General features: G+C 37.0%; 2 protein-coding genes across 2 annotated transcripts; both read left to right on the top strand.

The window, feature by feature from the left end:
• Nucleotides 1-51,916: 51,916 nt before the first annotated feature.
• On the top strand, nucleotides 51,917-91,083 carry LOC136030929 (uncharacterized). The gene is made up of 2 exons (XM_065710037.1): nucleotides 51,917-52,051; nucleotides 89,946-91,083. Exon 2 carries the CDS (start codon nucleotides 89,971-89,973, stop codon nucleotides 91,066-91,068), a length of 1,098 nt encoding a protein of 365 aa, XP_065566109.1. The 5' UTR covers nucleotides 51,917-52,051; nucleotides 89,946-89,970; the 3' UTR covers nucleotides 91,069-91,083.
• Nucleotides 52,094-124,927, top strand: LOC136030930 (uncharacterized). Its single transcript, XM_065710038.1, has 2 exons — nucleotides 52,094-52,117; nucleotides 123,793-124,927. Exon 2 carries the CDS (start codon nucleotides 123,818-123,820, stop codon nucleotides 124,814-124,816), a length of 999 nt encoding a protein of 332 aa, XP_065566110.1. The 5' UTR covers nucleotides 52,094-52,117; nucleotides 123,793-123,817; the 3' UTR covers nucleotides 124,817-124,927.
• The last annotated feature ends 19,252 nt before the right edge of the window (nucleotides 124,928-144,179 follow it).

Below are 144,179 nucleotides of genomic sequence, written 5' to 3'. Positions count from 1 at the left end.
TTACTTTTTTTTAGTTTTTTTTTCTTTTTTCTTTTTATTTTTTTTACTTTTATTTTTTTAGTTTTTTTTTTCTCCTTAATTTTTCAATTTTTTCCTTTTTTTATTTTTTTCTATTTTAGTTTTTTTTAGTTTTTTAGCTTTTTTAGTTTTTTTATAAGTTTTTACTTGTTTTTCTTTTTAGTTTTGTTGTAGTTTTTACCTTTTTTTTAGTTTTTTTGTTTTTTTCTACTTATGTCCTGGTCGTCATTTATACTCCCTGTGTCCCGGTCGTCATTTTTGTCCCGGTGCTTTGTTGATGGTGATTGCTAATCGAACATTCCTTGTGTTCCGGTCGCTTTCTCTTTGAGTGTCCCGGTCGTCATTTATATTCCCTATATGCCGGTGTCCCGGTCGTCATTTGTGTCCCGATGTCCCGGTCTGTAATTTCGTCAGTCGAAAACATGACGTCAGTCGACACAAAAACATGACGTCACTCGACAGACACACACACACACACACACAGACAACTTATTTTTATATCTATCTATATATATAAAAATAAGTTGTCTGTCTGTCAGGTGACGTCATGTTTCTGTGTCGACTGACGTCATGAAGTTAGTTGTCGTCATTTTTGCTATGACGGTGACGTCATTAAAGATATTTAAGACATATATGTTCACGTAGAAATCTATTAATGTTTAAGTTTAAAATGACTGATGAACTTACAATGGCAAAAGCCGATGAACATGCTCAAAGAGTCTATGCCAAAAAACTTGCTGCTGATAGAGAAAGTCAGAAAAGAAAGCGTGCCGAAGAATCAAAAGAACAGCAAGGAAACAGGCTTGAGGCTAAAGAACGCAAAACCGCGCAGTTAGATGAAGATCCACCTGGACAGCGTAGTCAAAACATATCAAAACTGAAAATGATAGCGATGATGATTGGGTTTGGGATTTTGACTTGGATAAGGTCATCAATGCCTACCAGATTTTAGTTAAAAAAACAAAGGTTCGGCGATATGTATTTCATAGTGAAGCTGAAAAATAAAGAAGAAAAAGAAAACTGAAAAAAGAAAAAATGTAAAAAACTAAAAAATACTAAAAAGAAAAAACACTCAAAGAGAAATTACAGACCGGGACACAAATGACGACCGGGACAGAGGGAATATAAATAATGACCGGGACACTCAAAGAGAAATTACAGACTGGGATACTGGGACACAAATGACGACCGGGACACAAGGAATATAAATGACGACCAGGACACAGGTATTTAAGAATATCGTTCAAAGACAAATTTTTAATTGTAAGAAGACCGTTGAAAGAGAAATTTCTAATTGTAAAATGACTGAAGAACCTACAATGGCAACGGTACCACCATCGAAGTAGATAACCAGTGGGTTGTTCCATATTCCCCATTATTATCAAAAACATTTAATGCACACATAAACGTTGAATACTGTAACTCCGTAAAGGCAATCAAATACATATGTAAATACGTCAACAAAGGCAGTGACATGGCAGTTTTTGGCTTGCAGCCCGAAATCAAAGATTTCGACGAATTCGTACAATATCAGGCTGGAAGATACATAAGCAGTAATGAAGCTGTTCGGCGAATTCTTTCATTTCCGATACATGAACGTAGTCCAGCTGTTGTTCACTTAGCAGTACATTTACAGAATGGTCAACGTGTTTATTTCTCGGAAACCAACGTGCAACAAAGAGCCCTGAATCCACCGGATACAAAATTAACAGCTTTTTTTTCGCTTTGCAAAAATGATTCTTTTGCAAAAAAACTGCTGTATACTGAAGTTTCTTCGTATTACACGTGGAATACTAAAAAAAAGTATTTGAACGTCGAAAACAGGGTAAGTCAGTCGACGGCCAACCTACCATCTTCAAAGATACCACGATAGGAAGACTCTACACCGTTCACCCCAATCAACATGAATGCTTCTTTCTACGCCTGCTTTTGGTGAATGTACCCGGTCCCACATCCTTTGAGTATTGGAGAACTGTAAACGGTACTATACATGACGCTTACCGTAGTGCATGCCAAGCTCTGAATTTATTGGAGAATGACCAACACTGGGATAACTGCATCAATGACGCGTGCGAAACGTCAACCCCAAGTCAAATTCGTGCATTGTTTGGCATCATTTTAACAACTTGCTCTCCATCAGCTCCTACAGAGTTATGGGAAAAATATAAGTCAAAAATGTCCGAAGATATACTCCATCGAAAACAGTTAGAGACGTCAGATATGACTTTTGATTTTACATCAGAAATTTATAACTACACTTTAGTTATTATAGAAGATTTGTGCGTACGTATGGCAAACAAACCTCTTCAGGATTTGGGAATGCCTTCACCTAACCGTATCGCTGCTGTTTCGAAATGTGTAGAATTGGATCGTGAACAAAGTTACAGTACGAGTGATCTATTGTCGTATGTACAAAATAACATTTCCAAGTTAACGTCGGAACAAAAAGACATTTATGATACGATAGACTCAATTTCAGGACGTATACAACTACCTGCTGATTTCTGTAATTTAGTGCCGTCCAAAAATGAATTGATTGAAAATGTATTTCCGAATATTCTAAAAAATTATAAAAATAATAAATGGCTAAGTGAAAGAGCGATTCTCGCACCCAAAAATATAGACGTCCAAGAAATCAACAATATTGTTTTGACCAAGATTCGAGACCAGGCAGTCCTTTACAAGTCAATCGACACAGTTTTGGAACCACATGAAGCGGTTAATTATCCATCTGAATTTTTAAATTCCATAGATCTTTCAGGGTTTCCACCACACGTGCTACAACTAAAAATAGGCGTACCAATAATACTTTTAAGAAATATCAACCCACCAAAGCTTTGAAATGGCACGCGACTTGCCGTAAAAAAAAAAAAAAAACAATGGAAAACCTAATAGAGGCCACAATCTTGACAGGGCCTTTCGAGGGTGAGGCTGTTCTTATTCCTTGCATTCCCATGATTCCAACGGATCTGCCTTTTCAATTTAAAAGATTGCAATTCCCAATTCGATTAGCATTTGCAATCACCATTAACAAAGCTCAAGGTCAATCATTAGAAAAATGTGGTATAGATCTTAATACTGATTGTTTTTCCCATGGACAATTGTACGTTGCATGTTCGAGGGTCGGTGTACCTGACAATCTATTTATATGCAGCGACAATTGGACAGAGAAGAATGTTGTATATTCGCAAGTTTTACGCAGTTAATTTGTATTGTATCTATCTATCTATCTATCTATATAAAAACGAGTTGTGTGTATGCATGTTTGTTTGTTTGTAAAAAGAGCGTTTGCATATGACTTCATTATTAGTAAATACGGCTTTGTATATGCACAGACAATGGGAAAGCCAAGAATGTTGTATATTCGCAATTTTTACGTAGTTTAACTCCTGCAGACGAAATGAATGCTTGCCTGAAAAATTCTAATTTATGGGCACACGTAAAAATATTAAAATTAACTACAAATGTGCGTGTCCGATTGCAAAACGATGACTCTGGTCAAACATTTTCAGATCAATTGCTGGCAATTGGAAACGGAAAGCTCCCAGTAGTGGGAAAGCCAAAAATGTTGTATATTCGCAATTTTTACGTAGTTTGAAACACATATATAAATCTATCTATATTCACAGGTGGGACACAGGGACACAACTACAATGGCGCGTAACTAATGTGGCGCGTAACGACTTACGCGCGCGGGGGGGGGCTTGGGGGGGCGCGAAGTTCCCCACCAACTTGTTGTTGGGGTGGCGCGAAGCGCCACCCCAACAGCTAGTATATATATATATATATATATATATATATATATATATGTTTTTAACTGCGTAAAACTTGTTAATATACAACATTCTTCGCTGTCCCATTGTCTGTGCATATACAAAGCCTTATATTAAAATATAGTCTCCGTCAGTCTATCCGTACACTACCTTTACCGTTACGCCGTTGCACGTCATTACCGTTACACGAGCTAAGAAAATTTAGGCTCTTTTTAAATTTTATTAAATTGCTTAAAATGTAAAAAACTGGTGATTGCACAAATATTTCTATATATTTTCACAATGGATTAAAGGAATTCGAAAACCTTAAAACAGAAAACCAAAAGTTTGAAGTTTAGTAGAAATTGTTGAAGCTTAGAATGTTGAAGTTTAGAATGCTTTTCTAGACATCCTAGCTACAACTTCAAAACAATGAGCTTTGCGTCAACTCTTACTGCAATTTTGGATAATTTGAAGTTGGAAAATAGTCCAACTGTTACGATTCAATGTCAAAATGGAGACGTTACGGTCCAGAAGGTCCTTTTAACAGCAACGAGTGAAGTATTTAGTAAAATGTTTGATCACGACATGCTCGAGAAGCGAACGAACATCGTCATGGCCGATGACGTCGATGTCAATGCTATGAAAGCTATTATTGGTTGCTATGAAGAAGGCAGAATCCCTGATATGAGTGTAATTACCCTGGAGACTTTTAGTTATGTTGTTGATAAATACAATTTTCTGGGAATCAAGGAAACGATGGCGGAACACTTGCTTGATAAATTTGCTAAAGAAAACGACTTGAAAGTACTTGAGCTCATTTTTACAGCCTATGATTGCAATGCCCAAAAGAAAATAGCTATGAATGAGATTGCTATACTTATTGTGAAAGGGAGGAAAGGTCCTGATTTTATTGTTGATTTCGATATCAACGATTTTCTTCAGTTTTCCAAAATTGTGTGTGCGTCTTTGATAAAAAGGAAGTTCGAAAGGTGGGATTCATTTTTGAACTGTTTTTACGGGTGGGTCTCTAAAAATTCTGAGGAAAGGTCTGGCACTGCAGTAGAAATTCTGGGGATGATTGACATACGTAAATTTTCTGCATCAGAGGTTTTAAAGATGCTTGAACCATTGTCCTTAAGCAAGAGGTTTCATGGTTTTAAACTAATGTTTGAAAAAACATTAGACTATGTCATTAAAAATTCCAAGCCTGGGATTGTAAACAATTGCGAAGGCGGACAACCAAAGTGTTCTGTTTGTGGTTGCGGCTCTACTCCTCCTTACCACTCTTCCACTGGTTGCAACGGTATTCATCGTTGTCCTTACTACAAGAATTCGAATTACACCCACTGTGGCGACTGTAATAAACGTTTTAGCTATGATGCTTATATCTATACTTCTTTAAACTACGATTGACTCATCAAGGTCATCGTTTGTCTGCATTTTTTTGCTAAGTTGATTTAGTGATAAGTCCATTCTGTTTATGTTGATTAGCAGTTTCATGAATAAAAATCTTTTTTCTACGGTACAGCTTCAGAAATACAAGATTTACCGGAATATTCTTAGTTCTTTAAATCACTGTCTCCCCCCCTTTCTCTGTCATTAAATTTCGGCACGCTAACGTCAAGTGGGCTTCAATCAAATTACTCTTTTGTATCTGTAGTTGGACTCTTAAGGGTACAATTAACCAGTTGTTTATAGTCCACCCTTTAAAATGGCTGACCTGTTTTGCCCATTTTACTGAAGTAAAGATTAAGGAAAATTTTCCATGGGGAAAGAAGTTTCTGGGGGATGAAATTCTGAGGGGAAATTTTTCGCTGAGAAATTTGTTAGAATTCTTTTACGAAATTTTTCCATTTGTCCCATTCTTCTTACCGACTCAATTTCACGTGTAAAGATGTTATGCGTAATTATCTGGGGTAAGTTTCCACCAGGATTAAATTGTCTAGAGGATATTTCCGCAGGAGGGGGAATATCTCGGTGGAGGTGGAACCAGAATTCCTGGCATTATTAAAAAAAAATCTGAAATTGAATTTAAAAAAAAAGATTTTTCCTTCTAACCAAACAAACAAAAATTAATTTTTAGAAAATGTTCTGAAAAAGAAGTTTCTTACAATGAAATAGAAGGATTATAGCATTTTAAACTCAAGACCAGGAGAAATAAAGTCCAATAGCAATTAAACCTCAAAGTGCTTTGAAAGGCAGCCATAGGAAGTTTTGTGAAGACGCACATAGGAAGGCTTTTTAAACAGTCCCTGCCAAAACATAATTTGGTTGTCCAACAGTTCGTGGTACCCAACTATCGTAAAGAGCGACCCGGCTCAAAAGTAACCGCAACCCTAAAAAACGGAATTTAGATACCAATAGTTACATCAAAAGAATCATATTCTTATCCTGGTTTTGAATATATAAGTTTTATCAAGTTTAGTCGTATCCATCAAAAATCTTGTTTCAGAAAATAGAAAGGCACACCCACTAAAATTCATAGAATCTAAACGAAGATCACACCATCAGATTCAGCGTATCAGAGAACTTTGCTGTAGAAGTTTCAAGCTCCTATCTATAAAAATGTGGAATTTAGTATTTTTTGCCAGAATCATGGATGTATATTTTTTTTTTCCTAGGGATAACTTTATTGACCCAGGGGTCCAAGAGTGTCGGGAGAGGGCTCATTCTAACGAAAATTAAAAGTTCTAATGTCCTTTGTAAGTGACCAAAAATATTGGAGGGCACATAGGCCTTCTCTCACGCCCATTTTTTCCAAAAGTGACCGGATCAAAATTTTGAGATAGCCGTTTTGTTCAGCATAGTCGAAAAACATAATAACTATGTCTTTGGGGACGATTTAATCCTCCACAGTCCCTGGGGGAGGGGCTGAAAGTTACAAACCTTGACCATTGTTTACATATAGTAATGGTTTTTTGGAAGTGTACAGACGTTTTCAGGGGGACTTTTTCACGTTGGGAGGGGATGAGTCGGTGGAAGGGGTTACATAGGAAGATCTTTTCACAGAGGAATTTAAATATTATTTAAAAAACGATCAGCAATTACATAAATAAATAAGTTTTTTAACTTAAATAATGGAGCAACATTAAAGCTTAATATGACAGAAAATATTACGTATTTAAGGGGGTTGCTTTTCCTCAATAGCTCACTCTTCCGGTAAAGTCTTTTTACTTTTAAAAAAGGCTATTATTCGAATTAAACAGCCTTTGTGATTTGGTAGACACTCTTAAATAACTGGAACAAAAATGCAACATAGGTTATTATTATGTTATTTTTAGTTAAAAAAAAAGTAAAATTGATATGCAAATTTTGTTTAAATTCTTCATGTATGGTGAGCAAAAACTGAAACCTGCATTAATTCAAAAACGTTCAGAAATTAAATAAAAAAGTTTTTTAACCAAGTAAGGAGCAACAATAAAACTTAAAACGAATAGAAATTATTCTGTATATGAAAGGGGTTATCCCCTCCTCAACGCCCCGCTCTTTACGCTAAAGTTTGACTCTTTCTCATAACTCTACTATTTGAAACGATAAAAACTTTAGCGTAAAAAGCGGCGTATTGAGGAGGGGACAACCCCTTTCACATAGAGAATAATTTCTGTTCTTTTCAAGTTTTAATGTTGCTCCTTACTTGCAGTTTAAAAACTTGTTCTTTTTATTTAATTTTATAATAGGTAGTGTTTACCAAGAGAGACAGTTGCATGTTGCGTAATATGGATTTTCTAAGAGATGCAGGGGATTGCCACGTGATAGGACCTGTTACAGTCCGCTAGTCGAGCAGGGAATCCCCGATTCCCCCACACACATGGGTTTTACCCAATGAAGTGGCACACGTGGGATGTGACGCAATCTTGCGCGACTTGATAGATTCATTGGGACTGACATAATCTTACGTGACTTGCTAGATTTAATGGGAATGGGGTAATGATGGTGCATACAAAGGTATTACGTAATGGTGGTACACAGCATTACATTATCAAAATCTCGAATTATATAATGAAAATTATAACCTAAACTATCAAAACCTTGCATGGTGTTATCAAAATCTTGCATGTTACAAACAAAATCTTGCACGGTATTATCAAAATCATAAATGACATTAACAATATATTTGCAGCTACAATCATAAGGCGTCTGTTAGGTAATCTAATGAGTAACCGAAATCTAATGAGTTGCTATCGAAATCATGTTACCTATTAATAAAGTTTAACATAATGCTATCAAAACCATGTCTGCCATTATCAAGATTATCAAAACCATGTGAAATATTACCAAAACCTTACGCGATACTATCAAAAAATTACATCATATAAATATTACATAATTTTGGCTTGCATTTTCGAAGTCTGTAGTTTCAAAATATTATGACAATCATTTCCGGTATTACCTAAATATCGCAAGTTACTATCAAACAGTGTGGTAACGAAGTGCAGTAAGGAGCGACCCGGCTCAATAGTAACCAAAACTCTAAAAAAAATGGATACCAATATCTACATCAAAAGAATCGCATTTTAATGCTGATTTTAAATATATAAGTTTCATCGAGTTTAGTCTTACCCATCAAAAGTTACGAGCCTAAGAAAATTTGTGTTTTTTTTCGAAAATAGGGGGAAACACCCCCTAAAAGTCATAGAATATTAACGAAAATCACACCATCAGATTCAGCATATCAGAAAACCCTTTGGTAGAAGTTTCAAGCTCCTATCTACAAAAATGTGGAATTTTGTATTTTTTGCCAGAAGGCAGATCACGGATGCGTGTTTATTTGTTTGTTGTTTTTTTTTCCAGGGGTGATCATATCGTCCCAGTTGTCCTAGGATCTTGCGAGAGGGCTCATTCTGACGGAAATGAAAAGTTATAGTGCCCTTTTTAAGTGGCCAAAAAAATTGGAGGGCACCTAGGCCCCCTCCCACGCTAATTATTTTCCCAAAGTCAACAGATCAAAATTCTGAGGTAGCCATTTTATTCAGCATAGTCGAAAAACCTTATAAGTATGTCTTTGGGGACGACTTACTCCCCCACAGTCCCCGTGGGAGGGGCAACAAGTTACTAACTTTGACCAGTGCTTACATACAGTAATGGTTATTGGGAAGTGTAAAGGCGTTTTCAGGAGGATTTTTTGTTTGAGAAGAGGGGGATATGTTGGAGGTTCTATCGAGAATTTGTCATGGGAGAAGAAATTTCCATGAAGGGAGCGCAGGATTTACTAGCAATATTTAAAAAAAAAACAATGAAAAAATAAATATGAAAAAGTTTTTTCAGCTGGAAGTAAGGAGCAGCATTAAAACTTAAAACAAACAGAAACTATTATCCATATGAGGGGCTCACCTCCTCCTAATACCTCGCTCTTTACGCTAAGGTATTTTTAGTAATTTCAACTATTTATTCTACGGCTTTTGTGATTCAGGGGTCATTCTTAGTGAATTGGGACAAAATTTGATCTTTAGTGTGAAGAGCAAGGTACTGACGAGGGGGAGAACCTCCTCATATATGTAATAAAAACACGAGAATACAAAAGTTCTTTACGTAAGCTACTTTATAAGTTACGCAAATCTTTTAATAATAAAAAGATTTGTAAAAAATTAAAAGTTCTAGTTGCCTTTTTAATTAACCAAAAAATCGGAGGGCAACTAGGCTTCCTCCCCCGCTCTTTTTTCTCAAAATCACTCGATCAAAATTATGAGAAAGCCATTTAGCAAAAAAAAAAACCAAATTTTGTTTTAATTATTCCTCTGCGGAGAGCCAAAATCAAAACATGCATTGATTCAAAAACGTTCAGATATTAAATAAAAAAAAGTTATTTATCTGAAAGTAAGGAGCGACATCAAAACTCAAAATGAACAGAAATTACTTTGGATATGAAAGGGGCTGCTTCCTCATCAACGCCCCGCTCTTTATTCTAAAGTTTTTTACTGTTTTAAAAAGAAGAATTGAGAGAAAGAGTCAAACTTTAGCGTAAAGAGCGGGGCGTTGATGAGGAAGCAGCCCCTTTCATATACGAAGTAATTTCTGTTCGTTTTAAGTTTTAATATCGCTCCTTACTTTCAGTTAAAAAAAACTTTTTTTTTATTTAATCTTAATCTAGAACGAGGCTAGCAAGATCGTGTCTGGTATAATCAAAATATTATCAAGCATTACCAAATCTTGTGTGATATTATCAAAATCTTGCCTAAATTTATCAAATATCTTGTGCTATATTATCAAAATGCCTATGGTATAATTAGAATCCTCTATGATATTATCACAACTTTATATAGTATTATCAACATCCTGGTTAAGGGCAAGACCTCCGAATCAATCCAAATAGTTTGACTGTACAAATTTGAAAAGTTGATAATGGACGATATAGGGTAATTTTTTATAACAAAGATATAATATTTTTTGGCTTAATCAATATACCACCAACACTCAAGATTACGCTGTGTAAGAATGTAAAACAATTTAAACCCCACTCCTATTGTGCAAATATGCAACCCAATCATATATTTGCCATTCGCCTTTCTTGTTTCAATCCTTAAACCCAATAAATGAATCAACGCTGACGAAATAAAGGAGGAAAAGAAGCACATTGAAAATATGTAAATAGGGCTATATGTTTTTATATTAGGGGGCTTGGGGATAAAGCATAGCGGAAGTGGCTTAAAAATGTACTATAGTGTTCCTGCTTATTATTAAGTAGGAATTGTTGTCTTTACAAATTTCCTTTTCAATAGCACCAATTATAGGCTAATACTACCTTTTTCCAGCAATGATGAGAGAAGAACTAACTGGAATATTGTATGCATACATGATAGACGATCATTCATTTTTGAAATGTTTGAACTATCTTAAGTAGGCCATGCCGTCCTAGCTGAGTGGTTAGCGCCCCAGACTTGAAATCCTGAGGCTAGGAGTTCGAGTCCTGGTGTTACTGAATGTATAGTTTGGAACTGGGGCTAATGCTGTGACTCTGTAAGCTCAGCCTTGGTTGACCCAGCTCTAAATGGGTACCTGGAGAAATTTGAGGGGAAAACACGGGAATCGTCGGATGATTTGCCACCAACCCCGCACTGTGCAGTCCCAGCCGAAGCCATTAAATCTGAAGATTGGTACCTGCACTACGCAAATGATTGGTCAGTATGCGATTTTTTTTTAAAAGTACGCTATTGAAAAAATAATATTTTATTTTAGTTTTGGTTTTAAACCCAGTTTTCCGTGACTTGGGTTTTTAATACAAACTCGAAGGATTTGAGCGAGAGTTAAACTGTTTCTTTTTTTTAACTTAAGAAACATTTCCCAAATTCTTTAAGATTTTAAAAATCAAAATTTAACATAGCTTGAAGCTCAAAATATTTTCCATGGGCCAAGATTGTGCCGTAAAGTTTTTGAAAATTTCAATTCTGTAACTCAGGGTTTGTCTGAAATTGTAGAAATAATTTCAATTACAATAATTTGTCTTAACATTGAAATTGCTCTGATGTGCTTATGCTAAGTTGTGCTATTTTAGCCGATAAATCGTATTCTTTTCTATGAAAATACGTTCCTATGATTCAAATGGGAGGCCTAAGGAGTCCTTTGGAGCAAATGGGAGCTTCGAAAATTCTAATGCCCTTGGTGATATTTAAACTATGTTTTCAAAATTTTACATTTATTCAAATGTAGGAAGCTCAAAAGGTCATTAACTTGGTATTTGCTTATGGGTCGTCCTCAAAGCATATTTCATACTAGCAAAAAATATTGTCTGAATAACATATTTTTTACAATGTATGACATCATTACAATGCTATCGTACATATTTTTATCTTCAAATGCATATGAATGCGACCTCATTCACCTGGATTTTTTCTTAAATTAAGTTTCCATAGTTTAGTCACCCGAAAAGTGAACCTCCTGTTCGTGACCCACCAAAATATTATCATGTCTCAATGGTGGGAGGTGTGCGCCACACGTTGAAAATCACAAATCTAGAACCCAAGTCTTAGCTCGAAGGGTATATTCTGAACTACCTCCCTGTTTGTGTTAATCTTTTGAACTACATATAACTGATCCTCCACTTTCCAAAGGGCACTTACATTGATGGACTTTCAAAAGCTACTTTTGTGAACTTTTCATAGATATGGCCCATTTCTTTGAACTAAGACTAGGCCTTCCTGATTTTATTGGACGATGCCGTAAGGAAAGATTTAAGGGAAATGCCAACTTCCTGGGCGGGTATAAAGAGGGAGGCTTTGAATAGAGAGGGATAGAGGAGGAACGTGCGTAGCTCTGTTGGCCTCAGGCGGAATGGTGCTATAGTGACTTGTTAGTAGTAGTAGTAGCTTTGGAGTAACAATTGGGGAAGTTCTGAAGTATCCTAGCTGCGTGCCTTGTTGCAGCTTCCTCTTTGTCACCTTAAATCTCCCCATTCCACAAGTAGTGTATTTTTGCCACTAATACAATAGAATATTCAGTGTTTCAAGTTCGTTTTTAAATCCCCCCCCCCAAACAAAAAGGCATTTAGCCTCTTTCATTATCAGTTAAAAAATATCTTTCATCTGGTCCCTCTCCATAGACCAAACAACTGTGCACCGTTTGCATGTCGACGTGCGTGAATCATTACTTTATGTGTAACCTGAACAACAGAATTAAAATCCGTTCACTCAGCAATAAGTGAGAAGCGAAATCACTTCAGTAGTTTCGAAGTGTTTCGTTCGTGTTGGGTCGCCAAGAAATAAGAATTCAATATTCAGTTATGATCAGTTAACAACAAACGTTTGAAAGTGAAAGAACTTTAGAAGGAAAAATACTTTCCTTTTTGTTTCTGGTCAAATTAGGGGCTGTTTATGTTTGTACATAGACAAACCATAGGAAACAGGGTTTTATTAATGCAATTAAAGAACCCCAAGCATCGACTCTTGTTTATAGTTTTCCAAGCATCGAACTGGGAAAAAAACATGTGAAGCTTCACGTCAGGATTAAAAACCAGAGAACCTAGAGTACAATATTTATTTTTTTATTAGACAATTCAGTATTTACAAGGGTAAATATTTCGCAGTTCATATCATTGACTTACCAATAAAGTGAACATACCACTCGATGCCTTTTTCCTTTGTCTTAGGTTAGGCTACCATGTGTAGGTAATTTTGGTCATTGTTCCTATTACCTGAACAATTGTTTAGGGTCATGAAAGTATTGTTAATAGATGCATTTTGACTTTTTGAACATCTTTTCTTTCTTGCAAAATTACCGCAAACTCACCGTAATGGAGTTATTATATATTTGCACATTAGGGGGGGGGGGGGTAAAGCATAGCATATATTAAATACAGCGATGGTTAGTTTACGTATTTAATATAAGCTATGCTTTACCCCCACCCCCCTGATGTGCAAATATATAGCCCAAATTTGTTTCTAAACTGTTACAGGTTCGCGATTTCAAATATCCGATCATCGAAAACGGAAATGATTGCAATTCTATATGTGTAAATACAGGATATTTGGGCCGGAAATAACTATGTGTTGAATACAAACTCTAAGGATTTGAGTGAGATTTTAAGATATCCTGGATTTTTTTTTTTTTTACCTAAGGAATAGTTTTTTCCAAACTTGTTGAAATCTTATAAATCATAATTTAACAAAAGCCAGAGGCTCAAAGCATTTTCTTGGGCCCCATTTGCGCTGTAATTCTTTTGAAAATCTTAATTTTGTAACGCAGGGTGTGTCTTAAATTATAGAAATTGCTAAGAAAATATGTTCTTATGATTCAAGTGTGTACCTTTCAATCAGGGAGGCACAGTCTTGGATCAGAGAACTGGTTCATATCCATGAAAAGTTTACAAAAGTAGCTTTTATAAGTCCATCAATGTCATTGGCCTTTGAAAACTGAAGAATCAGAGTTAGGTAATTCAAAAGCTATCCTTCGAGTCATAACCTAGGCTCTAGATCCGCAATCCTTAATATGGGGCAATTTTCTTATTAAATAAAAAAAACAAGTTTTTTTTTAAACTGCAAGTAAGGAGCCACAATAAAACTTAAAACGAACAGAAATTATTCCGTATATGAAAAGGGGTTGTCCCCTCTGCAACGCCTCGCTCTTTACGCTAAAGTTTGACTGTTTGGCAACTCTACTTTTTAAACAATAAAATAAACTTAAGCGTAAAGAGCGAGGCGTTGCGAAAGGGACAACCCCTTTTCATATACGGATCCATTTCTGTTCGTTTTAAGTTTTAATGCTACTCATTACTTCCAAGAGAAAAAAAATTTATTTAGTTTCTCATTGTTCTTCTTCACGGAAATTCTCTTCCCTCATGATAAACTCCTCCATGAAAAAATCCTCCCCCGACCCATTCCCAACGCTAAAAAGTCCCCCTGGAAACGTCTGTACACTTCATAATAACCATTTGTAAACAATGGTCAAAGTTTACAATTTGCAGCCCCTCCCCTGGGGACTGTGGGGGATTATGTCGTCCCCAAAGACATGGTTATTAGGTTTTTGACTAAGCTGAATAGAATGGCTATCTCAAAACTTTTATCCAGTGACTTTGGGGAAACGGTGACTTATTTTAGAAAATAGGGAGGAAACCCCCTAAAAGTCATAGAATCTTAACAAACATCACACCATCGCATTCAGCGTATCAGAGAACCCGGCTGTAGAAGTTTCAAGCTCCTATCTACAAAAATGTGGATATTCATATTTTTTTGCCAGAATACAGATCACGGGTGCGTGTTTATTTTTTTTTTTTTTCCAGGGGTGATCGTATCGACCCTGTGGTCCTATAATGTTGCAAGAGGGCTCATTCTAACAGGAATAAAAAGTTCTAGTGCCCTTTTTAAGTGACCAATAAAATTGGAGGCTACCTAGGCCCCCTCCCACGCTCATTTTTCCCCAAAGTCACCGGATCAAAATTCTTAGTTAGCTATATTATTCACGATAGTTGAAAAACCTAATAACCATGTCTTTGGGGACGGCATACTCCCCCATAGTCTCCGTTGGTGGGGCTGCAAGTTACAAACTTTGACCAGTTTTTACATATAGTAATGGTTATTGGGAAGTGTACAGAAGTTTTCCGGGGGATTTTCTTGGTTTGGGGAGGGGAGAAGTTGAGGGGGGTTACGTGGGAGGATCTTTCCATGGAGGAATTGGTCAGGGGGGAAGAGAATTTCAATGAAGGGGCGCAAGATTTTCTAGCAAAAATAAACATGAAAAGTTTTTTCAACTGAAAGTTAGGAGCAGCATTAAAACCTAGAGCGAACAAAAAAATTTTACGCATATGAGGGGTTCACCTCCTCGTAATACGTCGCTCTTTAAGCTAAAGTATTTTTAGTAATTTCAACTATTTATTCTGCGGCTTTTGTGATTTAGGGGTCATTCTTAAAAAATTGGGACAAAATTCAAGCTTTAGTGTAAGGATCGAGGTATTGACGAGGGGTTGAACCCCCTCATATAGGAAATAAAACATACGAATGTAGAATTTTGTTACTTAAGTTAATTCGTAAAGTACGTATATTTTTTACTAATGAAAACGTTCGTAAAAAATTAAAAGTTCTAGTTGACTTTTTAAGTAATCAAAAAATTGGATGGCAACTAGGCCTCCTCCCCCGCTCCTTTTCTCTCAAAATGATCCGATTTAAACTATGAGAAAGCCATTTAGTAAAAAAAAAATTAATATGCAAATTTTGTTTTAATTATTTATGTGCGGCGAGCCAAAATCAAAACATGCATTAAATCAATTTTTCTCTCTCCCTTTAGCCCCCCAGATGGTCAAGTCTGGGAAAACGACTTAATCAAGTCAATTTGTGCAGCTCCCTGACACGCCTACCAATTTTCAACGTCCTAGCACGTCCAGAAGCACCAAACTCGCCAAATCACTGAACCCCTCCCCCCGACTCCCGCAAAGAGAGCGAATCCAGCACGGTTCCATCAATCACGTATCAAGGACATTTGCTTATTCTATTCACCAAGCTTCATCCCGATTCCTCCACTCAAAATGTTTTCCAAGATTCCCCCCTCCAACTCCCACCAATGTCAAAAGATCTGGTCGGGATTTGAAATAAGAGCTATTAGACATGAATTTCTTCTAAATATCAAATTTCATTAAGATCCGATCACCTATTCGTAAGATAAAAATACCCTAATTTTCACGTTTTCCAAGAATTCCGGTTTCCCCCTCAAATCCCTCCAATGTCACAAGATCTGTTCGGAATTTAAAATTAGAGCTTTAAAGCACAAGATCCTTCTAAATATCAAATTTCATTAAGATCTGGTCACCCTTTCGTAAGTTACAAATACCTCAATTTTTTAAAATTACCCCACCCCCAACTCCAGCAAAGAGAGCAAATCCGGTCCGGTTATGTCAGTCACGTATCTTAGGCAGGTTTTTATTCTTCCCATCCAGTTTCATCCTGATCTCACCGCTTTAAGTATTTTCAAAGATTTCCGGTACCCCCCAACTGCCCCCCCCCCCCCCAATTAGGCTGGATCCGGTTGAGATTTAAAATAAGAGATCTGAGTTACGAGGTCCTTCTAAATATGAAATTTCATTAAGATCTGATCACTCCTTCGTAAGTTGAAAATACGTCATTTTTACTAATTATTCAGAATAAACCCCCCCCCCCCTCCAATAGAGCGGATCCTTTCCAATTATGTAAATTACGTATCTAAGACTTCTGCTTATTTTTCCCACCAAGTTTCATCCCGATCCCTACAATCTAAGCGTTTTCCATCATTTTAGGTTCCCCCACCCCCAACTCCCCCCCCAATGTCGCCAGATCCGGTCGGAACTTAAAATAAGAGCTTTAAGACACGATATCCTTCTAAATATGAAATTTCATTGAGATCCGATCACCCGTTCGTAAGTTAAAAATACCTCATTTTTTCTAATTTTTCAGAATTTTCCCTCCCCCAACTACCCCAAAGAGAGCGGATCCGTTCCGGTTATTTCAATCATGTATCTAGGACTTTTGTTTATTTTTCCTACCAAGTTTCATCCCGATCCCTCCACTCTAAGTGTTTTCCAAGTTTTAGGTTTTCCCCTCCCAACTCCCCCCCCCCAATGTCACCAGATCCGGTCGGGATTTAAAATAAGAACTCTGAGACACGATATCCTTCTAAATATCAAATTTCATTGAGATCCGATCACCCATTCGTAAGTTAAAAATACCTCATTTTTTCTAATTTTTCAGAATTACCCCCCCCCCCCCAACTACCCCAAAGAGTGCGGATCCCTTCCGGTTATGTCAATCATGTATCTAGGACTTGTGCTTATTTTTCCCACCAAGTTTCATCCGGATCCCTCGACTCTAAGTGTTTTCCAAGTTTTAGGTTTCCCCCTCCCAGCTCCCCCCCAATGTCACCAAATCTGGTCGGAATTTAAAATGAGAGCTCTGAGACATGATATCCTTCTAAATATTAAATTTCATTGAGATCCGATCACCCGTTCGTAAGTTAAAAATACCTCATTTTTTCTAATTTTTCAGAATTAACCCCCCCCCCCTCCAACTACCCCAAAGAGTGCAGATCCGTTCCGGTTATGTCAATCATGTATCTAGGATTTGTGCTTATTTTTCCCACCAAGTTTCATCCCAACCCCTCCACTCTAAGTGTTTTCCAAGTTTAGGTTTCCCCCTCCCGACTCCCCCCCCCCCCAATGTCACAGGATCTGTTCGGAATTTAAAATTAGAGCTTTAAAGCACAAGATCCTTCTAAATATCAAATTTCATTAAGATCTGGTCACCCTTTCGTAAGTTACAAATACCTCAATTTTAAAAATTACCCCCCCCCCTCCAACTCAAGCAAATAGAGCAGATCCGGTCCGGTTATGTCAGTTACGTATCTTAGGCAGGTTTTTATTCTTCCCATCCAGTTTCATCCTGATCTCACCGCTTTAAGTATTTTCAAAGATTTCCGGTACCCCCCAACTGCCCCCCCCCCAATTACGCTGGATCCGGTTGAGATTTAAAATAAGAGATCTGAGTTACGAGGTCCTTCTAAATATGAAATTTAATTAAGATCCGATCACTCCTTCGTAAGTTGAAAATACGTAATTTTTACCAATTTTTCAGAATTAACCCCCCCCCCTCAATAGAGCGGATCCGTTCCAATTATGTAAATCACGTATCTAAGACTTCTGCTTATTTTTCCCACGAAGTTTTATCCCGATCCCTCCAATATAAGCGTTTTCCATCATTTTAGGTTCCCCCACCCCCAACTCCCCCCCCCCAATGTCGCCAGATCCGGTCGGAACTTAAAATAAGAGCTTTAAGACACGATATCCTTCTGAATATCAAATTCCATTGAGATCTGATCACCCGTTCGTAAGTTAAAAATATCTAATTTTTTCTAATTTTTCAGAATTAACCCCCCCCCCCCCCAACTACCCCAAAGAGAGCGGATCCGTTCCGGTTATGTCAATTGTGTATCTAGGACTTTTGTTTATTTTTCTTACCAAGTTTCATCCCGATCCCTCCACTCTAAGTGTTTTCCAAGTTTTAGGTTTTTCCCTCCCAACTCCCCCCCCCCAATGTCACCAGATCCGGTCGGGATTTGAAAGAAGAACTCTGAGACACGATATCCTTTTAAAAATCAAATTTCATTGAGATCCGATCACCCGTTCGTAAGTTAAAAATACCTTATTTTTTCTAATTTTTCAGAATTAATTTGATGTCGCTCCTTACTTTCAGCTAAAAAAAACTAGTTTTTTTTTATTTAATCAAACAGTTCGTGGTAACGAACTGTAGTAAGGAGCGACCCGGCTCAATAGTAACCAAAACTCTAAAAAATTGAATTTTGATATCAATAGCTACATCAAAAGAATCGCATTTTAATGCTGATTTTAAATATATAAGTTTCATCAAGTTTAGTCATACCCATCAAAAGGTACGAGCCTGAGAAAATTTGCCTTATTTAAGAAAATAGGGGGAAACGACCCCTAAAAGTCGTAGGATCTTAACGAAAATGACTCCATCAGATTCAGCGTATCGGAGAACCCTACTGCAGAAGTTTCAAGCTCCTATCTACAAAAATGTGGAATTTTGTATTTTTTGCCAGAAGACAAATCACGGGTGCGTGTTTATTTGTTTTTTTCTCTTTTTTTCCCCCAGGGGACATCGTATCGACCAAGTGGTCCTATAATGTCACAAGAGGGCTCATTCTAACGGAAATGAGAACTTCTAGTGCCCTTTTTAAGTGACCAAAAAATTGGAGGGCATCTAGGCCCCCTCCCACGCTCATTTTTTTACCAAAGTCAACGGATCAAAATTTTGAGATAGCCATTTTGTTCAGCATAGTCAAAAACCATAATAACTGTCTTTGGGGATGACTTACTCCCCCACAATCCCTGGGGGAGGGGCTGCAAGTTACAAACTTTGACCAGTGTTTACATATAGTAATGGTTATTGGGAAGTGTACAGAAGTTTTCAGGGGGATTTTATTTTGTTTGGGGGTGGGGCTGAGGAGAGGGGGCTATGTTGGAGGAACTTTCCTTGGAGGAATCTCTCATGGGGGAAGAAAAATTCAATGAAAAGGGCGCAGGATTTTCTAGCATTACTATAAGAAAACAATGAAAAATAAACATGAAAACTTTTTTCAAATGAAAGGAAGTAGTAGCATTGAAGCTTAAAACGAACAGAGATTATTACGCATATGAAGGGTTCTAATAATACTTTAGCATAAAGAGCGAGGTATTTAGGAGGAGATAAATACCTCGCTCTTTATGCTAAAGTATTTTTAGTAATTTCAACTATTTATTCTACGGCCTTTCTTATTCAGGGGTCATTCTTAAAGAATTGGGACAAAACTTACGATTTAGTGTAAAGAGCGAGGTATTAACGAGGGTACAAACCCCCTCGTATACATAATAAAAATATAAGGTTATGAAAGTTTGTTACGTAAGTTAATTCTTAAGTTACGTATATTTTTTACTAATAAAAACGTTCGTTAAAAATTAAAAGTTCTAGTTGCCTTTTTAAGTAACCAACAAATTGGAGGGCAACTAGGCCTCCTTCTCCACCCTTTATTTCTCAAAATCGTCTGATCAAAACTAAGAGAAAGCCATTTAGCCAAAAAAGAATTAATATACAAATTTCATTTTAATAATTTATGTGCGGAGAGCCAAAACCAAATATGCATTAATTCAAAAACGTTCAGAAATTAAATAAAAAAAACTAATTTTTTTAGCTGAAAGTAAGGAGCGACATTAAAACTTAAAACGAACAGAAATTACTCCGTATATGAAATGGGTTTTCCCCTCCACAATCCGTCGCTCTTTACGCTAAAGTTTGACTCTTTGCCACAATTCTACTTTTTAAAACAATTAAAAGCTTTAGAGTAAAGAGCGAGGGATTGCGGAGGGGAAAACCCATTTCATATACGGAGTAATTTCTGTTCGTTTTAAGTTTTAACGTCGCTCCTTACTTTCAGCTAAAAAAATTAGTTTTTTTTATTTAATCATTAGTAAAGGCGGTTGGAGCAGTGAAGATGTTAAAAGTAGAATAGCTAAGGCTCAGGGTGTTATTTCACAGTTAAAAAAAAGTTTGGAAGAATAGAAAGATAAGTCTGCAAACCAAATTAGAATGTTGAAAGCTACAGTGATGACAGTGGTCAAATATGGCTCATAAGCATGGGCCCTCCGAAAAGCAGACGAAAATTTACTAGATGTTTTCCAGAGAAATTGCCTACGGATTGTTCTGGGTACCCGGCTGACTGACCGTATTTCAAACAGTAGGCTGTACGAAAAACGTGGTTCAATCCCGCTTTCTAGGGCTATAATGAAAGAAAGGTTGAGATGGCTAGGCCACGTTCTGCGGATGATGGATGACAGATTCCCGAAGATTGTCCTTTTTGACCAACTGTCCAGGGCTGCACGGAAAGCAAGTCGTCCTCGTCTTGGGTGGGAGGATGTCATAAATAAAGATTTGAAGGAAATGGGAACTTCCTTGGGAGGGTGTAAAGATGGAGGCCTTGAGTAGATTAGGTTGGAGGATGAGAGTGCGTAGCTGTGTTTGCCTCTGGGGGCTGGGTGATGCAGTAAGTTAATATTAGTAGTAGTAATTTGATGAAAATATAATAGTTCAAAGTAAGTTTGGGCTAAATATTTGTACATTAGGGGTAGAGCATGGCATATATTAAACACGTAACCTAATCTGACCAAACCAAACAAAATACCAGCTAAATGCATAAATAAAATATAACTTCACTTTATTTTCCAACCAAGCCAAAGCTTATTGTGTGGTATGACGAACTTGCTTGACCAGTTTCTTGTGTCATGTTTGCATCATTTGCGGTCAAAATACTCGAGCGTTTATTATATAACCGATAAATACGTATATTTGTTTTTATAGGTTTTCCTTTTAGTTTCTTGTAATTTTTCAAATTAATCGCCTATTCCCATGTCATTTTTTGGGGGAGGGGGTTATTTACCAAAATATATTCCCGTGGAAATGAATGCTTGAATAGATCTGAACTTGGTTTAATCTTGAAATGGCTGGCTTGTCGACCTTTTTTCTCTTCAGTCATCCCCTAGTTGGGTGCATTCAGTTTTTGGGAATGGGAAATTTATTGTGTGAAATTTATCGTGTAAAAAAAGAAACGATTATATGACCTAAATATAGTAGTGCTATATCGCTTAAACTTTCAAGAAAAGGTGAATGGCCACCATTAAGGTCTTTGAACGTATTTTTAAGGTTCCCCCTCTACCCTAGAACCAGTAAACCAAAGGTGGAGCCGAACAACTAATAGTGCAGCCTATGCCTCTATCTCTTCTTGACCATGCACTTGAGATTTACACTAAAGATTGAATTTATCCCAAATCTTTAAGAATGACCCCTGAATCGCAAAGGCCGTAGAATAAATAATTGAAATTACTAAAAATACTTTAGCGTAAAGAGCAAGGTATTGTGGAGGAGACGAACCCCCTTATATACGTAATATTTTATGTTCGTTTTTAGTTTTAATGCTGCTCATTACTTCCAGTTGAAAAGAAAATTTTATTTATTTTCTCATTGTTTTCTTTTCTAAATAATTCTGGAAAATCCTGCATCCCCTTCATGAAAATTCTCTTCCTTCATGATAAATTTTTCCTTGGATAAATTCTTCCATTACTATATGTAAACAATGTTCAGAGTTTGTAACTTGCAGCCCCTCCCCCGGGGACTGTGGGGGATTAAGTCGTCCCCAAAGACATAGTTATTAGGTTTTTGACTAAGCTAAACACAATGGCTATCTAAAAATTTTGATCCGAAGACTCTAGGGAAAAAACTTGCGTGGAAGGGAGCCTAGGTGCCCTGAACATTTTTTGTCATTTAAATAGGGCACTAGAACTTTTAATTTCCGTTAGAATGAGCCCTCCCGGGACATTGTAGGACCACTGGGTCAATACTATCACCCCTGAAAAAAACAACAACGCATCTGTGATCTGTCGTCTGGCAAAAAATACAAAATTCCACATTACATTTTTAGATAGGAACTTGAAACTTCTACAGTAGTTGTCTGATACGCTGAATCAAATGGTGTGATTTTCATTGAGATTCTATAACTTTTAGGGGGTGTTTCCCCCTATTTTCTAAAATAAGGCAAATTTTCTCAGGGTCCTAACTTTTGATTGGTAAGACTAAACTTGATGAAACATATATATTTAAAATCAGCATTAAAATGCAATTCTTTTGATGTAATTATTGGTGTCAGAATTCCGTTTTTTAGAGTTTCGGCTACTATTGAGCCGGGTCGCTCCTTACTACACTTCGTTTCCACGAACTCTTTGAACAGTCCATTACCACGAACTGTTTGATAATGTGCCTCCCTTGCATTATTTTCCCTCCGACTACTTTATGGAAGGCGTAGTCGCAGAAACTTGGGAAGGGGCTCGTTCTCTAGGCAATTAAAAGTTCGTGCCTTTTTTCCTTGGCCAAAAATGACTGAAATGTAACAAGACCCTCGCACACTTTCTTGCCCCTTTGACATCCCTGTAATACCCATTTTATCGAATGAATATTGTGAGAACCATTTGGTTGAAAATAGTAGAAAGATCTAAAAGTATGTCACCGTGGTCACATGACCCCATAGCCCTTAGGGAAATGAGACCAAATTATGTAAAAATATCATTTATTTTACAGTAAGATTTTAGATGAAAAAAAAGCGGGAACACATGTTTTTGGTTGTCCAATCTGTTTGAAATTCCTAGTAACCGTATGCTTGGCCAATTTGGAATTTGCGTGGAATGCTGGGGGGGAGGAAATCGGATCATAAAATTTGAATTAAAGAAGGGATGATAGGTAAATCAATGACATTATGCGTACCCAGGTTATCACGACAGCTTATCTGTAATATCTCAGGAATAGCTTGGGGGATTAAATTAACACTATTAGTGGGTCTTGAAGGGCCTAGCGGACTTTAAATTTTTACCTGGGGTAGGAGTAAAGCTGTATACGAAGATATTATTTGTATCCAAGTCGTCAAAATACGACATCTGCAACGTGTCGGGAACAGCTTGCGGGATCGTGTAAAACCTTCAGGCGTTGTTGGAAAACTCAAGTAGGCATCAACTTGTAAATTGAGAATGGAATAGATGGGAAAGGAGTTAAAATTTACGCGAAGAGGGGACGTAAAGTAAAGGGGGCTAAAAATTGTCTCTGAAACTTATAATTTTTGCTTTTCTTCCAGGAGCCCAGAGTACAACTTCAAGACAATGAGCTTTACGTCAACTCTTACTGCAATTTTGGATAATTTGAAGCAGGAAAATAGTCCAGTTATTACGATTCAATGTAAAATGGAAGCATTACGGCCCAGAAGATCCTTTTAACAGCAACGAGTGACGTATTTAGAACAATGTTTGATCATGACATGCTCAAAAAGCGTACAAACAACGTCGTGGCCGATGATGTCGATGTCAATGCTATGAAAGCCATTATTGGGTGCTATGAAGAAGGCAAAATTGATGAAATGAGCCTAATTAACCCGCGGGCCTTCATTTATGTCGTTGATAAATACAATTTTCTGGGAATCAAGGAAGCGATGGCGGAACACTTGCTTGATAAATTTACTAAAGGAAACGACTTGAAAGTACTTGAGTTCATTTTTACAACCTACGATTGCAAGGCCTAGAAGAAAATAGCTATAAATGAGACTGCTATGATTAGTATGAAAGGTAGAAAAGGTCCTGATTTTCTTGTGGATTTTGATTTCCACGATTTTCATCAGCTTTCCAAAATTGTGGGTGCATGTTTGATAAAAAGGAAGTTCGAAAGATGGGATTCATTTTTGAACTGTTTTTACGGGTGGATCTCTAAAAATTCTGAGGTAAGGTCTGGCACTGCAGTAGATATTCTCGGGATGATTGACGTACGTAAATTTTCTGCGTCAGAGGTTCTAAAGATGCTTAAATCACTGTCCTTAAGCAAGAGGTTTCATGGTTTTAAACTAATGTTTGAAAAAACATTAGACTATGTCATTAAAAACAGAAACTCCAAGACGGACAGTGTAGTCAATTGCCAATACAGTACAATAACGTGTTCAGTTTGTCGTTTCGCCTCTACTCCTCCTTACCACACTGCCAGTGGTTGCAATGGTGTTCATTGTTGTGTATCCAATCCGCGTTACAACCACAGTGGCGATTGTCGTAAAAGTGTGCCATTTAAGAGTGATGATGCTTATATCTATACTTATTTAAACTACGATTGACTCATCAAGGTCATCGTTTATCTGCATTTTGTTGCTAAGTTGATTTAGTGACAAGTTCATTCTGTTTATGTTGATTAGCAGTTTCTTGATTATAAATCTTTTTTCTACGTTACAGCTACGTTCCTGCTAACCAAACGAACAAAAATTAATTTTTCGAAAGTTCTGAAAAAGAAGTTTTTACATAGAAGTAAAAACTTCATAGTATTTTAAACTCAAGACCAGCAGAAATAAAGTCCAATAGGAATTAAGCCTCAAAGTGCCAAGAAATTACTATCAAAAATAAATGAAGCCCAAAAACGAACTTAAATTTAAAAAAAATGTGTTACAATTTAATCCTTCTTAGTTTCAGTTGAATTTGCTTATTCATTTAATGAGTAGAGGAACATGAAAAACACTTTTCGGCTTAATCTTAGATGCCAATGAAGAGACAAGGTAAATGCGTTTTTTTTTGCAAATTTGACATAAGCTTCTTACTGTGCATTTTATTAGTAGTGACAACATAATGACTGGTAACACACTTAGGGGGTGAACTTAAAGTTGATAGTCCCTCAAGACGTTATTACACGCACCTGGGTCTTAGGTAGTACTATATATATAGTGCAACTGTAAGTTATGTACCTTAGGAAGTTTTTAAGAGAAGCAATGGGAAGATTTTAAGGTTAGCGATAGGAAGGCTTTTAAAGGCAACTGTAGGAAGTTTTGTAAAGACACATATAGGAAGGCTTTTTAAAGAATCCCCACTAAATCAGAATTTATTTGGTTGTCAAACAGTTCTTGGTAACGAACTGTAGTAAGGAGAGACCTGGCTTAAAAGTAACCGCAACCCTAAAAAACGGAATTTTGATACCAATAGTTACATCAAAAGAACCATATTTTTATCTTGATTTTGAATATATAAGTTTCATCAAGTTTAGTCGTACCCATCAAAAGCCTTATTTTAGAAAATGGAAAGGCACACCCACTAGAATTCATAGAATCTTAATGAAAATTACGCCATCAGCTTCAGCGTATCAGAGAACACTACTGTAGAAGTTTCAAGCTCCTATCTACAAAAATGTGTAATTTTGTATTTTTTGCCAGAATCACGGACATGTATTTATTCTTTTTGTTGTTGTATTTTTAGGGATAATTGTAATAACCCATGGGTCCTAGAGTATTGCGAGAGGGCTCATTCCAATGAAAATTAACAGTTTGTGTGCCCTTTGTAAGGACCCAAAAATTGGAGCGCACCTAGGCCTCCTCCCATACTCAGTTTTCCCAAAATCACCGGATTGAAATTTTGTCATTTTATTCAGCATAGTTGAAAAACGTAATAACTATTACTTTGAGGACGACCTAATCGTCCAGAGCCCCGGGGGAAGGGCTGAAAGTGACAAACTTTGACCATTGTTTACATATAGTAATGGTTATTGGGAAGTGTACAGACGTTTTCAGGGGGACTTTTTCACGTTTGGATGGGGGTTGGGTCGGTGGGAGGGGGTTACTTGGAAAGATCTTTCCACGGAGGAATTTGTCGTGGGGGAATGAATTTTTCCTTGGAGGGGGAAATGGATTTCACAACATTGTTTAAAAAGCGACCAGTAATTACATAAATAAATAAGGTTTTTTTTTTAACTTAATGTAAGGAGCAACATTAAAACTCAATATGAACAGAAAATATTACGTATTTAATGGGGTTAGCTTTTCCTAAATAGCTCTCTCTTCCGCTAAAATTTTTTTTTAAATCTAAAAAAGGTTATTATTCGAATTAAACAGCTTTTGTGATTCGGGAGACATTCTTAAATAAGTGGAACAAAAATGAAACTTAGGTTATTATAAGGTTATTTTTAGTTTTAAAAAAAGTAAAATTGATATGCAAATTCGGTTTTAATTCTTCATGTATGGTGAGCAAAAACTGAAACCTGCATTAATTCAAAAATGTTCAGAAATTAAGTAAAAAAAAGTTTTTTAACTGCAAGTAAGGAGCAACAATAAAACTTTAAACGAACAGAAATTATTCCATATATGAAAGGGGCTATCCCCTCCTCAATCCCCCCCCCGCTCTTTACGCTAAAGTTTGACTCTTTCTCATAGCTCTAATAATTAAAATGATAAAAACCTTTAGCGTAAAAAGTGGGGCGTTAAGGAGGGGACCACCCCTTATATAGAGAGAATAACATATATAGAGAATAATTTCTGTTTGTTTCAAGTTTTAAAGCTGCTCCTTACTTGCAGTTAAAAACTTGTTTTTTAATTGCATAATAGGGGTGTTTACCAAGAGAGACAGGTGCATGTTATGGAATATGGAAATTTTTCTAAGAGATACAGGTGCTTGCCACGTGATAGGACATTTTAGAGTCCACTAGTCAAGCGGAGAATCCTCGGTTGTAACTGAAGGGGACACACACGTTGGTTTTACCTAATGATGGTGCACACGTGGGATGTAACGAAATCTTGCGTGACTTGATAGATTTATTGGGACAGACACAATTTTAGGTGACTTGCTAGATGTGAATGGCGTAATGATGGTGCACTCATAGGTGCTACGTAATGGTGGTGCACTGCATTACATGATTAAAATCTCCACTTATATAATGAAAATTCTCTATGGTACTATCAAAACCTTGCATGGTGTTATCAAAATCTTGCAAGTTACTAACAAAATCCTGCACGGTATTATCAAAATCATAAATGACATTAAAAAAAAATTTCTGCTACAATCAAGAGGCGTCTTTTATTACCGAAATCTAATAAGGTGCTATGGAAATCATGTTACCTATTAATAAACTTTAAAGTAATGCTATCAAAACCATGTCTGTCATTAACAAGATTATCAATATCATGTAAAATATTACCAAAACCTTTCACAAAATTATCAAACATTAAATGATGTAAATATTATAGAATCTAGTCTTGCATTTTCAAATTCTTGTGAGATATTATGAAAATCCTTCCCGGGATTACCTAAATTTTGCAAGTTACTATCATAATCTAGAACGAGGCTAGCAAAATTGTGTCTGTTATAATCAAAATATTATCAAGCATTACCAAATCTTGTGTGATATAATACAAATCATGCCTGAATTTATCAAATATCTCGTGCGACATTATCAAAACCCCTATGGTATAATGAGAATCCTGTGAGATATTTTCAAAATCCTGTAAATAATTAAAAAAATCATGCAGGGTATTATGAAAATTCTACCTGATATTAACAAAACTATTTTTCTGGTAATATCAAAGGTATCTGATACCGTTAAATCTGACGTGATGTTATCTGAATTGTATCTGCTATTACCAAATTTAACATAGTGCGATCAAATCTTGTCTCTTATTATCAAGATTATCAGAATCTTATCGAATATTATCAAAGTCTTATATGATGTTATCAAAATCTTGCATGATATTACAAAATTAAGTTTAAATCTTAAAAAATTATGTCTTGCATTTACAAATTCTTGTGAGATTATGAAAATCCTTTCTGGTATTACCTAAATCCTGCAAGATTTTATCAAAATCTAGAATGAAGCTGGGAAAATTGTGTCTGGTAGTATCAAAATATCAAGCATTACCGCAATCCTGTGTTATATTATCAAAGTCACGCCTGAAATTATCAAATATCTTGTGCTATATTATCAAAATTCCACATGGTATAATGAGAATCTCTATGATATTATCAAAACTTTACATAGTATCATCAAAATATTGCAAGTTTTTTACAAAACCATGCATGATAATATGAAAATATGATAATATGAAAAATTTGTTAAAAAAAAATATTGTTCTGTTAATATTAATATGTGTCTGATATCGTCAAAACTGACATGATGTTATCTAAATTGTATCTGCTATAACCAAATTTAACATAGTGCAATCAAATCGTATTTGTCATTGTCAAGATTACCAAAATCCTGCCAAGTATAATCAAACTCTTATATGATACTATCAAAATCTTGTCTGATATTATGAAACGTGTTTTACTTCATTATCGAAATCTTGAGTGGTTTAATTCGAATCAATTATGAATATCAAAACTATACATGGTGTTTTAAAAATCATGCAGGTTATTAACAAAATCTTGCAAGGTATTATCATTTAATCTCGCAAGTTATTAACAAAATATTTTCAGCTATAATCAAAACGTGTCTGCCATTACCAAAATCTAACTTAGAGGCTCAAAATCATATTGCCTGTTAACAAAACCAAACATAGTGTTATCAAAATCCTTTTTGCTATCATCAAGATTATCAAATTCTTGTCAAAAACTATCAAAACCCTATATGATATCATTAAAGTCTAGCATGATATTACCGAATCCTGTTAAATATTACAAAATTTTGTCTTGTATTATTAAAGTCATGCGAAATATTATGAGAATCCTTTCTTGCATTACCTAAGTCTTGCAATTTAATATAAAAAATTAGAATGGTTTTAGCAAAATCGTTTCTGCTACTATGAAAATATCATCAAGTATTACCAAATCTTATATGGTATTGTCAGAATTTTGTCTGATTTTATGGGACTTCTTGTACTACATTATCAAAATCTTGTCTGATATAATTAAAATTCTCTATTGCATTATCGAAACCTGAAGTGGCATTATCAAAATTATAAATCCTATTAACAAAATCTTGTAAGTAATCTAAGCCCCTGAAGAATTTAAACTTGTAGATTTCACCACAAATGATTTTTTATTTAGGTCAAATTTTGCTAACTGATTTTGATTTACATTCGATTGGGTTGAGTAAGCGCGCACAGGCACGGTTACTAACCCCAGACTAGCCTAACACAAAATCAGTCAGGATTTTGCCTTTGATATTACCATAGAGGATTTTCATAATATTAGCCTCGATTTTGATAATTAGAACTGTAGAATCCGGGGGGGGGGGTTGGCAGAAATTTTGGAATTGGGACTGGTTGGACCGGAATTGGAATCGAGGGCATAAGTGAGGGATTTGGAACTGAAGCAACCGGAGACAGATTTAGAAGTGGGTTCGGAGCGGGCATAGTGGGAACTAGAATCGCTTGAACCATGGTGAAAACCAGAAGAATCGGAAGTGGAACTTGGGTCAGAAGCGGGGCAAGTGGAATTGGTTATCAATTTGTTAAAAAAAATCCAAAAATATCTGAGGAATGATGAGGGATGTTAGGGGGCCGGTTATAGTGCGACACGGTGACTTGATATGGCGTACCACGGAGAGTTGGCTTGCAACCACATGAAACAATGGATTCAATGCATAATTTTTGACAAGGCATCTGGAAAATATCTTAGGAATGATGAAGGGTGCTAAAGCGTCAGTCTTGGTGTGGTACGGTGGCGTGAATTAGGATGGCGTATCATGTTGAGGTTGGCTTGCAAAAACACGAACCAGCAGATTTAAATCAGATTTTTATCATAAAAACATCTTAAAACTGCGTTTTGAATGATGAAGGGTGTCGTCTGCCATCCGTAGTTTGACACGGTGATGTGACTTGCTTGGATATCATTTTCTACAGCTCAAAGTTAAAGTGGGAGGTGTTGAAAGAATTCTTTGGTGAGGGGGAGGGGAAGACTGAAATTTAAAACCCAGTCGAAGAAATGAGAAATCTAAAACCTAGTAGGCATTTTCATTAAGACCTCTTAAATATAACTCTTAATATGGTTTGAATTATCTCTAATAACAACCCTCTCCCTCTGGAATTACTTTCTAGGATGGGCTAGCAACATATTTTCACGGTGGCGTGAATGTGCATAGCCTTGACTCAAAAAACGTAGCATTTCCATTTAAACCTGTGAGAAATAGATCTTAATTTGGTTTAAATTTATCTCCAATAACACGCCTCCTCTTTGAAATTGGTTGCTAGAGGATGGAAAAGCCACAAATTGTCACATTGGCGTGAAATATGCATAGTCTTTACTCAAAGAAACGTGGCATTCTGATTAAAACATCTGAGAAATAAGTCTTAATAAGGATTAAATTTATCTCTAATAACAAGCCTTCATCTTGAATTGGTTGCTAGGGGGTGAGCCAGCCACTTATTGCCCCAGTGGTGTGAAATATGCATAGTATTGGCTCAAAAAACCTGGCATTTTCATCAAAATCTCTCTGAAAAAATCGATTGCAAAAATGTGTTTCTTTTTCTTGCAGGTGTGTCTAATAGAGAAATAGAGATGCTGCATTTTCATTAAAACCTCCGAGAAATACCTATTAATATGGCTTAAATTTACCTCTAATATCGACCCTCTACCCCTCCCCTTCCTATAATTGGTTGCTAGGACCCCTGCCTTTTTTGAAGTCACGCTTGTTTTTGCTTATATTTTATTCTACATCGGGTGTTTCCACGGTTTTGATTTTCTGTTTGTAGATTTTTAACTGTTTTTTGTGATATCATGATTCAATAGCGTCTTTATTCAGAAGTTGTATGTACAATAAAAAGCTTCATTCTTTAGATTTCTTGTTCCAGGTCGAATCTTCAATGTTTTTCGCTAATGCAATTTAAGGATCTTGTAGCCTATACATATATAGGTATTCTAGTTCAAGATTACCTGTAATATAAGTGCTGAATTAAGTGTAGTGAAGAGGAAAAGAAAGTCTTTTTATCATAAATGAAGGTGCACCTTAGTCTAGCCATAATAATACTCTCGCTTTACTTTCATTTCTCATAGCAAATTCAAGTTCCAATAGAGTAAAAGACTATTGCTAACAATACGGTATGAACAAGCCCCAATATTATCTGATAACACCGTCTAAAGCATTTCTTAATAAGGTGGCACTCATCAAATTTACGCAACTTCTTGTAATCGATTTTCTTCCTGCTTGTCAATTATTGCAGCCGTATGGGAACATGCGAACCATTTAATCGTTATAGAAGGCAGGCAGGGATTTTTTCGTCAGTGAAAAAATTTATCATGTATAAAGTGTTCCTTGAATAATAATATTGGAATGGCTTTCAGAGTCCACCTGCCTAGCCCTCTGTGCCATTGAGGGGGAATCCCTTTCGAATCCTAGGGTAGACAAAAATTATTTTGATTATAAGGGCTCCTGGAAAATGGAATCCTGAAGAAAACAATTTCTTAAGGTATTATGTTTAAGACATAATACACATCACCACATTTCGTATGTGCACCTTCACTACTCAACACCTACATTTGCGCCGTCATTACGTTATTCCAATCAAATCTAGCAAGCCACGTAAGATCACGTCACCCCCAATAAATCTATTAAGTCAGGCAAGATTGCGTCACATCTCGCTTTTGCACTTTCATTTCGTAGCACTCACATGTGTGCCACCCTCAGTTACAACCGGTGATTCTCCGCTTGACTAGTTGAATCTAACAAGTCCTAATACGGAATAAGTACCTGCATCTCTTAGAAAACATTCCCTTTTACTAACATTCACCTGCTTCTTTTGATAGACACCCCCAATCATGTAACAATCAAAGAAATCCTGATTTGGTGGGGGTCTTTTAAAAAATTATCCTTTGTTTGTCTTCCTATGGCTGCCATTAAAAAACTTCCTATGGCACCTAACGTACGGGCGTACTATACTGTTACAGGTGTGCTTTAGTATTGCGTAAGACCCAAGTTCGTGTAATAGCGTCTAGAGGGACTAGCCACTTCAGATGTGTGTTCCCGGAGTCATTATACTGTCACTGCTTTTATTGTATTATTGACAAGATTTTATTAAGGGTGCTGTATGGAAGTGAAGGTGACAAGAGTATAAACCTTAGTCACAACAAGGTGACTAAGCCGCTATATGAGGTATGCACCGCCCCCCTATACTATTGTAATTTGGAGGTCAAGATTATAGTTTAAGTTTACATGAGAAAAGCAAAAGTATTATTCATGTTGGAGCGACATGCAGAGATACCCTAAAGGCTTCTCCAAAGTAATCCCCTTCTGTTGGAAATGTTTTGAAAAATGCTAAAATTTGCTACTCTCAAGGACAACACTTCCAACAATTTATATTGTTGGAATCTGACGACCTAGAGTATTTCACGTTCAAATACAATTACCATAAGACATTTTGGGTGGCAAATTTAGATGTTTTAGTCTGGACTTGCTAGAAGTGTTGAAACTTGTGTCCTAAGGTAAGGAAAAATGAATTTACCCTTTGTTTTTCACAGTTACGGTTTTTGATTTCACCTAACAAAGAACAAAACTAATGCCAATAGTCACGGAAAATTAAAATATGTGTTTATAGATAGACTTTCCGGCAAAAAAAAAATTCCGTGTTAATATCTATTCAGAAATGGTAGCCATTGCCAAACTCTAACCTAACAATATCCTACACTCAGAAGAGATAAATCTTCTAGTTGGTTTTTAAAAAAACAGTGCCTAATGATGCCTCTCAAAAATGGTGCCAGACCCCCCCCCCCCAAAAAAAAAAAATCAGAATTAGAATCATTAGACCTAAAATGAAAAAAAAAGTTTGGCATGGTAGCTTAGCTTTGGTGCGTCACGGTAGCACAAATGTTCCTAAGGGAAAAAAAGGATTCATTTGGTGAATGATTATTCTTTTGAACCGTTTTATGCGAACACAGATTGATAGTGTCCAAAACAAGTGCAGAGTATCAAACACTTCGTGGTAACGAACTGTAGTAAGGAGCGACCCGGCTTAATAGCAGAGGTGCCATTTGGGCCAAGTCTTGGGGTGGGCATGAACTCCATCTCCCCCCCCCCCCGAATCACTTCGTGTCCTGTAAGAAAAATTGCGGGTTTTAGCAGCAGATCGATCGAATATTCTAAGTAAAAACGTATTTTCAGCACCCGTGTGTTGCTTGGAAATGTAGTGTAACCGAATGTGGAACTCACAATCAACGAGGTTAAGTGATTAAACTGAAAGTGGAAAATTCAACCAGACTACTGGCTGGCCTTCCTCAGCGAGAAACTTTCTTATTTAAATAAACAATACGTTGGTGAAAGTAATCCTCATTAACATGCTGAGGGTTGTAACCAAAATCTCGGTTTTACTTCATCAAATATGTTTACAAAAAGGAAAAACATAAAAAGATAAAAAAAATAATCCAACACTCAAGGTAACAAGGGGAACCGCCGAGGTTTCATCTTTGCAAAATCGTCAACAAGCTGGTCGTTGTCCAATTTCTTACTAAATCCTTCTCTGCAAACATCAAAAGGAGGTGACTGGGACGATCGTCTCCTGTTGTAGACCGCAGGTAGTTTTTCACTATTTCTAGACTAGGAAACAAACGCTCATTGCTCGCTGTTGTCACAGGAAGTGTGGCAGCAATACAAAGTACTTTAATTACTTCTGAGTAAGCCACTGGTAATGCTTGAAGATGGTCGACAATGTCTAGGAAGTTTTCCGGCTTTTCTCCTCATCGAGCAAGAAACGCTTGGCAATACCAGCTCGCCGTAAAGAGCAGAGAAACGCTTGAACAACTCTGTGTCCATAAACTTGGTCGAGCTTGGATCCAAGGCTTTGAGTGTGCTCAGCGCTGGCAAGTTATCTGTGAACCTTCTGTCAAATTCGGCTAGTAGACGGTCGAAGGTCTCGGATTACTCTCGCTTCATTTGATCCGCCAAAATAGTAGTCCGATTTCCAGATTGCATGAAGTTCATTCCTAGCTTCGAAGCTGTCACAAATTGTTTCAGATGCTTGGTGATCTTTTGAGTTCTAATACTAATGGCTTTATTAATACCTTTATATTTACCTAACTAAAAAGTTAATAGGCTTAATGATGTAAAGTCTTCTACTTCTCTCTACTCTCGTCTTTAGAGTCTTATGGTAGACAATGATTAATAGCAAATAGCGTAAGAGCAAAACCCCAAGGGTCGTCAGGTAATTACGCTATTTGGTTAATAGGCGTGCAGTAATTTCAAATCAAATGGATAGAATGGATTATGTTTAACATAAGGGATTATTATGGCCGGTAAAGGGCCCTTTGTGGTGGAAGCTTGACCCCCCCCGGAAAGTCTGGGGTGGGCATTTGCCCACCCCTGACCCCCCCCCAAAAAAAAAAATGGAGCCTCTGCTTTATAGTAACCGAGACTCTAAAAAACGGGATCTTGATACCAATAAAAACATCAAAGAATCGCATTTTAATGTTGACTTTAAATATATAAGTTTCATCAAGTTTAGTTTTACCCATCAAAAGCTACGAGCCTAAGAAAATTTGCCTTATTTTAGAAAATAGGCGGAAACGCCCCCTAAAAGTCATAGAATCTTAACAAAAACTACACCATCAAATTCACCGTATCAGAGAATCTACTATAGATGTTTCAAGCTCCTATCTACAAAATGTTGAATTATTTTTTGCCAGAAGAATCCTTCATGGAAATTGAAGAATCATGCGTGTTTATTTGCTTTTTTTGTGTTTTTTCTCCAGGGGTGATCGTATCGACCCAGTTGTCCTAGAATGTCGCAAGAGGGCTTTTTACAACGGAAATTAAAAGTTCCAGTGCCCTTTTTAAGTGACCGAAAAAATTGGATGGTATCTAGGCCCCCTTCCACGCACGTCTTTTCGTCCAAAATCACCGGATCAAAATTTTGAAATAGCCATTCTATTCAACTTAGTCGAAAACCTAATAACAATGTCTTTGTGGAGAAAATTGTTCCCCACAGTCCTGACCCGCAAGTTACAAACTTTGACCATTGTTCAAACAGTTCGTGGTAACGAACTTTAGCAAGGAGCAACCCGGCTCAATATTAAACGAAACTCTAAAAAGGAATTTTGATGCTAAAAGATACGTCAAAAGGATTGGATTTTCATGATTTTAAATATATAAGTTTCATCAAATTTAGTCTTTGTCATCAGAAGTTACGGGCCTGAAAAAATGTGCCTTATTTTGGAAAATAGGGGGAACACCCCTTAAAAGTCATAGAATCTTAACGAAAATCACACCATCGCATTCAGCGTATCAGAGAACCCTATAGCAAAAATTTTACTGTGGAATTTCGTTTTTTTTGGCCAGAAGACAGATCACGGATGCGTGTTTATTATTTTTCTTTTCTTTTCCCCAGAAGTCAACGTATCGACCAAGTGGTCCTAGAATGTCACAAGAGGGCTCATTCTATCGGAATTGAAACGTTCTAGTGCCCATTTTAAGTGACCAAAAAGATTGGAGAGCACCTAGGCCCCCTCCCACGATAATTTTTTTTCACAAATTCCACGGATCAAAATTTTGAGTTAGCCATTTTGTTCTGCATAGTCGAAAACCATAATAACTATGTCTTTGGGGATGACTTACTCCCCCACAGTCCCTTGGGGAGGGGCTGCAAGTTACTAACTTTGAACAGTGTTTACACACAGTAATGGCTATTGGGAAGTGTACAGACGTTTTCAGGGGGATTTTTTGGTTTGGGGGTTGGGGTTAAGGGGAGGGGGCTATGTGGGAGGATCTTTCCTTGAAGGAATATGTCATAGGGGAAGAGAAATTCAATGAAAAGGCCACAGGATTTTCTAGCATTACTATAAAAAAAACAATAAAAAAATAAACATGAAACAGTTTTTTCAATTGAAAGTAAGGAAAAGCATTAGAACTTAAAACGAACGGAGTTTATTACGCATATGAGGGGTATTTAGGAGGAGATAAATACTTCGCTCTTTATGCTAAAGTATTTTCAGTAATTTCAACTATTTGTTCTACGGCCTTTCTGATTCAGGGGTCATTCTTAAAGAATTGGGACGAAAATTAAGATTTAGCGTAAAAAGCGAGGTATTACTCCTTCCCCAACCCTTGTTTCTCAAATCGTCTGATCATAACTAAGAGAAAGCCATTTAGCCAAAAAATGATTTAATAGACAAATTTAATTTTAATAATTTATGTGTGGGGAACCAAAATCAAACATGAATTAATTCAAAAACATTCACGCGAAGTTTCGTGAAGAGAAAAATCAGCATGCAAAAAGTTTCACGAACATTAATCAGCAAACATCGAGTTCCACGAGCAAAAGTCAGCACGCAAAAGTCAGTTGTATGAACAAAATCAGTTTCACGAGGACAAAAATCAATGTCCAAGTTTCAACATGCAACAGGTTTCCTGAACAATAATCGAGTTTTCAGTTTCAAGAGTAGTTTCATGAACAACAGGTTTCACGCAAAAGTTCCACGAGCGAAAAATCAGCACGAAACAAGTTTCATGAACAAAATCAGTTTCACGAGGAGAATAATCAAAGTAGAAGTTACACGAAGAGAAAAAATAACATGCAACAAGTTTTGCAAACAAAAATCAGCATGCAACAAGTTCAATGAACAAAAATCAGCACGTAACAATTTATGTCAACAAAATCAGTTTCACGAGTTTAATAATCAATGTACAAGTTTCAAGAAGAGAAAAATCAGTACGCAACAAGTTTCATGAACAAGAAATCAACACCCAACAAGTTCCATGAACAAAATCAGTTTTGTGAGGAGAAAAATCACTGTAAAAGTTTCATGAAGAGAATAATCAACGTGCAACAAGTTCCGTGAACAAAAATCGTCATGCAACAAGTTCCATGAACACACGCAACAAAGTCCATGAGCAAAATCAGTTTCACAATTAGAAAAATCAACATACAAGTTTCACGAAAAGAAAATTCAACATGCAAAATGTTTCACGAACAAAAAATCAGCACACAACAAGTTCCTCGAATAAATTAGCACGCGACAGGTTCCACGAAAAAAAAGTTTAACGAGGAGAAGAAATCAGCATGCAACAAGTTCAAGTAAAGAATCAACGAACAAGTTTCGCGAAAAATAATTCAACATGCAAAATGTTTCACGAACAAAAAATCAGAACGCAAAAAGTTCCTCGAATAAATTAGCACGCGACAGGTTCCATGAAAAAAAAAAGTTTAACGAGGAGAAGAAATCAGCATGCAACAAGTTCAAGTAAAAACAACATTTGTTTTTTAGTTTATAAATTCATTTTTGTGGGAAAAAGGTTGAAAAACCCATAGGTGTGATAATATGTGCCAAAAAGATATCGTCTGAGGGATGGTATACTCTGCCACGCTGGCTTCAATTGCTAGGAGTTATAAGAAACGCTCGATTTTGGTGTAAACGAATATTTTTGCAGGAAAATACACGAAAAAAGCCACATGTATAATAATGCGTGCTAGAGGGTGCATGTGTCAGACATTAAATTTCAATGGATGGGAATTGCGTGGACTAACATTTTTAAAGCTTAAAGTTAAGGTGGAAATTGTTAAATAAATTTCTCTGCGATGGGGGGACTGAAATCTAACATCCAGTCAAAGAAATGAGGTATTTTCATTAAGACGTATCAGAAATACCTGTTAATATGGTTTAAATGTGTCTCTAGTAGCAACCCTCCCCCTCGGAAAATTGCTTGCTAGGGTTGGGGTAGCCATATATTGTCACTGTGGCGTGAAAATGCAAAGTCTTGGCTCAAAGAAACGTAGCATTTTCATTAAAAAAAACTCAGAAATAGCTCTTAATAGGGCCTAAATTTTACTCTGATGTTAAGGCCCTGGTCGACTTGCTTGCTAGGCATTCCCCTTCCTGATGGAAAAGATTGCTAGGGATCTCTTGGAATTGCTTGCTATGGTTCTCATTTTCCTTTAATTCATGGTTCTTTTGGTTATATTTTACCCCTTATAAGCTCTTTTCATGTTTTGTTTTTACGTATGTTGAGTTTTAACTGTTTTGTATCTTTAACGGGCCAGCCACATGTTGCCATTGTGGTGTGAATTGCTTGAACTAACATGGTCTAAAGTTTAAAGTTAAGGCGGGAGAAGTTACAAGAATTTTTGACTAAGGGGGAGTGAAATATAACGCTCAGTCAACGAAACGAGGTATTTTCATTAAAACCCTTAGAAAATATCTTAATGTGGCTAAAATTTAGCTCTAACAAGATTGTGTGAAACTTAAAGCGAGAATATTATTCAAATGTGTGCTTGTCAATCGGGAATGTATAGTCTTGGCTCAAAGAAACGACACGTTTTCATTAAAAGCTCTTAAAATATCTTAATATAGTTTAAGTTTACCTCTAATAGCAAGCCTCCCCTTTGGAATTTGCTGGTAGGATTCTCGCCTTTCTTTAATTCATGGTTTTGCTTATATTTTATCCTTTATAAGCAGTTTTTCATGTTTTGTTTTCCCCATTTTTTTAGTTTGAATTGTTCTTCTTCTGTGTTTATTAATGCTTGTAAATTTGTTTTCATTAATAAAATTTGTATGCACAAAAGTCTGCGTCCATAATCCAGGATATTTTCTTCGCTACTTGATCATTTACGTAAAGAAATATGTAAAGGCGACGCTATGAAACATCTGCATCATAACTCAAACTATCTAGGTCTTGTTAGAACATTAATAAAAAATATTACAAGCAAGTTCTTCTAACATAGCAAAAATCAATAGCTTTGCTAGAAAGTTACATGGCTCGGAGATAATGGTTAGGAAACAAACGAACTATTTAATCATTCTAGTATGTCGAACAGGGGATTCTCCTTGCTATTGGCTATCATGTAGAAAGTATTTACCGAATAATAATAAAATAATAGCTTTCATGGTCCATATATCAAAGGCACGGTTCCATTGAGGGGAAGCCCCTTTTGAATCCTGATGTGGACAAAAAATCTTTGGAACATAAAAGTTCCATGAGAAAATACATTGAAAGAAATAGACCTCTTAAAGTATTATGTAACATCCATATGTGTGTCCTCCACTGTTACATGTGGGGATGCCCACGGGGTCTAAAGATACAAGTCACGTTAGAAAGAGTCACCCTTAACATAAGTACACATTCCTCTATTACATAACAACCGAAGATATTTTGAAACTTCTTAAAAACGTCTTGTCGGTGAAATGGGCTACTAGGCCCCCTGTGGATGAAATAGAATTCTAGGGCACCTATGGAATTGAATGCTAGGGCCCCCACTGGTTAGGATAGGCTAGGCAGCCGTTGAAATCGGATGATAGGGTCCCATTTAATTGGATACTATGAGGCCCCGGTGGTAAAATCAGGTTAGGGTTCCGTTGAAATTGAATGCTAGGGCCCCCTGTTAGAATTGGATTCTAAGACTCCCAGTGAAATTGGGTGCTATGGGGCCCATTGGAATTTGCTGCTGGGGGGCGCTGCTGGAATTGCTTGCTAGGGCCCCCGATGTAATTGGATACTAGGGCCCCCGGCTGTTAGGCTTGGAGCCCGATAAAACTTGAAGCTAGGACCCCATGGAATTGGATGCTAGGACCCCTCCCCCTCAGTGAAATTGGATGCTAAGCCCGCCATTAGAAGGGATTGCTTGGTTCCCCCCTGGGAATTTCATTCTAGGGTCCCCAGTAAAATTGGACGTTAGCCACCAATATTTGGGTTAGGGGCCCTGTGAAACTGGATTCTAGGGCCCCCGTGGAATTGGATGCTAGGGGTCTCGTTGAAATTGGTTGCTAGGGTCCCCATTTGAATTGACTACTTGGGCCCCCCAATGGAATTGCTAGGGCCACTGTGGTTAGGTTAGAGGCTCGGTGAAATTATATGCAATGGTACCAATGAAATTAGACGCTAGGGCCCCGTCGGAATTGGTTGCTTGGGGCCCCGTTGGAATTTTCACTAGCGGCCCTGTTGGAATTGGTTACTAAGACCATGTTGGAATTAACTGCGAGGGCCCCCCATTGGAATTGGTTACTAGGGTCCCCTTTCGAGCTGATTGATAGGGGCCCGATCTCCCGGTGGAAAGGGTCGCTAGGGGGCTGGTTGAATTGGCTGCTAGTCCCCCGGTGGAATCGCTCACTAGGGCCCGGTGTCTTGAAGGTTTTCTTCACCTGAACCTTAAGGGTTTTTTAAGCAATCAAAGAAAAAAATCTCTATTATGCAACAAGCACCTGCATCTTTAAGGAAACATTCCCTATTACGTAAAATTCAAAGATATTATGATTTTGCAGGGGCCCTGAAGGTTTTTCCCTACACCCTTAGGTTTTTTAAACATGCTTCGTTTAGAAAACATTTCCTTATGACTTAATTAACACATGCATCTTGAAGAAGTTTATTAACAACTGGGTCTTGAGGAAATCGTCGTTCAACTTAAATCATTAAAGGAAGAAAGGAGTAGTGGCTATTGGCCCCCTTAAACGTTTTATACTGTCACCACTTACCTATTCAAAGCCTCCCTCTTACAACCTTCTAGGAAGTTGTCATTCCCCTTAAATCTTTCCTTATGACATTCTCTAATCTCAACGAATAGAGACCCGCTGTGTATTTGGCCCCAAACGTTTTTTAGAAAATATCTAGCAAATCTTCCTTTGTTTCTTGGAACACTCGTGTTTCAGAACTATGCGTGAGCGCTGTCATCACTGTAGCTTTTGATATTCTAATCCTGGTTCTCAGACTTATCTCCCAATTCTTCTAAACTTTCATCAACTTTGAAAAACACCCTGGGTCTTGGCTATTCAACTTTAATCATCTTTACTCCATTGTCTTTAATAATAATACTACCTGGTTAAGTGAAGCAGTCCTTTTGATCGATCTTTTTGCTACCCAAAATCACCTTTCCATCCTCACTTATTCCCACCCTTAGCTACTAGGTCTTCTCGACATTATTTTTAAACCTATTCTTGCACACTGAACTCTTTGAACCTCTAAAAGGTTATTCATTTTGCTAGCAATTTCATCTAGGATGCTTAAATTATCATCATAATCTAAGTCCAGGAGAGCTTTATATTTCCCATTTGATTCCGGGTTGCCCCATTTGATCCCGGGTTCCTTAAGACAAATTTCATCAAAACGATCGATGTAAATGGTCTTAGAACCGACCCTGCTTAACACCTGATTTAATAGGAAATCAGCATCTAACCTCATCTCCTGCCTAAACCGCAGCAATGTTATTCCGTGCATAAGACTAGTCACTTTAATGTATTTGTCTAGTATAGCATACAAAGATAAGGAAATTCTTCAAAGCTTTTTTATTAGCTGAATCAAACGCTTGCTCTTGATCGATAAAACTGGGGACTAAATGCTATTTGATGACTGAGACACTCAATTATTCATCTAAGAAGAAAAATTTGGTCGTCACGTCCTCTGCCCTTGATCTTCTTTTATAACTATATCTACAGTATCAGTAAGACTTAAAAGTATCATCATACTAAATAATTTTCTTCCTAAAGAATCCAAGCTAATGCTTCTATAATTACCACAGTCAATCTTATTACCTTTCTTATAGAGGGGTTTGATTAGAGTTTTCCTATAATCGCCAGGTACTCTCCCTATTCAAGAATCGTACTCATAATCTTCAGTACCTTATTTCTAGCCTCATAGCCACCAGATTTTAGAAACTCATTTACAAGACTATCAGTGCCCGGGGCCTTATTATTTTGTAATCATTTTAGTACCGTTACCATTTCTTCCTCACTAAACAAATCTTCCTTCACATCCAAAGCTTCACACACTTTTTCATTCTTCTCTGTATCTTTTCGCGTAACCGTTTCATGGCTGAGCACATTCTCATTATATTCTACCCATCTCTTTTTAAATTTTACAATATCTTTTTATTATGCCGGTTGGCTGTATTTTTCAGATCAATGGCAATTTTATCTATCGTTTCCACTTCAAACCTTCTTAGCTCATACTGTTTTTTACTTTCTTTACTCAAATATAAAGCATTTTCACTAATATTCCTGGCTGTATTCCTAACTTTCTTCCTTAAGACACCTTCAGCAACTTCACAAATTTTTTTTCCTCAAATTATTCCATTCATCTTTTACATTTTCAAATTTTAAATTCTCCAGTTTAATATTCAACTATTCCTGGAAATTTTCTGTCCAATTCTCATCGAGGGGTCTACCAGCATCATAACTTCCCAGGAGGTAGGTACCTCTAGTTTTCATATAATCTATAACTCAGATAAATCTTGTACAAGCCTCTTTTCTCTATTAAACGTAAAGCTTTCTCAGCAATATTCCTAGCTGTGTTCCTAACTTTCTTCCCGAAGACACCACCAGGAACTTCACAAATTATTTTCCTAAAAGAATTACATCCATCATCAGTGTTATTACGATTCAGTGTAAAAATGGAAACATTACGGCCCAGAAGAGCCTATTAACAGCAGTGAGTTACGTATTTAGTTAAATGTTTGATCCTTTTAACAGCAATGAGTCATGTATTTAGAAAAATGTTTGATCATGACATGCTCGAGAAGCGAACAAACAATGTCGTGGCCGATGACATCAATGTCTATGCTATGGCCACCATTATTGTGATCTATGAGGAAGGCATACTCCCTAAAATAATCGTCCATGAGAAAGCCAAAATCCCCAAAATGAGCGTAATGAACCTAGGGGCCTTTAGTTATATTGTTGTTAAAAACAATTTTTGGGGAATCAAGGAAGTGATGGCGGAAAACTTGCTTGATAAATGTGCTAAAGACAACGACTTAAGAGTATTTGAGTTCATTTTTACAACCTTCGGTTCCAAGGCCCGAAAGAAAATAGCTATGAATAAGATTGCTATGATTATTGTGAAAGATAGAAAAGTTCCTGATTTTATTGTGGATTTTGATATCCACGATTTTTTTCAGCTTTCCAAAATTGTGTATGCGTCTTTGTTAAAAAGGAAGTTCGAAAGATGAGATTCATTTTTGAACTGTTTTTACGGGTGGATCTCTAAAAATTCTGAGGAAAGATTTGTCTCTGCAGTAGAAATTCTGGGGATGATTGACTTACGTAAATTTTCTACGTCAGAGGCTCTAAAAATACTTGAATCACTGTCCTTAAGCAAGAGGTTTCAATGTTTTGAACTAATGTTTGAAAAAACATTAGACCATGTCATTAAAAAAAGAAAATCCGAGACATTGAGTGCAGTCAATATTCAGTACGGACTAATAACGTGTTCGGTTTGTGGTTTTGCCGCTTTTCCTCCTTACCACACTGCCACTGGCTGCTACGGTGTTCATCGTTGTGGTAGCACTTTGGGTCTCCTCCAAAGTGGCAATTGTGGTAAAAGTTTGCCAACTAAGAGTGATGATACATATATCTATACTTCTTTAAACTATGATTGGCTCATCAAGGTTATCCTTAGTCTGCATTTTGTTGCTAGGTTTATTTAGTGACAAGTCCATTCTGTTTATGCTGATTAGTAGTTTTATGAATAAAAATCGTTTTTCTGTGTTGCACCTTGGGATATACAAGATTTACCAGGATGTTTTCAGTTACTTAAATTACTGTCTCCTTTCTTTCTCTGTCATTAAATTTCTGCACGTCAAGCGGGCTTCAATCAGGTTAATTTTTTATATCTGTATTCAGAATCTGAAGGGTACAATGAACCGGTAGTTCATCATACCCAATTTAAAATGGCTGACCTGTCCTGCCCATTTTATCTAAATAAAGATTAAAGAAAATTGTTCATAATCAGAAATTTAATTAAAAAAAGTTTTTTCTGCTAACCAAACGAACAAAAACTAATTTTTAGAAAATTTTCTGACAAAGAAGTTTTTTACAAAGAAGTAAAAGAATCGTTGCATTTTAAACTCAAGACCAGCAGAAATAAAGTCCAATTGCAATTAAACCTCTTAGCACCCAGAAATGTCAGTCAAAAATAAATGATGCCCAAAACGAACTAAAAATAAAATAAAAGTGTTAGGTTTTAATCCTTCTCAGTTTTAATTGAAATTTTTTATTTATTTTTGGGCAGAGGAAGACGGAAAATACTTTTCGGCTTAATGTTAGATGCCGATAAAGACATATGGTAAATTCGTTTGATTTTTTTTTTGGCAAATTTGAACTAAGCTTTTAAGTGTGCACTTTAATTGTAGTGAAAGCATAATGACTGGGCGAACACACATAGGGGGTAAACTTGAAGTTGACAGTCTCTCAAGGTGCTATTACACGCACCTGGGTCTTACGCGATACTATGGTGCACCTGTAACGATATAGTACACCTGTACGTTACGTGCCATTGGAAGTTTTAGATGGCAGCCTTAGGAAGGCTTTTAAAGGCAGCCATAGGAAGTTTTTTAAAGACACACATGGTTTTTTTTTTTAAATTCCCGCCAAATCAGAATTTCGTATAGAGGGTGTTTATCAAGACAGAAAGGTGCATTTTACGTAATAGGGAATTGTTTCTAAGAGTTGTAGGTGCTTGTTACGTGATGGAACTCGCTAGAGTTGGCTAGTGAAGCGGGGAATCCCTGATTGTAACTGAACGGTAAATACACATGGGTGCTACCTAATGATGCTGTACACGTAGGATTTGACGCAATCTTGCGTGACTTGATAGATGTATTGGGAGTGACATAAACTTACGTGACTTGCTAGATTTATTGGGAATGACATAGTGATGGCGCACACGTAGGTTTTACAAAATGGCGATGCGCACAAGGGATGTTAAGTAATGACGGTGTACAAATGGGATGTTACGTAATGACAGCGCACACGTAGGGTGTTATGTAATCAAGGTACACACATGGATGTTACCTAATACTTTAAGAGAATTTAAGAGAGCTTATCCGCGAAATTTCAGCTCGATCCGATAACTCCTTCCCTGTTTTCCAGAAACCACGCATAGCCACTTAAAATTCATGTTCTTTGTTTTTCTAGACGCCTACAGGTCACATCCGACATCGGATCTGGGTGTACGAAGACTCATTCGATGCGGAATTCTCCGAGTAATTTTCCTGGAAAGTTTCGTAGGAAAATCTTAACCTCCGAAAGTTTCGACCCTCCAACCCCCCCCCCCTTTTTAACGTTGTCCGATCGGGCTGAAATTCACAAGTTAAGGTCCCCTACGGCCCAGGAGCTTATCCGCGAAATTTCAGCTCGATCCGATAACTCCTTCCCTGTTTTCCAGAAACCACGCATTAGCTAATTAATTAACGCATTTCTCTCAAGAGCCCATGTTAATTTGAAATTTTTAAAAGTTATTGAGAAGTTATATTTACACACATGCGAGTGATTAGCTCAGTCGGCAGACCATGGGACTTTTAATCCTCGGGTCAAGGTTCATGTCCCTTACGGGCGGTTTTTTTTCACAACATCAAAAAAATTTTGATAACACCTGGACAGCTTATCATTTGAGGGATAACAGAATATTAGCTTCTTATGAGCAAAAGAAACATTTCGGTCATTCTATCTATTTTTTTTTCTATTTTATACAATGATTTAAAAGCGGGGGGGTTCCTCTCCTAATTCCTGTACGAGGAGTACAGGAATTATTAAATTACATCCACCATGGATTGTAGAAAAACGTACAGAAATAATATGAAAAAAACTTCGTTTTCTTAAAGAGTTAAAGAGGCTGCGTCCCAAAGTCGAACCTTAAAAAAAACAGGAATTAGAAGAGGCAGTTGGGGGGCTGCCGCCCCCCAAACCCCCAGCTTTTAAAGACTCTTTTGTACAGGTTTTTTGTTTTTTTGCTAACCCCCCGCTCTTGGCTTCGGAAAGGCCCTCTTTTAATTAACAAAAAATTGAAATGAATGAATAATGGAATAACTTCGAAAAATGTTAAACACAAGAGGACAGGAGAACCATTGCGCCGAAACTAGTAATTAGTAACAATGAAGTCCCCCCACAAAAAAAACCTGTACAAAAGATTCTTTAAAAGCTGGGGGTTTGGGGGGCGGCAGTCCCCCAACTGCCTCTTCTAATTCCTGTACGTTTTAAGGTTCGACTTTGGGACGCAGCCTCTTTAACTCTTTAAGAAAACGAAGTTTTTTTCATATTATTTCTTATTGTTCTAGGATCACTTTCTACATGGTATCCCACTGCACAATTGGAGAAATCCCTGCCCCCCTTTTAGAACGATTAAAGGTTTCACATATTCCCATATGGCTGCAATAATTGACGTGTTGGGGTGAAAACGATTACTAGAAATTGCTTACATTTCATGAGAACCTGCTTGTTAAGTAGTGCTTTAGAGGTTGTAATCAGATAATATTTGGGTTTATTCCTAACGTATTATTTAGTAATAGTCTTTGTCTCTATTGGAACTTGAAACAAAAAGTTCGTGGTAACGAACTGTCATAGGAGTGACCCGGCTCAATAGTAACCAAAACTCTAAAAAACGAAATTTTGATATTAATAGTTACATCAAAAGAATCGTATTTTAATGCTGATGTTAAATATATAATTTTCATCAAGTTTAATCTTACCCATCAAAAGTTACGAGCCTGAGAAAATTTGCCTTATTTTAGAAAATAGGGTGAACACCCCCTAAAAGTCATAGAATCTTAACAAAAATCACACCGTTAGGCTCAGCGTATCAGAGAACTCTACTATACAAGTTTCAAGCTCCTATGTACAAAAATGTTGAATTTTGTATTTTTGCCAGAAGACAGATCGCGGATGCGTGTTTATTTGTTTTTTTTGTGTTTTTTTTCCAGGGGTGATCGTATCGACCCATTGGTCCTAGACTTGTTTTTATTGGTTCCCATTTTTTTTATTTTGAATTAGATTATTTTCCATAAATAATTTTGTGTACATAGGGTTTTGTGTGTATTCACCCAAGTCTCTATTTAGGGATGTATTATTATTTAAGTTTTGTTTGATTTCGATTGCCTCACGGAAAGTTTGTTTGATTCCTAGGTCATTGCTTAGAATTGTTTCATCAAATAGAACATAATGGCTTGGATTTTCAAAACTATGATTGCTTAAAGCTGAATCGAAAGATGTGGAGCTATTGTTAGATTTTAAAGCCTTTTCAATACTTTCTTTGTGTTGCTGTAATCTTGTTCCTAAATTTTGGTCGGTTCGACCAGTGTAATAATTTCCACAACTATATGGTATTTGATACACCCCTCTTAGACGAGTAACTGGGGTTTTATCCTTATCAGAATTGAGAAGATTCATTATACTTAGATTACTTTTGAAAACAACACGTAATTTTTTTTAAACAAACTTTTTTCAGTTTGAAGTAATTTTTGAAATATAAGGTAGGTAAATCTTGCTTGGGGGTTTATTCGAATCGTTTACTGGTGTGGGATTTAAGGCTTTAGAAGAATGTATCTTTAATCTTTGAGCAACTAAATAAAAAAAAACTAGTTTTTTTAACTGAAAGTAAGGAGCGACATTAAGACTTAAAACGAACAGAAATTACTCCTTGTACGAAAGGGACTTTTCCCTTTTCAACACCCCTCTCTTTACGCTGAAGTTTGACTCTTTCTCTCGATTCTACTTTATTAAACAGTAAAAAAATTTAGTATTAAATAGTATTAAGAATTGGAGTCATTTCTTATTGTGATGTTTGCCTTCTCTGCAGGTAATCTTGTAGTTCTTTTGGGATTTGCAGTTCTTTTCATTACCGTAGAAGCAGATCTATTGCCTCCAAACATGTTGTTAGTAGCATCCGCACAAAATCCAACAGTATTTTGCGAGAGAATCGATTTTTTTTTTCAATGACTTGTTTGATGCAGGTAGTCAAACCCTCAGCCGATCAATCACTTCACTTAACCATGTCCAATACTTTGACATAAAGTTTTAGATCTTTCTCACTAAAAAATAATACTATAATAGCTAGTTACTTGTTAACACTACAATCAGCGGTCTTATCAATTATCTCAGAGAAAAAGTAGCTTTGCAGAACTCAACTAACTGGCTGGTGCTACCAAAGGCAAAATGTTTGTAGCTTTCTGATTACCGAATAACTCGTGCTAGAGCCTGGTCTTTTGGAAATAATTTTCTTAGGAGAGGGATCAAGCTGTCTGCAAGACACAATGGCAAATTATGTTCTTCTAAAAATATGCAGATGCACTGTTCAATTTCCTTGGAATTACTGCCTACAGTCAAAAGTTTTTCAATGCTGCCACTGCCAACCTTCGTCTCAATTTCATTGCTTGCTTTTATATGTTGCTTGGTCAGAGCATGTCTGGTCATCTCTCATTTCCCACAATATTCATATTTCAAACAGAACCTATAGTATGGTACATAAGTATTTTATTTGAATTGATTGACACTCTTTTATCTATCCAATTATTAAACATTGGTAACTGAAACCACTTGTCAACAAAATTTTGGTCGAATTCTTTCTTTTGGGAATTCTTAAAATCCTTATTTTACCCTAAATTTCCCTGAAAATTCTTACTTTACCCTGGATTTCCCTTTTCCCTTAATTCAAAATAAGTGTCCCTAAAAGAAGTGATTTCTCCCTAAAATAGGGTAATCTCCCTAGAAATGGAAGCCCTGGTTCACATGCACTCTCTAACGATCTCCTATGAACATTATTTCCATACGATCCGTTATCTTTCTCTTGGCAAAAAAAAATAACAAATTCTACATTTTGCTCTGTAGGGCCTTGAAACTTCTATAATAGGGTTCTCTGGTACGCTAAATCTGTTAATAGGATTTTCATTAGGATTCCTTGATTTTTAAGGCATGTTTAACTCCTTTTTTTGAAAATCATGCAAACTTTCTCAGGCCCTTACCTTTTTACGGGTAACAGCAAAAATAAATTTTATGATTTACGATTAATAATAAGTTCTTGATAAATTTATATATTTGGAATCAGCATAATACGACAATTCTTTTGATGCGTCTATTGATATCAAAATTCTGTCTTTTAGAGTTTTGGTTACTGTTGAGCTGAATCGGCTCTGTGCTATTAGGTCTCAATAAAGATTAGACTCTTTATATTTCTCTATAGGCGCCAACGAAGCAGTCAAGTCAAGCCATAATAAAACAACTCCATTAGAAATAGACTGCTGCATCTCAAATTCGACCAGCTTATTTGTTAAAGTTGCGATAGATAAGAAGCTTTAAAAAATTGGACGAATCCCTAGAAAAAACAAAGGAGACACAACTGTTTCTTATGTAGTAAAATTTAATTTTAGCGGGTGATCGGAACTCCCGTGTTGGCCCAACAGACCCCAATGCTTGCGATATTATTGATCCATTCACATACGGCTATCAGTGCTCCATTGGTGATAGACCACTCCAGCTCGCGAGATCTCATAACATTTTCATCACCAACACAATGTTCCAACACAAACCCTCTCAAAGTATAACTTTCCGTTCAAATGATGGCTCCAGAGCTGCCCAAATTGACCATATATTGATCCATCAGCGATGGAGCTCCTCAGTCATCGATTCTCGAGCTTACAGAGGGATGTGCGTGGAGTCAAATTCTGAAAGTGATCATGCGCTTGTAGGTTCAAAATTACTCTTAAAGTTGAGTAGACAACCCATAAAAAGTAAGTTGAACGTGGAGGAACTGGAAATCCAAACAGTGAAACAAGACTTTTGCCTGACGTTACAAAACCAGTTGGCAAGCCTGACAGACTGCGATGAAGACCCTACCGACCGATGGAAACACTTCCGGAACACCACTGAAAAGGTGGCTGCTGAAGTTATCGGCTGCGCTCCTGCAAAGACGAGGAAAAATAACGCCTCTGAGAAAACTGCGAGGATGATCAGCTTGTTCCTTACGGACAAGAATTGGAAAAAGTCGATAGCTTCACCTATCTTGGTTCATTAATAGACACTCGTGGAAGCTGTGACCTTGATGTACAGAACAGATTCAACAAAGCCCAGGCCATTTTCTCACAACTCCGCCGTCATTTGAGGAATTGACGGTAGATCAGCAGGAAGACAAAATTTATGTATATAAAGTGGCTGTTAGATCTGTCCTCTTCTATGCAGTCGAAGCTTGGCCACTGAAGGTGCTTTATCTCCATGATTTGGAAGTCTTTGACCACCGCTGTCTACAAAGAATCCTCAGGATTTGATACTCAGATAGAAACTAAAATATTGATGTGCGCCACCACTGCTGTAAAATCGAACCCGCCACCATTTGTAAACAGAGGAAACTGCGTTGGCTTGGTCATTTGCTTAGAAGACCCAATGACCGCATCATAAAGGAAGTTCTTCGATCTGTCCTGTTGCCAGATTGGTGTAGTCGACTTGGTGGTCAATTGAAGAATTGGTGGGTAACTGGCAAAAACGACCTCAACCCCGTTGGCGGATTTCGAAGATTTGACAGAAAGTGGGAGAGCTACTGGCTCCAGTTTGCTGAAGAGTTGGCACAAGATCGTGACAAATAGGAGTCAACCATACGTAGTCTTCTTAATGCTGGGTGAGGCGTCCTTGTCTGGTCCCGCTACAAGTACAAGTAAATACAACTAATTAACTTCATGAGAAAGATGTTTAGTATTGTTTTAGATAGGAAAATAGCATTAGATCAAAATGGAGTAGATTCCTCTTAAGAACAGAATCTTGATAACAATTGATATACCAAAAGTAATGGTTTTTTATGCCGAATCTATGTTTTTGAAACTTGCTAAGTTTAATACTAACCATTGAAAGCTACAAGCTTGAGAAAATTTGCCTGGTTATTGGCAAGCCAAAAAACACCCCCGAAAATCAAAACAAGCTCGACAAAAATCACATCATCAGATTCAGAATATCAGGACAAGGCCGTTCAAAAGGAGGGAGCACCAAGGTGATCTTTCCAGGACGTCGTAGCTTTGGGGTGCTGCAATTCGGGGGGCGCCGTGGCTGGGACTTCTAGTGCTTTATTTAAGTTTGAGTCGGGAGAGAGGTGCTGAAATTATTTAGTACTGAATACAACCAACCCTAGGAACGCCTCTGACCAGTTCATTCAATTGTAGAGATTTCAAACTCCTACCTTAAAAAATGTGGTATTTTGTAGTCTTTGCCAGAAGAAACCTCACGGACACATATTTATTTGTTGATTTTTTTTTCCAATGGTGACTGTATCGAACCAATAGTCCTAGGGGATAAGAAGAGGGGTCATTCAAACGAAAAGCAATAGTTCAAGTAATCTTTTTGTGTCCAAAAAGCTATGCAATTCGCCCATTAGTCTTAATATAGTATTTTTTATCGGGAAACGCACGAAAATTTTTGGTGGAAATTTACCGGGGCGGGGTCCATGGAGAGGAGATTTTTCAAATGAAATTTCTCAGGGGAAGTTTTACATGGGGGATGGGAGGGAAGGGTATTTTCTGGTATGATTTTTTTAAATCATAAACAAAATAAAAAAGTAAGTTTTTACGACTAAAAGTTAGGAGCAACATTAAAGCTTAAAACAGATAGAAATTATTAAGTATATCAGGGGAATCAGCGTTTCCTCAACTCTTGCCCTTTACGCTACAGTTTGACTTTTTGCAACAATTCTTGAAGAAAAACTCCTTAAACACAAGTGCCTTTGAATTTGACTGAGAAATGTTTTAAAGAACTTTAAGATATTAGAATAAAGAACGAGGGTTGAGGATGGGTATTCCCACTCATATACAGAGCAATTTCTGCTCGTTTGAAGATTAAATGCTGCTCATTATTTTCATTAAGAAAAAATAGTTTGTTATTTAATTCTTAATCATGAAGGAAACTCGCGAAATAAAATAGACTCCAACATCAAAATGTGTAGTATCTATTGTATACCATATTATTGCTGCTTCTAGTCCAGTTGTGATGTTTAATGTTTGTCTAATAAAAGGTTTTTTTAAATTTTTGGGATACAGATAAACAAAGATATGAAAATTCGTAAAAAGGATTGAATTTGTCTTTAGCCGAACACCTTGACTTCTAGTTCCACATTCTTTACAAATTCCACTCTAGAAAAATAACTAGCTAATAAAAGAGTAAACATTAGATTAAAAAAAATGCAATGATAAAAGCTAACGTTGTCAGGCATATTTAAGATAAGGAAAGAGCAGATAACACAAGTCAGTTATTTCATACTTATCAACAAATATATGCTTAGAAAAAAAAAGATGCTTGTTTTGCCTCAGTGCACGAGTAGGAACAGTAAACATCTAGAATAGACAGTTGCAGACATCAAATACAAGTAAGGAAGTAGTTATGGCTTTGGATTTTAATCTGGTTTTCATAATTCTGGATATTATCAGAATAAGCAAGTTTTAATTACTGAACTTAAATTTTTTTGTAGAGATTAGGGTGTTCTATATATTTTTAATAGGTCTTAATTGTGTCATTAAATAGACATAGCAACACTTGGAAGATTGTGCAAATGTTAAAATTTAAATATTCTAAATCTCTTTTTTTATTTTTTGCTTCCTTCAAAATTTATTTAATCCAATCAATATTGCTCATGAAGGCCAGAACTGAATAAAATCTTGCATGAATTAAGGAGGTCTTTCAATATTCTGAGAAGTGGCCTTTTTTCTTCTTTTTAGCGTGTATGATGTGTTCAGTTTTTTTCTTAATCAAACACTTTGTGGTAATTAGCTGTAGTAAGGAGCGACCCATCTCAATAGTAACCGAAGCTCTAAAAAACGGAATTTTGATACCAATAGAAACATCAAAAGAATCGGATTTTTTTGCTAATTTCAACTGTACAAGTTTCACTAAGTTTAGTTTTACCCATCAGAAGATAAAAGCCTCAGAAAATTTGCCTTTTTATAAAAAAAGGGAGAAAAAACCCCTAAAATTCATAGAATCTTAATGAAAGTCAGAACATCAGATTTAGTGCATCAGAGAACCCTGCAGTATAGGTTTCAAAGTCGTACCGGCAAAAATATGGAATTTTGTATTTTTTGCCGGTTGAAAGATCATGGATGCGTGTTTTTTTCCCTTTTTTGCTTTTTTCCCTAGGGGTAATCGTATCGACTTAGCGGTCCTAGAATGTCATGAGAGTGCTTGCTCTAACGAAAATTAAAAGTTCTAGTGCCCTTTTTAAGTGACCAAAAATATTAGAGGGCAACTAGGCCCCCCCTCTTTACACTAGAGTTTGAATATTGTAAAATAATGTCCGATATAAGCAATAACTTGTTTGTGTTGTTTTCGGTCAAGCTTAGCATTGAATTTTGCCATAGGCAGCTTCATAACTATGATTTTTATGTGAAAATAAATCATAGATATTGTATATCTTCGGTTTGTTGTTATTGAATAAAAAAAAACAGTTTTTTCCAACTGAAAGTAAGGAGTAACATTAAAGCATAAAATGATCATAAGTTCTTGCGTAAATCTTTTAAAGATCTTTTCTTTGATGCATTTTAGTCATTTGAAAATTGCTTGACCTTTGACTGTCATTTTCATAAAAATAGTCTCGACCTCTTTTGCCGTTTTGTTACCATGCCTTACATTACAAAATTAATTTTGGAAATATCGCTAATTTAAGTTACGTTGGAGAATCTTTCCATGGAGAAATTTTCCGTGCGGGAAGGAAATTTTCAATGGAAGGGGAGCTGGATTTCCCGACATTATTTTAAAAACGATCAGTAATTATATAAAAAAACAAGTTTTTTTCAACTGAAAGTAAGAAGCAACATTAAGACTTAAAACGAACAGAAAATATACATGAGATGGGCTGCCTTTCCTCAGTAGCTCGCTGTTACCCTAAAGTTTCTTTTTGAAGTTATTATTCTAATTAAATAGCCTTTGTGCTTCAGGAATCATTGTTAAACAACTGAAACAAAAATAAACTTATGTTATTATAAGGTTATTATTAGTTTAAAAAAAGTAAAATTAATATGCAAATTTCGTTTTAATTATTCATGTACGGTGAGCCAAAGTCAAAACGTTCAGAAATTAAATAAAAAAAAACAAGTTTTTATAACTGAAAGAAACGAGCGACATTAAAACTTAAACCGAACAGAAATTATTCCGCATATAAAAGTGGCGTCCCCTTCTCAATGCCCCGCTCTTTCCGCTAAGGTTTTTTTTTTGCTTTATAAAGTATAGTAGTGAGAAGTAGTCAAAATTTAGTGTTTGTTTAATATTTACTTAAAAAATAAATTCCACAAACAAGTTTTTCACTGAAAAGTGAAGAGCTCCTTTAAGCCAAAAATGACCAGATATAAAGTCAAATAATTTTCCAAGAATAAAACTATCACAAATCACTATCGATAAATAGATGAAACTCAAAACGAACAGAAATTACAATAAATAGACGGGTCAAACTCAAAACAAGCAAAAATTAACGTGTGTAGGGCTAATAACCTTCTCAAGAACAGAACATAATTTGCGCTTTAATGAAAAAAAACAAAAACAAAAACAAAAACAGATGACTGTGTATTCAGTCTAATTGACATATATTGATGTTTATTCTTTAGAGTTTTGGTAATTTTTTATTTGTGGAAATGAAAAAGCGAAAATATTTAAAACATATTTTGTTTTCAGTAAAGCGCAAATTATGTTCTGGTATTGAGAAGGCATAGTTGTAATTTATTGTAATTTCTGTTCGTTTTAAGTTTCATTTATTTATTGATATTGATTTCTGTTATTTTTACTCTTGGAAGATCATTTGACTTTATTTCTGCTCATTTTTTGTTTAATAAAGCTCTTTACTTTTCTTTGAATTTTTTTTGTGGGAAAGCTTTTTAAATTAATTTTTCTTCATTTTTTATTGACTTAGTCTTTTTCATGGAAAAAAATATATATCTTTTTAGTTTAAGAATCTATAGTTTGGATCTCTATTTGCATGTTGGACAAACTTTTTCAACATTTTTTCATCCTGACACAAACTGTACTTTTTAAATTCAATTTTCAAACTCATGAAGGTGACCTGAAAATCAAAGCTCAATATCATTCCCAAAATATTATATCTATGCTCTTTGACAACCTGGACACACAGAAACTCTTTGCATTTATATAATTTAAAAGAGCAGAAGTAGAAATAGAAGTAGCCCCAAAAGTTTCAACTTAATACCCCCAGCCGTTCACGATAAATTCCTGAGGGGTCTTATTGGCACCCTAAAACACAATGTCTTTTGATTTAGTTTAATGCAATATTTCGTTCAAAAGCATAATGGACCAATTGTATAATTGAAGAGGGGATGAGATGCCCAATATCCCTAAAGACATAATTGCTGGACCGCCCCGCTATTCTGAACAAAATGACCGTCTCAAAATCTTGACAGGATGCGTTTGGAAAATGAATGGGCTTGAGAGAAGAGCTGCTTACCTTCCAGTCTCTATTTACTCATAAAAAGGGCTCCAGAGCTTTTAAGTTTGATTCGAAATAGCCCCTTTAAAAGTTTTAGTGCTGTTTCTAGCTATTAAAGAGTAGTGCTGCCTATGATATTGCTTATATCCGCTTTTGAAAACCTGTATACATAAAGTTTTGTAATTTAATTAAAACTTCTACTAAACGTTCCCTAAGATTTTCACCTTAATACCCGTAGCGTCATTAGTTAAAGAAAAGTATACACATAGTGCCTTCTGGCTGGTTCAAAATCCCCCACAACTTACCCTTAAAGGTCTAACTTAATAATAAATAAATTGTTCTTCAGCTTCGTCATCTTTTTGAAAGTCCGCATGCTCTTAGTCTGTTTTAATTTAGTTCAACATCCGCCTAAATATCCCTTGAAAGCTTCACCTTAATACGATTAGCTTGCACAGTAAAAATAGTTGTAGCAGGATTAGTAGCAGTATACACATAACACCTGTGGTTTCTTCAGCATCCGCTTCAACACAGACTGAAAGTTTCAGCTCAATACAATCAACCGCTCCTGAAGCATTTTTGATGCGTCCTCTTGACAACCTATGTGGGCATAATGCGTTTCGAACTAATTCCACACAGTTTCTATATATCTCAAATTTTACAACTTAACATCCTTAGTTTTAATAGCAGTAGTAGAGGCAGCAGCAGTAGAATTAACTGTAGTAGCTTAAGCTTTAGTGGCAGTAGTATTAATTACCTTAGACCTTAGATACTCCTGTTCCACCAGAGGCACCCAGGGCATTCGCAAAGAGCCGCAGTTGCCCGCATGTGCGCTGCCACCAAAACATCTTCCAGTTGGGGTTTTATTGTCGTGTGAATGTTGAACTGGTCCCGTCTATGTCTCCGACGCAAGGTGTTTTTTGGTTGACCTTTTCTGCGATTTCCCTGAGGTTGCTATCCTGTCGTCCTTCATATGGATCACGTGTCCAAGCTATAGCCACATTCGTTGGTAGTAGTAGTAATAACAGGAACAGTAGTAGTAGTATGATTAGAAGCAATAGAAGTAGGCACATATTTTCTATTGGTTAGTTCAAAATCCCTCAAAAAAAGCCCACAAAGTTTCAACTCCACACACCAAATTGTTCGTATAATATTGCTGCTACACCCTTTTGCTAACCTATATAAAGACGGCATGTTGTGATTCAATTCACCTTTCCCCCTCAAAATCCCTTGAAACTTTTTTCTTCATACCTTTAGGCATAGTTCTAATAGTAGTCACAGTAGTAGTATTGATATTAATAGTAATAGTGTTGATTAGCAGTAGTACTACCAGCAGCAGAATTATTTGAATATTGACTTTTGGTCAGTAGAGCATCCCTCTCACCCAATCCTGGAAGTTCCAACTTAATACACTCAGCCATTGCCAAAATATTGCTGAGATGTCCTTTTAATAACCGGTATACCTCTGAATATACCTCTTATATACCTCTTGAAATTTTCATTTCAATGCTCTTAGCCTTAAAAGTAGTTGTAATAGAAGAGGTAGTAGTATTAGTAGTAGTAAATATAGCAGTAACAGTAGTATTAGCAGTATTGTGCAAATATTGCCTTTTGGTGAGATTAAATAAAAAAAAAACAGGTTTTTTTTTACTGAAAGTAAAGAGCGACATTAAAACTTAAAAAGAACAGAAGTTACTCCGTATATGGAAGGGGCTTTTCCTCCTCAACACCCCGCTCTTTACGCTAAAGTTAGACTCTTTCTCTTAACTCTACTTATTAAAAAAGTAAAAAAAACTTTAGCGTAAAGAGCGGGGTGTTGAGGAGAAAAAACCCCTTTCATATACGGATTAACTTCTGTTCGTTTTAAGTTTTAATGTCGCTCCTTATTTTTAGTTAAAAAAAACTTGTTTCTTTATTTAATTTCCGAACGTTTTTGAATTAATGCATGTTTTCATTTTGGCTCTCCGCATATAAATAATTAAAACTAATTTGTATATTAATTTTTTTTGCTAAATGGCTTTCTCATAGTTTTAATCGGAAGATTTTGAGAAAAATGGTGCGGGGGAAAAGGCCTATTTGCCCTCCAATTTTTCGATTACTTAAAAAGGCAACTAGAACTCTTAATTTTTTACGAATATTTTCATTAGTAAAAAAATATACGTAACATACAAATCAACTTTCGTAATGAGCTTCTATATTCGTATGCTTTTATTACGTATATAAGGGGTTCACCCCCTCGTCAATACCTCGCTCTTTGCACTAAAGCTTAAATTTTGTCCCAATTCCTTAAGAATGACCCCTGAATCACAAAAGCCGTAGAATAAATAGTTGAAATAACTGAAAAATACTTTAGCGTAAAGAGCGAGATATTACGAGGAGGTAAACCCCTAATATGCGTAATAATTTCTGTCCCTTAAAAGTTTTAATGCTGCTCTTTACTTTCAGTTCAAAAAACTTCTCATATTTATTTTTTCATTGTTTATTTTTTAAATAATGCTAGAAAATTCTGCACTCCCTTCGTGAAATTCTCTTCCCCCATGACAAATACCTCCATGGATAGATCCTCCCACGTGTAAAAACTGGTCAAAGTTTGTAACTTGCAGCCCTTCCCACGGGGATTGTAGGGGAGTAAGTAGTCCCCATAGACACACTTATTAGGTTTTTAGATTATGGTGAATAAAATGGCTATCTCAGAATTTTGATCCGGTGACTTTGGGGGAAAATGAGTATCGGAGGGGGCCTAGGTGCCCTCCAATTTTTTCGGTCACTTAAAAAGGGCACTAGAACTTTTAATTTCCGTTAGAATGAGCCATCTCACAACATTCTAGGACCAATGAATCGATACGATCACCCCTGGAAAAAAAGCAAATAAACACGCATCCGTTATCTTTCTTCTGACAAAAAATGCAAAATTCCTTATTATTGTAGATAGGAGCTTGAAACTTCTACACTGGGGTTCTCTGATACGCTTAATCTGATGGTGTAATGTTCTTTAAGATTTTATGACTTTTAGGGGGTGTTTCCCCCTATTTTCTAAATTGAGGCAAATTTTCTCAGGCTCGTAAGTTTTGATGAGTAAGACTAAACTTGATGAAACTTATATATTTAAAATCAGCATTAAAATGCAATTCTTTTGATGGAACTATTGATATCAAAATTCTATTTTTCTTAGAGTTTCGGTTACTATTGAGCCAGGTCGCTCCTTACTACAGTTCCTTACCACGAACTGTTTGATGGTCTTCCCCTTTAATCATTCTCTAAAAGCTCCAACTTAATACTCACATTAATTCCTGAGATACGCTATTTTGGCAATTTCCATGCACATAGCGTCTTTTGATTCAGTTCAAATTTTCCCTCAGTACTGTAAATGGTGTTGTCTGGTAGTAGTTGTTGTGGTAGTTTTGGTACTATTGGTAGAATATGAACAATGCATTTTTGATCATATCCCTTATCATTTCCTGAGTTTTCCAAATTAATATATTCAGTTATTCTTGTGTTATACCCTTTTGACAATCCTTATACACATAATACGTTTTGATTTAATTCGACACTCCCGGCAACTTTCTCTAAAAGGCTCACCAGAATGCCCTTCGTTTTCTTGGAAAATCTTGGAAAATACAGTTCAAACATGTATACCTTTCTGAATAACATATACTATGAGTAAACAAGGAACGAATTGCCTAGCTTACAGCCCATGTCCTGAGGACTGTGGGGAGGTTGAAATCACCCAAAACTTAGTTACTGGACCTTTCGACGAGGCTAAACGAAATAAATTCCTTAAGGTTTGATTGGATATGTTTTGGGGAATGACAGGCTTGGGGGGACTGATTGCCCTCCATTCATGTTAAAAAAGGACTCTTAAAAAGGAAACTAAAACTTTCAACTTCCAATCAAATAAGCTCCCTCCGAGCCAAAGATGTTTTTCCAGGGGTGATCGTATCGATTCATTGGTCCTAGAATGTTGTGAGAGGGCTCATTCTAACGGAAATTAAAAGTTCTAGTGCCCTTTTTAAGTGACCGAAAAAACTGGAGGGCACCTAGGCCCCCTCCGATACTCATTTTCCCCCAAAGTCAACGGATAAACATTCTGAGATAGCCATTTTATTCACCATAGTCTAAAAACCTAATAAGTGTGTCTATGGGGACTACTTACTCCCCCACAGTCCCCGTGGGAAGGGCTGCAAGTTACAAACTTTGACCAGTTTTTACATATAGTAGTGGTTATTGGGAAGTGCACAGACGTTATCGGGGGGATGGTTTTGTTGGGGGGGGGGGTTGAGAAGGAGGAGGGGGCTACGTGGGAGGATCTATCCATGGAGGTATTTTTCATGGGGGAAGAGAATTTCATTAAGGGAGTGCAGAATTTTCAAGCATTATTTAAAAAAATAAACAATGAAAAAATTAATATGAGAAGTTTTTTGAACTGAAAGTAAAGAGCAGCATTAAAACTTTTAAGGAACAGAAATTATTACACATATTAGGGGTTTACCTCCTAGTAATATCTCGCTCTTTACGCTAAAGTATTTTTTATTATTTCAACTATTTATTCTACGGCCTTTGTGATTCAGGGGTCATTCTTAAGGAATTGGGACAAAATTTAAGCTTTAGTGTGGTAGTTCCGCCATGACTGCGTCCTTTTTTGAAATTTCGTGCCGGACCAGGAGCCGCTGTTCTCAAAGACTAAAATCCAATCATCCACTAATATATAGGAAGTTCAATTCATCGCATCGCCCTGCGTCATGTCGGTATAATTTTTCTGTACCATGAAGAAAGTACTTGAGTACTTAAGTACCCTTAAGTACTCAAATTTTTTACTTAAGTAAAAGTATTAAGTACTTTAGAAATGTTTTATTTAAGTAGAGTACAAGTACTCATATTTTTTATTTAAGTAATTACTTAAGTACTTTTACTTAAGTATTTCCTAACACTGCTTACGATATCCTCCCATCCAAACCAGAGACAACTTCCTTTTGTTTGGTCCTAGACCAGTGGTTCCTAATCAATTTTGGGCCATTCCCCACCAAGGCATTTCTAAAATTTTCATGCCCCCCCCCCTGATTGTTAAATCTTGCTGCTCAAAATTTTACTTGTATTCACCCGAAGGAAGCTCATAAGGTCACAGTGGTCCCAATTGGGAGGGGGGCAGGGGACACGCCTACTGGATTTGTAAAAGACCTAGTTACTTTTATTTGATTGCTATTTTGTATTTTAGCAATGTGCTATATTGAGCTAGCGAGACTGAAAGACCTGTTTCTTGTATTGTTTATCCCCGTGCTTTTAATTCTTCAGATCCATTAAATAGCACTGCTACTTTTCTTACTGTTACTTTTTACAGTTATTTTCAATGGCGTTGTTTTGAAATGTTACTTTTGTCCTCATCCCGGAGAATCCTCCGGGAAACAAAATTTGTATATTAATTTCTTTTGGCTAAATGGCTTTCTCGTAGTTTTAATCGGAAGATTTTGAGAAAAAAAGGAGCGGGGGAGAAGGTCTAGTTGCCCTCCAGTTATTCGCAACTAGAGCTTTAAATTTTTTACCTAATTCTGCATAAAATAGACGTTGACATTGTAAAACAGCATTACAAGAACACAGGAATGAAATGCAGGGCATGTTTGACTCATTCAAACAGGAAATGAGTGCTTCTCTAGACTCTGTCAAAGCCAAAATCAATGATCTTGAAGAGAATATAAAAACAAAACCGGGATTGGGGAAATTTATCACCAGTTCTGAAATGTTACGAATTAGAGAAGTTTACTTCTTTGTCTGCATGGCAAAATGTTGGAAAGTATTCACTAATGTTTATACCAATTCCAAGAATTTTCAGAGGAACCTCAATATCCCAGAGCCATTAAATAGCACTGTTACTTTTCTTACGTTACTTAACTTACGTAACGAACTTTTATATTTGTGTATTTTTATTACGTAATATGAAGGGGTTCACCCCATCGTCAATACCGAGCTCTTCATACTAAAGATTGAATTTCGTCCCAAATCCTTAAGAATGACCCCTGAATCACAAAGGCCGTAAAATAGATAGTTGAAATTACTAAAAATATTTTAGTGTAGAGAGCAAGGTATTGTGGAGGAGACGAGCCCCCTTATATACTTAATATTTTATATTTGTTTCAAGTTTTATTGCTGCTCAATATTTCCAGTTGAAAAAAAATTATTTATTTTCTCATTATTTTTTTTTTATATAATGCTAGAAATTTTGCACCCCTTCATGGAAATCTTTCCCTCATGATAAATTCTTCCAGAGTAAGATCCTCCCACATAACCCCCTCCGCCCAACCCACCCCAACGCAAAAACGTCCCCCTGAAAACGTATATGCACTTCATAATATCCATTACTATATGTAAACAATGGTCAAAGTTTGTAACTTGTAGCCCCCCCCCCCCGGGGACTGTTGGGGATTAGGTCGTCCCCTAAGACCTAACACATAGTTATTAGGTTTTCAACTAAGCTGAACAGAATGGCCATCTCGAATTGGGATCTAGTGAGTTTGGAGAAAAATGTGCGTGGGAGGGGGACTAGGTATCCTCCAATTTTGTTGGTCCCTTAAAAAGGGCACTAGAACTTTTTAATTTCCGTTAGAATTTGCCCTTTCGCGACATCCTGGGACCACTGGGTCGATACGATCACCCCTGGGGAAAAAATAAACAAATGAACACGCATCCGGGATCTGTCTTCTGGCAAAGAATACAAAATTCCACATTTTTGTAGAAAAGAGCTTGAAACTTCTACAGTAGGGTTCTCGGATTTGCTGAATCTGATGGTGGGATTTTGTTAAGATTCTATGACTTTTAGGGGGTGCATCCCCCAATTTTCTAAGATATGGCAAATTTTCTCTGGTTTGTAACTTTTGATGGGTAAGACTAAACTTGATGAAACTAATATATTTAAAATCAGCATTAAAATGCAATTCTTTTGATGTTACTATTGGTATGAAAATTCCGTTTTTTAGAGTTTCGATTACTATTGAGCCGGGTCGTTCATTACTACAGTTCGTTACCACTAACTGTTTGAAACCTAGTTATTTCTTCACTCTTCATTTTGAACAAGGCAGTAATAGCTTGTAATTGGCGCTATTAAAAGGAAACATTAAAAATGATAAAAATGTCAAAATAATAATGTGCAGAAAAATTATGTTTAACACAGTTCTAAGCCGCTTCTACTATTCTTTATCCCCAAGCCCCCTAATGCAAAAATATGTAGCCCAAATTATATATTTCCCACGTGCTTTTTCACTTTTTGATTTTGTCAGTGTTGATTCAATTATTTGGTTTAAGGGATGAAACAAGAGTGACGCATGGCAAAACTCTTGGGAAAAATATAATTTGGCTATTAATTTGCCCGTAAGGGGAAGGGTAAAGTGTAGTGGAAGTGCATTCAAAATGTGTTAACTACAATTTTTGCATGTTATGAAGAAAGAATTGTGTTTTTTAACATAGTTGTTTCTCAATAAGGGGCGTAGCTTTCTATTGAGGAGGGGAAATTGCCCCCTCCAACTCCAGTTTTCCTCCCCTCCTCAGTTAAAAATTAGTTTCTTCGAAAATATTGTCAAAACTAGGATAAGCCTGCATAATTCAAGCACCCAGAGAAACGGACCAGGATATTTGAAACGGACATAAATATTTGAATGTGAGGAAGTTTTTTTTTCTCAAGAGAAGGTTGTTCAAAATCAATGCCTTAGCTTGATTTGAAAAAAATTGGCTCCAACCTTCTCCCCTCCCCCTTTTCCCAACTTTGCCCCAGGATTTTGACAAAATTTCCCCACTGTTCTCAATAACCCCAATGATAAGAATTTTCTAAATTTTAAAAATAAAACTTTTATCTAATTCAGCTACTTGCAAAGATAACAAAAGCCCCTTGTCCAGAACGTATTTCCCATCTAAGGTCAAACCCACAAAGCCGCTGTTTTTCGTTATACTTTCGAAAAATTTGCACGAAATATTTCAATTTCTGTCATTAAAAGAAAATGGTAGACAATGTGGGAAAAATTACCATCACATGGTAGCCTAACCATAGATGGGCCAAGTAAAAACCTAAAAAGAACAAGAGGTAAGAGCTCATATGGCACTTGTGACGAGGTCGTAAGAGCCAAAAGCTCGTATGGCATGAGCTCTAGCAAAATTATAAGAATGAATAGATTAATTTAAAAGGAAAATCAGAGGTATAATGCTGGACGGGATTTAAAATAAGAGCTCTGAGACACGAGGTCCTTCTAAATATCAAAATTCATTAAGAATCGATCACCCACTCGTAAGTTAAAAATACTTCATTTTTACTAATTTTTTCTCTCCCTTTAGCCACCCAGATGGTCCTATCTGGGAAAACGACTTTATCGAGTCAATTTGTGGAGGTCCCTGACACGCCTACCAATTTTCATCGTCCTAACACGTCCAGAAGCACGGAACTCGTCGAAACACTGGACCCCCCTAACTCCCCCAAAGAGATCAGATCCAGTCCGGTTACGTCAATCACGTATCTAGGACTTGTGCTTGTTTTTCCCACCTAGTTTTATCACGATCCCTCAACTCTAAGCGCTTTCCAAGATTTTTGGTTTCCTCCTCAAAATCCCCCCAATGTCAACAGATCCGGTCGGTATTTTAAATAACAGCTCTGAGGCACGATATCTTTCTAAATATTAAATTTCATTAAGATCTGATTACCTGTTCCAGGCACGTACGCAGGATATTTTTTTTTGGGGGGGGGGGCAAAACCTTCGAAACAGCAGATATAAAGTAGCACTTTCTTTATTTAGTAATGCAAAAAGCACGTATATTGGAAAATACAGATTAACTTTAATCTGTAATATTGTAGCGGATGGGGGAAGAACACTGAAGCCTCAAAAGTACGTTTTAGGCTCAGGTTATGTTCATAGCGATTTAGAACCAGTGTTTAATCTTTTATATCCCACTGAAAGGGGAATTTTAGGGCTAACAGTGCAATATGGGTGCTGTGGGGGGTAGTTCTCCTATTGCAACAAGAGCTAAGAACTCATACGGCACTTGTGACGAGGCAAGAAGAGCTAAGAGCCAAGACCTCATATGGTATGAGCTCTAACAAAATTCTAAGAATCAATAGATCGATTTAAAAGGAAAATCAGAGGCTTAATACCGGTCAGGATTTAAAATAAGAGCTCTGAGTCACGATGTCCTTCTAAATATCAAAATTCATTAAGATCCGATTAACCACTCGTAAGTTATAAATACCTCATTTTCTCTAATTTTTCCTCTCCCTTTAGCCCCCCAGATGGTCGAATCTGGGAAAACGACTTTATCAAGTCAATTTGTGCAGCTCCCTGACATGCCTACCAATTTTCATCGTCCTAACACGTCCAGAAGCACCAAACTCGCCAAATCACTGAAAGCCTCCCCCCAACTCTCCCAAAGAGAGCGAATCCAGTACGGTGCGTCAATCACGTATCAAGAACATTTGCTTATTCTACCCACCAAGCTTCATCCCAATTCCTCCCCTCCAAGTGTTTTCCAAGATTTCTCACTCCAACTCCCCCCCAATGTCAAAAGATCTGGTCGAAATTTGAAATAAGAGCTCTGAGACATGAATTCCTTCTAAATATCAAATTTCATTAAGATCCGATCACCTATTCGTAAGATAGAAATACCCCAATTTTCACGTTTTCCAAGAATTCCGGTTTTCCCCTCCAACTCCCCCCAATGTCATAGGATCTGGTTGGAATTTAAAATTAGAGCTTTAAAGCACAAGATCCTTCTAAATATCAAATTTCAGTAAGATCTGGTCACCCTTTCGTAAGTTACAAATCCCTCATTTTTCTAAATTACCCCCCCCCAACTCCACCAAAGAGAGCAGATCCGGTCCGGTTATGTCACTAACGTATCTTAGACATGTTTTTATTCTTCCCACCCAGTTTCATCCTGATCTCTCCGCTTTAAGTATTTTCTAAGATTTCCGCCCCCCCCAACTGCCTTCCCAATGACGCTGGATCCGGTTGAGGTTTAAAATAAGAGATCTGAGTTACGAAGTCCTTCTAAATATGAAGTTTCATGAAGATCCGAACACTCCTTCGTAAGTTAAAAATACGTCATTTTTTCTAATTTTTCAGAATTACCACCCCCCCCCCCCAATAGAGCAGATCCGTTCCAATTATGTAAAACACGTATCTAAGACCTTTGCTTATTTTCCCCACCAAGTTTTATCCCGATCCCTCCAATCTAAGCGTTTTCCATGATTTTAGGTCCCCCCAAACTCCCCCCAATGTCACCAGATCCAATCAGGATTTAAAATAAGAGCTTTGAGACACAATATCCTTCCAAATATCAAATTTCATTGATATCTGATCAACCGTTCGTAAGTTAAAAGTACCTCATTTTTTCTAATTTTTCAGAAATAACCCTCCCCCCACTCCCCCGAAGAGAGCGGATCCGTTCCGGTTATGTCAATCATGTATCTAGGACTTGTGCTTATTTTTCCCACTCCAAGTGTTTTCCAAGATTTTAGGGTTCCCCCCTCCCCATTCCCCGCCCCCCCCAATGCCACCAGATCCGGTCGGGATTTAAAACAGCAGCTCTGAGGCACGATATCCGTCTAAATATCAAATTTCATTAAGATCTGATCAGCCGTTCGTAAGTTAAAAATACTTCATTTTTGCTTTTCTTTTTTCCGAATTAACGGGCCCCCTACTCCTCCCAGATGGTCAAATCGAAAAAAAGACTATTTCTAATTTAATCTGGTCCGGTTCCTGATACGCCCGCCAAATTTCATTGTCCTAGCTTACCTGGAAGTGCCTAAAGTAGCAAAACCGGGACCGACAGACTGACAGACCGACAGACCAACATTTGCGATTGTTATATGTCACTTGGTCAATACCAGGTGCCATAAAAACGTAGATTTTAATAAAAAACGATAGTTTCCAAAATTGATCCATTAAAAGATGTACTTTATCCTGAAAAGGGGGGGGGGATAAACGCCCCAATATCAAGGATAATTCTATTTTGCTGTGGAAAGCACTCTCTTTACAGAAAAAAAAATAAAAATTCAAAGAGGGTAAAAACTTAGACAGAAAATGGGTTAATGATTGGGCAGTGACTTGACTGGACAATTGCGTGCTGTAAAATCCCCCCATAAAGGCATAAATTCCTGCCTAACATTTTATCTGATGTTTCCACTTTGTATCCCATCATGGTTGTAGCAGTTGCTGCAACATAGTAAAAGTAAACTACAGCCCTGAAACCCCTCGAAAATGGCTTCAAACCAGAGTACGAATTGCACTATTGGAATCAGTATGGTTAAAAATCTAGGAAAGCGTAATTAGAATCCCCCACCTTGAACAACGAGGAAAATAACTTTTTTGCATGGGTAGAAATGATGTCTCCTTTTTTCTTATATACAAGCACTAGTAGGTTGCCTAAACATCAAAGAGTGATGGGTAACGGCTTAATAGAACTGAACTTAAAATGTATAGTGTCGTTTTTAAGTGACCAAAAAGATTGAACGGCAGTTAGCTCCCCTTCCCAGAAGGCTGCCTTCCCTTAAAAGTCGTTTGATAAAAATTTTGAGATGGGTGTGTTTTCAGCATAGTATGAAGATCCAATAACTATTTTTTTGGTGATGACATGATCCTCCAAAGTTACCAAGATAATATGCTACACAATTATAGTTCCACAAAAACCAATAGATTAAATTAGATTTATAGACTTTGAACTAGGACGTCAAAAGTTTAAGTTCTTGAGGAGCATTTTTTTTTTTTTGTTCAATCCTGGTTTTGTATCTTCGACTTAAATATTTTGAAAATCTGTGTTTGCTAAAACTGACTACTTTGGTTTTTAACCAAAACTGTCTTCCCTGTTACACAGCAAGATTACGATTAACTACCAAAATTTGAGCGATTTTGAGTTCTTTTTTTTTATGGTAATTTCTGGAAAAAATAGCCTCACTGTATTTTACATTTTTGTTTTGTTTTAACGTTTTGGAAAAAATAATTAAGTTATTTAAATTTTTTTGAATTAAGTTATTCGAAATTATTTGATTTGGAAATAATAGTTCAAATATTCCCCTTAAAAAACATTAGAAACTCAACCGATGCTGAGACTCGCAAAATGTCTTTGAGGCACCGAAAAATCTGAAGAGAAATGTTGAACCTCCCGTGCTATGTCATGATTTGAACTAAAACACTGACCAGGGCTGTATATATATATATATATATATATATATATATATATATATATATATATATATATATATATATATATATATATATATATATATATATATACATATATATATATATATATATATATATATATATAAATATATATATATATATATATATATATATATATATATATATTTATGTATATATACATATATATATATGTGTGTGTGTGTATATATATATATATATATCTATATATATATATATATATAAACACATAACAAACCTCAATCAAGTCTATTAGAAGTCTGGATACATGCAGTGATTACCAGAGCCAAAAACAGGTTCTGAAAAATTGTGATTTAATTGAAGAAATGGAGAAAATCAAGACAAGTCTTCCTTCCTGAGACTATTTCAAAACAACAAGTAAGATCTCTAACAGTATTCCCACTAGGACTTTTCGGTTATGGTACTGGTTATCCGAAAGGATCTTTGGTATATCAGTTGTCATTTGTCGCTTGCCCTATTGTCTCTTTGTAAATTTGATCCCGTGTGGCCTCATCCAAGCTCAACTTTTCAGCCACATAAGCCCTTTTTGTAACATCCGTCTCCTCAATAGTAATATCTGGCTTATCAAAATTTGGACTGTAATCTAAATCTTCCTTGAGCAAGGCACTGCTTCTCTTTTTTTTGTCATATGTCTTCCTCCCATCTGAAGATAAAAATATTTCTTATGAATGTTAGAACGGATGCGGTTCTTCGAAGTCCTGATTCTATAAGTTTTTCTCATCTTGCAAGGGCTCAATCCAAACATATTCTTCCAAGTTTGTGCATGCCAATCTGTACCCACTGAATATGATAAGCTAGCCACGCTCATTTTGGCTTGGGAAGACTAACATTTTGATATTAAAATTTGCTTTCCACCAAGGAACTTTACTGCAAATGACATGTAGTTTCTGGCAAATTTGTTGTCACGTCGTGTTTTAAACGTTCCGCTTTCTGGCAAACATTTTCAACTCAAACATGTATGTTCCTTAGTATTTTTATGGAAGTTTCATAGTGGTCTTCAAAAGTTGTATCAATAGAAAGTTTCTGTTTTTGGAACACCCAGTATCACAATCAATGTGATTGCCAAAGATGTGCTCAGACCCTCTTCTTAAAAGCTTCTTGAGATTTTCAGCTGATCTTGAAAGCTCAAATTTTTTTTATTGAGCGATAAAGAGATTTTGTAAGTTCTTGGATCACTAAAAACTTTAATTATTGAGAAATTTAAAGTGGATGCCCCTGTTTAATTTAACTAAACTATTAAAATAGGCTGTATAATTTGTTATTACATGATTTGTACATTCCTGCTTCTGGATGTGCTTCCCATAGGGAACACATTTTCTCAGAAAAAAAAACACTCTAGAGTCACCATTTCCAATATATTCTAAATACTGGTGACTGTGTCTTCAATTGAACTGCAATTGAACTGCACAGAATTCCTCTAACAGAATTTGGGTTTTCAAATTCTTGGCTGGCCCATTGTAGTTAAGAAAGCATACGTGGTCCACGGGAGTCTTTTTACATTTCTTGGAGGCAACAAATATGTAACAATACTTGTTTTTAATGCCAACATACAGTAATATCTTGGTGAATGCATCAATTATGACAGCAACACATCCTTTTGCAGTATGGTCATGCCCTTTACTTCGCTTATTCCAACCCCCATCACAGATTACTTTGGACCAGTAAGAGGCATTTTTGTATCAATCTTCACGGAGGGCTAACATCAATGATTACCGTCCATTTTCTTTTAAAATACTAGTAAGCTGATCCGTCCAACCACTGTGCAGTCTGCGCTCTATGCGCATGAACATACCAGGTGACATATTCTTGACACCTAGGACTCTCAATATTTCACTGAGGGAAGACTATCCATTTGTAGAGGATATAAGTATATAACCCCCCAAACAGCTTTTAAAGTGATATTCCCTCGCAACTGGCTAATTTGCTCATTTTTTTTCTTTTCATTAGCATCAATGAATGTGTTTAAATATTCTTGAACAGTCATGACGGGGACTGTCGTGACAGTCCCCGACATATAAATGACGGAAATTTTTTTTTCAAGTAAAAAAATGATTTTTTTTCATGAAAATGAAAAAAATTAATTTTTTTTTCATTTACAGTCACAGTTAAGTAAGAACTCTAGTCACAATCCGGTGTTATCGACAATTCTTAGTTTTAAATTAGACTTCTGATTTTTGTGATTTGATTGGTAATGAATTGCATCCATAAACTCATTAAGTATAAGATTTCGATTTACAATAATTATAAAATTCCTATCAGGAAGAGCTGAAATATCAACAGTATGATCAGTTTCGGAATTTGAATAGCAACTAAAATGAACATCACTAACATTCTTCGTAGCCAAACAGGCTATACTTTTACTGGAAACACCAGACAAAGTAGAAGCGCCAGTAAAAGAACCATGTAAAGCAGTGGTGCCATTTCAGAAAACCTTAGGGGGGGGCCAAAAATCGATTTTGGGCCCCCATCCAGCCTTAAAAATTTTAAAATTTTCGAACATGCCTTTAGGTACCGTACTACCTTTGGGGTTCGCATTTTGCAGCTTATTTAGGGACCAAAAACAGTACCAAAATAGAACATTTACTGTATAAATCAGAAACTTACGTACAGTTACTTCAGCAATGGATATCTCCTTTGCTTCATTTTTGCGAAGTCGTCGACAAGCTTCTCAAAATTGAGCTCCTTCACTGCAGCTTTCTCAGAGAATATAAGCAGCAAATGCGAAAGTCGCTCGTTTTCCATCGTTGTCCGGAGGTAGTCCTTCACAAACGTCAACACAGAGAAAAAACGTTCATTTGAGCACGTTGTGAGCGGGAGTGTGAGGACTACCCTGACGACCTTAAGAAGCTCAGAATAAGCTTCTTTCAATCCTCCGAGGCGTTCGAAGACATCTAAAGCGTTTGCCGGTTTCTGTGGAAGCTGCGACACAAATGCACGAGCTATTAAAGCTTGACACTTCAGCTGCATAGTATCGATTCCCGCCTGATCGAAGTATGTCGCGATCAAAAGAAGTAAATCTGAGTCCATAAAATCTTTGGATTTGGGGTTAAGGCAACGTGTGGCTTCTAGCACTGGCAGCTGGACAGAAAAACGCTCTTCAAACTCATTTAACACTCTGTCCAAAACCTCGTAGAACTCTCTCCGCATTTTGTCTTCCGTTGTTGTGCTTTCGGAGTCAATGTTGTGCTTTCCAATTGTTGTTGTCGTCAAATAGTCTCTTAGTCTTCCGGATATCTTCTGAACTCGTTTTGATTTAACAGGTATGGCTGAAGAGAGAGCACTTGTTTCCGACAGATCAGCTCCGACATTAATGGCAATCTCTTTAGACTTGCCGTATAGGACACGAAAATACTCGTCATCACGCATTTTCCTCAGTTTGTTCTTTGTTGCACTGATTAAAGTGCAAGCTTCTGAGATGACCAGATCTGCTCCCTGTAGTTGTTCAGAAAGAGGGTTTATCACTGCAAGAACTTCGTGAATGACATGCAAACTGAATATGAAGGGAAACGACTCTAGCTGGTTCTTAAGGCCCGTAGCTTCTGCCGCTGCCTCCCTGTCAGAAGATTCTTGAACTACTGACAGAACTGCGAGTATGCAGTCATATCTAACTAGGATCTTAGCCACTGATCTATACCAGTAAGACCAACGTGTCACTACTGTCCTTTCAAGCGTTAGCACAGGCACATTGGCAGTTTTCTGGGCTTCGACGAACAACTGGTATCGAGTTTTGCTGTTGGAGACGAAACTGTAAACTGTTTGCAAAACTGAAAATACTGATGAAATTCTTTGTATTTTCTGCATACAATCGCCAATGACAAGGTTAAGTCTATGGGAATGACAATGTGTGTACACCGCTTGTGGTGCTTTTTCCCGGAGACGGGCCTGTACTCCTGAAAAGTGTCTGCTCATTACACTGGCCCCGTCATAGCACTGTCCAACACACTTTGACCAGTCAAGGCCGATACTCTTTATTTCGTTGTAAATGAAGTCGGCCAAACTCTCAGCGTCAACCTTGTGCATGTGGTAGCAACCTATGGCCCTTTCTTTGATTTTCAGGTCATGAACATAGCGCACTAAGATTGCGAGTTGTTCCTTTTTCGAGAGGTCTTTTGTCTCGTCAGCAAGAACAGCAAAATATTTTGCTTCTCTGACTTCTTTCGCGATAGAACTTTTGATTTCATTTCCCATGACCTCAACGTAGTCGTTTTGGTACTCGTGTGACATGTAATGGCCATAGGCCTTACGAGAGTTTTTCATCAAGTCCGGGTTGATTTCTGTTAAAAGATGTACTGTCTCTACGAAATTCCCTTGATTGGCACTAGACTCCCCTTCATCATGGCCACGAAACGCAAGACCTTGCCGTCCAAGTAATGCGGTAGTTTTTAGTAGAGCTTTTACGTACTGTCTATTCTCTAGTATTTCCTTTTCGCGTTCTTTGGAGAGGCATGACGCAACAGATTCGGCCGCCTCCGTCTCAATAGCTTTAAACTGAGTCAAAGAAATGGTACATGCTTTGTGTCGGTCGCTGTTTTCGTGCTGCCGTATCAGTTCAGAAATGTCTTTCCACTTTCTAAATCCTACGTCAATGAATGCTCTAGCTCCATACCTTTCGCCTGATCTTAGCGAGGATCCACTGAAATGTCGGCAATTGAAACAGAACACCGAGTCCTGTTCTTTCGAATATTCGAGCCATGGGTATGCCAAGAAATAGGAGCTGTTAAATTTTCGTGTGCGATTCCCGATGGTAGTGGCGGGATAGTCAGTCAAAACTGGTTGGCAGGGGTTATCATACGGGTTCACGGACAAATCGGTACTGATCGTTCTGGAAGCCATTTCCTCCGTTTGTGGTTCGCGCAGGTTTGTCTCCTCAGAAATGTGTCTCACGTCCAGGGTCTGCTCGTTTGTCGGTAAAACTTCGGTTGCCGATGGGTTGTCCCTTGATGTCCCAGCATCACTATCCTACAGAGTAATCAAGTTTTAATTAAAAACAAATTAAAAGTGATGTCCCAGTTACTTCTTTTACCAGTACTTCACCGATAGTTATATTTCTAGTTTACTAAATACTCGACAAAATTTGCAACTTGGATGTGTCCTCTTGTAAATTATTAAGTTTCATCCAGATGGGATAGTTATTCGAAGTATCAAAGAAAAGGTCGCTGAGTATTCTTTTTTTATGGCACTTGCCCTTCGGCCAAGTGCCATTTAGCGATCGCAATTTCTGTCCGTACGACAGAATTTCTGTCTGTCCTGTAGCTTACGAGTGGGTGATCGGATCTTAATGAATTTCGATATTTAGAAGGGCCTCGTGACTCACAGCTTTTATTTTAAATCCCAACCGGCATTAAGCCTCTGATTTTTTTTTTAAATCAATCTATTGATTCTTAGAATTTTGCTAGAGCTCATACCAAAGTGAACAGATCCGTTCCAATTATGTCAATCACGTATCTATAGCTTGTGCTTATTATTCCCATCAAGTTTCATCGTGATCCCCCCACACTAAGCGTTTTCAAAGTTTTTAGACCCCCCCCCAATCCCACCCCACTTTAATGACTCTGGATCCGGTCAGAACTTAAAGTAAGAGATCCGATTTAGGAGGTCCTTCTAAATATGAAATTTCATTAAGATCCGATCACTCCATCGTAAGTTAAAAATACCTAATTTTGTCTAATTTTTCAGAATTAACCCTCCCCCAACCAACTCCCCCAAATAGAGCAGATCCGTTCCGTTTATGTAAATCACGTATCTAGGACAACTGCTTATTTTTTCCACCAAGTTTCATACTGATCCCTCCACTCTAAGCGTTTTCCAAGATTTTAGGTCCCCCCTCCAACTCCCCCAAATGTCACCAAATCCGATACAGATTTAATATAACAGCTCTGAGACATGATATCCTTCTAAATATCAAATTTCATTAAGATTCGACCACCCGTTGGTAAGTTAGAAATACTTCATTTTTTCTATTTCTTCCGATTTGACCGCCCCCCCCCCCCCACTCCCCCCAGATGGTCGAATCAGGGAAACAATTTTTAATTTAATCTGGTCTATACGCCTGCCAAATTTCATCGTCTTAGCTTACCTAGAAATGCCTAAAGTAGCAAAACCGGGACCGACAGACCAACAGAATTTGCGATTGCTATATGTCACTTGGTAGATATCAAGTGCCATAAGAACTAGGACGTGAATTGTACATAATTAACATAGAAAACAACACAAAATTTAGAGCAAGCAACAACAAAAAACATAATCAATTCAACTACGAAGCTATAATCAATTAGTTCGCGGTAACGAACTTCAAGTAAAAAGCGACGCGGCTCAATAGTAACCGAAACACTAAAACACGGAATTTTGATACCTATAGATGCATCAAAAGAATCAGATTTGTACGCTAATGTCAAATATATAAGTTGTATCAAATTTAGTTTTACCCATCAAAAGTTACGAGCCTGAGAAAATTTGTCTTATGTCCGAAAAAAGGGAAAAACACCCCCCCCCCCTGAAAGTAATATAACCTTAACAAAATCTCACCATTTAATTCAGCGCACCACTGAACTTTACTGCAGGAGTTTCAAGCTCCTATCTGCTAAAATGAGGAATTTTGGATTTTTTTGCCAGAAGAAAGATCAAGGACGCGTGTTATTTTTTTTCCAGGGTGATCGTATTGACCCAGTTGTCCTAGAATATCGCAAGAGGCTCATTCAAAGGTAAATTAAAAGTTCTAGTGCCCTTTTTCAAATGACCAAAAATTTGGAGAGCAACTAGGCCCCATCCCACCCTCTTTTTACCCTAAGTCACCTGATCAAAATTTTGAAACAGCCATTTTGTTTAATATATTTGAAAAATCTAATAAATATGTCTTTAAAGATGTCTTAATTGTCCAAAGTCTCTGGGGGAAGGTGTTCAATTTGTGGACTTTGCCCTTTTTTATAAATAGTATAGGTAATTGCGAATTATACAGACGTTTTCAGTTTTTTTCTGGTGGGGGGCAGCTCGAGCAGAGGAGATTATGCAGGAGGATCTTTCCATGGAGAAACTTTTCATAGGGGAGCTGAATTTTCGATCAAGGGGGCACTGAATTTCCAAGCATTATTAAAAAAAGAATAAGAAATTAAATAAAAAAAAGTTTCTTCAACTCAAAGTAAGGAGCAGGATTGAAACTTAAAACGAAAAGAAATTATTACATATGAGAAGGTTCACCCTTTCGTCAATACCTCGCTCTTTACGCTAAAGTTTTTTTTTTAGTACTTTCAAAAGAGATATTTATTCTAATCAAACGGCCTTTGAGATTCAGGAGTCATTCTTAAAGAATTGGAACCAAATTTGAACAGCGTAAAGAGCGAGTATTGACAAGGGGGTGAACCCCTTCATATGCTTAAAAATTGCTATCCGTTTTGAGCTTTAATGTTTCTTCTTACATTCAGTTGAAAAAACATGTCTTTTTTATTTCATTCAATTAAGTCCAATGTGCTATTCAATTTTATGTTTTGTAGGTTTTTATAGGTTTTATAGGTTTCTGTGATACACTTCTTTATTTATTTTTTTGTTTATGTAGGATTACCTTGCAAAGCTATCATTCCCTTGATTCTATATTTTAACCTAGAATCAATAAACACAAAATATGATGCACGAGTACTGCTGTCGGGTGATTAAACACTTTTTGAAGCAAGGTAAACTGAAGCTAGCCATAGTAATTCATGGGGTCGAAAACTTATTTCGACCTTATTTCGGTTTGAAATTTCTTATCTTTGTCACTTTTTGTTCTATCTTTCCTCTTCAAAAGAAGAAACTCAACAAGATTTGTCTGAGCATTATCTTATAAACAGTTCTTGGTAACGAGCTGTAAGTAAGGAGCGACCCGGCTCAATAGTAACCGAAACTCTAAAAAACGGAATTTGATACCAATAGATATGTCAAAAGAACTAAACTTTTATGCTGATTTTAAATACATTTTGTTAAGTTTAGTCTTACCCTTCAAAGGTTACAAGCCTGAGAAATGTGCCTGATTTTCAAAAAATGGCTGAAACACCCTTAGAACTCATATAATCATAATAAAATCATACCATCAGATTCAGCGTATTAAGAGAACCCTATTGTAGAGGCTCCAAGCTCCTATCTGCAAAAATGTGGAATTTTGTACTTCATATTAGAAGAAAGATCACGGATGCGTGTTTATTTATTTATTTTTTTTGCCCAGGGGTGATCATATCGAACCATTGGGCCAAGACATCGGGAGAGGGCTTATAAAATTTAAAATGTGGTAGATTTACTTACAGTCGGTTTGAAAAACGAAGCCAATCGTCGTTGCATCTTTATTTCTTCTTCTTTCCTTTGGGCTTTTATTTTCCTTTTTTTTTGCACCACTCGCACCGGATGAACTCATGTTTCAATGATCCGATTTGAACTTGAACACAACTCAACACTGTTTCACGGTTCTTTATTTGATGAAGGGTAACGAGAAACTAAATACAAAACTGGAATGACACCCTGGTCTGGATACCCTCTTTTCCAGATGTTAGCCTACACATAAATGTGCCGACTGACGGGATTCATTAATCACTGGAGAGACTTCAATGTCACAGAAGTACTCCGAGCCCAGAAAGGACTTTACAAACCCCTGCCAAAAGGGTGACCATAAATTAATTAGGGAGAACGGCAAAAACAGGATACTTTCTTGAAATGCAATAATCGTCGAGTATCTTGAATTTGCTATTTAGTAATAATTCACAGTAGAAATACGGTAAAAAAAAGAGAAAAAAGTAGAACAAGGACGAATAAACAAAGAATTACGTGGTTGAAATGGGCCCCTCCAGAAATCAGGGGGGGCATGGCCCCCCCTGCCCCCCCCAAATGGTGCCACTGATGTAAAGATGATGAAAATTCAAGATTTTCCACACTTGACGTTTGGCCATGTACTCGTTTCCCACGGCAGGATCTAAATTTATTCCTTCAATAGAAACTGTATTAAATATTCAAATAAGTAATGATTAAAAAAAAATTCTATTGTGCCAACAAAAAAATGGCAACATAAATTAAATGAAGTTTTTTTGTGATTTTGTCCAGTCCATCTTTAATTATTTGTTTGTTTACATCTATTTTATACAATAAATAAAACATATCTTGGTCGGTTTTAGGACTTTACCCCCTCTTTTGCCAGAAAATACATTCTCACTGACAGAAAATTATCCCCAAAAAATTGCCCCAGACAGCCCCCTCTTGCAAAATCTCCCCAGCAAAAAAATGTCCTTATATTTCCGAATAACAAATATAATCTATAAGTAATGGAGGGATTACAGAATTTAAAAAGGCGTTTAAACCTCTACAAGGGGGATCTCTGATTGTTATGTAGTTTGGGGAGGGAGATACCTCAGAGGACGCATTTTAATGCCAAAAAACCCTGCTCTCATTGAGCCATCAGATAAGTAAAAAAATTGTTCTAAGGGAGAGACGAGGGGAGGGTGGAGATAGAACGTGATGTATAATCCCCAGGGCCGTAGCCAAGATTTTGTTGGGGTTTCAAGGGGGAGGGGTACAAAACAAACTTCGAAAAATGAATAAAAATGCAAAATTGATATATACTCCTTTAGGATTTTTGGGAATATTTATGGTTCACCCTGTTATTATGAAAGTAAAGGGAGACTGTTCCTTCCTCATCCACACCTCAAACTCATGGTCTCAAAAACTTCGGAGGGTGCTTTAGATCAGATATTGAGAGTTCAAGTCTTTTTTTCATAAGTCAAAAGTCATTTTAGACCAACCATCCATAAGAGAGGGGGGGGGGGTAAATGCCAGCCACAGCCCTGGTCAGTGTTTTAGTTCAAATCATGACATAGCACGGGAGGCTCAACATTTCTCTTCAGATTTTTCGGTGCCTCAAAGACATTTTGCGAGTCTCGGCATCGGTTGAGTTTCTAAAGTTTTTTAAGGGGAATATTTGAACTATTATTTCCAAATCAAATAACTTCGAATAACTTAATTCAAACAAATTTAAATAACTTAATTATTTTTTCCGAAACGTTAAAACAAAACAAAAATTTAAAATACAGTGAAGCTATTTTTTCCTGAAATTACCATAAAAAAGAACTCAAAATCGCTCAAATTTTGGTAGTTAATCGTAATCTTGCTGTGTAACAGGGAAGACAGTATTGGTTAAAAACCAAAGTAGTCAGTTTTAGCAAACACAGATTTTCAAAATATTTAAGTCGAAGGTGCAAAACCAGGATTGAACAAAAAAAAAAATGCTCCTCAAGAACTTAAACTTTTGACGTCCTAATTCAAAGTCTATAAATCTAATTTAATCTATTGGTTTTTGTGGAACTATAATTGTGTAGCATATTATCTTGGTAACTTTGGAGGATCATGTCATCACCAAAAAAATAGTTATTGGATCTTCATACTATGCTGAAAACACACCCATCTCAAAATTTTTATCAAACGACTTTTAAGGGAAGGCAGCCTTCTGGGAAGGGGAGCTAACTGCCGTTCAATCTTTTTCGTCACTTAAAAACGACACTATACATTTTAAGTTCAGTTCTATTAAGCCGTTACCCATCACTCTTTGATGTTTAGGCAACCTACTAGTGCTTGTATATAAGAAAAAAGAAGACATCATTTCTACCCATGCAAAAAAGTTATTTTCCTCGTTGTTCAAGGTGGGGGATTCTAATTACGCTTTCCTAGATTTTTAACCATACTGATTCCAATAGTGCAATTCGTACTCTGGTTTGAAGCCATTTTCGAGGGGTTTCAGGGCTGTAGTTTACTTTTACTATGTTGCAGCAACTGCTACAACCATGATGGGATACAAAGTGGAAACATCAGATAAAATGTTAGGCAGGAATTTATGCCTTTATGGGGGGATTTTACAGCACGCAATTGTCCAGTCAAGTCACTGCCCAATCATTAACCCATTTTCTGTCTAAGTTTTTACCCTCTTTGAAGTAATTAGCAATTGTTCTGTTATTTTTTTTTTCTGTAAAGAGAGTGCTTTCCACAGCAAAATAGAATTATCCTTGATATTGGGGCGTTTATCCCCTCCCCTTTTCAGGATAAAGTACAGCTTTTAATGGATCAATTTTGGAAACCATCGTTTTTCATTAAAATCTACGTTTTTATGGCACCTGGTATTGACCAAGTGACATATAACAATCGCAAATGTCGGTCTGTCGGTCTGTCAGTCTGTCGGTCGCGGTTTTGCTACTTTAGGCACTTCCAGGTAAGCTAGGACGATGAAATTTGGCAGGCGTATCAGCAACCGGACCAAATTAAATTAGAAATAGTCTTTTTTTCGATTTGACCATCTGGAAGGAGTAGGGGGCCCGTTAATTTGGAAAAAAGAAAAGGAAAAAATGAAGTATTTTTAACTTACGAACGGCTGATCAGATCTTAAAGAAATTTGATATTTGGAAGGATAACGTGCCTCAGAGCTGCTATTTTAAATCCTGACCGGATCTGGAGGCATTGGGGGGGGCAGTTTGGGGGGGGGAACCTAAAATCATGGAAAATGCTTAGATTGGAGGGATCGGGATGAAACTTGGTGGGAAAAATAAGCAAAAGTCGTAGATACGTGTTACATCATTGGAACGGATCAGCTCTGTTGGGGGGGGGGGGTAATTCTGAAAAATTAGAAAAAATGACGTATAAATGATAGTTGGGAGGGGCGAAACCTAACTAAAACTAAAATCTTGGAAAACACTTGGAGTGGGAAAAATAAGCACAAGTCCTAGATACATGATTGACATAACCGGAACGGATCCGCTCTCTTTGGGGGAGTGGGGGGAGGGTTAATTCTGAAAAATTAGAAAAAATGAGGTACTTTTAACTTACGAACGGGTGATCTGATATCAATGAAATTTGATATTTGGAAGGATATCGTGTCTCAAAGCTCTTATTTTAAATCCTGACTGGATCTGGCGACATTGGGGGGGGCAGTTTGGGGGGGGGAACCTAAAATCATGGAAAATGCTTAGATTGGAGGGATCGGGATGAAACTTGGTGGGAAAAATAAGCAAAAGTCGTAGATACGTGTTACATCATTGGAACGGATCAGCTCTGTTGGGGGGGGGGGGTAATTCTGAAAAATTAGAAAAAATGACGTATAACTTACGAAGGAGTGTTCGGATCTTCATGAAACTTCATATTTAGAAGGACTTCGTAACTCAGATCTCTTATTTTAAACCTCAACCGGATCCAGCATCATTGGAAGGGCAGTTGGGGGGGGGCAGAAATCTTAGAAAATATTTAAAGCGGAGAGATCAGGATGAAACTGGGTGGGAAGAATAAAAACCTGTCTAAGATACGTTAGTGACATAACCGGACCGGATCTGCTCCCTTTGGTGGAGTTGGGGGGGGGGTAATTTAGAAAAATGAGGGATTTGTAACTTACGAAAGGGTGACCAGATCTTACTGAAATGTGATATTTAGAAGGATATTGTGCTTTAAAGCTCTAATTTTAAATTCCAACCAGATCCTGTGACATTGGGGGGAGTTGGAGGGGGAAACCGGAATTCTTGGAAAACGTGAAAATTGGGGTATTTCTATCTTACGAATAGGTGATCGGATCTTAATGAAATTTCATATTTAGAAGGAATTCATGTCTCAGAACTCTTATTTCAAATTACGACCAGATCTTTTGACATTGGGGGGAGTTGGAGTGAGAAATCTTGGAAAACACTTGGAGGGGTGGAATTGGGATGAAGCTTGGTGGATAGAATAAGCAAATGTTCTTGATACGTGATTGACGTAACCGTACTGGATTCGCTCTCTTTGGGAGAGTTGGGGGGAGGCTTTCAGTGATTTGGCGAGTTTGGTGCTTCTGGACGTGTTAGGACGATGAAAATTGGTAGGCATATCAGGGAGCTTCACAAATTGACTTGATAAAGTCGTTTTCTCAGATTCGACCATCTGGGGGGCTCAAGGGAGAGGAAAAATTAGAGAAAATGAGGTATTTATAACTTACGAGTGGTTAGTCGGATCTTAATGAATTTTGATATTTAGAAGGACATCGTGACTCAGAGCTCTTATTTTAAATCCTGACCGGTATTAAGCCTCTGATTTTCCTTTTAAATCAATCTATTGATATACGAAGACACACATTATGTGCCACGATAAATATACTTTCTTTTAAATGCAACACAAATTATAAGATATTTGGTCAACTACAGCTTGCATCGTTATAGACAAATTTTTAAGAAGAAAAGCTGTCGAAATTGGCAAATAGAATAAAATAAAGTCATTCTGTTGTGTCACCTAAAATAATATTTACAAAACTTAAGTTTTAACAGTTTTGGGTTGAACCCTTTTAAGATTCTGTTTTAAGAACTCTTTTTAAGAAAATAATATATCGCCCCTAATTTATTTAATTGGTATTAATTACAAGATAAGCAGCCAGGCCTCATAAATGTTCCAATGGATTCAATATAATTTTAGGTAATGTTCTCATAAGCTCCTTCCTCCGTCCCTATCCCCAGAAATAAAACTGTTCTTCTCCTCATTGCAACACCAGGGTTGGTCTTTCACGAGTTTGTCTAGCTAGAACTGCGACGGCAAACAGCGCTGTAAGATGATATTGTGGAGTAGCACCATAGGGGAAATTATAGCCTAGTAAATGACACAGTATTGCACTGGATTTTTATTGATGGATAACTAAACTTGGTTTCGTTTGTTCCAGGGGTCTTTTTGAGATCGAGCAACATCTTTCTAGTTGTGTTATCTATTATGGACTGCCTCCCCATTGCAGTATAATATTAAATAAAAAAAAACAAGTTTTTTTAACTGAAAGTAAGGAGCAAAATTAAAACTTAAAACGAACAGAAATTACTTCGTATATGAAAGGGGCTGCTTCCTCACCAACATCCCGCTCTTTACGCTAAAGTTTGACTCTTTCTCTCAACTCTTCTTTTTAAAACAGTAAAAAACTTTAGCGTAAAGAGCGGGATGTTGGTGAGGAAGCAGCCCCTTTCATATACGAAGTAATTTCTGTTCGTTTTAAGTTTTAATTTTGCTCCTTACTTTCAGTTAAAAAAAACTTGTTTTTTTATTTATTTAATTTCTGAACGTTTTTCAATCAATGCATGTTTTGATTTTGGCTCTCCGCAGAGGAATAATTTAGCATAACGAAAATATACTCTCCGAACATATAGTTTCTGAGGTTCACTAAAAAACTGCCAAACCGGACAAAGAGAAAGGAGATGAGGTACAACTAGGCTATTATAAATTTTCGAAAGATTTAATTTATCAATGTGTTTAATATTATATACTTTTTTGCTAAATGACTTTCTCATAATTTTGATTGAATGATTTTGAGAAAAAAGAGCGGGGGAGGAAGCCTAGTTGCCCTTCGATTTTTTGGTTAATTAAGATAAAGGCAACTAGAACTTTTAATTTTTTACGAATCTTTTTTTTAGTAAAAGATATACGTAACTTATAAATTAGCTTACGTAAAGTAGTTTTGTATTCTCATGTTTTTATTACATATATGAGGGGGTTCGCCCCCTCGTCAGTACCTCGCTCTTTACACTAAAGCTTAGATTTTGTCCCAATTCATTAAGAATGACCCCTGAATCACCAAAGCCGTAAAATAAATAGTTGAAATTACTAAAAATACTTTAGCGTAAAGACTGGGGTATTAGGAGGAGGTGAGCTCCTCATATGGGTAATAATTTCCGTTCGTTTTAAGTTTTAATGCTGCTCTTTACTTCCAGCTGAAAAAAACGTTTTCATATTTCTTTTTTCATTGTTTTTTTTTAATAATGCTAGTAAATCCTGCGCTCCCTTCATGGAAATTTTCTTCTACCATGACAAATTCCTCGATGGAAAGCTCCCCCAGCCTATCCCCCTATTCTCAACCCCTCCCCCCAACGAAAAAAATCCTACTGAACACACTTCCCAATAACCATTACTATATGTAAGCACTGGTCAAATTTTGTAACTTGTAGCCCCTCCCCCAGGGACTGTGGGGGAATAAGTCATCCCAAAGACATAGTTTGTATGGTTTTTGACTATGCTGAACAAAATGGCTATCTCAAAATTTTGATCCGTTGACTTTAAGAAAAAATGAGCGTGGGAGGGGGCCTAGATGCCTTCCAATTTTTTGGTCACTTAAAAAGGGCACTAGAACTTTTCATTTCCGTTAGAATGAGCCCTCTTGCAACATTCTAGGACTACTTGGTCGATACGATGACCCCTGGGAAAAAAAAAACAAAAAAAAAAAAAAAACAAATAAACACGCACCCGTGATTTGTCTTCTGGCAAAAAAAAACAAAATTCCACAATTTTGTAGATAGGAGCTTGAAACTTCTACAGTAGGGTTCTCTGAGACGCTGAATCTGATGGTGTCATTTTCGTTAAGATCCTACGACTTTTAGGGGGTGTTTCCCCCTATTTTCCTAAATAAGGCAAATTTTCTCAGGCTCGTAACTTTTGATGGGTAAGACTAAACTTGATGAAACTTATATATTTAAAATCAGCATTAAAATGCGATTCTTTTGATGTAGCTATTGATATCAAAATTCAATTTTTTAGAGTTTTGGTTACTATTGAGCCGGATCGCTCCTTACTGCAGTTCGTTACCACGAACTATTTGATACGGGACCCAGAGATTGAACCTTGATTTAGCAAAACACTGCAGGGCCGACGCAAAGACCTTAGTAGCTAAGAATAGTTATTAATGCGATTTTTTACTACTTAAAATGAAAGAAGTATAGTTTGAAACAAAGTTTTAATCAGCTAAAAAAAAGTTGGATTGCAAAGCTTGGTTAAGTTCTGGACAAGGGGCTTTTGTTATCTTTGCAAGTAGCTGAATTAGGTAAAAGTTTTATTTTTAAAATTTAGAAAATTCTTATCATTGGGGTTATTGAGAACAGTGGGGAAATTTTGTCAAAATCCTGGGGCAAAGTTGGGAAAAGGGGGAGGGGAGAAGGTTGGAGCCAATTTTTTTCAAATCAAGCTAAGGCATTGATTTTGAACAACCTTCTCTTGAGAAAAAAAAACTTCCTCACATTCAAATATTTATGTCCGTTTCAAATATCCTGGTCCGTTTCTCTGGATGCTTGAATTATGCAGGCTTATCCTAGTTTTGACAATATTTTCGAAGAAACTAATTTTTAACTGAGGAGGGGAGGAAAACTGGAGTTGGAGGGGGCAATTTCCCCTCTTCAATAGAAAGCTACGCCCCTTATTGAGAAACAACTATATTAAAAAACACAATTCTTTCTTCATAATATGTAGAAATTGTAGTTAACACATTTTGAATGCACTTCCACTACACTTTACCCTTCTCCTTATGGGCAAATTAATAACCAAATTATATTTTTCCCTAGTGTTTTGCCATGCGTCACTCTTGTTTCAACCCTTAAACCAAATAATTGAATCAACACTGACAAAATCAAAAAGTGAAAAAGCACGTGGGAAATATATAATTTGGGCTACATATTTTTGCATTAGGGGGCTCGGTGATAAAGCATAGTAGAAGCGGCTTAAAACTGTGTTAAACATAATTTTTCTGCACATTATTATTTTGACATTTCTATCATTTTTTAATGTTTCCTTTTGAATAGCGCCAATTACAAGCTATTACTGCCTTGTTCAAAATGAAGAGTGAAGAAATAACTAGGTTTCAAACAGTTAGTGGTAACGAACTGTAGTAATGAACGACCCGGCTCAATAGTAATCGAAACTCTAAAAAACGGAATTTTCACACCAATAGTTACATCAAAATAATTGCATTTTAATGCTGATTTTAAATATATTAGTCAAGTTTAGTCTTACCTATCAAAAGTTACAAACCAGAGAAAATTTGCCATATCTTAGAAAATTGGGGGATGCACCCCCTTAAAAGTCATAGAATCTTAACAAAATCACACCATCAGATTCAGCAAATCCAAGAACCCTACTGTAGAAGTTTCAAGCTCTTTTCTACAAAAATGTGGAATTTTGTATTCTTTGCCAGAAGACAGATCCCGGATGCGTGTTCATTTGTTTGTTTTTTTCCCCAGGGGTGATCGTATCGACCCAGTGGTCCCAGGATGTCGCGAAAGGGCAAATTCTAACGGAAATTAAAAAGTTCTAGTGCCCTTTTTAAGGGACCAACAAAATTGGAGGGAACCTAGTCCCCCTCCCACGCACATTTTTCTCCAAACTCACTAGATCCCAATTTGAGACGGCCATTCTGTTCAGCTTAGTTGAAAACCTAATAACAATGTCTCAGGTCTTAGGGGACGACCTAATCCCCCACAGTCCCCGGGGAGGGGGGGGGGTTACAAGTTACAAACTTTGACCATTGTTTACATATAGTAATGGTTATTATGGTTATTATGAAGTGCATATACGTTTTCAGGGGGACGTTTTTGCGTTGGGGTGGGTTGGGCGGAGGGGGTTACGTGGGAGGATCTTACTCTGGAAGAATTTATCACGAGGGTTTCTTTGATTTGACCATTGTTTACATATTGTATTGGTCATTATGAAGTGCATATACGTTTTCAGGGGGATATTTTTGCGTTGGGGTGGGTTGGGCTGAGGGGGTTACGTGGGAGAATCTTACTCTGAAAGAATTTATCATGAGGGAAAGAGTTCCGTGAAGGGGGTGCAAAATTTCTAGCATTATATAAAAAAAATAATGAGAAAATAAATATTTTTTTTTCAACTGGAAATATTGAGCAGCAATAAAACTTAAAACAAATATAAAATATTAAGTATATAAGGGGGCTCGTCTCCTCCACAATACCTTGCTCTCTACACTAAAATATTTTTAGTAATTTCAACTATCTATTTTACGGCCTTTGTGATTCAGGGTTCATTCTTAAATTTTTGGGACGAAATTCAATCTTTAGTATGAAGAGCTCGGTATTGACGATGGGGTGAACCCCTTCATATTACGTAATAAATATACACAAATATAAAAGTTCGTTACGTAAGTTAAGTAACGTAAGAAAAGTAGCAGTGCTATTTAATGGATCTGAAGAATTAAAAGCACGTGGATAAACAATACAAGAAACCGGTCTTTCAGTCTCGCTAGCTCAATATAGCACATTGCTAAAATACAAAATAGCAATCAAATAAAAGTAACTAGGTCTTTTACAAATCCAGTAGGCGTGCCCCCTGCCCCCTCCTAATTGGGACCACTGTGACCTTATGAGCTTCCTTCGGGTGAATACAAGTAAAATTTTGAGCAGCAAGATTTAACAATCAGGGGGGGGGGCATGCAAATTTTAGAAATGCCTAGGTGGGGAATGGCCCAAACTTGATTAGGAACCACTGGTCTAGGACCAAACAAAAAGCAAGTTGTCTCTGGTTTGGATGGGAGGATATCGTAAGCAGTGTTAGGAAATACTTAAGTAAAAGTACTTAAGTAATTACTTAAGTAAAAAATATGAGTACTTGTACTCTACTTAAGTAAAAAATTTCTAAAGTACTTAATACTTTTACTTAAGTAAAAAATTTGAGTACTTAAGGGTACTTAAGTACTCAAGTACTTTCTTCATGGTACAGAAAAATTATACCGACATGACGCAGGGCGATGCGATGAATTGAACTTCCTATATATTAGTGGATGATTGGATTTTAGTCCTTTAGAACAGCGGCTCCTGGTCCGGCACGAAATTTCAAAAAAGGACGCAGTCATGGCGGAACTACCATATATATATTGAATGGACAGTTTTTTGTGTGATAAATGTGATAAACAGTAAGAACAAAAGGAAATCAAGTAGTAAAGAGGCTAGTGAACTTGTAAGCTCACTTTCGGGTTCGTCTGAAGCTGAAGATAATGCTGGCCCTGATTATTGCTCACCTTCTAAAAAAGTTAAGGGATATTTCTTTGCTGCAAGACCGCAGAAACTGACACAGTCAAAAGTGAATTCTTTCGCACTGGACTACATTGTGGACGAGATGCGACCCCCGTACACTGTTGAGAAGCCGTCATTCAAAATCTGATAGCAGGTCTTGCACCTTATACAAAGGTTCCAGGAAGAAAAGCCTTCGCTCTGCAAATTGAAGCTAAGTTTTTGAAGTACATTAAAGATATGGTTCGTGATTTTGAACTCACCGACTACATGTCGCTGACAACACACATTTGGTTTGCCAACAACAAAAGCTAAAAGGAAATGACTGCCCACTTGCTCAACGGGGATTTGAAATGGAAATCGTATGTCCTTGCTTGTTGCTGGTTCAAGGGCTCATACACTTATGGCAGAATTGCTTAACAACTGAATGGCGTATTTACCAGGTACAAAATTGTAGTTGATAAAAAGAAAGAAGTTAAAAGTTAAAGAAAATGAAGATGAAGCAGGCCAGAATGGCTCGTTCTCTTTTACAAACGTTGGAGATATACTCCATTTTCATGACGACCCCGAGTATTTCCAACTTCCTCCACGCTTCAGGTGTGTCAACCACACACTTAACCTGCTTGGATCCACCGATGCTGAAAAATCCCTTTGTGATATTGCACATAAGAGGCAGTACCATGCCGCTTTTTTGAAGTGTATTGCTCTCTGGGATGCCGTGAATAAGAGTTCAAAAGCTGCTGATGCTGTGAAAGAGGTATATGACAAACAGCTTATAAGACCTGTGGTAACCAGGTGGCACTCAAAGTATGACAGTGTCAAACGTTTGATGGATTGTCACAAAATTGGAAAGCTTGCTAACGTATGTGATGCTTTGCAAAAACCAAGGCTAACTTCTCCTGATGTTGAAATTCTTGAAGAATACATGAAAAGTATGAAGCTAGTAGCAGTGGCATTGTACATTGGGTAATCAAGTTTTTAACAGAGTAGGTTTTAGAGCCAGAGTACAAGATCGGAACGATCCTGTACTCAGCTAAAACGATTTACTTCAGCTAAATTACTTCAGCTAATTCGATTTACTTCAGCTAAAAGCGATTTTTGCTGATATTACGGGCAAAACCTCAAAATTGTGTTCAAACTAAAAAAATAGGCTGAATTATACTCTGAAACTTTGTTGCTTTAGGCTTTATATTATCTTTGCTGCTTTATTCTCTTAGCCCGAAAACAAGACTTTTATGTCATTTATTTTCAGAAAGACAACAAAATAAAGTATAGAAAGGCAATAATCGCATACACAACAATAACAAGTGGAATGATTTCTCCAAATTAATGAATATTCTTCGGCAAGCAAACATGAACTTGCACCAGTAATTTAATAAAAAAAAATTAACTGAAAGCAAGGAGCAACAGTAAAAATTAAAACGAATAGAAATAATAACATAATAAGGGGATTGCCCCCTCTGAACGCCCGACAATTCACGCTGAAGTTTTTTAGTACTTAAGCTTCTCATTGTTCTGTTTAAACTGCAAGTATGTTTCGGGAGTCGTTCTTACAAAATCGAGACTAAATTCAAACTTAATCGTAAAAAAAGAGGGGGCAATCCCCTTCATATATGTAATATTTTTTGTTTATTTTAGTGTTGCTCCTTAGGCGTAATTTCAGACGGAAAAAAAACTTTTATTTTATTTTAAATGTTTTTTTTAATGCCAGAAAATCCAGCTCCACCTCCAAGGAAAAAATATTCCTCTCCCCGGAAAAATAGTCTAGACAATTCAATACCATTAAAAATTTATCTCGGACTATTACCCTTAACATCTCCACGCGTAAAATTAGGTTTACAAAGAGAAACCTAAAATAATAAAAAGAATTTTGTTTTGGAATTCAGGCCAATGTAAAATTTCCCCTCAAAATTTTATCCCCCGGAAATACGCTTCCCAACGGAAAGTTTTCCCTGCGGAAAATCCTCTAGCAGTAAGTTCAATCCTTTACCCGAAAAAAGAATGTATACTTCCAAATATCAGATATTATACGTAAACAAAGCTTGGTGAAGCTCTAGACCAGGGACTTTTGCTATCTTTGCAAGTAGCTGAATTAGGCTAAATCTTTATTTTTAAAATTTAGAAAATTCCAAAGAAGACGCTCTGCTATTTCTATCTCTTTCCAAAAGCCTTGTTGGTATTAGCCTAATATTGGGGTTATTGAAAACAGTGGCGTAATTCCGTCAAAATACTGGGGCAAAGAGGGAGGGGGTCAAATTTGAAGGAAATTTTCCCAAATCGAGTGAAAATAACAGTGGAAAATGGGCCATATAGTACCTTAAAGGCAAAGAAATCCTAACCCGTTTCTTCAGATGCTTGAATTATGCAGGCTTACCTTAGTTTTGACAAGATTTTTAATGAAACTAATTTTTAGCTGGGGAAGGGGGAGGCAAATGGGGCTTGAGGGGGTAGTTTCCCTCTACCCCATAGAAATCTACACCCCTGATTGAGCAATAACTGTTTTAAAAAACTCAATTCTTACTTGGTAATATGCAAAAAATTGTAGGTAACACGTTTTGAATGCACTTCCGCTATAATTTAATCCCCTTCCCCCCTATGTGTAAATTAATAGCCAAATTATTTTTCCCCATGCATTTTGCCATGTGTCGCTCTTGTTTCAACGCTTAAACCAAATAATTGAATCAACGTTGACGAAATCAAGAAGCGAACAAGAGCCAAGATCTCATATGGCACTTGTGACGAGGCACGAAGAGCTAAGAGCCAAGAGCTCATATGGTATAAACTCTAACAAAATTCTAAGAGTCAATAGATTGATTTAAAAGAAAAATCAGAGGCTTAATGCCGGTCAGGATTTATAATAAGAGCTCTGAGTCATGATGTCCTTCTAAATATCAAAATTCATTAATATCCGATCACCCACTCGTAAGTTATAAATACCACTCGTAAGTTTTTTTTTTATTTGTAGACCTTTTATCTAACAATTTAGTCATATTTTGGTGTTAACGCGACGCATTAGTAATGTTTCAGTAAATTATAATGTTCCTCCCGTGCTTTATTTTTCCTCCGACTTCTCTATATGGAAGGCGTCGTCGTAGAAACTTAGGAAGAGGCTCGTTCTATAGGAGATTAAAAGTTCGTGCCTTTTTTACCAGGCCAAAAACGAATAAAGGGTAGATTGTCCCTCGCACCCTTATTTTCCCCTCTTGCATCCCCGTAATACCCATTTGATCGTATCAGTATTGTGAGAACTATTTGATTGAAAATAGCAGAAAGATCTAAAAGTATGTTTCCATGGTCAACATGACCCCACAGTGCTTAGGGCATTGACACTAAATTATGCAAAAACATCAATTATTTTATAGTAGGATTTTAGACGAAAATAAAGTGGGAACACATGTTGCTGGTTGTCTGGATTGTTTGGGGGGGGGGAATTGGATCTCAACATTTGACTTGAAGGAGGGATGAGAGGGAAATCAATGGCATTATGTGAACCCAGGTTATCAAAATAGCGTATCTGCAATATTTCAGGGATAGCTTGGGAGATTAAGTTAAAACTTTTTGTGGATCTTGAAGGCCCTAGCGGACTCTAAATTTTTGACTTGGGGTAGGAGTAAAGCTGTTTAGGAAGATACTATTTGTATCCAAGTCATCAAAATACCATATCTGCAACATTTCGGGAACGGCTTGCAGGGGTCGTGTGAAAATTTCATGGGTTGTTGAAGACTTCATGTAGACATCAACTTGTAAATTGAGAAGGGAATAGAAGGGAGAAGAGTTAAAATTTATGGAAAGACGGGACATGAAGTAAAGGGGGTTAACAATTGTCTCCAATCTGACTTATAATATTTGTTTTTCTTCCAGGAGCCCAGACTACAACTTCAAAACAATGAGCTTTACGTCAACTCTTACTGCAATTTTGGATAATTTGAAGTTGGAAAATAGCCAGGTTATTACGATTCAATGTAAAAATGGAAATATTACGGTCCAGAAGATCCTCTTAACAGCAACGAGTGACGTATTTAGTAAAATGTTTGATCACGACATGCTCGAGAAGCGAACAAACATCGTCGTGGCCGATGACGTCGATGTCAATGCTATGAAAGCTATTATTGGTTGCTATGAAGACGGCAGAATCCCTGATATGAGTGTAATTACCCTGGAGACCTTTAGTTATGTAATTGATAAATACAATTTTCTGGGAATCAAGGAAATGATGGCGGAACACTTGCTTGATAAATTTGCTAAAGAAAACGACTTGACAGTACTTGAGCTCATTTTTACAACCTACGATTGCAAGGCCCAGAAGAAAATAGCTATAAATGAGATTGCTATGATTATTGTGAAAGGGGGAAAAGGTCCTGATTTTATTGTAGAGTTTGATAACCACGATTTTCTTCAGCTTTCCGAAATTGTCTATTCCTCTTTGAAAGAAAGGAAGTTCAAAAGATGGGATTCATTTTTGGACAGTTTTTACGGGTGGGTCTCTAAAAATTCTGAGGAACGGTCTGGCATTGCAGTAGAAATTCTGGGTATGATTGACGTACGTCAATTTTCTGCATCAGAGGTTCTAAAGATGCTTGAACCATTGTCCTTAAGCAAGAGGTTTCATGGTTTTAAACTAATGTTTGAAAAAACATTAGACTGTATCATTGAACATTCCAAGCCCAAGCCTGGGATTGTAAACTATTGCGAAGGCGGAGTACCAAAGTGTTCTGTTTGTGGTTGCAGCTCTACTCCTCCTTACCACTTTTCCACTGGTTGCAACGGTATTCATCGTTGTCGTTACTACGACACTACGGATTACACCCACTGTGGCGACTGTAATAAACGTTTTAGCCATGATGCTTATATCGACACTTTATATGACTTATACGACGTTTTATATGATGCTTATATACGACACTACGGATTCTTCTTACCGTCCCATTCTTCTTACCGACTCAATTTCATGTGTAAAGATGTTATGCGTAATTATCTGGGGTAAGTTTCCACCAGGATTAAATTGTCTAGAGGATATTTCCGCAGGAGGGGGAATATCTCGGTGGAGGTGGAACCAGAATTCCTGGCATTATTAAAAAAAAATCTGAAATTGAATTTAAAAAAAAAGATTTTTCCTTCTAACCAAACAAACAAAAATTAATTTTTAGGAAATGTTCTGAAAAAGAAGTTTCTTACAAAGAAATAGAAGGATTATAGCATTTTAAACTCAAGACCAGAAGAAATAAAGTCCAATAGCAATTAAACCTCAAAGTGCTTTGAAAGGCAGCCATAGGAAGTTTTGTGAAGACACACATAGGAAGGCTTTTTAAACAGTCCCTGCCAAAACATAATTTGGTTGTCCAACAGTTCGTGGTACCCAACTATCGTAAAGAGCGACCCGGCTCAAAAGTAACCGCAACCCTAAAAAACGGAATTTAGATACCAATAGTTACATCAAAAGAATCATATTCTTATCCTGATTTTGAATATATAAGTTTTATCAAGTTTAGTCGTATCCATCAAAAGTCTTATTTCAAAAAATAGAAAGGCACACCCACTAAAATTCATAGAATCTAAACGAAGATCACACCATCAGATTCAGCGTTTCAGAGAACCCTGCTGTAGAAGTTTCAAGCTCCTATCTATAAAAATGTGGAATTTAGTATTTTTTGCCAGAATCATGGATGTATATTTATTTTTTTTCCTAGGGATAACTTTATTGACCCAGGGGTCCTAGAGTGTCGGGAGAGGGCTCATTCTAACGAAAATTAAAAGTTCTAATGTCCTTTGTAAGTGACCAAAAATATTGGAGGGCACATAGGCCTTCTCTCACGCCCATTTTTTCCAAAAGTGACCGGATCAAAATTTTGAGATAGCCGTTTTGTTCAGCATAGTCGAAAAACATAATAACTATGTCTTTGGGGACGATTTAATCCTCCACAGTCCCTGGGGGAGGGGCTGAAAGTTACAAACCTTGACCATTGTTTACATATAGTAATGGTTTTTTGGAAGTGTACAGACGTTTTCAGGGGGACTTTTTCACGTTGGGAGGGGATGAGTCGGTGGAAGGGGTTACATAGGAAGATCTTTTCACAGAGGAATTTAAATATTATTTAAAAAACGATCAGCAATTACATAAATAAATAATTTTTTTAACTTAAAGTATGGAGCAACATTAAAGCTTAATATGACAGAAAATATTACGTATTTAAGGGGGTTGCTTTTCCTCAATAGCTCACTCTTCCGGTAAAGTCTTTTTACTTTTAAAAAAGGCTATTATTCGAATTAAACAGCCTTTGTGATTTGGGAGACACTCTTAAATAACTGGAACAAAAATGAAACATAGGTTATTATTATGTTATTTTTAGTTAAAAAAAAAGTAAAATTGATATTCAAATTTTGTTTAAATTCTTCATGTATGGTGAGCAAAAACTGAAACCTGCATTAATTCAAAAACGTTCAGAAATTAAATAAAAAAGTTTTTTAACCAAGTAAGGAGCAACAATAAAACTTAAAACGAATAGAAATTATTCTGTATATGAAAGGGATAATCCCCTCCTCAACGCCCCGCTCTTTACGCTAAAGTTTGACTCTTTCTCATAACTCTACTATTTGAAACGATAAAAACTTTAGCGTAAAAAGCAGCGCATTGAGGAGGGGACAACCCCTTTCACATAGAGAATAATTTCAGTTCTTTTCAAGTTTTAATGTTGCTCCTTACTTGCAGTTTAAAAACTTGTTCTTTTTATTTAATTTTATAATAGGTAGTGTTTACCAAGAGAGACAGTTGCATGTTGCGTAATATGGATTTTCTAAGAGATGCAGGGGATTGCCACGTGATAGGACCTGTTACAGTCCGCTAGTCGAGCAGGGAATCCCCGATTCCCCCACACACATGGGTTTTACCCAATGAAGGTGCACACGTGGGATGTGACGCAATCTTGCGTGACTTGATAGATTTATTGGGACTGACATAATCTTACGTCACTTGCTAGATTTAATGGGAATGGGGTAATGATGGTGCACACAAAGGTATTACGTAATGGTGGTACACAGCATTACATTATCAAAATCTCGAATTATATAACGAAAATTATAACCTAAACTATCAAAACCTTGCATGGTGTTATCAAAATCTTGCATGTTACAAACAAAATCTTGCACGGTATTATCAAAATCATAAATGACATTAACAATATATTTGCAGCTACAATCATAAGGCGTCAGTTAGGTAATCTAATGAGTGACCGAAATCTAATGAGTTGCTATCGAAATCATGTTACCTATTAATAAAGTTTAACATAATGCTATCAAAACCATGTCTGCCATTATCAAGATTATCAAAACCATGTGAAATATTACCAAAACCTTACGCGATACTATCAAAAAATTACATCATATAAATATTACAAAATTTTGGCTTGCATTTTCGAAGTCTGCAGTTTAAAAATATTATGACAATCATTTCCGGTATTACCTAAATATCGCAAGTTACTATCAAACAGTTCGTGGTAACGAAGTGCAGTAAGGAGCGACCCGGCTCAATAGTAACCAAAACTCTAAAAAAATGGATACCAATATCTACATCAAAAGAATCGCATTTTAATGCTGATTTTAAATATATAAGTTTCATCAAGTTTAGTCTTACCCATCAAAAGTTACGAGCCTAAGAAAATTTGTGTTTTTTTGAAAATAGGGGGAAACACCCCCTAAAAGTCATAGAATCTTAACGAAAATCACACCATCAGATTCAGCATATTAGAGAACACTTTGGTAGAAGTTTCAAGCTCCTATCTACAAAAATGTGGAATTTTGTATTTTTTGCCAGAAGGCAAATCACGGATGCGTGTTTATTTGTTTGTTGTTTTTTTTTCCAGGGGTGATCGTATCGTCCCAGTGATCCTAGGATCTTGCGAGAGGGCTCATTCTGACGGAAATGAAAAGTTATAGTGCCCTTTTTAAGTGGCCAAAAAAATTGGAGGGCACCTAGGCCCCCTCCCACGCTAATTATTTTCCCAAAGTCAACGGATCAAAATTCTGAGATAGCCTTTTTATTCAGCATAGTCGAAAAACCTTCTAAGTATGTCTTTGAGGACGACTTACTCCCCCACAGTCCCTGTGGGAGGGGCAATAAGTTACTAACTTTGACCAGTGCTTACATACAGTAATGGTTATTGGGAAGTGTAAAGGCGTTTTCAGGAGGATTTTTTGTTTGGGGGAGGGGTTGAGAAGAGGGGGATATGTTGGAGGAACTTTCTATCGAGAATTTGTCATGGGAGGAGAAATTTCCATGAAGGGAGCGCAGGATTTACTAGCATTATGTAAAAAAAAAAAACAATGAAAAAATAAATATGAAAAAGTTTTTTTCAGCTGGAAGTAAGGAGCAGCATTAAAACTTAATAATAAAAAGATTTGTAAAAAATTAAAAGTTCTAGTTGCCTTTTTAATTAACCAAAAAATCGGAGGGCAGCTAGGCTTCCTCCCCCGCTCTTTTTTTCTCAAAATCACTCGATCAAAATTATGAGAAAGCCATTTAGCAAAAAAAAAACAAATTTTGTTTTAATTATTCCTCTGCGGAGAGCCAAAATCAAAACATGCATTGATTCAAAAACGTTCAGATATTAAATAAAAAAAAGTTATTTATCTGAAAGTAAGGAGCGACATTAAAACTCAAAACGAACAGAAATTACTTTGGATATGAAAGGGGCTGCTTCCTCATCAACGCCCCGCTCTTTATTCTAAATTTTTTTACTGTTTTAAAAAGAAGAATTGAGAGAAAGAGTCAAACTTTAGCGTAAAGAGCGGGGCGTTGATGAGGAAGCAGCCCCTTTCATATACGAAGTAATTTCTGTTCGTTTTAAGTTTTAATATCGCTCCTTACTTTCAGTTAAAAAAAACTTTTTTTTTTATTTAATCATAATCTAGAACGAGGCTAGCAAGATCGTGTCTGGTATAATCAAAATATTATCAAGCATTACCAAATCTTGTGTGATATTATCAAAATCTTGCCTAAATTTATCAAATATCTTGTGCTATATTATCAAAATGCCTATGGTATAATTAGAATCCTCTATGATATTATCACAACTTTATATAGTATTATCAACATCTTGGTTAAGGGCAAGACCTCCGAATCAATCCAAATAGTTTGACTGTACAAATTTGAAAAGTTGATAATGGACGATATAGGGTAATTTTTTATAACAAAGATATAATATTTTTTGGCTTAATCAATATACCACCAACACTCAAGATTAAGCTGTGTAAGAATGTAAAACAATTTAAACCCCACTCCTATTGTGCAAATATGCAGCCCAATCATATATTTGCCATTCGCCTTTCTTGTTTCAATCCTTAAACCCAATAAATGAATCAACGCTGACGAAATAAAGGAGGAAAAGAAACACATTGAAAATATGTAAATAGGGCTATATGTTTTTATATTAGGGGGCTTGGGGATAAAGCATAGCGGAAGCGGCTTAAAAATGTACTATAGTGTTCCTGCTTATTATCAAGTAGGAATTGTTGTCTTTACAGATTTCCTTTTCAATAGCACCAATTAAAGGCTAATACTACCTTTTTCCAGCAATGGTGAGAGAAGAACTAACTGGAATATTGTATGCATACATGATAGACGATCATTCATTTTTGAAATGTTTGAACTATCTTAAGTAGGCCATGCCGTCCTAGCCGAGTGGTTAGCGCCCCAGACTTGAAATCCTGAGGCTAGGAGTTCGAGTCCTGGTGTTACAGGTTGTTTAGTTTGGAACTGGGGCTAATGCTGTGACTCTGTAAGCTCAGCCTTGGTTGACCCAGCTCTAAATGGGTACCTGGAGAAATTTGAGGGGAAAACACGGGAATCGTCGGATGATTTGCCACCAACCCCGCACTGTGCACTCCCAGCCGAAGCCATTAAATCTGAAGATTGGTACCTGCACTACGCAAATCATTGGTCAGTATGCGATTTTTTTTAAAAAGTACGCTATTGAAAAAATAATATTTTATTTTAGTTTTGGTTTTAAACCCAGTTTTCCGTGACTTAGATTTTTAATACAAACTCGAAGGATTTGAGCGAGAGTTAAACTGTTTCTTTTTTTTAACTTAAGAAACATTTCCCAAATTCTTTAAGATTTTATAAATCAAAATTTAACATAGCTTGAAGCTCAAAATATTTTCCATGGGCCAAGATTGTGCTGTAAAGTTTTTGAAAATTTCAATTCTGTAACTCGGGGTTTGTCTGAAATTATAGAAATAATTTCAATTACAATAATTTGTCTTAACATTGAAATTGCCCTGATGTGCTTATGCTAAGTTGTGCTATTTTAGCCCATAAATCGTATTCTTTTCTATGAAATTACATTCCTATGATTCAAATGGGAGGCCTAAGGAGTCCTTTGGAGCAAATGGGAGCTTCGAAAATTCTAATACCCTTGGTGATATTTAAACTATGTTTTCAAAATTTTACATTTATTCAAATGTAGGAAGCTCAAAAGGTCATTAACTTGGTATTTGCTTATGGGTCGTCCTCAAAGTATATTTCATACTAGCAAAAAATATTGTCTGAATAACATATTTTTTACAATGTATGACATCATTACAATGCTATCGTACATATTTTTGGCTCTTCAAATGCATATGAATGCGACCTCATTCGCCTGGATTTTTTTCTTAAATTAAGTTTCCATAGTCTAGTCACCCGAAAAGTGAACGTCCTGTTCGTGACCCACCAAAATATTATCATGTCTCAATGGTGGGAGGTGTGCGCCACACGTTGAAAATCACGAATCTAGAACCCAAGTCTTAGCTCGAAGGGTATATTCTGAACTACCTCCCTGTTTGTGTTAATTTTTTGAACTACCTACAACTGATTCTCCACTTTCCAAAGGGCCCTTAAATTGATGGACTTTCAAAAGCTACTTTTGTGAACTTTTCATAGATATGGCCCATTTCTTTGAACTAAGACTAGGCCTTCCTGATTTTATTGGACGATGCCGTAAGGAAAGATTTAAGGGAAATGCCAACTTCCTGGGCGGGTATAAAGAGGGAGGCTTTGAATAGAGAGGGATAGAGGAGGAACGTGCGTAGCTCTGTTGGCCTCAGGCGGAATGGTGCAATAGTGACTTGTTAGTAGTAGTAGTAGCTTTGGAGTAACAATTGGGGAAGTTTTGAAGTATCCTAGCTGCGTGCCTTGTTGCAGCTTCCTCTTTGTCACCTTAAATCTCCCCATCCCACAAGTAGTGTATTGCCGCCACTAATACAATAGAATACTTAGTGTTTCAAGTTCGTTTTTAAATCCCCCTCCCCAAACAAAAAGGCATTTAGCCTCTTTCATTATCAGTTAAAAAATATCTTTCATCTGGTCCCTCTCCATAGACCAAACAACTGTGCACCGTTTGCATGTCGACGTGCGTGAATCATTACTTTATGTGTAACCTGAACAACAGAATTAAAATCCGTTCACTCAGCAATAAGTGAGAAGCGAAATCACTTCAGTAGTTGCGAAGTGTTTCGTTCGTGTTGGGTCGCCAAGAAATAAGAATTCAATATTCAGTTATGATCAGTTAACAACAGACGTTTGAAAGGGAAAGAACTTTAGAAGGAAAAATACTTTCCTTTTTGTTTCTGGTCAAATTAGGGGCTGTTTATGTTTGTACATAGACTTACCATAAGAGACAGGGTTTTATTAATGCAATTAAAGAACCCCAAGCATCGACTCCTGTTTATAGTTTTCCAAGCATCGAATACGGGAAAAAAACATGTGAAGCTTCACGTCAGGATTAAAAACCAGAGAACCTAGATTACAATATTTATTTTTTTATTAGACAATTCAGTATTTACAAGGGTAAATATTTCGCAGTTCATATCATTGACTTACCAATAAAGTGAACATACCACTCGATGCCTTTTTCCTTTGTCTTAGGTTAGGCTACCATGTGTTGGTAATTTTGGTCATTGTTCCTATTACCTGAACAATTGTTTAGGGTCATGAAAGTATTGTTAATAGATGCATTTTGACTTTTTGAACATCTTTTCTCTTGCAAAATTACCGCAAACTCACCGTAATGGAGTTAATATATATTTGCACATTGGGGGGGGGGTAAAGCATAGTATATATTAAATACAGCGATGGTTAGTTTACGTATTTAATATAAGCTATGCTTTACCCCCACCCCCCTGATCTGCAAATATATAGCCCAAATTTGTTTTTAAACTGTTACAGATTCGCGATTTCAAATATCCGATCAACGAAAACGGAAATGATCGCAATTCTATATGTGTAAATACAGGATATTTGGGCCGGAATAACTCCATAACGGTGAGTTTTGGGACGTCAGGAACTCAAATTCAGGAACGTCAGGCAAACTCCAAATGTTTTGGGAGGTATAGGAAGATTCTTTGCGAGTCCGTCCTGCCTTAACAATACTTTCATGACCCTAAAGGATTGTTCAGGTAATAGGAACATTCACCGTATTTTTTCCCACATGGTCTATCATTCCGTTTAATGACGAAAGTTGAAATATTTTGTTCACATTTTTCAAAAGAAAGGTATAATGAAAAACTCTGCCGTAGGGGGTTTGACCTTAGCAGGGAAATATTGGACCCAGAGGTCGAACCTCTGGTTCGACCAGAGGTCGTTTAAGAACCGCTATTAATCCGATTGTTTACTACTTTAAATGAAAGAAGTATAGATTGAAACAAATTTTAACCAGCTAAAAAAGTCGGATTACCAAGCATGGTGAAGTTCTAGAAAAGGGGATTTTGTTATCTTTGCAAATAGCTGAATTGGGTAAAAGCTTAATTTTTAAAATTTAGAAAATTCCAAAGAAGACGCTCTGCGATTTCTGTCTCTTTCTGAAACCCCTGTTGGTATTAGCCTAGAATTGTGGTTATTGAGAACAATGGCGGAATTTCGTCAAAATACTGGGGCAAAGTTGAATAAAGAGAGAGGGGGTGGGGAATTGGAGCTAATTTTCCCAAACAAGTGCATAGGAGAGTAAAAAATCAAGAATGGGCTGTATAGCAGGCTACCTTAAAGGAAAACAAGAGCTAAGAGCTCATATGGCACTTGTGACGAGGCAAGAAGAGCTAAGAGCCAAGAGATCATATGGTATGAGCTCTAACAAAATTCTATGAATCAATAGAATGATTTAAAAGGAAAATAAGAGACTTAATGCCAGTCGGGATTTAAAATAAGAGCTCTGAGTCACGATGTTCTTCTACATATCAAAATTCATTAAGATCCGATCACCCACTCCTAAGTTATAAATATCTAATTTTTTCTAATTTTTCCTCTCCCTTTAGACCCCCGGATGGTCGAATCTGGGAAAACGACTTAATCAAGTCAATTTGTGCAGCTCCCTGACAGGCCTACCAATTTTCATCGTCCTAGCACGTCCAGAAGCACTTGACTCAACAAATCACTGAACCTCAGCCCCCAACTCCCCCAAAGAGAGCGAATCCAGTACGGTTCCGAATCACGTATCAAGGACATTTGCTTATTCTATCCACCAAGCTTCATCCCGATTCCTCCACTCCAAGTGTTTTCCAAGATTTACTCTTCCAACTCCCCCCAATGTCAAAGATCTGGTCGGGAATTGAAATAAGAGCTCTGATACATGAATTCCTTCTAAATGTCAAATTTCATTAAGATCCGATCACCTATTCGTAAGATAAAAATACCCCAATTTTTCCGTTTTCCAAGAATTCCAGTTTCCCCCCTAACGCCCCCCAATATCACAGGATCTGGTCGGAATTTAAAATTAGAGCTTTAAACAACAAGATCCTTCTAAATATCAAATTTCATTAAGATCTGGTCACCCTTTCGTAAGTTACAACTACCTCAATTTTCAAAATTACCCCTCCCCATCCGGTCCAGTTTTGTCAGTCACGTATCTTAGACAGGTTTTTATTCTTCCCATCCAGTTTCATGAAGTTTCATGAAGATCCGATCACTCTTTCGTAAGTTAAAAATACGTCATTTTTTCTAATTTTTCAAATTCAACCCCCCCCCCAACAGAGCAGATCCGTTCCAATTATGTAAATCACGTATCTGAGACTTATGCTTATTTTCCCCGCCAAGTTTCATCCCGATCTCTCCAATCTAAGCGTTTTCCATGATTTTAGGTTCCCTACCCGAAAGTCCCCCCAATGTCACCAGATCCGGTCGGGATTTAAAAAAAGAGCTTTGAGACATGATATCCTTCTAAATATCAAATTTCATTGAGATCCGATCACCCGCTCGTAAGTTAAAAATACCTCATTTTTTCTAATTTTTCAGAATTACCCCCCCCCAACTACCCCAAAGAGAGCGGATCCGTTCCGGTTATGTCAATCATGTATCTAGGACTTGTGCTTGTTTTCCCCACCAAGTTTCATCCCGATCCCTCCACTCTTAAGTGTTTTCTAAGTTTTAGGTTTCCCCCTCCCAACTCCCCCAATGTCAACCCCCCCCCCCCAATGTCACCAGATCCGGTTGGGATTTAAAGTAAGAGTTCTGAGAAACGATATCCTTCTAAATATGAAAATTCATTGAGATCTGATCACCCGTTCGTAAGTTAAAAATACCGCATTTTTTCTAATTTTCAGAATTAACCCCCCCCCCCTAACTATCCCAAAGAGAGCAGATCCTTTCCGGTTATGTCAATCATTTATCTAGGACTTTTGCTTATTTTGCCCACTAAGTTTCATCCCGATCCCTCCACTCTAAGTGTTTTCCAAGATTTTAGGTTTCCCCTCCAAACTCCCCCAATGTCACCAGATCCGGTTGGGATTTAAAATAACTGCTCTGAGACACGATATCCTTCCAAACATCAAATTTCATTAAAATCTGATCAACCGTTCGTAAGTTAAAAATACTTGACTTTTCTATTTTTCCGAATTAACGGGCAACTACTCCCCCCAGATGGTCAAATCGGGAAAACGACTATTTTTGATTTAATCTGATCTGGTCCCTGATACGCCTGCCAAATTTCATCGTCCTAGCTTACCTGAAAGTGCCTAAAGTAGCAAAACCGGGACCGACAGAATTTGCGATTGCTATGTTTCACTTGGTTAATACCAAGTGCCATAAAAACCCTGACCCGTTTGTCTTGATGCATGAATTATGCAGGCTTATCTTGGTTTCGACAAGATTTTTGAAAAAAACTAACTTTTAACTGAGGAGGGGGATGCAAACTAGGGATTGAGGGGGTAGTTTTTCCCTGCTCCATAGAAAGCTACGCCCGTGATTGAAAAATAACTATGTTTGAAAACACAATTCTTACTTCATAATTAAATAAAACAAAACTAATTTTTTTAGCTGAATGTAAGGAGCGACATTAAAACTTAAAACGAACAGAAATTACTCCGTATATGAAATGAGCTGTCCCCTCCGCAATCCCTCGCTCTTTACGCTAAAGCTTTTAATTGTTTTAAAAAGTAGAATTGTGGCAAAGAGTCAAACTTTAGCGTAAAGAGCGAGGGATTGCGGAGGGGACAACTCATTTCATATACGGAGTAATTTCTGTTCGTTTTAAGTTTTAATGTCGCTCCTTACTTTCAGCTAAAAAAATTAGTTTTTTTTAATTTAATTTCTGAACGTTTTTGAATAAATGCATGTTTGGTTTTGGCTCTCCGCACATAAATCATTAAAATGAAATTGGTATATTAATTCTTTTTTTGGCTAAATGGCTTTCTCTTGGTTTTGTTCAGACGATTTTGAGAAATAAGGGGTGGAGAAGGAGGCCTAGTTGCCCTCCAATTTTTCGGTTACTTAAAAAGGCAACTAGAACTTTTGATTTTTAACGAACGTTTTTATTAGTAAAAAATATACGTAATTTTATATATATTTTTATTATGTATACGAGGGGGTTTGTACCCCATCGTTAATACTTCGCTCTTTACACTAAATCGGAAGTTTTGTCCCAATTCTTTAAGAACGACCCCTGAATCGGAAAGGCCGTAGAATAAATAGTTGAAATTACTATAAATACTTTAGCATAAAGAGCAAGGTATTTATCTCCTCCTAAATACCTCGCTCTTTATGCTAAAGTATTTTTGAACCCCTCATATGCGTAATAATCTCTGTTCGTTTTAAGTTTCAATGCTACTTCTTCCTTTCATTTGAAAAAACGTTTTCATGTTTATTTTTCATTGTTTTCTTATAGTAATGCTAGAGAATCCTGTGCCCTTGTCATTGAATTTTTCTTCCCCCATGACAGATTCCTCCAAGGAAAGATCCTCCAACATAGCCCCCTCTCCTCAGCCCCACCCCCAAACAAAATAAAATCCCCCTGAAAACGTCTGTACACTTCCCAATAACCATTACTATGTGTAAACACTGGTCAAAGTTCGTAACTTGCAGCCCCTCCCCCAGGGATTGTGGGGGAGTAAATCATCCCCAAAGACATAGTTATTATGGTTTTCGACTATGTTGAACAAAATGGATATCTCAAAATTTTGATCCGTTGACTTTGGGAAAAAAATGAGCGTGGGAGGGGGCCTAGATGCCTTCCAATTTTTTTCGGTCACTTAAAAAGGGCACTAGAACTTTTCATTTCCGTTAGATTGAGCCCTCTTGCAACATTCTAGGACCACTTGGTCGATACGAAACCCCTGGGGACAAAAAAAAAACAAAAAAAAACAACAAACAAATAAACACGCACCCGTGATTTGTCTTCTGGCAAAAAATACAAAATTCCACATTTTTGTAGATAGGAGCTTAAAACTTCTACAGTAGGGTTCTCTGATACGCTGAATCTGATGGTGTCATTTTTGTTAAGATCCTACGACTTTTAGGGGGTGCATCCCCCTATTTTCCTAAATAAGGCAAATTTTCTCAGGCTCGTAACTTTTGATGGGTAAGACTAAACTTGATGAATCTTATATATTTACAATCAGCATTAAAATGCGACTCTTTTGATGTGGCTATTGATATCAAAATTCAATTTTTTAGAGTTTTGGTTACTATTGAGCCGGGTCCCGGCTCAATTTGGCTACCACGAACTGTTTGATATGCAAATAATTGTAGTCAGCACATTTTGAATGCACTTCTTATGAATCCACTATATCTTAGCCCCTTTCCCCTTATGTGCAAAATTATAGCCAAATTATATTTCCCCCTGCATTTTACAATGCGCTCTTGCAAACACGCCTCGCTAGGTGTTGTTTTACAACGCCTCGCTCTTTACGCTAAAGTTTGACTCTTTCACAACTCTACTTTTTAAACAATAAAAAAAAACTTAAGCGTAAAGAGCGAGGCGTTGCGGAAGGGACAACCCCATTTCATATACGGAGCCATTTCTGTTCGTTTTAAGTTTTAATGTCACTCCTTACTTGCAGTTAAAAAAAACTTGTTTTTTTTATTTAATTTCTGAACGTTTTTGAATTATGCATGTTTTGATTTTGGCTCACCGCACATGAATAATTAAAACGAAATTTATTTATTAATTTTTTTTTGCTAAATGGCTTTCTCATAGTTTTGATCGAACGATTTTGATAAAAAAAGGGATGGGTGGAGGCCTAGTTGAAATTACTAAAAATACTTTAGCGTAAAGAGCAAGGTATTGTGAAGAAGACGAACCCCCTTATAAACGTAATATTTTATGTTCGTTTTAAGTTTTAATGCTACTCATTACTTCCAGGAGAAAAAATTTATTTAGTTTCTCATTGTTCTTTTTTAATGCTAGAAAATCCTGCGCCCCCTTCACGGAAATTCTCTTCCCTCATGATAAACTCCTCCATGAAAAGATCCTCCCCCGACCCATTCCCAACACTAAAAAGTCCCCATGGAAACGTCTGTACACTTCATAATAACCATTTGTAAACAATGGTCAGAGTTTTCAATTTGCAGCCCCTCCCCTGGGGACTGTGGGGGATTATGTCGTCCCCAAAGACATGGTTATTAGGTTTTTGACTAAGCTGAATAGAATGGCTATCTCAAAACTTCGATCCACTGACTTTGGGGAAACGGTGACTTATTTTGGAAAATAGGGGGAAACCCCCTAAAAGTCATAGAATCTCAACAAACATCACACCATCGCATTCAGCGTGTCAGAGAACCCGGCTGTAGAAGTTTCAAGCTCCTATCTACAAAAATGTGGATATTCGTACTTTTTTGCCAGAATACCGATCACGGGTGCGTGTTTATTTTTTTTTTTTTTCCAGGGGTGATCGTATCGACCCAGTGGTCCTATAATGTTGCAAGAGGGCTCATTCTGACAGGAATAAAAAGTTCTAGTGCCCTTTTTAAGTGACCGAAAAAATTGGAGGCTACCTAGGCCCCCTCCCACGCTCATTTTTCCCCAAAGTCACCGGATCAAAATTCTTAGATAGCTATTTTATTCACCATAGTTGAAAAACCTAATAACCATGTCTTTGGGGACGGCATACTCCCCCATACTCTCCGTGGGTGGGGCTGCAAGTTACAAACTTGGACCAGTTTTTACATATAGTAATGGTTATTGGCAAATGTACAGAAGTTTTTCGGGAGATTTTTTTTGTTTGGGGAGGGGAGATGTTGAGGGGGGTTACGTGGGAGGATTTTTCCATTGAGGAATTTGTCAGGTGGAAGAGAATTTCAATGAAGGGGCGCAAGATTTTCTAGCAAAAATAAACATGAAAAGTTTTTTCAACTGAAATTTAGGAGCAGCATTAAAACCTAGAACGAACAAAAAAATTTTACGCATACGAGGGGTTCACCTCCTCGTAATACGTCGCTCTTTAAGCTAAAGCATTTTTAGTAATTTCAACTATTTATTCTACGGATTTTGTGATTTGGGGGTCATTCTTAAAAAATTTGGACAAAATTCAAGCTTTAGTGTAAGGAGTGAGGTATTGACGAGGGGTTGAACCCCCTCATATAGGAAATAAGAACATATGAATGTATAATTTTGTTACTTAAGTTAATTCGTAAATTACGTATATTTTTTACTAATGAAAACGTTCGTAAAAAATTAAAAGTTCTAGTTGACTTTTTAAGTAATCAAAAAATTGGAGGGCAACTAGGCCTCCTCCCCCTCTCCTTTTTTCTCAAAATCTTCCGATTTAAACTATGAGAAAGCCATGTAGTAAAAAAAATTAATATGCAAATTTTATTTTAATTATTTATGTGCGGCAAGCCAAAATCAAAACATGCATTAAATCAAAAACGTTCAGAAATTAAATAAAAAAAACAAGTTTTTTTAACAGAAAGTAAGGAGCGACATTAAAACTTAAAACGAACAGAAATTACTCCCTATATGAAAGGGACTTTTCCTCCTCAACGCCCTGCTCTTTACTCTTAAAGTTTTTACTGTTTTAAAAAGTAGAGTTAAGAGAAAGAGTCAAGCTTAACGTAAAGAAAGCTTTCCGCAAGTTACAAAATTGGGAAGTGTACAGACGTTTTCAGGGGGATTTTTTTGGTTTGGGGGTGGGGTTGAGGGGATGGGCCTATATGGGAGGATTTTTCCTTGGAGGAATATGTCATGGAGGAAGAGAAATTCAATGAAAAGGGCGCGGGATTTTTTAGCATTACTTTAAAAAAAAACAATGAAAAAATAAACATGAAAAAGTTTTTTTCAATTGAAAGTAAGGAGTAGCATCAAAACTTAAAACGAACAGAGATTATTACGAATATAAGGGTTATAAAAATACTTTAGCATAAAGAGTGAGGTATTTAGGAGGAGATAAATACCTCGCTCTTTATGCTAAAGTTTTTTTTTATAATTTCAACTATTTATTCTAAGGCCTTTCTGATTCAGGGGTCATTCTTAAAGAATTGGGACAAAACTTAAGATTTAGTGTAAAGAGCGAGGTATTAACGAGGGGACAAACCAACTCATATACATAATAAAAATATAAGAATATAGAAGTTTGTTAAGTAAGTTAATTCTTAAGATACGTATATTTTTTTACTATTAAAAAAGTTCGTTAAAAATTAAAAGTTCTAGTTGCCTTTTTAAGTAACCGAAAAATTGGAGGGCAGCTAGGCCTCCTTCCCCACCCCTTATTTTTCAAAATCGTCTGATCAAAACTAAGAATATGATCAAAACTGATCCATTTAGCCAAAAAAAGAATTAATATGCAAATTTCATTTTAATATTTTAGGTGTGGAGGGCCAAAATCAAACATGCATTAATTCAAAAACGTTCAGAAATTAAATAAAACAAGAGCTAAGAGCCAAGAAATCATATAGTATGAGGTCTAACAAAATTCTATAAATCAATATATTGATTTAAAAGGAAAATAAGAGACTTAATGCCGATCAGGATTTAAAATAACAGCTCTGAGTCACGATGTCCTTCTAAATATCAAAATTCATTAAGATCCGATCAACCGATTGTTTGCAATAAATACCTAATTTTTTCTAATTTTTCCTCTCCCTTTAGCCCCCCGGATGGTCGAATCTGGGAAAACGACTTATTCAAGTCAATTTGTGCAGCACCCTGACACGCCTACCGATTTTCATCGTCCTAGGACGTCCAGAAGCACCTGACTCACCAAATCACTGAACCTCTGCCCCCAACTCCCCCAAAGAGAGCGAATCCAGTACGGTTCCGAATCACGTATCAAGGACATTTGCTTATTCTATCCACCAAGCTTCATCCCGATTCCTCCACTCCAAGTGTTTTCCAAGATTTACTCCTCCAACTCCCCCCAATGTCAAAGATCTGGTCGGGATTTGGAATAAAAGCTCTGAGACATGAATTCCTTCTAAATATCGAATTTCATTAAGATCCGATCACCTATTCGTAAGATAGAAATACCCCAATTTTTCCGTTTTCCAAGAATTCCAGTTTTCCCCTCCAACTCCCCCCAATGTCACAGGATCTGGTCGGAAATTAAAATTAGAGCTTTAAACCACAAGATCCTTCTAAATATCAAATTTCATTAAGATCTGGTCACCCTTTCGTAAGTTGCAAATACCTCAATTTTCAAAATTACCCCTCCCAATCCAGTCCGGTTTTGTCAGTCATTTATCTTAGACAGATTTTTATTCTTCCCATCCAGTTTCATGAAGATCCGATCACTCCTTCGTAAGTTAAAAATACGTCATTTTTCTAATTTTTCAGAATTAACCCCCCCCCCCCCAATAGAGCAGATCCGTTCCAATAGTGTAAATCACGCATCTAAGACTTATGCTTGTTTTCCCCACCAAGTTTCATCCCGATTTCTCCAATCTAAGCGTTTTCCATGATTTTAGGTTCCCCATCCCAAACTCCCCCCAATGTCACCAGATCCGGTCGGGATTTAAAAAAAGAGCTTTGAGACATGATATATTTCTAAATATCAAATTTCATTGAGATCCGATAACCCTCTCGTAAGTTAAAAATACCTCATTTTTTCTAATGTTTCAGAATTACCCCCCCCCCCCCAACTACCCCAAAGAGAGCGGATCCGTTTCGGTTATGTCAATCATGTATCTAGGACTTGTGCTTGTTTTACCCACCAAGTTTCATCCCGATCCTTCCACTCTTAAGCGTTTTCCAAGTTTTAGGTTTCTCCCTCCCAACTCCCCCAATGTCACCCCCCCTCCAATGTCACCAGATCCGGTCGGGATTTAAAGTAAGAGCTCTGAGAAACGATATCCTTCTAAATATGAAATTTCATTGAGATCCGATCACCCGTTCGTAAGTTAAAAATATCGCATATTTTCTAATTTTTCAGAATTAACCCCCCCCCCCCCTATCTATCCCAAAGAGAGCGGATCCGTTCTGGTTATGTCAATCATGTATCTAGGACTTGTGCTTATTTTGCCCACTAAGTTTAATCCCGATCCCTCCGCTCTAAGTGTTTTCCAAGATTTTAGGTTTCCCCCTCCCAACTCCCCCCCAATATCACCAGATCTGGTTGGGATTTAAAATAACTGCTCTGAGACACGATATCCTTCCAAACATCAAATTTCATTAAAATCTGATCAACCGTTCGTAAGTTAAAAATACTTGACTTTTCTATTTTTCCGAATTAACGGGCCCCTACTCCCCCCAGATAGTCAAATCGGGAAAACGACTATTTCTAATTTAATCTGATCCGGTCCCTGATACGCCTGCCAAATTTCATCGTCCTAGCTTACCTGAAAGTGCCTAAAGTAGCAAAACCGGGACCGACAGACCGACAGAATTTGCGATTGCTGTCTTTCACTTGGTTAATACCAAGTGCCATAAAAACCCTGACCCTTTTTTTCTGGATGCATGAATTATGCAGGCTTATCTTGGTTTCGACAAGATCTTTGAAGAAACTAACTTTTAACTGAGGAGGGGGAGGCAAACCAGGGATTGAGGGGGTAGTTTTTCCCTGCTCCATAGAAAGCTACGCCCGTGATTGAGAAATAACTATGTTTGAAAACACAATTCTTACTTCATAATATGCAAATAATTGTAGTCAGCACATTTTGAATGCACTTCTTATGATTCCACTATATCTTAGCCCCTCTCCCCTTATGTTCAAATTTATAGCCAAATTATATTTCCCCCTGCATTTTACAATGCGTCGCTCTTGTTTCAACCCTTCCACCAAATAATTGAATCAACACTGACGAAATCAAGGAGCGAAAAAAACCCATGGGAAATACTTAATTTAGGCTACATATTTTTGCATTAGGGGGCTTGGGGGATAAAGCATAGCGGAAGCGGCTTGAAACTGTGTTAATAAAACAATTTTTCTGCATATCATCAATTAGACATTTTATCTGCATTTTTTTATATTTCCTTTTGAATAGCGCCAACTATAGGCTAATGCCGCTTGTTCAATTAATGACGAGAGAAGAAATAACTATGTGTTGAATACAAACTCTAAGGATTTGAGTGAGATTTTAAGATGTCCTGGATTTTTTTTTTTTTTACATAAGCAATAGTTTTTTCCAAACTTGTTGAAATCTTATAAATCATAATTTAACAAAAGCCTGAGGCTCAAAGCATTTTCTTGGGACCCATTTGCGCTGTAATTCTTTTGAAAATCTTAATTTTGTAACGCAGGGTGTGTCTTAAATTATAAAAATTGCTAAGAAAAAGTTAATACCAAGATTAAGCAAAAATTCCCCAACTGGAAGGATTAAAAAGCTAACAACGCCGAAGAAACTACGAATTGAAATAAGACTAGATCTACGTTGCATGGGCAACATGAGGTGTTGCGGCAACCTTTGCTCGGCTTCGCCGAGTAAAGTGTTGCGAAAGCAACACTTTGGTTTTGTTTCCTCGCTGCGACTAAACGCTGAAGTTGTTAATCTGTAAGGATGCTAAAATACATACTAGGTACACCAACTCGCAAAAGTTGCAAACTCCTCATTGCTAAAGACGATTGTAGCCTTACAGCCGATTATTACTTACAAGTCCCCTACATGTCTTACCACTGGAACCAAATTGGTCTTACCATCAAATACAACGGAAACAAAAAATAGGTACACCAACTAGTAAGAGTTGCGAACCCCTCATTGCCGAGGATGATTATGAGCTAACAGCCGACTGTTGCTTACAACTCCCCTATATGTCTCACAATTGGTTTTGTTTCCTCGCTGCGACTAAACGCTGAAGTTGTTAATCTGTAAGGATGCTAAAATACATACTAGGTACACCAACTCGCAAAAGTTGCAAACTCCTCATTGCTAAAGACGATTGTAGCCTTACAGCCGATTATTACTTACAAGTCCCCTACATGTCTTACCACTGGAACCAAATTGGTCTTACCATCAAATACAACGGAAACAAAAAATAGGTACACCAACTAGTAAGAGTTGCGAACCCCTCATTGCCGAGGATGATTATGAGCTAACAGCCGACTGTTGCTTACAACTCCCCTATATGTCTCACAATTGGTATCGGCCTATTTTTTGTTTCAGTGTGTACCTTACTACTGAAGTTGTCAACCCCTTTAAACTTTCAAACTGGTATATCTCATGAAGGAATTTTTGTACAAAAAAATGGATGACATATACTTTAATCAGCTCATCAAAAGCTATCGACTGCCGTCGAAAAAAAAAATCTATCTGTCTTAGTTCAAAAGTTGACTTTTTTGCCGTAGGCCAACTTTCTAACGTCATCACTTAGAAAGGAGCAAAGGATAAACTCTAATTTCTTTAGCAATGAGAGAACTTTTAAAGTTTAAGAGGCACATCTGATACCATTTCTCTACCGCAATCACAAGTGCGAAAAAACCGAATGATAAACTCAGCCGAAATCACGGCAGCACTTTCGGACCCGTGGGAAAATGCCGCTTTTTTGCTTCTCTAAATTTTTCTATTTATCACTCAAAGAAGATATGTTGGCTGTGGGGCAGGGTAACTGTCGCATATATTTAACACTTATAGATTTTAGTCCATCTTCAATTTGAAACTGGTGCCTGCCTGCTTGCCTGCTAGAACGGAGCTTTCCACTCGAAAGCAGAAACATGGTTTGATGAAACGAAAGCTTGGCTGCATAACTTCAGATAGTCCTCTCTGACATAGGCTATACAACTCCTCTTCACTTCACACACTATAGGCTCTGGCTCAAGGACAAGCAAAAACCATTCTTTTTGGCCCCAGGCAAGAGTTCTACGAAGCTTTCCAAAATGTAAAGTCATATTCATCAATCCGGACTAAGGTCCACACTTTCCGTAAAAACCGCAGAGGTTAGACCCTTACCACTTTCCAGGAATAAGCTAAAATCGGGGTGCTAGGAACAAAAAAAAAAAAAAAAAAAAAAAAAAAAAAAAAAAAAAAAAAAAAAAAAAAAAAAAAAAAAAAAAAAAAAAACACGAGAAAACCAAAGTGTTGCTGTCGCAACACAAATAGCAGAATTAAAAACAAGAATAGTTGAATTAAAGGTTCAGATAAATAATTTTACCAAGGTTGTTGTTACATTCATATCTCAAAATTTAACGCTTTACCAAAATTACATAAGCAAGGTATTCCCTTAAGGCCTATCATAGCAGGTACGAAAGCCCCTGCTTCCAGTACTGGAAAATGGATATGTACAGCCTTCAAATCTTTGCTTTACTCCCGAAAATCGTACATAAGTAATTCGGTAGATTTAGTGGAAAACCTGAAATTGCAAGTATTTCAGAAGAAACAATTGTAAGTAGTTTCTATGTATACATAGTTTCTCTGTACATAGTTATACATAATTTCAGTGAAGATAGTATACATAGTTTCTCTGACATAGTTTCTATGTATACAAATATATATGGGGACAATTATTAAGAGATAAAATACAAATATAATTTAATCGAAGATTCGACTACGGGGATAGATTGAAATGTTTTAATGTCCTTAGTTAAACTCTGTAATAAGTATTCAATGTATTTTTACTTCTGAAATTCTTTTTATCAACAAATAAATGGTCTACCAATGGGGGCAACTCTATCTGGGTTACTGGCAAATATTTATGTACTTGAAAATTGGGCTTTAAATTCATATTTTTAAAACATATTTATTGGGGACATTACATGGATGACGTAATATCACTCTAAAATTATGGGGAAGATAAATTTAAGGGCTTTTTAGATCAAAATACATCAATAAACCTTATGAACATTCTTTATGAGCGTTTCTTTTTTTCTAAAATGGAATATCTTAAACCAAAAAACATTATATCTTAGATTTTAGATTTAGGTTTGAGCTACTCTGCGGGGTAATGTTTCTTTGCATCCTGTGGTATTTACAAAGACTATTCCAAAATCCAGACCTTATAAGGTCCAACGGACTAGCAAGTCATGAGCCAAAGTAGAAAAAAAAATCAGTAGAATAGAAACTTCATGGATGTACAAAGAACAAGAAATATACATGGGAAAACTGAAATTTTGAGTTAGAACCAAAAGTAGAAGTTTTTTTTCAAGTAGATTGTTTCATATTGTAAATAAATAGCAATTTTTGTTTACCTTTGTTTTCACTTCCCTTTTATATTACGCTGGAGCCAATTAATAAATAAATGAAAATTTATTTTGTACGTTTGGATTTAATTTTTGCGGGCCAGCCATGACCCCTTTATCTTAGATCGTAGTATTACACCCCTTTTTCTATTTATTTTACTATATTCCTTGGGGGCAGGGGGCAGTCCATAGTCCCCTCCCCCCAAAAAATGAGGAGAAAAACAAGAAAAAACTAAATCAGACAGGTTTAAGTTGGACTGACTTAGGGGGGACTTGAATTAATTGAATTGAGGATTGAGTTGAACGGTGCTGAGAATTGCCACGATTAAGTCGAATTGGAGTTAAGTGGGGCTGAGTTATAATTCAACCAATAACTGTGTTTTCAATATCATATTTACATTGTTAAGGGCAGCCTGGAAAAGAGCAAATTAAAGCTCTTAGAAACTGTTTTTTTTTTTTTAGTAAGTCTTTTGAGACAAATTCCCGATTTATAGTGATTCAGAAATTGTAAAATGTATCCTGAATCTACTGAGCAGTAATTTTCAACTACAAAAATGATTTTTGAAAATTGTTAAACACAGATCTAAAACCCCTTAGAGATGACGTCAAACCAAAAAAAGTACATAAAATATCCATGGTCTAAAGCTGTAGACGATAGGTTTGCGTTCTCCTATCAGGAAAGCAAGTAAATTAACATTTTTGTATGACATTGACAGAATCTCATTCTTTTAAGACGATTTGGTACCCTAGAAAATCGCAGAATATCATCTATTATCGACTTTTTAATTTGTACAGTCAAACTATTTGGATTGACTCGGGGGTCTTACCCTAACTTGAAGAGCTTGAATCAGAGATTCAAATAAACAATAGACAACAATAGGCATGTCTACTTTTTTGGAAATATTAGAAAAACGAACTAACTTCTCCCGTTTTATGCCGGAGATAGATATAACCAAATTAAATAATGTTTGCTCTTACAGAAAGCTTTAATTTTGTTGTTTTGACTAAACAGGTAAATCTTCTTTTTAAAGAACGCAAAAGGACAGTCTCTAAAAATGTTAAATTACGAGTATACCAACTAGGAAAACGTTAAAAATCTGCTAAAAGGAAATAACATTTTTGCGTAACTTGGCAGTTCTGGGTGTTCCTTGTGGTGCTTCGCGCTTTGATTGAAAACATTGCTGATTCAGAGACGTAATATTTATGCTTTAGTTATAGTGAATAGCCAGAACTAGAACCTGAAAAGGCAGACCGCTCTTCCATTGTGACCTGGGTCATCTATTGTTCCGCTTGTTTCTGAAAGGTTGTAGCAAGTAGGGGAATTCATGTCCTGTAATCCGACACATTGAGCACTAAAATTATTGCCAAATTCTTGCACTGAAGTTTCTTCATTTCGCTCCCGAACTTTCACCGCATGAAAGTCCAAAATTTGTTGTCGCATTTTACTCATTGTTTGATTGTGAATTCACAAAAGCAAAAAAGATAAACTGACGATGTGTCACCTAGTTTTTGATTGAACTCTAATCAGAGATCATAACAGCGCGTAAGACAGCGGAGAGGTATTGTTTTACACATTTTTAAAACAAGGTTTTTTGTATTGGTATATTTAAGATTCTCCGGGATGAAGACAACAGTAACATTTCAAAACAACGTCATTGATAATAACTGTAAAAAGTAGCAGTGCTATTTAATGGATCTGAAGAATTAAAACACGGGGATAAACAATACAAGAAACCGGTCTTTCAGTCTCGCTAGCTCAATATAGCACATTGCTAAAATACAAAATAGCAATCAAATAAAAGTAACTAGGTCTTTTACAAATCCAGTAGGGTTGTCCCCTGCCCCCTCCCAATTGGGACCACTGTGACCTTATGAGCTTCCTTTGGGTGAATACAAGTAAAATTTTGAGCAGCAAGATTTAAGAATCAGGGGAGGGGCATGAAAATTTTAGAAATGCCTAGGTGGGGAATAGCCCAAAATTGATTAGGAACCACTGGTCTAGGACCAAACAAAAAACAAGTTGTCTCTGGTTTGGATGGGAGGATATCGTAAGCAGTGTTAGGAAATACTTAAGTAAAAGTACTTAAGTAATTACTTAAGTAAAAAATATGAGTACTTGTACTCTACTTAAGTAAAACATTTCTAAAGTACTTAATACTTTTACTTAAGTAAAAAATTTGAGTACTTAAGGGTACTTAAGTACTCAAGTACTTTCTTCATGGCACAGACAAATTATTCCGACATGACGCAGGGCGATGCGATGAATTGAACTTCCTATATATTAGTGGATGATTGGATTTTAGTCTTTGAGAACAGCGGCTCCTGGTCCGGCACGAAAGTTCAAAAAAGGACGCAGTCATGGCGGAACTACCATATATATATTGAATGGACAGTTTTTTGAGTGATAAGTGTGATAAACAGTAAGAACAAAAGGAAATCAAGTAGTAAAGAGGCTAGTGAACTTGTAAGCTCACTTTCGGGATCGTCTGAAGCTGAAGATAATGCTGGCTCTGATTATTGCTCACCTTCTAAAAAAGTTAAGGGAGATTTCTTTGCTGCAAGACCGCAGAAACTGACACAGTCAAAAGTGAATTCTTTCGCACTGGACTACATTGTGGAAGAGATGCGACCCCCGTACACTTTTGAGAAGCCGTCATTCAAAATCTGATAGCAGGTCTTGCACCTTATACAAAGGTTCCAGGAAGAAAAGCCTTCGCTCTGCAAATTGAAGCTAAGTTTTTGAAGTACATTAAAGATATGGTTCGTGATTTTGAACTCACCGACTACATGTCGCTGACAACACACATTTGGTTTGCCAACAACAAAAGCTAAAAGGAGATGACTGCACACTTGCTCAACGAGGATTTGAAATGGAAATCGTATGTCCTTGCTTGTTGCCGGTTCAAGGGCTCATACACTTATGACAGAATTGCTTAACAACTGAATAGCGTATTTACCAGGTACAAAATTGTAGTTGATAAAAAGAAAGAAGTTAAAAGTTAAAGAAAATGAAGATGAAGCAGGCCAGAATGGCTCGTTCTCTTTTACAAACGTTGGAGAGATACTCCATTTTCATGACGACCACGATTATTTCCAACTTCCTCCACACTTCAGGTGTGTCAGCCACACACTTAACCTGCTTGGATCCACCGATGCTGATAAAGCCCTTTGTGATATTGCACATAAGAGGCAGTACCATGCCGCTTTTTTGAAGTGTATTGCTCTCTGGGATGCCGTGAATAAGAGTTCAAAAGCTGCTGATGCTGTGAAAGAGGTATATGACAAACAGCTTATAAGACCTGTGGTAACCAGGTGGCACTCAAAGTATGACAGTGTCAAACGTTTGATGGATTGTCAGAAAATTGAAAAGCTTGCTAACGTATATGATGCTTTGCAAAAACCAAGGTTAACTTCTCCTGATTTTGAAATTCTTGAAGAATACATGAAAAGTATGAAGCCAGTAGCAGTGGCATTGTACATTGGGTAATCAAGTTTTTAACAGAGTAGGTTTTAGAGCCAGAGTACGGGATCGGAACGATCCCCTACTCAGCTAAAACGATTTACTTCAGCTAAATTACTTCAGCTAATTCGATTTACTTCAGCTAAAAGCGATTTTTGCTGATATTACGGGCAAAACCTCAAAATTGTGTTCAAACTAAAAAAATAGGCTGAATTATACTCTGAAACTTTGTTGCTTTAGGCTTTATATTATCTTTGCTGCTTTATTCTCTTAGCCCGAAAACAAGACTTTTATGTCATTTATTTTCAGAAAGACAACAAAAATAAAGCATAGAAAGGCAATAATCGCATACACAGCAATAACAAGTGGAATGATTTCTCCAAATTAATGAATATTCTTCGGCAAGCAAACATGAACTTGCACCAGTAATTTAATAAAAAAAATTACCTGAAAGCAAGGAGCAACAGTAAAAATTAAAACGAATAGAAATAATAACATAATAAGGGGATTGCCCCCTCTGAACGCCCGACAATTCACGCTGAAGTTTTTTAGTACTTAAGCTTCTCATTGTTCTGTTTAAACTACAAGTATGTTTCGGGAGTCGTTCTTACAGAATCGAGACTAAATTCAAACTTAAGCGTAAAAAAAGAGGGGGCAATCCCCTTCATATATGTAATATTTTTTGTTTATTTTAGTGTTGCTCCTTAGGCGTAATTTCAGACGGAAAAAAACTTTTATTTTATTTCAAATGTTTTTTTTTAATGCCAGAAAATCCAGCTCCACCTCCAAGGAAAAAATATTCCTCTCCCCGGAAAAATAGTCTAGACAATTCAATACCATTAAAAATTTATCTCGGACTATTACCCTTAACATCTCCACGCGTAAAATTAGGTTTACAAAGAAAAACCTAAAATAATAAAAAGAATTTTGTTTCGGAATTCAGGCCAATGTAAAATTTCCCCTCAAATTTTATCCCCCGGAAATACCCTTCCCAACGGAAAGTTTTCCCTGCGGAAAATCCTCTAGCAGAAAGTTCAATCCTTTACCCGAAAAAAGAATTATACTTCCAAATAGCAGATATTATACGTAAGCAAAGCTTGGTGAAGCTCTAGACCAGGGACTTTTGCTATCTTTGCAAGTAGCTGAATTAGGCTAAATCTTTATTTTTAAAATTTAGAAAATTCCAAAGAAGACGCTCTGCTATTTCTGTCTCTTTCCAAAAGCCTTGCTGGTATTAGCCTAATATTGGGGTTATTGAGAACAGTGGCGTAATTCCGTCAAAATACTGGGGCAAAGAGGGAGGGGGTTAAATTTGAAGGAAATTTTCCCAAATCAAGTGAAAATAACAGTGGAAAATGGGCCATATAGTACCTTAAAGGCAAAGAAATCCTGACCCGTTTCTTTAGATGCTTGAATTATGCAGGCTTACCTTAGTTTTGACAAGATTTTTAATGAAACTAATTTTTAGCTGGGGAAGGGGGGAGGCAAATGGGGTTTGAGGGGGTAGTTTTCCTCTACGCCATAGAAATCTACACCCCTGATTGAGCAATAACTGTTTTAAAAAACTCAATTCTTACTTGGTAATATGCCAAAAATTGTAGGTAACACGTTTTGAATGCACTTCCGCTATAATTTAATCCCCTTCCCCCTTATGTGTAAATTAATAGCCAAATTATTTTTCCCCATGCATTTTGCCATGTGTCGCTCTTGTTTCAACGCTTAAACCAAATAATTGAATCAACGTTGACGAAATCAAGAAGCGAACAAGAGCTAAGAGCTCATATGGCACTTGTGACGAGGCAAGAAGAGCTAAGAGCCAAGAGGTCATATGGTATGAGCTCTAACAAAATTCTAAGAGTCAATAGATTGATTTAAAAGAAAAATCAGAGGCTTAATGCTGGTCAGGATTTATAATAAGAGCTCTGAGTCATGATGTCCTTCTAAATATCAAAATTCATTAAGGTCCGATCACCCACTTTTTCCAACTGTTCCTCTCCCTTTAGCCCCCCAGATGGCCGAATCTGGGAAAACGACTTTATCAAGTCAATTTGTGCAGCTCCCTGACACGCCTACCAATTTTCATCGTCCTAGCACGTCCAGAAGCACTAAACTCGCCAAATCACTGAACCCCTCCCCCCAACTCCCCCAAAGAGAGCGAATCCAGTACGGTTACGTCAATCACGTATCAAGAACATTTGCTTATTCTATCCACCAAGCTTCATCCCGATTCCTCCACTCCAAGTGTTTTCCAAGATTTCCCCCTCCAAATCCCCCCAATGTCAAAAGATCTAGTCAGGATTCGAAATAAGAGCTCTGAGACATGAGTTCCTTCTAAATATGAAATTTCATTAGGATCCGATCACCTATTCGTAAGATAAAAATACTCCAATTTTCATGTTTTCCAAGAATTCCAGTTTCCCCCTCCAACTCCCCCCAATGTCGCAGGATCTGGTCGGAATTTAAAATCAGAGCTGACTTAATGTCCATCATTAAGGTCTTTGAACCTATTTTTAAGGTTCCCTCTCCATCCTACAATGAGTAAACCAAATGTGGAGCCGGACAACTGATAGTGCAGCTTAGGCCTCATCTTTTCTTGACCATACAGTTAGTCTTGAGAAATTACACTTGTAATGACGTCATATTATTTTCATGATCCTTAAGGAGAACTGAAAATTGGCGATGCTAAAACAGTTGTAAACTTAACTAAAATGCTACATTGTTCTCATCGTTTCGTCAGCAGGCTAATCTTTTTAATTGAAGACTTTGTTTATGATATTTTTTTTCTGGTTCGCTGGACTTATTTTCGTTACTATGAATCTTTAGTCTGTCACCTAGGCGCAGGGGCGGATCCGGGGGAAGAAAAAAAATATTCCCCCTTGAAGGTCAATAGCTGCATTTATGAAGTGAAAGAGCGAACAAAAGCCTACTGATGAGGATCCCAATTCCTGTTGGTACCCACTTTCCCCCGACCATAAATTCTGTGTTTGCCCCTGCCTCAGGGTTACCTTAATAGGAAAATTGTTGCCAAATTTAAAGCTACTGAGATCTGTCCCATAATATTTATAACAGTTTTTTTTTTAGATCGGAGTCATATTAAGGTAATCGTATAGCCAATACCTGTGCTATTTTTATTTTCTTTTTTCATATTTTGTTTGTTTGTTTTGTCACAATTTTTGTAATTTAGTTTGATCATCTTTTCGTTTCTTGTTTTGTGTTATTCCGGCTAGAGTTTTCTAAAGGGAATAAACAAATCATAATTATTGTTATTTTAAACATTTACGATTTGATTCATAATCAAGAAAGACCAGAGTTTTAAGTAGAGATTTCGAAAAGGGCTATGACCAAGTGCGACGGCAACAGCCACCTTGAGAAAGGGGGGACGTTCATTCATTTATTCATTATCATTTATATTTATTTATTCATTACTTTTTCATTATCGTTTATTCTGTCGATTCGGATCTCTAATCCGTGCTAAAATTATCTTACGCTTATCCATTGTATCCATTACTTATCTTCCGAAATGTCGAATTTTATATTGTTTCCAGAAGAGAGATCACGTGCGTGTTTATTTATTTGTTTTTTCCCCAAATCTGTTTAAGAAATAACAATAGTATTCTAGGTTAAAATTGAACACACGTTGTTTTCTATTTTCGTACAGTGGTTCCTGAAATATGTTCGAAATTAGAGGGAAGCGAAAACATATTTACTAAACTGAATTTAAATGTTTGTATTTAAACTTACACATAATTGATTTCAAGAGATAGGTTTAAGCGTGTTTGGTCTTATTTTATTTGCTTTTTAAGAATTTGCTGAAAATCGCCTTTATTTTCAGTTGTTAGTCAAGACTTCAGTATCACGTTATATTTTTCATTCTTCGTTATTACGTATGTTCTTTTTGTAGTTTTATTCTTAGTTTTCGAAAAAGCTAATTTGTTCAAAAGTAGAAGGCGCTTGTAGAGGCTCTTCAGTAGGATTTTTTTTAGGGGGGGGTGTCAACCAAATAGTTCTTACTTTTAAAAACTCCCAGAATCCAACCCCCGTGTCGGTATCACTGAGTTGAAACAAAAATCCTAATATGTCTAAAATAGATTATAAAATACAATGAAAAACATTAAAGAACGAGTTAAGTATCAAACAGTTTGTGGTAACGAATTGTAAGTAAGGAGAGACCCAGCTCAATAGTAACCGAAACTCTAAAAAACGAAATTTTGATACCAATAGGCATATCAAAAGAATCAGCTTTTTATGCTGACTTCAAATATATAAGTTTTATTAAGTTTGTTCTTCCGTCAATGGTTACGGGCCAGACAAAATTTTCCTAATTTTCGATAAAAGGAGGAAACACCCCCTAAAAGTCAATTTGATCTTAATGAAAATAACATCATCAGATACAGCGTATCAGGAAAACCCTACTGAATAGGTTTCAAGCTACTATCTGCCAAAATGTGGAATTTATATTTTTGCCAGAAGAAAAGATCACGGATGCGTTTTTTCTTTTTTTTTTTTTTCACCAGCGGTGATTGTGCTGACCCAGTGGGCCTGGAATGTCAGCTCATTCGAACAAAAATTAAAATTTCTTGTGCCCTTTTTAATTGACCAAAAAATTGGAGAGCAGCTAGGTCCCCTTCCCCCTTTTTTCCCAAAATCGTCCGATCAAAATTTTGAGAGAATCATTTTGTTTATCATAGGTGAGAGGCCCAATAACTATGCCTTTGGTATAACATGACCTCCCCCCCTCTACAGCCCCAAGGGATAGGGCTTTAAGTTATAAAAATTGCCCATTGTTTACGCATATAATTTGTTATTGGGATGTATGCATACATTTTCAGGTGGAGGGAACAAGTTTCTCCTGGGGGTTTTTCCTTGAGGGAATTTGCCATGGGGAGGGATGTTTCCAGGGAGTGAACTTGTCAGGGGAAATTATACACTGAGGGAATTTGCCAGAATTCTTAATCAAAATTCTTTTTATATGTCTTGCTTTCTCTTTTCTGTCTCAATTTTACACGCGGAGTGGTTAAGAGCAATTGTCCAGGGTAAATTTTCACATGAATTGAATTGTCTAGATAATATTTTTGCGAGGAGGGGGTTTCCTCTTGGAGTTGGGGTTAGATTTTCTGGCAATATTTAAAAAAGATCTGAAATTAAATAAAATAATAAAAGTTTTTTAAACTGAAAGTAAGGAGCAGCATTAACACTTAAAATGAACAGAAATTATTACTTATATGAAGGGGTTTGCCCCCTCCTCAACACCTCGCTCTTTACGCTAAAGCTTGAATTTTGTCCCAACTCTTTAAGAATAACTCCTGAAACACAAAGGTTGTTTAATTAGAACAATAAGATACTTTTTTAAAAGAGCTGAAAAACTTTAGCGTGAGGAGTGAGGTGTTGATGAGGGGGCAACCCCCATCATATACGTAATTATCTCTATTCTTTTTAAGTTTTAATGTTGCTTTTTACTTTCACTTGAAAAAACTTATTTTTTTTCCATTTAATTAGTGTAACGGCGGATCTGAATGTTGAATTTTCACTTGAAAAATTAACTTCTTTCTTGTAGGTGACAAAGAACCCTCGTTGTCATTAATCTGTTACTCGTATTTTTGGCCAATTTTTTGCACCCCGAGTGGAGAGTAGGCAGATTATAATAAGAAGTATATCAAAATCTGATATTTGCACCTACAATAAGATGTTTTTTTAAAAGCAAATAAAAAAAACTATTTTTTTTAACTGAAAGTAAGGAGCGACATTAAAACTTAAAACGAACATAAATTACTCCGTATATGAAATGGGTTGTCCCCTCCTCAACGCCTCGCTCTTTTCGCTAAAGCTTTTAATTTTTTTTAAACGTAGAATTGGGGCAAAGAGTCAAACTTTAGCGTAAAGAGCGAGGGATTGCGGAGGGGACAACCCATTTCATATACGGAGTAATTTCTGTTCGTTTTAAGTTTTAATGTCGCTCCTTACTTTCAGTTAAAGAAAGTAGTTTTTTTATTTAATTTCTGAACGTTTTTGAATTAATGCATGTTTGATTTTGGCTCTCCGCACATAAATTATTGAAATGAAATTTGTATGTTAATTTTTTTTTGGCTAAATGGCTTTCTCTTAGTTTTGATCAGACGATTTTGAGAAATAAAGGGTGGGGAAGGAGGCCTAGCTGCCCTCCAATTTTTCGGGTACTTGAAAAGGCTACTAGAACTTTTAATTTTTAGCGAACGTTTTTATTAGTAAAAAATATGTGTAACTTAAGAATTAACTTACGTAACAAACTTTTATATTCTTATATTTTTATTATGTGTACGAGGGGGTTTATACCCTCGTTCATACTTCGCTCTTTACACTAAATCGTAAGTTTTGTCCCAATTCTTTAAGAATGACCCCTGAATCAAAAAGGCCGTAGAATAAATAGTTGAAATTACTAAAAATACTTTAGCATAAAGAGCGAGGTATTTATCTCCTCCTAAATACCTCGCTCTTTATACTAAGGTATTTTTAGAACCCCTCATATGCGTAATAATCTCTGTTCGTTTTAAATTGCAATGCTATTCCTTACTTTCAATTGAAAAACGTTTTCATGTTTATTTTTTCATTGTTTTTTTATAGTAATGCAAGAAAATCCTGCGCCCTTGTCATTGAATTTTTCTTCCCCCATGACATATTCCTCTAGGGAAAGATCCTCTCACATAGTCCCCTCCCATCAACCCTACCCCCAAACCAAAAAATCCCCCCGGAAACGTCTGTACACTTCCCAATAACCATTACTATATGTAAACACTGGTCAAAGTTTGTAACTTGCAGCCCCTCCCCCAGGGATTGTGGGGAAGTAAGTCATTCCCAAAGACACATTTATGATGGTTTTCGACTATGCGGAACAAAATGGCTATCTCAAAATTTTAATCCGTTGACTTTTGGAAAAAAATGAGCGTGGGAGGGGGCCTAGGTGCCCTCCAATTTTTTGATCACTTAGAACTTTTCATTTCCGTAAGAATGAGCCCTCTTGCGACACTCTTGCACCACTTGGTCGATACGATGACCCCTGGGAAAAGAAAATAAAACAAAAACAAAACGAACAAACAAATAAACACGCACCCGTGATTTGTCTGGTCTTCTGGCAAAAAATATGAAATTCTACATTTTTTTAGATAGGAGCTTGAAATGTTTGCTACAGGGTCTCTGATACGCCGAATGCAATGGTGTGATTTTTGTTAAGATTCTATGACTTTTTTGGGATGTTTCCCCCTATGTTCAAAAATAAGGCAAATTTTCTCAGGCTCGTAACTTTTGATGACAAAGACTAAATTAATTGAAACTTATATATTTACAATCAGCGTGAAAATTTAATTCTTTTGATGTATCTTTTAGCATCAAAATTCCGTTTTTTAGAGTTTTGGATCTATATGTTAAATTTTCACTTGAAAAATTACCTTCTTTCTTGTAGGTCGCCAAGAACTCTCGCTGTCATTATTCTGTTGCTCCTATTTAAGGCTAATATTTTGCGCCCTGTGTGGACAGTGGGCAGATAATAATAAGAAGTGGTTCAAAATCGGATATTTGCCCCTGCAGTTTTTTTTTATTTGTAGACCTTTTATCTAACAATTTAGTCATATTTTGGTGTTAACGCGACGCATTAGTGATGTTTCAGTAAATTATAATGTTCCTCCCGGCTTTATTTTTCCTCCGACTTCTCTATATGGAAGGCGTCGTCGTAGAAACCTAGGAAGAAGCTCGTTCTATAGGAGATTAAAAGTTCGTGCCTTTTTTACCAGGCCAAAAACGATTAAAGGGTAGATTGTCCCTCGTACCCTTATTTTCCCCTCTTGCATCCCCGTAATACCCATTTTATCGTATTAGTATTGTGAGAACTATTTGATTGAAAATAGCAGAAAGATCTAAAAGTATGTATCCATGGTCAACATGACCCCACAGTGCTTAGGGCATTGACACTAAATTATGCAAAAATATCAATTATTTTATAGTAGGATTTTAGATGAAAATAAAGTGGGAACACATGTTGCTGGTTGTCAGGATTGTTTGGGGGGGGGGAGGGAATCGGATCTCAACATTTGACTTGAAGGAGGGATGAGAGAAAAAATCAATGGCACTATGTGAACCCAGGTTATCAAAATAGCTTATCTGCAATATTTCAGGGATAGCTTGGGAGATTAAGTTAAAACTTTTTGTGGGTCTTGAAGGCCCTAGCAGACTCTAAATTTTTGACTTGGGGTAGGAGTAAAGCTGTTTAGGAAGATACTATTTGTATCCAAGTCATCAAAATACCACATCTGCAACATTTCGGGAACGGCTTGCAGGGGTCGTGTGAAAATTTCATGGGTTGTTGGAGACCTCATGTAGACAGCAACTTGTAAATTGAGAAAGGAATAGAAGGGAAAAGAGTTAAAATTTATGGAAAGACTAAAGATAAAGGGTATAAACAATTGTCTCCGAACTGACTTATAATTTTTGCTTTTCTTCCAGGAGCCCAGAGTACAACTTCAAAACAATGAGCTTTACTTCAACTCTTACTGCAATTTTGGATAATTTGAAGTTGGAAAATAGCCAGGTTATTACGATTCAATGTAAAAATGGAAACATTATGGTCCAGAAGATCCTTTTAACAGCAACGAGTGATGTATTTAGTAAAATGTTTGATCACGACATGCTCGAGAAGCGAACAAACATCGTCGTGGCCGATGACGTCGATGTCAATGCTATGAAAGCTATTATTGGTTGCTATGAAGAAGGCAAAATCCCTGATATGAGTGTAATTACCCTGGAGACCTTTAGTTATGTTGTTGATAAATACAATTTTCTGGGAATCAAGGAAACAATGGCGGAACACTTGCTTGATAAATTTGCTAAAGAAAACGACTTGAAAGTACTTGAGCTCATTTTTACAACCTATGATTGCAATGCCCAAAAGAAAATAGCTATGAATGAGATTGCTATACTTATTGTGAAAGGGAGGAAAGGTCCTGATTTTATTGTGGATTTTGATATCAACGATTTTCTTCAGTTTTCCAAAATTGTGTGTGCGTCTTTGATAAAAAGGAAGTTCGAAAGGTGGGATTCATTTTTGAACTGTTTTTACGGGTGGGTCTCTAAAAATTCTGAGGAAAGGTCTGGCACTGCAGTAGAAATTCTGGGGATGATTGACGTACGTAAATTTTCTACGCCAGAGGTTCTAAAGATGCTTGAATCACTGTCCTTAAGCAAGAGGTTTCAAGGTTTTAAACTAATGTTTGAAAAAACCTTAAACTATGTCATTAAAAACAGAAACTCCAAGACGGAGAGTGTAGTCAATTGCCAATACGGAACAATAACGTGTTCAGTTTGTCGTTTCGCCTCTACTCCTCCTTACCACACTACCACTGGCTGCAAAGGTGTTCATCGTTGTCGATTCGGAAATACTCCGGGATACGCCCACAATGGCACTTGTGGTAAAAGTTTATCAATTAAGTATGATGATGATGATATCTACACTTCTTTAAACTACGATTGACTCATCAAGGTCATCGTTTGTCTGCATTTTGTTGCTAAGTTGATTTAGTCATAAGTCCATATTGTTTATGTTGATTAGCCTTTTCATGAATAAAAATCTTTTTCTACGTTACAGCTTGTGAAATACAAAATTTACCAGAATGTTTTCAGTTCCTTAAATCACTTTTTCCGCCCTCTCTGTCATTAAATTTCGGCATGCTAACGTTAAGGGGGCTTCAATCAGATTAATCTTTTATACTTTAGTTGGACCCAGAAGGGTACAATGAACTGGTAGTTCATCGTTCCCCCTTTAAAATCGCTGACCCGTCCTGCCCATTTTACTTAAATAAAGATTAAGGAAAATCTTCCACGGGGAGGGAAGTTTCCGGGGGTTGAACTGGAAATTTTTCAGTGAGGGGTCTGGGGGAAAATTTTTCAATGGGGAATTTGTTTCAATTCTCGTACGAAATTCTTTTTATAGGTCTTGCCTTCCCTTTGCCGACTCGATTTTCACCATGGATATGTTAAGCGTAATTATCTGGGGTAAAAATTCGCCAGGATTGAATTTCCGATTGAAAGGGAATTTTTCGTGGAGATGGATCCAGATTTTCTGACATTATTTAAAAAACGATCTGGAATTGAATTTAAGAAAATAAGTTTTTCCTGCTAATCAAATGAACAAAAATTAACTTTTAGAAAATTTTCTGAAAAAGAAGTTTTACCTTCAAAAAGTAAAAGAGTAATAGCATTTAAACTCAAAACCAGCAGAAATAAAGCCCAAAAGCAATTAAATCTCAAAGCACCCAGAAATTACTATCAAAAATAAATGAAGCAAAAAACAAACTGAAATAAAAATAAATATATTAGGTTTTTATGTTCCTTCTCAGTTTTGACTGAATTTTTTATTTATTTAATGGGTAGAGGAAGAAGGAAAATACTATTCGGTTCAATGTTAGATGGTGAGGATGGGATAAGATAAACACGTTTGTTTTTTGCAAATTTGAGCTAAGCTTTTAACTATGTAATTTATTAGTAGTGACAGCATAATGACTCCAGGAACACACTTAGGGGGGTAAAAATGAAGTTGCTAGTCACTCAAGACGCTATTAGAGGCAGCTGGGTCTTAAGCAATACTATGGCACACCTGTAACGGTATAGTATACCTTTACGTTACGTGACATAGGAAGTTTTTAAAGAAAGCCATAGGAAGGTTTCTAAAAGCACCTATAGGATGGTTTTTAAATGCAACTATGGGAAAGTTTTAAAGACACAGAGGAAAAAGTTTTTAAGGAAACCCCGCCAAATCAGAATTTCTTTGGTTCTTACACAACAGGGGGTGTTTACTAAGAGATATAGGTGCATGTTAGGTAAGAGGGAACTTATTACGTTTTCTAAGAGATGCCGGTACTAATTACGTTATGGGACTTGTTAGTGTCCGCTAGTCAAGGGGGAATCACAGGTTGTAACTGAGGGAGAAATACATGGGTGTTAAGTAATGACCGTGCACAGATGAGGTGTGACTCAATCCTGCGTGACTTGATAGATTTATTTGGAACTAGCTGTTGGTATGGTGCGTCGCGCCACACCAACACCTAGTTGGTGGGGGCACTGCGCCCCTCCTCGCGCGCGTAGGTCGTTACGCGCCATATTAGCTATGTGCCATTGTAGTTGTGTCCCTGTGTCCCACCTGTGAATATAGATATATATATATATATATATATATATATATATATGTGTGTGTGTGTTTTTAACTACGTAAAACTTGCGAATATACAACATTGTTTGATGTCCCATCGTCTGTACATATAAATAGATTGTCAGGTTTACCGACTCTTGAACATGCAACAGATAATTGTCCATGGGGAAAAAATCCGTATTTAGATCTATACCGCATTTTTCTAATGATTGCCCTTGAGCTTTCTTGTCCCCTTCGTTATTTATATATCCCCCCTGTGCCCCACGGCGTCCCCATTTTAGCTTTGTCCCTGTGCCCCGGTCGTCATTTGTGTCCCGGTATCCCAGTCTGTAATTTCTCTTTGAGTGTCCCGGTCTTCATTTATATTCCCTGTGTCCCGGTACCCCGGTCGTCATTTGTGTCCCCGTGTCCCGGTCTGTAATTTTTTAGTTTTTCTTTTTTTAGTTTCTTCTTTTTAAATATTTTTCTTCTTTTTTTTACTTTATTTCTTTTTTAGTTTTTTCTTTTTTTCTTTTTTTTAATTTTTTTTTAGTTTTTTTCTTTTTTTAGTTTTTTAGCTTTTTTAGTTTTTTTTTAGATTTTTTCTTTTTATTTTTTTTTTAGTTTTTTACCTTTTTTTTCTTTTTAGTTTTCTTTTTCTTTTTTATTTTTCAGACGTCATATGCGGACACACAAACACACATATGCGGACAAACACAAAACATGGACAAACTTGCAACTTATTTCTTATTTTTATATATATAGATGACGTAATCTTACATGACTTGTGAATGACCCAATGCTGGTGCACGCGTAAGTTTGACGTAATGGCGGCACACGTAGGATGTTACGTAATGAAGGTACACACATGGGTCTTGTATATTATTTTAAAGGATTTTTTTCTTCAGGATTAAATTTCATTTTCTTTAAATGTTTTTTTCAGGGAAGGCTTATAATCTAAAGATTTTTTTCAGCATTAGAATTCAAAAGGGATTCCTCCTCATCAATGGAATGGGGTACTTGACAGGTGGACTAAAAAAGTATTTCCAATACTATTATTAGAGGAATACTTTTTACATGATAACCCATAGCACGCACGGAGAAATCCCTGTCCGCCTTTTAGAACGATTAAATGGTTCGTATGTTCCCATATGGCTGCAATAATTGGCAGGCTGGGGGAAAATCGATTTCTAGAAATTTAGCACTAATCTTGAACGATTATATCTCTGTACATAGTCTAAAAGATGCTAAAATTGTATTACTGAAATGTATTGAACATTTTTCATGGAAAAAGAAATCTAAATAATGAAGGCTTTTTATTTTACATTCAACTTTTATTAATCAATGAAAAATTTTTACACATGAAAAAAAATCTGATGTAGGGAAAAATATAAGCGGGAATTAAAGAAAGGCGGGGGCCCTAGCAACCAATACCTGGGTGGGGGAGGGGGTCGATATGAGAGGTAAGTTTAAGCCCAATTAACTGGTATTTATGAGAGGTTTTAATGAAAAAGTATCGTTTCTATTGCTCTATTAGACGCAGCTGCAAGAAAAAGAGACACATTTTTGCATTCTGTTATTTCTGAGAGAGTTTAATGAAAATCTCAAGTTTCTTTGAGCCAAGACTACGAATATTTTACACCACTGTGAGAAAAAATGGATGGTCTACGCCCTAGACAGCACTGTGGATGGACTACCTGATTCCTCAGGGCAATAATCTACTTTTGTTCTAAGTTTGTTTCCAAAAGTTCCTACATGGACTGATGACATTGTTGCTAACCTAAAAAGCAGCACGCCACAGGCTAGTGTATCCACCAAGAAGAGCAATTTTGAGGCCGTCACAAAGAATAATCCTCTGGAGCTACCAAGGAAGAGAGAAGGGCATCCGAATGAAGGTCGGATGCCCTTCTGCTGAGGAATTGAAACGTCTTTAGAACTCCGTCTCCGTAAACTGAGGTCAAAACATAAGGAATCTCTTGATACCGCAGTGAAATACAGCCTACAAATGGTCTGCATATCTATTAGAACTGAACGCTTCGAATCTCTTCCAAGTTGTTGCTATAAATTTAAGTCGCTTAACCATATCAGTAAGCAATGTACCAAATCTGAACTAAAATGTGCTCTCTATGCTGGAAACCACGAAAAGTTGAAGAATAGCTCATATTTTGCTAATTTTGTGAAATTTGCCAGGTGCGGTTGAGATTACCCTGCATTTAAGCTTCGTTGTTCTTATTTAAAGTCGATCTTCAAAGCAAGTAAATAATGGTGACAAGCTTATCGATATATTTTCGCAACATAAATGGGCTAAGTTGCAGGTCCTTTATGACTGTATCTTGAAGCATGACAACGTTTTCGTTCAAGAACCCATGCTTAAGAGTGAAAATATGGATATTTTTCATCGGGTACCAAATAAGACCAGTTTATTTCCCTTTACCATGATATCTTCAGCAGTGAGTTGTCCAGGCGGAAGACCCACTGTCATTGTTAGTAATTATCTGAGGGGGTCGGTACTTGATGACTGGGAGTTTTTTCTGCCTTTGAACTTTGCCCGTAGACAAAACCTTGTTCTCGTGAATGTTTTTTTTCCAAAAAAAAAACTACCAGAACCAACAGTCTGAAGCCAAATTCAGCCGAGCTTGTTAATATTTTAGCATATTCTTAGCAAAGTGTCAGAGCAACAAGACAGTGATATGCAAGGACTTTAACTGTAGCCCACTATAGGATAGATTGTTTTCTATGCTTAAATCTAGTCATTTCCTGTCTTTTACTCGGGTGCAGAAAGACAATCAGCTAACGGTGATTCACCAGGTTTTGGGCGCAACTTCTAATTTAGACCGTTACCTTGTGAATTTTGACACAAGAGGCAGCTTAGTTGTATTCACCTCGTAATCCAGCTGTCAGCTCCGTTCCAGGCTCTATTCCCTTGTCACTCTTAACACAAGTGGCAAAAGAGATGCAAATGTAAAATATTTAACTCCAACGGATTCCAAATTTACTTGGACTTTATACTACGTAAGATAAAAGAGCCATTTCGCTTACTAGCATTTCAGTCTGAAAAAGATCGTGTAGCCTTCAATATTTTATGTGCCAAAATAATCCTTACGTTAAAATATGCTGAGAGAAAATCAGTTCCATTTTTCCACGTTCGTATAGGTACGCGTAAAAGAGGTTGGGACAATCATTCTGTGAAGCGTGCGAAACATAAGGCCAAATTCTGGTGTCGACTTTGGCACGATTGCAATAGACGATCCTCCCACGATGATGTTCTAGCTCACCATCCAATTTAAAAAGGAGTAGAATAGAAACTTCATAAATATATAAAGAACGAGAAATATACATGAGGAAACTGAAATTTTGAGTTAGAACCCAATAGTAGATTTTGTTTTCAAGTAGACAGTTTGATATTATAAATAAAGAACAGTTTTTGTTTACCTTTGTTTTCACTTCCCTATTAGATTACGCTGGAGCCAAATAATCAATAAATGAAAATGTATTTCGTACTTTTGGATTTAACTTTTGTGGACAAGCCATGACGCTTTATCTGAGATAGCAGCCTTACACCCCCCCCTCTTTTCTCTTTAGTTTACCATATTCCTTGGGGGAAGGGAACAGTCCATAGTCTCCTCCCAAAAAAAGGAGAAAAAAAAGGCAAAAATTAAGTCAAACGTGTTTAAGTTGGACTGACTTAGAGTGACTTGAGTTAATTGAACTGAGGATTGAGTTGAATAGGTGGTGAGGATTGCCACGATTAGATCAAATAGGAGCTAAGTGGGGTTCAGTTATAATTCAAATCATAACTGTGTTTTCAATATCATGGTTACATTGTTAGTCTAGGTCAAGCCTTGAATAGAGCAAATTAAAGCCCTTAGTAACTGTTTTTATGGCACTTGCTATTAACCAAGTGACATATAGCGATCGCAAATTCTGTCGGTCTATCTGTCTCTCCCAGTTTTGCTACTTCAGGCACTTCCAGGCAAGCAGGACGATAAAACTTGAAAGACACATCAGGGATCGGACCAGATTAAATTACAAAACCGATTTGACCTTCTGGGGGAGGGGAAAGTTGGGGGCCGGCTAATTCGGGAAAAAATAGAAAAAATAAGGTATTTTTAACTTACGAATGAGTGATCGGATCCTAATGAAATTTGATATTTAGAAGGATATCGTGTCGCAGAGCTATTTTCCCGAGCCGATCCGGTGACATTGGGGGGGGGGGAGTTGGAGGGGGAAACCTAAAATCTTGGGAAACGCTTAGAGTGAAGGTATTGGGATGAAAATTGGTGGAAAAACTAGGCACAAGTCCTAAATACGCGATTGACATAACCAGAACGGATCTGCTCTCTTTGGGGGAGTTGAGGGGAGGGTTAATTCTGAAAAATTAAAAAATGAGTATTTTTAACTCTTTGGAAGGTTATCGTGTAGTTTGGATATAGTTTGGAAGGATATCGTGTCTCATAGCTTTTGTTTTAAATCTCTACTGGATCTGGTGACATTGGGAGGAATTGAGGGGGGGGCCTAAAATCTTGGAAAACGCTTAGAGTGGAGGGATCGGGATAAAAATTGATGGGGAAAATAAGCACAGGTCCTAGATATGGAATTAACATAACTGGAACAGATCTGCCCTCTTTAGGGGAGCTGGGGGGGGGTTAATTCTAAAAAACAAAAGTGGTATTTTCAACTTGCGAAAGAGTGATCTTATCTTAACGAAATTTCGTATTTAGAAGGATCTCGAAACTTAGATCTCTTATTTTTTATCCCGACCGGGTCCAGTGTCATTAGGGGGGGGGGGTCAAAAATCTTGGAAAACGCCTAAGGCGGAGATATCAGGATGAAACTTGGCAGAAAGAATAAGCACAAGTCAAAGATAGGTGACTGACATAACTGGACCGGAACCGCTCTCTTTGGTGGAGTTGGGGGGGATCCGGGAATATTGAAAAAAAATAGGTGTTTGTAACTTACGAACAGGTGATTAGATCTTAATGAAATTTGATATCTAAGAGGATCTTGTACTTTAAAACTCTTATTCCAAATCCCGACTAGATCCGGTGACATTGAAGAGAGATAGAGGGGGGAGCCGGAATTCTTGGAAAACGTGAAATCGAGGTATCTTACGAATGGGCAGATGCTCCATTTTCAATTCGAATCGGATCCAGGGACATAGAGGGTTGGAGGGGGGAAACAGAAATCTTGGAAACAGGAAATCTTGGAAAACGCTTAGAGTGGAGACATCGGGGTGAAGCTTGATGGGAAGAATAAACACAAGTTATAGATACGAGATTGACATAATTGGTACGGATCCGTTCTCTTTGGGGGAGCTGGAGATTGTCAATTTGGAAAAGTTAGAAAAATTGAGGTATTTTTAACTTAAGAACGGGTGACTGAATCTTAATGAAATTAGATATTTAGAAGAAACTCATGTCTCAGAGCTCTTATTTCGAATCCCGACCAGATCTGTTGACATTTGGGAAAGCTGGAGGGGGAAAACAGAAATCTTGGAAAATGCTTATAAATGTCGTAGATACGTGACTGACGTAACCGGACTGGATCCGCTCTCTTTGGGGGAGTTAGATGGTGGAGTTCAGTGCTTTGGCGAGTTTGGTGCTTCTGGACGTGCTAGGACGATGAAAATTGGTAAGCGTGTCAGGGAGCTGTACAAATTGACTTGATAAAGTCGTTTTCCCCGATTCGAACATCTGGGGGGCTGAAGGGAGAGAAAAAATTAGAAAAATCGAGGTATTTCAACTTGCGAGTGGGGTGATCGGATCTTAATGAATTTTGATATTTAGAAGGCCCTCGTGACTCAGAGCTCTTATTTTAAATCCTGACCGGCATTAAGCCTCTGATTTTCCTTTTAAAGCAATTTACTAATTCTTAGAATTTTGCTAGAGCTCGCTCGAAGCATAACGTTTGAATTACCTAATTCTGATCCTTCAGTTTCCACGGGGCAACGACCTTGAAAACTTATAAGAGCAATTTTTATAAGCTTTTCATAGATACAACCCAATTCTTTGAACCAAGACTGGGCCTCCCTGATTCAATGCTATATATTCGAATCAAAGAATCATGTTTTCTTAGTATTTTCTATAATTTCTGACAAACTCTGCTTCACAGAGTTAAGATTTTCGAACGATTTACAGCGCAAATGGGGCCCAAAAAATTATTTGAGCTTAAGGTTTTTGTTAAATTATGACTTATAAGATTTTTAATAAGTTTTGAAAAACTATTTCTTTGGTCAAAAAAAATATTCCAGAACACCTTACACTTACATTCAAATCCTTCGAGTTAGTATTCGACTAAATAAAAAAAAAAAGTTGTTTTAACTGAAAGTAAGGAGCGACATGTACGGTGAGCCAAAATCAAAACATGCATTAATTCAAAAATGTTCAGAAATTAAATAAAAAATAAGTTTTTTAACTGCAAGTAAGGAGCGACATTAAAACTTAAAACGAACAGAAATTATTCTGTATATGAAAGGGGTTGCCCCATCCTCAATGCCTCACTCTTCCCGCTAAAGTTTTTTTGTATTGTTTAAAATGTAGAGTTGTGACAAAGATCAAACTTTAGCGTAAAGAGCGAGGCGTTGAGGAGGGGACAACCCTTTTCATAGACGTAATAATTTCTGTTCGTTTTAAGTTTTAATGTCGCTCCTTACTTGCAGTTAAAACAACTTTTTTATTTATTTATTCGAATACAAACTCGAAGGATTTGAGTGAGAGTTTAAGGTGTTCTGGAATATTTTTTGACCAAAGAAATGGTTTTTCAAAACTTATTAAAAATCTTATAAGTCATAATTTAACAAAAGCCTGAAGCTCATAGAATTTTTTGGGCCCCATTTGCGCTGTAAATCGTTCGAAAATCTTAATTCTATGAAGCAGAGTTTGTCAGAAATTATAGAAAATACTAAGAAAACAGGATTCTTTGATTCGAATATATAGCGAATTACTTAAGGAAAACCGAAGGTGGCGCCGTACAACTGATACTGCAGCTTATGTCTCTATCCCTTCTGGACCATACAGTTAGTCTTGGGAAATTACACTTGTAGTGACGTCATATTATTTTCATGATCCTTAAGGAGAACTTAAGGAAAACCGAAGGTGGCGCCGTACAACTGATATTGCAGCTCATCTCTCTATCTCTTCTGGACCATTAACTTCTTTTCCGAAGTATATTTTTTTTTTATCGGTGTACAGTTAGTCTGGAGAAATTACACTTATAGCGACGTCATATCATTTTCATGATCCTTAAAGAGAACTGAAAACCGCTAATGCTAAAACAGTTGCAAACTTAAATAAAATACTAAATTATTTTCATCGTTTCGTTACGAGGCTTATCTTTTTTATTGAAGACTTTTGTTTATGATTTGTTGTCTGGTCTGCTGGACTTATTTTCGTTACTGTGAATTTTTCGTCTGTCATCTAGACGCAAGGGCAGATACAGGGGGAGGAAATCAGACACTTGTCCCCCTTGAAGGTCAAAAGATGTATTGATGAGGTTAAAGGGTAAAAAATACTGATGGGGGATCCCAATTCCATTGGTATCCACTTTCCCCCGACCTTACATTCTGTATCTGCTCCTGCCTCAGAGATACCTTAATAGGGAAATTATTGCCAAATTTAAAGCTACCGAGATCTGTCCCATAAGTTTATAATAGTTTTTTTTTTTACATTGGAGTCATATCAAGGTAATGGAATAACCGCTACCTTTGCTATTGTTATTTTCTTTTTTCATATTTTGTTTGTTGTTTTGTCCCAATGTTTGCAATTTAGTTTGATCGTCTTTTCGTTTCTTGTTTTGTGTTAATCCGGCTAGAGTTTTGTACTGGGAGGGAAAAAACATTAATATTATTATTAAAATAAACTTCTACGATTTGATTCGTAACCAAGAAAGACTAGGGTTAATAGTAACCGATACTCTAAAAAATGGAATTTCATCCCAATAGTTGCATCAAAAGAATTGCATTTTAATGCTGATTTTATATATATTAGTTTAATCAAGTTTAGTCCTAACCATCAAAAATTAGGAGCCAGAGAAAATTTGCCTTATTTTAGAAAATTGGGGGATACTCCCCCTAAAAGTCATAGAATCTTAACAAAAATCAGACTCGGCCAATTAGAACACCATACTGTAGAAGTTTCAAAATCTTTTCTACAAAACTGCGGAATTTTTTATTCCATGCCAGAATACAAAATTCGTTGGGGTGTGGAGCGTGTTTTTTTGTTTGTTTTTTCACAGGGGTGATCTTATTGGCCCTGTGGTTCTAGAATATTGCGAGAGGGCTAATTGTAACGGAAATCAAAAGCTCTAGTGCCCTTTTTAAGGGACCAAAAAATTAGAGGGCACCTAGTCCCCCTCCCACGCACATTTTTTCTCCAAAGTAACTAGGTCAAAATTTTGAGATGGCCTTTCTGTTCAGCTTAGTCGGTAACCTATTAGTTAGGTCTTTGACTTAATCCCCACATTACCCAGGAGGGGGGCTGCAAGTTACAAACTTTGACCATTGTTTACATATAGTAATGGTTATTAAGAAGTGTACAGAGGGAATTTTTCACATTGGGGTGGGTATGGGCTGGGGGAGGGGGTTATGTGGGAGGATCTTTCTATTGAGGAATTTATTATGAGGGAAGAAAATTTCCATGAAGGCGTTTTAGTTTTTTTTTGTAGTTTTTACCTTTTTTAGTTTGTTTCTTCTTTCGTATTAACGCTAAAGCCAAGGTTAAATACTGGAGCCTCTCGGACCTAGAACCTGAAACATAACGCTTTACCAACTCAGCTACTTCGGCTTGAGTACATTCGTTTTGAGCAGCTTCCTCGGGTGTTGCCATTGTAGGTTCTTCAGTCCTTTTACAATTATAAATTTCTCTTTCAACGATCTTCTTACAATTAAAAATTTGTCTTTGAACGATATTCTTAAATACCTGTGTCCTGGTCGTCATTTATAATCCCTGTGTCCCGGTCGTCATTCGTATCCCGGTATCCCAGTCTGTAATTTCTCTTTGAGTGTCCCGGTTGTCATTTATATTCCCTCTGTCCCGGTCATCATTAGTGTCCCGGTCTGTAATTTCTCTTTTGATGGTTTTTTCTTTTTAGTCTTTTTTTAGTTTTTACCTTTTTTCTTTTTTCAGTTTTCTTTTTCTTCTTTATTTTTCAGCGTCACTATGAAACACATATCGCCGAACCTTTGTTTTTTTTAACAAAAATCTGGTAGGCATTGATGACCTTATCCAAGTCAAAATCCCAAACCCAATCATCATCGGTATCATTTTCAGTTTTGATATGTTTTGACTCTCGCTGTCCAGGTGGATTTTCATCTAACTGCGCGGTTTTGCGTTCTTTATCCGCAAGCCTGTCTTCTTGCTGTTCTTGTGATTACTCGGCACGCTTTCTTTTCTTACTTTCTCTATCAGCCGCAAGTTTTTTGGCATAGACTCTTTGAGCAGCTTCCTCGGCTGTTGCCATTGTAGGTTCTTCAGTCATTTTACAATTAAACATTTTTCCGTCCACGATCTTCTTACAATTAAAAATTTGTCTTTGAACGATTTTCTTAAATACTTTTAATGACGTCATCGTCATAACAAATATGACGACAACTAACTTCATGACGACATGAAGACATGACGTCACTCGACAGACCCACAGACAAACAACTTATTTTTATACAAGGCCCCCCGCGCGCGTAAGTCGTTACGCGCCATTGTAGTTGTGTCCCTATGTCCCACCTGTGAATATAGATAGATATACATATAATATATATATATGTTTTTAACTACGTAAAACTCGCGAATATACAACATTCTTTGCTGTCCCATTGTCTGTGCATATAAATAGATTGTCGGGTTTACCGACTCTTGAACATGCAACATATAATGGTCCATAGGAGAACAATCCGTATTCAGATCTATACCTCATTATTCTAATGATTGCCCTTGAGCTTTGTTGATGGTGATTGCTAATCGACCATTCCCTGTGTCGCCGTCGTCATTTATATATCCCCCTGTACCCCCCGGCGTCCCCGTTGTAGTTATGTCCCTGTGTCCCGGTCGTCATTTATATTCCCTGTGTCCCGGTCGTCATTTGTGTCCGGGTGTTTTTTTCTTTTTAGTTTTTTACCTTTTTTTTCCTTTTTTAAAGTTATTTTTCTTTTTAGGTTTTTCTTTTTTTTAGCTTTTTTTGCGCTATATTAGTTACGCGCCATTGTATTTGTGTCCCCGTGTCCCACCTGTGAATATAGATAGAGATATATATGTTTGTAAAACTTGCGAATATACAACATTCTTCGCTGTCCCATTGTCTGTGCACATAAATTGATTGTCAGGTTTACCGACTCTTGAACATACAACATATAATTGTCCATGGGAAAAACGATCCGTATTCAGATCTATACCTCATTATTATAATGATGATGGTGATTGAGCTTTGATGTTGATGCTTTGTTGATGGTGATTGCTAATCGAACATTCCCTGTGTCCCGGTCGTCATTTATATTCCCTGTGTCCCGGTCGTTATTTGTGTCCCGGTATCCCAGTCTGTAATTTCTCTTTGAGTGTCCCGGTCGTCATTTGTGTCCTGGTGTCCCGGTCTGTAATTTCGTCAGTCGACAAACATGACGTCAGTTGACAAACAAATTCATGACGGCATAATGCTCAATCCTTATAATCTATCTATCTATCTATCTATATATATAAAAATTAGTTGTCTGTGTGTGTGTGGGTCTGTCTGTCGGGTGACGTCATGTTTGTGTGTCGACTGATGTCATGTTTTCAACTGACGAAATTACAGACCGGGACATCGGGACACAAATGACGACCGGGACACCGGCACATAGGGAATATAAATGACGACACTCAAAGAGAAAGCGACCGGGACAAAAGGAATGTTCGATTAGCAATCACCATCAACAAATCACCGGGAAACAAATGACGACCGGGACACAGGGAGTATAAATGACGACTACATTTTAATATAAGGCTTTGTATATGCACAGACAATGGGACAGCGAAGAATGTTGTATATTCACAAGTTTTCACACCATTAGGTAAACCTTACGCGTGCACCATCATTACGCCATCCTCAATAAATCTAGCAAGTCACGTAAGATTACGTTATCTATATATATAAAAATATGTTGTTTGTTTGTACGTTGACTGACGTCATGTTTGTGTGTTTACTGATGTCATGTTTGTCAACTGACGTTATTATACGTCTTTGTAGAGGCTTAACGGCCTGCCATCAAATTTGCGAATATATTATTATTATTATTATTATTATTATTATTATAATTACTAGCTGTTGGGGTGGCGCTTCGCGCCACCCCAACACCTAGTTGGTGGGAGCGCTTCGCACCCCCCCAAGCCCCCCCGCGCGCGTAAGTCGTTACGCGCCATATTAGTTACGCGCCATTGTATATATATATATATATATATATATATATATATATATATATATATATATATATATATATATATATATATATATATATATATATATATATATATATATATATATATATGTATATATATATATATATATATATATATATATATATATATATATATATATGTTTTTAACTACGTAAAACTTGCGAATATACAACATTCTTTGCTGTCCCATTGTCTCTGCATATAAATAGATTGTCAGGTTTACCGACTCTTGAACATGCAACATATAATGGTCCATGGGAAAACAATCCGTATTCAGATCTATACCTCATGAGTCTAATGATTGCCCTTGAGCTTTGTTGATGGTGATTCTAATCGACCATTCCCTGTGTCGCCATCGTCATTTATATATCCTCCTGTGCCCCCCGGCGTCCCATTTGTAGTTTTGTCCCTGTGTCCTGGTCGTCATTTATATTCCCTGTGTCCCGGTCGTCATTTGTGTCCCGGTGTCCCAGTCTGTGATTTCTCTTTGAGTGTCCCGGGCGTCATTTATATTCCTTGTGTCCCGGTGTCCCGGTCGTCATTTATATCCCCCTTTTCCCCCCGGCGTCCCCGTTATAGTTGTGTCCCTGTGTCCCGGTCGTCATTTATATTCCCTGTGTCCCGGTCGTCATTCGTATCCCGGTGTCCCGGTCTGTATATACATTCGTTTTTTAGTTTTGTTTTTCTCCTTTATTTTTTTCCTTTTTTCTTTTTTTTCTTTTTTAGTTTATTTAGATTTTTAGATTTTTTAGTTTTTTTATTAGTTTTTAGTTTTTTTTCTTTTTAGTTTTTTTGTAGTTTTTACCTTTTTTTTAGTTTTTTTTGTTTTTTTTTTACTTATGTCCTGGTCGTCATTTATACTCCCTGTGTCCCGGTCGTCATTTGTGTCCCGGTGCTTTGTTGATTGCTATTCGAACATTCCTTTTGTCCCGGTCGCTTTCTCTTTGAGTGTCGTCATTTATATTCCCTATGTGCCGGTGTCCCGGTCGTCATTTGTGTCCCGATGTCCCGGTCTGTAATTTTGTCAGTTGAAAACATGACGTCAGTCGACACACAAACATGACGTCATCCGACAGACAGACCCATACACACACAGACAACTTTTTTTTATATATATAGATTGTTCCGAGTTTTCATCCGTCACGATGTCCAAGATTGAAAAGGATAAAGTTCAACTGGATGCAAAGTCAATTTATGTTCGGTACGCCTATTTTTAGTTGTAGCACGTGTGGTGGAATCCCTGAAAGATCCACGGAATTTAAAAATTCAGATGGATAATTAACCGCTTCATTTGGTTCCAAAACTGTGTCGACTGACTTGTAAAGGACTGGCCTGGTTTCGAATCTTGGTCAAAACAATATTGTTGATTTCGTGGACGTCTATATTTTTGGGTGCGAGAATCGCTCTTTCACTTAGCCATTTATTATTTTTATAATTTTTTAGAATATTCGAAAATACTTTTTCAATCAATTCATTTTTAGACGTCACTAAATTACAGAAATCAGCAGGTAGTTGTATACGTCCTGAAATTGAGTCTACTGGGAGCTTTCCGTTTCCAATTGCCAGCAATTGATCTGAAAATGTTTGACCAGAGTGATCGTTTTTCAATCGGACACGCATATTTGTAGTTAATTTTAATGTTTTTACGTGTGCCCATAAATTAGAATTTTTCAGGTAAGCATTCATTTCGTCTGCAGGAGTTGATCTAGGTATTATAGGTAATGTTTGCCTGAAATCTCCCGCAAGCAATATTAATGTGCTGCCAAAGGGTTTCGACTTCCCTCGCAAATCTTTCAAGCATTGATCCAGAGCCTCGAGCGATTTTTTGTGTGCCATTGTGCACTCATCCCAAATAATAAGTTTGCATTGCTGCAATACTTTACCCATCCCAGATGATTTGGAAATATTGCACGTGGGAGTTTCTGTAGAATGCAAATTCAGAGGCAATTTCAAAGCGGAATGAGCAGTTCTTCCACCAGGCAGCAATGTTGCGGCCATTCCGGACGACGTAATTGCCAACGCTATATCATTTTTTGATCGAATTGATGCCAGAATCAGTTTTATCACAAACGTTTTGCCAGTACCTCTTGGCGCATCCAAAAAGAAAATTTCTCCAACGTTGTTATCGACACAATGCATTATCGTATCATAAATGTCTTTTTGTTCCGACGTGAACTTTTTTTTCCCATAACTCTGTAGGAGCTGATGGAGAGCAAGTTGTTAAAATGATGCCAAACAATGCACGAATTTGACTTGGGGTTGAAGTTTCGCACGCGTCATTGATGCAGTTATCCCAGTGTTGGCCATTCTCCGATAAATTCATAGCTTGGCATGCACTACCCTTTTACTTTGAAAGTAGACATAAATTCATTTGGATTTTCGATTTGGGCTCCAAACGACGTCATTTGGAAACATGGGTTATATTTTCTGATTTGTTTCAAAAAACGCTTAGATTCTGACGTAGTTCCAGTAAGGAAAGTCTTCAATGGCTCTGGTGGTGCAGCCAATAGAGGAAGTTCAACTTTTCCTGAGGCGCAACACATTCCCATTGTTTCACCATTGAATTTCAAGGCCTTGCAATAGTGACAAATTTTAGACATAGTCCCGATTTGAAAACATCTACTCAAGCTATAATCATCGACTGGGCTGTACCTGAATGCCAGGCGATAACTTTCAGGTTGCTCTGATTCCTCGGCACGCTTTCTTTTCTTACTTTCTCTATCAGCAGCAAGCCTGATTTCTTGCTGTTCTTGTGATTCCTCGGCACGCCTTCTTTTTTCACTTTCTCTTTTATTTCTTTCTCTATCAGCCTCAAGCCTGTTTCTTTGCTGTTCTTTTGATTCCTCGGCACGCTTTCTTTTCTGACTTTCTCTATCAGCAGCAAGTTTTTTGGCATAGACTCTTTGAGCATCTTCCTCGGCTGTTGCCATTGTAAGTTCATCAGTCATTTTAAAGTTAAACATTAATAGATTTCTACGTGAACGCATGTCTTATATATCTTTAATGACGTCACCGTCATAACAAAAATGACGACAACTAACTTCATGACGTCAGTCAACACACAAACATGACGTCACCTGAGAGACACATCCACAGACAACTTTTATATATCTATATATATATAGATAAGTTGTCTGTGTGTGGATCTGTGGATGGATCAGGTGACGTCATGTTTCGGCTGACGTCATGAAATTAGTTGCCATCATTTTTGCTTTGAAGGTGACGTCATTCAAGCTATATAAGACATATGTTCGCCGTCATGTTTCGGCTGACGTCATGAAATTAGTTGCCATCATTTTTGCTTTGAAGGCGTGACGTCATTCAAGTTATATAAGACGTATGTTCGCGTAGAATTCTATTAATGCTTAAGTTTATAATGACTGATGAAGATGCTCAAAGAGTCTATGCCAAAAAACTTGCTGCTGATAGAGAAAGTCAGAAAAGAAAGCGTGCCGAGGAACTACCAGAGCAACGCGAAAGCAGACTCGTCTATCTATATATATATAAAAAAGTTGTCTGTGTGTGGATCTGTGGATGGATCAGGTGACGTCATGTTTCGGCTGACGTCATGAAATTAGTTGCCATCATTTTTGCTTTGAAGGTGACGTCATTCAAGTTATATAAGACATATGTTCGCCGTCATGTTTCGGCTGACGTCATGAAATTAGTTGCCATCATTTTTGCTTTGAAGGCGTGACGTCATTCAAGTTATATAAGACGTATGTTCGCGTAGAATTCTATTAATGCTTAAGTTTATAATGACTGATGAAGATGCTCAAAGAGTCTATGCCAAAAAACTTGCTGCTGATAGAGAAAGTCAGAAAAGAAAGCGTGCCGAGGAACTACCAGAGCAACGCGAAAGCAGACTTGCTGCTAAAAGAGAAAGTGAAAAAAGAAGGCGTGCCGAGGAACTACTAGAGCAACGCAGAAGCAGACTTGCTGCTAAAAGAGAAAGTGAAAAAAGAAGGCGTGCCGAGGAATCAAAAGACCAGCAGGGAAACAGGCTTGAGGCTGATAGAGAAAGAAAGAACAGAAAGCATGCCGAGGAACTACCAGAGCAACGCAGAAGCAGACTTGCTGCTAAAAGAGAAAGTGAAAAAAGAAGGCGTGCCGAGGAACTACTAGAGCAACGCAGAAGCAGACTTGCTGCTAAAAGAGAAAGTGAAAAAAGAAGGCGTGCCGAGGAATCAAAAGACCAGCAGGGAAACAGGCTTGCTGCTGATAGAGAAAGTAAGAAAAGAAAGCGTGCCGAGGAATCAGAGCAATCTGAAAGTTATCGCCTGGCATTCAGGTAAACAATCCGTATTCAGATCTATACCTCATTATTCTAATGATGTGTCCCTGTGTCCCAGTCGTCATTTATATTCCCTGTGTCCCGGTCGTCATTTGTGTCCCGGTGTCCCAGTTTGTAATTTCTCTTTGAGTGTCCCGGTCGTCATTTATATTCCCTGTGTCCCGGTGTCCCGGTCGTCATTTGTTTCCCGGTGTCCCGGTCTGTAATTTCTATTCGAACCATCCCTGTGTCCCGGTCGTCATTTATATATCCCGCCTGTGCCCCCGGCGTCCCCGTTGTAGTTGTGTCCCTGTGTCCCGGTCGTCATTTATATTTTCTGTGTCCCGGTCGTGATTTGTGTCCGGGTGTCCCAGTCTGTAATTTCTCTTTGAGGTTCCCGGTCGTCACTTATATTCCATCTGTCTCGGTCGTCATTTGTGTCCCGGTCTGTAATTTCTCTTTGAGTGTTTTTTCTTTTTAGTTTTTTTTAGTTTTTTACCTTTTTTCTTTTTTCAGTTTTCTTTTTCTTCTTTATTTTTCAGCGTCACTATGAAGTACATATCGACGAACCTTTGTTTTTTTAACTTAAATCTGGTAGGCATTGATGACCTTATCCAAGTCAAAATCCCAAACCCAATCATCATCGCTATCATTTTCAGTTTTGATATGTTTTGACTCTCGCTGTCCAGGTGGATTTTCATCTAACTGCGCGGTTTTGCTTTCTTTAGCCGCAAGCCTGTTTTCTTGCTGTTCTTGTGATTCCTCGGAACGCTTTCTTTTCTTACTTTCTCTATCAGCAGCAAGTTTTTTGGCCTAAACTCTTTGAGCAGCTTCCTCGGCTGTTGCCATTGTAGGTTCTTCAGTCATTTTACAATTAAACATTTTTTCGTGAACAAATGTCTTAAATACCGTTAATGACGTCACCGTCAAAGCAAAAATGACGACAACTAATTTCATGACGTCAGTCAATACAGAAACCTGACGTCACCTGATCCACAGACAGACAGACAACTTATTTTTATATATATAGATATATATATATATATATATATATATATATATATATATATATATATATATATATATATATATATATATATATATAAAAATGTGTTGTCTGTCTGTCTGTCTGCGGATCAGGTGACGTCATGTTTCTGTGTTGACTGACGTCATGAAATTAGTTGTCGTCATTTTTAACAACTAACTTAGTTGTCGACGACCGAGACAGAGGGAATATAAGTGACGACCGGGAACCTCAAAGAGAAATTACAGACTGGGACAACCCGGACACAAATCACGACCGGACACGGAATATAAATGACGACCGGGACACAGGGACACAACTACAACGGGGACGCCGGGGGCACAGGCGGGATATAGAAATGACGACCGGGACACAGAGATTGTTCGAATAGAGATTACAGACCGGGACACCGGGACACAAATGACGACCGGGACACAGGGAATATAAATGACGAGCGGGACACTCAAAGAGAAATTACAAACTCGGACACCGGGACACAAATGACGACCGGGACACAGGGAATATAAATGACGACCGGGACACAGGGACACATCATTAGAATAATGAGGTATAGATCTGAATACGGATTGTTTTTCCCATGGACAATTATATGTTGCATGTTCAAGAGTCAGTAAACCTGAAAATCTATTTATATGCACAGACAATGGGACAGCGAAGAATGTTGTATATTCACATGTTTTACGTAGTTAAAAACATATATTTATATCTATCTCTATTCACAGGTGGGACACAGGGACACAACTACAATGGCGCGTAACTAATATGGCGCGTAACGACTTACGCGTGCGGGGGGGGGGGCTTGGGGGGGCGTGAAACGCCCCACCAACTAGGTGTTGGGGTATATGTTTTTAACTACGTAAAACTTGCGAATATACAACATTCTTTGCTGTCCCATTGTCTGTGCATATAAATAGATTGTCAGGTTTACCGACTCTTGAACTGAACTGGAAATTTTTTAGTGAGGGGTCTGGGGGA

The sequence above is a fragment of the Artemia franciscana genome, chromosome 9 (assembly GCF_032884065.1).
Source record: "Artemia franciscana chromosome 9, ASM3288406v1, whole genome shotgun sequence".
NCBI lineage: Eukaryota > Metazoa > Arthropoda > Branchiopoda > Anostraca > Artemiidae > Artemia > Artemia franciscana.
Note: the sequence above shows the minus strand (reverse complement) of the source record. Positions and strands in the feature narration are given on the sequence as shown.

Bases quoted from the DNA above. Each gene is read 5' to 3' on its own strand.
- LOC136030929 (XM_065710037.1), top strand. From the start codon at position 89,971: ATGAGCTTTACGTCAACTCTTACTGCAATTTTGGATAATTTGAAGTTG.
- LOC136030930 (XM_065710038.1), top strand. From the start codon at position 123,818: ATGAGCTTTACTTCAACTCTTACTGCAATTTTGGATAATTTGAAGTTG.